At 41.7% G+C, this 144179-nt stretch overlaps 4 protein-coding genes across 7 annotated transcripts in view; 3 read left to right on the top strand and 1 right to left on the bottom strand.

Annotated features, from left to right (window-relative positions):
* Window positions 1-16730, top strand: part of BAG3 (BAG cochaperone 3) — a 17381-nt gene extending 651 nt beyond the window's left edge. Inside the window, exons 1-4 of one of the 2 annotated variants that reach the window (XM_080621281.1) lie at window positions 10624-10833; window positions 11064-11420; window positions 13507-13887; window positions 15481-16730. In XM_080621281.1, the coding sequence (XP_080477407.1) occupies window positions 11133-11420; window positions 13507-13887; window positions 15481-16254 (1443 nt within the window). In that variant the 5' untranslated portion in view covers window positions 10624-10833; window positions 11064-11132 and the 3' untranslated portion in view covers window positions 16255-16730. Of the gene's footprint in view, window positions 1-10623; window positions 10834-11063; window positions 11421-13506; window positions 13888-15480 lie in introns of those variants that run through there. The other variant, XM_080621280.1, reaches the window with a different exon arrangement.
* Window positions 16731-42549: 25819 nt separating this feature from the next.
* Window positions 42550-86154, top strand: INPP5F (inositol polyphosphate-5-phosphatase F; the record flags this gene model as incomplete). Its single annotated transcript, XM_080621070.1, has 20 exons — window positions 42550-42646; window positions 56790-56870; window positions 63542-63678; window positions 64591-64719; window positions 65446-65613; window positions 65964-66020; window positions 67651-67849; window positions 69310-69489; window positions 71774-71841; window positions 72274-72398; window positions 73515-73592; window positions 74349-74469; window positions 76502-76630; window positions 78663-78780; window positions 79484-79682; window positions 80695-80766; window positions 80861-80934; window positions 82154-82282; window positions 82998-83085; window positions 84037-86154. 20 exons carry the CDS (start codon window positions 42550-42552, stop codon window positions 85169-85171), a joined length of 3384 nt encoding a protein of 1127 aa, XP_080477196.1. The 3' UTR covers window positions 85172-86154.
* A 2643-nt stretch (window positions 86155-88797) lies between these two features.
* On the bottom strand, window positions 88798-106689 carry MCMBP (minichromosome maintenance complex binding protein). Of its 3 annotated transcripts, none has more exons than XM_080621401.1 (16): window positions 106515-106689; window positions 105695-105780; window positions 103440-103580; window positions 103083-103124; window positions 102549-102650; window positions 100803-100932; window positions 99255-99406; window positions 98129-98229; window positions 96619-96788; window positions 95645-95768; window positions 93967-94084; window positions 92812-92977; window positions 91208-91341; window positions 90045-90209; window positions 89537-89625; window positions 88798-89172 (listed from the first exon to the last, which is right to left on the bottom strand). In XM_080621401.1, exons 1-16 carry the CDS (start codon window positions 106570-106572, stop codon window positions 89046-89048), a joined length of 1905 nt encoding a protein of 634 aa, XP_080477527.1. In that variant the 5' UTR covers window positions 106573-106689; the 3' UTR covers window positions 88798-89045. The 3 variants fall into 3 exon arrangements, with proteins under 3 accessions (XP_080477527.1, XP_080477528.1, XP_080477529.1); XM_080621402.1 differs by lacking the exon at window positions 106515-106689 and adding an exon at window positions 105309-105492 and having other exon boundaries at window positions 105695-105752; XM_080621403.1 differs by lacking the exons at window positions 88798-89172; window positions 89537-89625 and having other exon boundaries at window positions 90050-90205.
* Window positions 106690-106755: 66 nt separating this feature from the next.
* Window positions 106756-134316, top strand: SEC23IP (SEC23 interacting protein). The gene is made up of 21 exons (XM_080621400.1): window positions 106756-106993; window positions 107210-107290; window positions 110864-111390; window positions 111878-112073; window positions 112577-112770; window positions 113101-113190; window positions 114138-114258; window positions 114588-114677; window positions 114845-114986; window positions 116177-116385; window positions 117030-117148; window positions 117740-117907; window positions 118291-118386; window positions 118937-119143; window positions 119758-119913; window positions 120625-120727; window positions 121575-121760; window positions 124151-124228; window positions 125210-125372; window positions 129406-129505; window positions 132666-134316. Exons 1-20 carry the CDS (start codon window positions 106849-106851, stop codon window positions 129485-129487), a joined length of 3153 nt encoding a protein of 1050 aa, XP_080477526.1. The 5' UTR covers window positions 106756-106848; the 3' UTR covers window positions 129488-129505; window positions 132666-134316.
* The last annotated feature ends 9863 nt before the right edge of the window (window positions 134317-144179 follow it).

The raw sequence follows: 144179 nt of genomic DNA, 5'->3' as shown, positions 1-144179 counted from the left end.
CATGGAAGGAGAGGCGCGGTGGGGGAGAGCGGCCGTGATTCCGTCCGGGGCCCTCAGGAACGGCCCGTTCGGGCCCGGTTCTCCCGGTTTGGAGCAATCCAGAGCAATGACTGGGGGCAGAAAGTGCTGGAAACTTGAGCCCGGTGGGAAAGCGACTCCCTCGGGATCCCCTTGCGCTCCTCAGCGGGCAGCACCGCTTCGCCCCGGGCACGCCGGGGTTACCGGCCCCCCCCTCCTCCTTCCGCAGGCCGGCGGAGCGGCTTGGGCTGTGTTGGGCCCCCCGGTCCCCGCCTGGCCGGGGCTCCGCCGGGGCTGTGCGGCTGGCCCGGAGCCCGGGAGGGCTGCCTCGGGGAGGAGGCACCGAGGGAGGACAGGACAGGACAGGACCGGACCGGACCGGGGGCTGCTGGGTGCGGAGCCTCCGGTGCGGTCCTCAAAGGGAGCCGCAGTGTCTCCTGCCACCTTCTCCTTGCCCTCGCATACAACACAAGGCTCAAACCACTCAGTAAATGCGCTTATTTTAAGAACTTAATACGCCTTAAAAGAGAATTTCCCGAGGAAAAGCTCGGTGTGAGAGCAGCCTGGTGTGGGAAAGAAAGGAAAGGGATGTGCTTTTCTATCAGTAATCAACCCCCTTTTCAACCTGTGAGGGGCTGGTGCATTTGATCTATATACATTGGCGACATAGTTCTAGGAGTAATACAAAGAAGTCTTAGCAAAATGTGGCTTGAGAATACGAATATTGACACCGGCATTGGAAAAAGTGCTTCAGCTCCCTTTTGGAGGCACCATCTTCCTGCTGTCATGAGGCACCCACTAACACTGGCTGTTAAGGCAATAAAACTAACAAATAGGATGGGGTCTAGAACCGTAAAACAGCGTCTGTTTAGTCAAAGGCTTGTGTTAAGGAAATAGAAACTCACCCATTTAACAGAAAAGCCACATTTAAACTGCTTTTCCTAATGGGGTGAAAACAGAGTTTGAAGTAGTCTGATGGGTGAGTGCTCTGCGGGAGTGGGTGCCTGAGACAAAACAAGTTTTCACCCCTATCTGACCTGGAATCTGCGGTAATGAAAAGCGCCTCTGCTTCTGCCAGCCTGCGAGGGTTATTATACACAGCAAAAGCTGCACCTGCTTTTGAACAGCTCTTGTGGGATACACGGCTTTCCAAGCAGGAAAATCTGTTCCTGCTCCCCGTAGGCAGGAATGTGGGTGCGCTTTGGGATCTCTCATTGGGAGAGAGGGAAAGAAATGCTTCCAGAGATGAATATGGAAAATTGTCGGGTTTGGGGAGTTCAAAGAGAAACCCCTCCAGTTCCTGGTGGTAGGTGCAGTGCTTAACTGATCTCATAGAGTCACTTGTCAGAGCCTTGAGTTAAGAATGTCTGCTGGAATTAATGGACTACTTCTGAAATCATTTAATACCACACAGTGGTACCCAGTGCATTTCACAAGGACAGGTACAATTAAGCACACGGAATTTGAAAGTCAGGCCTAAGCAAAGTATTTCTTTTCCTAAGTACTGTTTTCTTCTCTAGACAATGCCAAAGAACACAAGATTAACCACTAACACTGCATTTCAAATCCAGCAGTGATTTCTGAAGGCATAATTTCTTCTCTTTTCTTTTAAGCCAAACAGGTAGGAAGGTCAAATCACAGATGTAGGCAGACAGAGAGACTGGATATGAACAGCTTTCTGATTTCCCTTGTTCTCAGCCTAGCTCACATGAGAACTTGGGGGTTTTAGAAGTGATCTGAGAACTGCAAAAGCTGGCTGTGTGTGTCAGACTTCATGCACCTTTTCAGGGATGATCATACAAATATCAAACCTGTTCTGACTTTTATCTTGGCCTTGCTTTCATTGAAATCAGCCGGTGAAACTAGCATTTTTTAATCACCTTTATGGTGGTGGTTAATTAACCCTTACACTATATCTATTGATGTTCTCTTTCTGAAGGGAACAAATCCCTTTTCTGAAGAGATGTAGCCAACAAAATGAAGCAGAGGACAAGGGGGAATGGCCTTAACCTGCCAGAGAGGAGACTGAGATGAGCTCTTAGGCAGAAGCTCTTCCCTGTGAGGGTGCTGAGGCGCTGGCACAGGGTGCCCAGAGAAGCTGTGGCTGCCCCATCCCTGGCAGTGTTCAAGGCCAGGTTGGACACAGGGGCTTGGAGCAACCTGCTCTAGTGGAAGGGGTCCCTGCCCGTGGCAGGGGTTGGAACTGCGTGAGCTTAAACTCCCTTCCAACACAAACCAGTCTGGGATTCTGTGGTTACACTATAAGTGGTCAATGAATGGAGCACAGGGCTAAAGCTATCAGAACTTTCCTAGCTAAGTAATATAGCTGAGACAGTATTAATAAGTCCATGGCAGGGGTTTGGAACCAGATGGTGTTAAGGTCCTTTCCAGTCCTAACTATTCTATGAAATCCCATTTTTCCTAAGTGGTTGATTTTGGTGTTCTCACTTACCTTGGCTTAACATCAGTGTAACTACACTGATTGCAGTAAACTGTACCAGGTAGATGATCGGGTAGAATGAGAAATGGCTCTTTTAAAATTGTAACCCATGACAGAGCCATTTTATATCAGCAGACCTTGGTTTTGCATTTAACTATGTGTTCTAGACGCATTCCTCAATTCACATGGCTCCCTGTTACTTTCTCAGGCAGCCTGGCCTTCTTTTACCCACCTGAAGGAAGAGTGTCCTTCCTCTGCACGTTTAGCTTTGTTCACTGCAGTATAAGGCTGGACTAGGGAGACCTTCCTGAGAAAGAACAGAAAATCTCCAGTGAGAAGCAAGCCATGACTCTGCAGATGGCTGAAAAACATTAGCAAAACCTCCTGTAGACTAATGATTTTCTTCCAAGTGTCCAAGTAGTTATTAGCACGACATTCAAAGAATAAGGTACAATCGATATCATGAAGCATGAATATGCAGACTCCCACTAAAAGTCTTCACCAGGAATGTAACTCTTCTTATCTCTTCTTTGGTAGAATTATTGATTTCCTGTGCTTATCTATTGTTGGTATTAACTTATGCCATCACAGCTCAGCATACTTTGTGCAAGATTCATAGTGTTTAATTGCTTACTTGGTATTCCCCAAAGTGTTGATAAAAATAGCTTACGATTAAAGAAGAAAACAAGGCTTTAAGTATTTATTGATGTCCCTCCCATATGTCATTTCCACATGCAGTAAACCCAGTGGGGAATACTGCAACTAAAAATAGACCAAAGGAATTGACTGTACTGAGCTTCGCTGAACTACGACTGCAGTGATCGATAGCTCACTAATGCTTTGGGTTTGAGATAAAAGCTCTACCAGCCACAAAGTCTGGGAGCAGTCCTAATAGTGATATATTTATTGAGTGCAACAGGGACTGCACAGGCCTAAACAACAGAAGAAGCCATCTCACCCTCTGACTGATGGCTTCATTGGTATTTGGGGGACTACACCAAAGTTTCCATCCTTGCCCTTCATGACTGATACATCTCTTTTCTCTCCGCTTCCCCAAATAAGTCTTAAGTCACCCAGTTCCCATCTCTTTAGCAGTGAACTTATTTTTGAGCACTGACTTCTCACGTTCAAGTTGCCTGAAAAGTTCTTGGAAGACCAAATTAGAAATTGCATTGGAAGTTCAATACAGTCTCTCTGAAACTCGGCCGTGGTTTGCCTCAGTGCAAGGGAATGCAAGACTAGGTAACAATTTAGGTCTCTTTTGCCTGCAGTGGTTTTTACATTACTTTTGTTGATGCGCATTCTGTCACAGGTTAATAAATTACTTACTGGATTAAAAAGGTACTGTATACATAGAAAAGTATATGAGGGGAGACTGAGATGAGCTCTTAGGCAGAAGCTCTTCCCTGTGAGGGTGCTGAGGCGCTGGCACAGGGTGCCCAGAGAAGCTGTGGCTGCCCCATCCCTGGTAGTGTTCAAGGCCAGGTTGGACACAGGGGCTTGGAGCAAGCTGCTCCAGTGGAAGGTGTCCCTGCCCGTGGCAGGGGTTTGGAACTGGATGAGCTTTAAGGTCCCTTCCAACCCAAACTATTCTGTGATACATAAAAGGCATAATATGCAAGAGTGATGAAATTATCAGCAAGGGATTTTGTGGCTTTGTCCTGATTCCCTGAAGCTGCTTTGAGTAGTTATTTAAGGGCTCCTTTAATGGAACATGGTAAGCATGGAGTTAATTTATGGAATGCCAACTGATGTGAAAACAAGGGGTGGATCAAATCTGAAATAAGAGAAAGGAGCAGAAAGAAATGACGTTGGAAACAACGAGGTGATCTCTCTGCAGTCACGCAAGAGGAGAAGCAAGGACGGTCTTGCATGGTTCTGTGTAAGTCCTGACACAGCACACCTCTTATCTAAAGGAGGCAGGAAGAATACTTGTGCCAGGTGGCAGCATTCTTATCTAGGAATCGCATTTTTAACACTTACAGACACAGGCAGGACTTTGCCATAACCACGTGGCAAACATAGATTTGTTCCCACTTGAACCATGATAAGGCAGGTAACAATTCAATATGCTTTGGGGTATAAAGACAGTATCACTTCATAGGTAAGCTCTATCTCCTCCTTCTTCTGTGGCAGCTATGCCCTCTAGTTGTGCCAAATTAAACAGAGATATAAAATGGAAGAAATGGCTTGTTCACACACATAGCATTGGTTATAACTGAAAACTTCTGTCTCTTCAATTATGCTGTAGAAGCTGTTGGTTTCCTTTGATTTTCCCTTAGCTTTACAGACGGGAAAATGAGACATGGGGTGGTGAAGCGACTTGTCTAGCATCACCCAGCAGGTTGGGCAGCATGAAAGTATATTTTTATGGCTGGTGACAAGGCCTTGTAATTGATAAATAGGGTGCAGTGTAGCCAGTGTTTTTATGGTGTTGGAAAATTGCTGTTTGAGGAAGTGAAGTCAGAGAACTGCTGTGTGCAAAACGAACCCCACTGAGAATGTAAACCTGGACTATAACCTGTGAATTGCAGTTGTTAGCTACTTATTCTCCTGGTTTTTAGGGGGCATTGGTTTGCAAATTCTTGAGGCTTGTGCTTTCTTCTGTGCTCCAAATTTCTGGCTCATGGAATAGCAGGAGAGCACCAGGTTGAGCACCTGCTTCTTAGGTAAGCAGGCAGTGAACAGAAATAACTGTATAAAGTGTGTCGTTCTCCTTGCCCTTGACAAGGATATTTCTGTGAGTGCTCCAAAGGGCTTTTCTTTAACCTCATCCTTTAAAGCTGACAGAATGGGTGGTGATGCCAGTTCTCTCTTAAAAGAGTGTTCTGCTTTTTCTGTAGCAGTCATTGCTTCTTGCTCTGAACATGTTCGGTTTGGCCTGTTGGATGCCTTCTGTGCACGGGCCAACTCGTGGGCATGAAGGGCAAGTGTTGTCATGTCTGTACCAAGGTATTTTGGCCAAAGAAAGAATCATCTTGGTGATCAAAAAAGAACAGTTTTAGTTTGTGAAACAAAATTGGTCTGCAAGATAGCCAACATATTTGCTCCAGTAAGGCTGTCTGCTCTGGAAAGCTTAGGATTAGAGTCCTCCTTCGATTTTTGGTTCTTTATTTCTAATGACATCATTGCGCTTCATCAGATAGAGCCTGTGCTAATGTAATGCCTGTCTAATACGACATGATAATTACAAGACAGAACAAAAGGCCTGTTTGCCTACACATGTATTTGTTAGGAAATAAAACTCAGCATTCAACAAGTAAAACATCAAAAGAGGCTTGGCGGATAAATGGGTTACATGATGTGACCAAGTTCTACTGAGACAGCTCATGCGACTAAGCTTATTCATGGGTTCCTTCAGTCATTAGCTAATGATATCTTGCTCTAATGCCTGTGTGCTCAGTGTGTATATTTAAGCACAAATTGTGAGTAGAAGAGTGAGAATGTAGAACTCCTCAGTGGCTAAAGCACGGCAGTGGGAGGCTTGGGGTCAGCACTGGGAGCAGATCCCTCCCCACCTTCCCACTTGTATAGTTCCCTGGGAGCTATATGTATATAAATAAAAATAAATATATACATATTTAAATAAAATACTACATGTATATAAATGAAACGTATTTCATGCTAATGTTGTGCTATGTATATGTTTAAACACAAAGCACTGTTGAGAAACTCCTTAGAAATACTTGGACGTGCTGATTTCTGTTGGTAGCAAAGCTAGTGTAGTGGTTTTGATTCATCTAGTTAGTGCAAGAGAAAAGGGCAGGGGGAAAAGTGTGGCCAAAACTAAAATACAGGTGGATATGGAATGCAGTTCTGATGGTTAAACTATTGCCTTTCCATGACATAAAATGGTATTTCTTTTTAAATAAATAGAATTGGTACATCAGCCTTAGATTTGAATATTAGGTGCTGCTGGCTTTTTTGGTTATTCATGACAATTTCTGATAAAAGAGATCTGAGTATATATGTAAAGAAACCTTAGTTGTCATATTTCAGTCACTTACTTTAGTTACGTTGTGTTGTGAAAGAACAGAATCATTTTACTCTTTTCCTCCTAAATACATGGACCTAGGGTTAAACTCATGAGACGTGTGCTCTCGGGTCAGATTTTGTCAGATCCTGGCATTTTCACAGTCAGAATTCCTTTATTTGTATGATATTCTTTACAGAAGCAGCTTAAAAATACAGAACCGTATTGAAAGCAGTAGAGCTTCTATTTGCAGTCAGAGAGAATTCATTTCTTGGTAATGTTGGTGAAATCTGTGATCCTTTGCTAGATCATACTTACAAAATGAGTACAATTGAAGTATTTGCATCGGTGCTCTGTGAGAGCTCCAGAGGTGCTACATGTATGTACAATACAGACGTGCTTTAGAGAGCTGCATTTACTGCACTACAAACAATATCAGACTTGCTTTTTAACTTGTTTTCCTGTAGACCATTTTAGTAGGAGAGGAATGAAAAATGTCTCACACAAGGAGTCTCAGAAGGGAGATTCTGAGTCGGGTACAACTGTTCTAGCGTGTGCACAGAATACTCTGAGATTTCACTCTCTTGGTACAGCCATCTGGATGACTCAGTGGCAATTTGCTGGCATCAGCAGTGACTGAATTTGCAGGTTTCTTTGTTTCCGTCTGGAATAACACTTAAGCAGTCACTGGGCACATCAGGAGTCATGCCATTATCCGCTCCGGATGGATAGTACAGCTGGCCTGGCAGTTTTGTTGCAAGGTTGTCTATTTCTCTTGCTGTCACTTTTCCAGTCCACTGGCATGCAAGTGCAAGAACTCACTTCAAATCGGAGCAAGTTGGAGGATTTCAGCGTCACTGCTGACCGTGCCCTTCCCATGGGACGCCAACAGGAGGATGTGGGGGGATGAAGTGTTTTTTCCAGTTGCACAACTTGTGCTGGCTGCACCTTTATTTATCATGGTGATAGCCTCACAACACAAGCCTATGGCCTCGTCCCGAGGTGGGAGCCCTGTCATTCCTCCTGAGCAGATCGCCAGCAGGGCTTGGCCACAGCACAGCGATGCTTTTTGCTCTTGTTTGATTGTCTATGATGAGTCCTTCACACTTGCTACTGAATGGTGGATTGGGTATGAGTGTCCGGTGGTGTTCCACGCTACCTGAAGTGTAACCCAGGAGTGGTGTCAACGTTCCTGAGCTGCTCCATCAAATCCCTTTATGGGGATTCTGCCTGTTACATGTAAACCAAGTGTGTGATCCAGCCCGGATTCCTGCAGTGCTGATGGTCAGTCCTGCTACCATGAGAAAATCCATCGATACTGTGTTGCTTACTCTCAGTTTTATTGTCGAAGAACTTGATTTCCTTGGATGAAGGCAGAAGAAATTTACTTCAGGGTTTTTTTATGCGGAAGTTTGAGTTGGGTTTCTGTTTCTTATCCTTCAAACCGGGAAGGATGGTGGATGAAGGCTTGTCATTCATTTATTGGTCATACTTCTTTGTGCAGATTGGTGTGAATTGTGAGCTCTGGGCTTTTACAGATAAGGTTTGTTAATATAATGAGCAAGAACTACATTTGATAGAAGGCAAATAAAAGCAAAAATGGCCATGTTTGGTCTCCTGGCTGGCTGTCCTGTGAAACAGGAATTAAACCATTCAAAGGGAGTCCCCAGTCTCTGCAGCATTAGGATGAGAGGTTTCCAGAGCTGGATTCCCTTCCTCCCCCTTGCTGCAGTGTCCCCAGGCACACCTGAGCTTCTCCTGAAGTCTTCCAGAACCTGTTCGTCCAGGCTCCCTTGCACAAAACAGACTGGCTCTGGCCACAGGCCTGACTGCAGGGATACTGGGATCCACATGCACTTGCTGTTGTGCTAAGAACAAACCCAAACGACTACTAAGTGTTGAAGAGACCAGTGTGGATCAGGAAGAGCAGTTGTGATGAGAGCATCTGATCTTTCTGCCTCAGAGCTTACTGACCATGGAGAAAAGAAAGGGGACACTGCATTCGTTCCTTCACTGAGGACTGCTCCAGTATGATGGCACTGCAAAGAGACACACACAGAAATTCCTCTGTGGTTAGCAGACCTGACTACAGGGGGAAAAAAGCTTGGAACAAAGGATTGACTCGAAATACTGACTTTCCACAGGATCAGCACAGGTTGTCTGAAGCTGTAAGAATAAATAACAGATGATGAGAGTATAGTTTATGTTGTGGCTCTTAAGGAGGGGCCAGTGTTTCCATTTAAAAGTATTAAACTTGCCAGAAGTTTCACTTCAGACACAAACTGAATGGTTTGAGAAAGCAGTCCAACCTGATTTTTTCCTTTGGTTTTGGGCTGCTGCTTCTGTATTTCCTACCAGGGCTTAAGTTGCAGAGGCAGATCTCTCAGACTGCTAAAATGGTTCAAAACAAGGGTAGCCACAAGAGTCTGAAAATGAAGAAAAGGGAGGAGGAAGCCCATGGGCAGACTCCTAAGAGAGGAGGCTGCATAGAGTGGCAGACTGTCCATGTTGAAGCCTTGGCAGTGATTTATCATAGAATAGTTTGGATTGGAAAGGACTCTCAGAGGTCCTCTAGTCCAACCCCCCTGCAATCATTGCAGGTTACTCCAAAAGACTGAAGGTCTTATCCCCAAATGGAGCAGTTCAAAACATGGCACACCCCTCAAATGCCGAGAGAGAGGAGCTGGCAACTAAGCCCCTAGGGCAGATCTGCTGTAACACCCCGCTGGAGCAGAGCAGGGGTGGCTGAAACGCTTCTGTTGGGGCATCTGTTGGTGCTGCTGTGCCCACCCAGCTCCTAACCCCTTCCCAGCCCCGACCCTTCCCATGGGGAGTTTGGACAGCGCTGGAAGTGAGTGAATCTCCTTTTTATAGCTGTGGGTGGCTGGCTGTGAACGCTCAGGTTTCACCCGCCGCCTGCTCCCTCTGTCAAGGCAGCCTGTGCCGGGGAGCAGCTGGTGCATGCGGGGCGCAGAATGCATCGAGTCAGCGCGCAGCGGCAGCAAGGTGCTGCTTCCCACTCTGGAATCATCAGTTTTCCCTCCCTGCTCGGCTCCGCTCTCCCGGCAGACATTTGGCTGGGACACGGCCCCACATTGTTGTTAGCTGAGCGCACCTCAGATCTATTTTTCCGGCAAATGCAATCTGCTGGTGTCACCGCGCTTCCCTCTGGATCCCGGGAGAGGTGGCTGCTGGGAATGCTGTGGATCCGGGGTTGTGAGAGTGGAAGGTGAACTGGCAAATGGTTGCTGGTGATGGGGGTCCTGAAACCCTCCCCAGACAGTGTGTGTTGGGCAGAGGGATGTGGTTTCCTGGTAGGGTGGATTTAAAATGACTCACTGTTGGCGGTGGATCCTGGTGCAGACCTTGGCGTGAGATCATCCTTGTTCTGCAACTGGAAAAGCCAACTTCAAGTCACTTCTCTGTGTGAAGTTTCTAGGCCTGGATCTCCTCTGTGCCTCTTTCAGAATGTTTTCCTTTGTGGAGGGTATTTTAGTGAGTAAAAGGAAATGCAACATCAGGGCTCTGATCTTGTTCCTTTTAGTACTATTATCTTTATTTTATTAGCTTACCTAAGTAACAGCCTTGATTCTCTGCAGTTCTATTGCTCACAGGAATTCTCAGGAATCACGTTTTAAGGGGACACTCATATGGGAAGAATGCTCAAAATCTGGTTGGTGAAAGAGTTAATTCCTCATGAATTAGTACATTAATGAGTCCAGAAGCAACGTTAAATATTTCTGCAGCTTAAACACCCCTTTAAAAATAGGGTTTCCAACACTTGCACCATATGTCCCCTTATTAAATTCTCCTCTTACTGAATAATGACATTACCCTCTGAATGACAGAGGTGCTTGTTATATGATCTGACTTACAGATACATCTGGAACTTAGCCCTCGCAGGGCCTCAAAATAGAATGACCGATGCAGGAAGAACTTACTAGAGGACTTGCGAGGGCTCTTAGTACAAACCACTTCCACCCTTGCCAGAGCTTTGACATTGTCCAGTGAGTGTATGCAGACAATACAGGGGTTATTTTATCTTGCTTTTCAGCATTTTCCTCTTCATTATCCTGTCTTCCCTTCTCCCTCAGTGTTTACTGAACCGGATCCTCCCCTAGCTGAAAGGGAATATATTGTGCAGTATGCAGCAGCAGTAACTCTTTATATAGCCAGTGGGAAGAACAATACCAACAAACATTGTGCTTCTGATGGGGTTAGGCTTCCATGGAAGTGTCTTTTCAGATGTTATCTATAGGCTGGGTTCTGAGAGGTGTTAAAGAAATGCCTCTGGTCCTGTGAGCACTTGCTTGAATTGGAGGAGCTCCATCTGAAGGGAGTGGGCTGGTGGCTAAGCACAAGAAATGCATGCTAAATAAGAAATGCTGTTGTAATTAGGCAGGTATTTTAAAGCCTAAGTTGGTATTTATGAGAAGGGGGGTGTGTGAAAGCCTCATACATAAGCAGACTTACTAGCTTCCTTCTTTTGCATGCAGGTCTGGGGTGTGAGCACCTGCTATTAGCTGCAAAAGTGTCTGAACTTCTCCTATAGAGCTGATAGCACTTTTAGGACAGACCTTTAGTGTTGTATTGAGCTACCAACAAGCACAGTGTGATGTTTTTAACTTCTAGGAAAGCCAGTCATCAGCAAATGGTCCATCTCATGACAGCCCCAAGCAGCCGCCAGCAAGAGAAGTAAACATGGGATACCCCAAGCTCCGGGCCGGCTATATCCCTATTCCTGTGATCCATGAAGGCATCGACGGCAGACAGCAGCACCCGTGCTTCTCTGCTCCGCAGCCTGGTGTGCAGCGGTACAAGACAGAAGCTGTCCCTACCACAGTGCAGGCACAGCCACCTCTGAGGGGGGCCTATGCTGGCCCTGAGTCCCCTCCAAGGGGACCGGTGGAGGCTTCTCAGGCGGATAAACAATGTGGACAGACACCGGCAGCTGCAGCAGCCCCAGCGCCGGCCGCGCACGGACCCGAGGTAACTTGTCAGTGTTGCTGGGGTGTGTTTGCATTGGTCTTCGCAGCATGTATGACCTGAATGTCACACGGGTAGTTGATCCTTCAGAAAGCCAGACTTGCCACAGGATTACATTTTCCCAGTTACTTCCCAAGAGTATTCAAATGCAAAAGTGCACAGTCAGGGCAGCATAAATATGTGAGGTTTTTTTTTTTTGGCGTGGCCTGCTTTCGGTCTGCAGTGATTCTGCAGAAATAAATGCATGGAGATGGCTTCTGCAGAGAGACAGCCTCTGAGCTGTGAGGCCCTGCAGCAAGGGAGGGTTGTTTTGGGGTTTATTCTGCTTCCCCCGTAAGTGGAGGGCACAGACAGGTTCCTGTGTTCTGCACCATGAGTCAGAAAGTGAAGTGAACAAAAGCGGGAGAGACAGAAATAAAAGTGGCCGGGTAGCTAACAAGCCAGGCCGCTTGAGAAGTGCTACTGCTGTGATCTTTGCTTGCCAGTTTAATATTTCAGTTGCATTAAGCATATGGATTTACATACATATAGCTTTAAAAGTGAGTTGTAAAGGAATTTGGTTCTTCACAGGCATGTTAAAGTATTTTCAAGCTATGAACTTCACTGAACAAGAGTCACTCTGCTTGCTTTGTGTGTCAGGGGGTAGGATTTTGGTTTGCCTGTTCTCTCTGGAGAATGAGCAGAATTGGTATTCCTGTAATACATGGAAATACCAACCTCATCTTTATTCAAAGTAAGATGAGCAGGAAACGCAGCCCTGACCAAGCTGAAAACGTATCATCAGGTCTGTAATTCAGCAGTGGTGGAGTCTGAACAATGTAATTAGAAGTCTGTTAGCAGGTTTCTCAGCTGTCTTGGCTAACAATGCCATGTCCATGCAATACCAGGGCAGGAGGCTCAGCTTTTCCTTCTCCCCACACTCTTCAGCTTTGTCTTGTACGCAGAGTGGCTTTAGGAGGATGTCTTCTGTGCCTTTTCCTGAAGTCCTCCAACATAACTAGTGAGGACCTCAGAACCTGCTGTTACAAACTTGGGCATCACAGTGTGGGTATCAACTGACCAGAGCCTGTGGTGGTGGCCTTGTTGACATGGGGTTTAAAAGTGCAAATCATGGCAGTGATGGGTACCATAATACAAAGCAGCATTTAACTTATTCAAGGTTGTTGTTTCATGGGCAGCTGAGCAGCTCACCAGCACCAAATGAGGGGTCTTGCACCCCTTCCTCTCCTTGCCCATTGTTCTCTTGCCTTCTGGCTGTGTTGTCCTGCTCTCTCCTTTGCCAGCTCCAGGCTGACCTGGCCTTTCACTGAGCTGTGTAACAAACCCATCAGGAAATTATTTTGTTCCTCTTACTTAGAGAGTGAAACTGGTCAGAAAATAGCCTGACAGCTGCTGGAGTTGATGCACAGTATTTGGGGTGATGGATTGGCGTAGCAGGACGTGGGAGGGAGCTGTGAGCAGACAAACTGCCTTTCCCCAAAATGCAGACCCACAACCTAGAACATGCTGGAAGCTGGATTCTGCAGCTTGCTTCTGCTAACAGCAGGTCTGAGCTAATGCGGCTGTCTAGCTGCCAAGGGGCTAAGGTGTTGCAAGGTCCTAGGGGGAAAAAGGGAACATGAGCCGTATATGCATTGCCATTGCCTGCTACTGAATTAATCACATGCTTCTAAAAAGCCCCAAACCAAACAAAATCTGTTAGTGTGACTGGAATCCGAAGTCTAAATGCTGTGTGCCTCTGGTAGGGGTTTGTTTTTGTTTCCAGCATATAATTTGTTTGCTTAACTTCAGCTTACCTCAAATTTAACAGGTTTAGACAGGAACAGCCATGCAAAAGCAGCAACCATTCTGACTGAGCATCCACTCCCTGCTCATTTGAGGGCTGGGAATGCTGTAGCTCAGGTTTCTACTTGTTATAATGATGCTCTCACAACTTGTGCGGTTTGTCTAGAGAGGCCCTTCGCTAAAAAAAACAAGGAAGTGCATGCCGGAAACACGAGTTCTGTTTCTGTTACCATCTCCTTTTCTCTTTGGAAATGGAAAGTACTGTGAGCACAAAGTTTAATAATGGATTTTGTTTTCATGGCAGCCTCAATGTCCTGGAGCTCCCGATTCTGCAACCACTTCCCCTCAGTCCTCTGGCAGACCGAACACAGGGAGCCATCAGCTTCCTCGCGGTTATATTCCAATTCCTGTGATCCATGAAAACATCCAGCGGCAACCAGCGCAGGTGTACCACCAGGCACAGAAGACACACTACCCTGCCCAGCAGAGCGAATTCCAAGCCCATCAACCAGTGTTCCACAAAATCCAACCAGATGAGAGGGAGCCGAAGACAACGCGAGCGCAGTCTCCGTTCAGGATGGCCCAGAGAGGCTCATCGAGCCGTGACAGTTCACCGGCCAGAGTTACCACCCAGATACAGCCCCCGGCACCCATCAGAGTGCAGACAGTTGTAGACAGACCCCAGGTATGTAGAACAGTGAAGGCACTTACAGGCCAGGTAGTTCCTTCAGTGTAGAGCTGAGAAATCAGCTTGTACTGATGTAAAGCAGTCTCTATTCTGCATTTAAAGAAGCTGGGAGACACTGAGATGATACTGGCAGCAAGTGGCTTTTCCATCCATCTTGAGTGTGGAGGCTGTGGATCACTGAAATAGGATTTAGCACACAGTTTGATTTTCCTCTCATCAGAGTATAATGTGGTGTAATTACACTGAGGTCACTGACGCTGCATTGTTTGTAAGAAGAAAATCAGGTCTGTGGGATTTGTGGCATCTATGTAAATAGGCTTCATTGATGTCTCGGAACCATTTAGGATAGCATCAGGTGCATAGAGGAATTTTAGTTCTGAAGAAAGGATCAGCAAAACCTAGTCTTTGAGCTTTTTATTCCTCCTATGTGAAGCATGCTCCTGCTCATAGACCCTTTTGCTCACTGAAGAGTTTATCCATGTTAAGATTGTTACTAAAACTGCTAAACCTACTGGGAATTTGACAAGTGTGTGTGTAAGGGTGTATTATAAAAACAAGCCTTGATTTCCTCTCTGGAGAGATTTCACATTAAAACTGACAGCAGAACTAGGTTAATAGTTTTGAAAACCCAGGGGGTCGTACGGAACAATGAAGACTTCAGATTTAATGGCATATTCTAGGTTATAATGCTAATACATTTTTATGGGTGAGAATTTGAGCTCTCTGATCAAACTTTATGTTCAGTGGGTAAAGCAGTAACAGATTGTCAATGTAGGCCATTTACCTACTTGGTTTATGTATAAATGTAGGTATTTTACTTAAGCCTTTTAAATGCATGACAGCTGGATCTGGTAGTACCTTTCCAAAATCACTGTATATGTGCAAGAGTAAGTGCAGGGGGTGGCAGATGGAAAATACAGATCTCATGAATTGCAGTTTTCTGCTAAGATTTCCAAACTAATCTCAATTGCAAGAGATTTCTGATTTGATGACTCCTAGAGCTGTAGTAATCCCAGGCATTGTCTCCAATTGCTACAGTGTAATAAGATTGACATAGTAACCTCTGTGTGTGAATACTCTGAAGATAAAATCAGTAAAAATAAGCACAAACAACAAAAGGAATGTCCTGAAAACAGAAATGGGATGAGAATAGCTCAAAATGTGGTTAGAACTCAGCAAAGCAGTTGGCTTTTCAAGAAGCACCAGCTGTTGGTGAGGATGGAATCTGGACTGTGCTGCAGTCAGTTACAGCAAATCCTCCTAACTTATATCAGGGGAGGGCTTTGCCCTAGGGTCTTACAAAACTGCTTTTAGGGATGATTTCAGTGAGCAAGGGCAGATTGGTCTTTGAGAGTTCACTGGTGCTTACAATCTGCAATAGCTTGAAAACAATAACTGAACTCTTCAGCACAGTGCTTTTTTAATGTTAAAACGATAAAATTCAGCAGTGCACAGGAAAGATGAGTCATCTGGGGGGTGTGAAAATTGCACTTTCTAGAAGCACAGAAAATGGAAGTTAAGTCACTTCTTTAGCAGGAAATAAGGAGCATTGTTCATTGTGTCTCAACACAAACTTGCTTTGCTCACCAGGTTTCTCAGCAACAACAGATCCCACCTCAAGAGCCACCAAGACCATCCCCTGAAATCAAACCTGAGAACAAGGTAGTCCCACCACCCGCAACTGAGGCACCATCATCATACATCCCAATCCAGGTCACCCACCAAGAGCCGGATACTAAACTACCCCCCCAGAAGCCTCCAGCCATGGCAGAGAAAGCTGATAAAAGGGTTCCTGCCCCACCTAAGATGGTTCCCCCGCAGGAAAGGCCTCCTCCTCCTGAAGAAGTGGTAGCACCGAAGACAATGGAATCAGGAGAACCTCAGAAGCATCCTGGTGTGTTGAAAGTGGAGGCAATTCTGGAGAAAGTACAGATGCTTGAGCAGGCAGTCAACTCCTTTGAAGGCAAGAAAAATGACAAAAAATACTTGATGATTGAAGAGTATTTGACCAAAGAGTTGCTAGCCCTAGACTCAGTGGACCCTGAGGGTCGTCCGGATGTGCGCCAGGCCAGGAGAGATGGTGTAAGGAAGGTCCAGAATATTTTGGAAAGACTTGAACAGAAAGCAGAAGATGTCCCAGAACCTGTTCAAGTTGATGGACTTCAGCCAAATTTGCCAGAGCCTAAGCCACCACAGGAAATCATGGAGATTGAACCTGTGGTAGTCAAGAGCAAGGGAGATACCAGTAATAAAGATGCTAAAGAGGAAAGCAAAATGGAAAGACACCAGCCTGAAACTAAGGAAGAAGTGTTTACCAATCTCACCACTACGACAAACACATCTAATAACCCAACTGAACCGTAGCCACGTGCTGAACTGAAAATCTCTCAGACTTTATAACTGAAAGTGTGTTTAAGTGAATTTTAAGTTGCATGCATTTCCAGAGCTCTTTTCAACTGGTTTTTAATCAACATAGCAGCTTGGGACACAGTAAACACTTTGTGGGGGAAGGAGGGAGCTAGAAAGAAAGTAATGCATTTATCCTTTATTCTTACACTATGTAAAAGACATCAAAATTAAACCCTGTATGTTAATCACTTTCAAATCAGAGTAAAAAACCCAAAGCAAGTACTTCAGGGTTAATCTTGATGTGTGTTGTTGAGGGTGTATTCTTCTGCAGGTGATTTTTGTAAAATCAGAGGCCTGCACTGTCAGAATACCTGTCCTTCTCTAAGCATAGCCACTCTTAACAGTAATGTTTTTATTTCTAATGTTCACAGTTGGGCACTTTAAGTAATGATGGATAGAAAGTGTGTAAGAAACTGTAGGGATATTTATATGTGTGCAGGACTTCAATGCTATATTTTAAGAGGGAAATAAAATAATATAGAAGCCTAATTTAGTCTTGTGATTTTATAAGCTGGAAATGGAAGGGCAGTCACGGGTTTCAAATGCACTCCTCTAAACACAGGTTACTTCTAGAACACTGCTGTAGTCTGACAGCTGCTTTCTCATCAGGACCAAAATGTGCCCTTCTCCATTCACTTGCTCCCTTCTAATGTTGTTGCTGTATCACATATGTGGATTGAGAAAAGAACTTGGCTTAGCATTTCCTCGTTAGTTTTTTCTTGCCCCTCCCTCTGCCCTGGAAGTCACCATTTAACAGAAACGTTACCAACATGAAGGAGTCTGTTTCTACTGCTGTTGTCCACAGAAATGTACTTTACAGCATCTATAATGTTGCTGGACTGGGACTCTTCATCAGGGGCTGTAGCGATAGGACAAGGGGGTGATGGGTTTAAACTTAAAACAGGGAAAGTTCAGGTTAGATATAAGGAAGAAGCTCTTTACTGTGAGGGTGGTGAGGCTCTGGCACAGATTGCCCAAAGCAGTGGTGAATGCTCCATCCCTGGCAGTGTTCAGGGCCAGGTTGGACAGAGCCTTGGGCGACATGGTCTAGTGTGAAGTGTCCCTGCCCATGGCAGAGGGCTGGAACTGGATGAGCTTTAAGGTCCTTTCCAAGCCTAACTATTCAATGATCTTTACTTGTTCTGCAATGCCATTTGTCTTTTATTAACAACTACTTCTGAATTTCCAGCTAAACACACTTTTATTCATAAAGCCGGTATGATGAAAGGTGGTATAGCCACCTGTGAACCGCTTAGGTAATACTTCATGGTTGTTTGAAGTGATTAGCAACTTACTTACACTTAAGCAAGGGACATAAAACATACTTCAGCTACATTCATGTAAAATGAAAGCAGCAGAGTCAGCCCAGTGCAGAATGAGTGCAAGGGAGGAAAGGGGATGCCTAACCAGACTCCAGAAGTTAACTTTGACTTGCATTTGTAAAATGAACAAATCTTTTCTTAACCTGGCAGCATGGGTTTATGAGGAAAATAGCTGCTCAAGGCAATCAATTACATACTGGATGACATACACTGACTCATGAGATTAGTTGGGAAATTAAGTTTAAACCTGTCTGAAAACCTGGTTTTAGAACGCAGGTTGAAAGTGGTCATTTAGAGCTGTCACTCTTTATTGTAAGTAACAACATAGCATGTAAATTATAATGCAACAAATAACAGCTGAAACGTCTGCTTAGTTGTAGGTAGAAGGTTGATGCTGCTTTTAGTTTCATTTTGATAGTCAACAACACCATGTAAGAAGACACAGTGTCTTGTAACTATTTGGCTACTCCAGCTTTTGGAGCAGCATTGTAGGCATTCTAGCAGAAGAGGTATGAAAGTTCATCCGCCTGCATAATTCTCATATGAACTCACTTCAGTGACACATCCCTCCTGCAGGATTACATTTCAGTTGAGGACACAGTTCTTGACATCATGTAACAAAAATACCTAAATCAGGGAAAATCAGCTATGGGTCCTTTCAGTTAAGCTATAAGCAAGATCTGTGGGAGGCATGAGGCCCTATCTCTTTCTGGTTTCTCTTAGCCCACTGAAGTAACTCAGATCAAACCCACCTCATTAGCTGAGGTGGCAATGTGGCAATTCAGATTACAGTCAAAAAACCATAGCATTTACAGGAAGTTAAGCAGGTGCTATCCTTTTCAAACATGTCATCTGCTGCTAATGGAGCCTGATTCATGTTGTACTTACTATTCAATGTTGGGCAGAGTAGGTGGAGTCAAGTTTAATTACAAGTGTTTGTTGGGGTTTTTTGTTTGGTTTTAAGAATTAAAGCTACAGGTGGAGCTTCACTCTGCTAAGCGGGACTTGAAAAGTTGATTATTGAAGGGAATGATACTACTGCAGAATTAGGTACCACTCAAAACGAAGCAAGGTTTCATGATCTGGCCTAATAAGGGAAAGTGCATTTAGCTGCCTGGCTGGAAGACTGTTGCTCTGAGTCATAGCCTCTCTTTGTTTCCTCTCTTGCTCAAGAGTACACTACACCCAGCCCAGCATATATGTCTTGACACATCAGCACAGCTACCAATTCTGCATATGGGCTGGGAGGAGGGAGTAGCAAAGGAGGAAGTGGAAGAAGATTCCCACCCCTTCCCTGTAAGCTTATGACCTACCTACTCTCAGGGCCTGCTTGCTGTCTTGCATTGGTACCAATGATGTGGGTAACTGGCAGAGGAGAGGGAAAGGATTCTTTATTAACTTGCTCTTCTGCAATGCAAGTACTAGCTGGTCTCTGGCTTGACCCTGAGTGAATAACTCACTGGGAACTTGGCTTTGAAACTCAGGTAGAAAGTAATTACAGTTTTAATACTAACAATAAGAATGACATTATATTGCATTACTATTCAAATACAGCCGTGCACATCAAATGGCAGATGTGCTGTGGAATACATGGGGTTCAAATACACACACTGCATTTGCAGTAGCCACTTTAAAAAATGAAAATACCCAAAGATTTACCTTAAGAAAAAGATAAAGCTGCCTGATACTCACGTTGAGTAAATGTCAAGCATTTCATTTGTTCAAGAAGCAAATAATCCCGTTTCAACTCATTTAAAAGCAGTAAGAGGGATATGAAAAGCCTGTACACAGAATCACAGTAAAAGCTTAGGCTATTTTCTGATCGCACTATCTTGTCCAGCTAGTGATATTTTAAATGCCAGTAGCGGCCTGTTCTCTATATTTAAACTACCACAGCAGCGAGGCATTGTGTTTCCTATAAATATAGCATTTTGACTATTTACACACAACCAAATCATACCCTGAGGAAGGGGCAGCAGATAGGTACATTGCCCCCAAGAACATGCCAAGACAGACTTGTGGCACTCTCTGCTGTGTGGTTCCACCCTCTCCCCGGTGGGAGGTACAAGCCCGTTATCTGGGGTATGTTTGACTTCCAACTTCATGTTAGCTCAGCTGTGTTTGCAGACAGGTTGGGGAAGGAAAGAAGTACAAGTGAAACTCCGCCCAGAAGGCAGGAAGGCGACACAGCACAGTTTGTAAAGGCAGGTCATACCCCTGCACTGCAGTAGCAGTGTAAGCCAGCCTAGGGAAGTTTTAGTCTCAATATTCTCAGTGAGGATATCATGTGACACTTCCTACATTATAAAATGATAGTTGAAATTATAATAAAGCTCCTGGTAGCTGGCATGTAGCTGCTGAAGAGGACAAAGGTTAATCAAGGTATGCTTATGAGAAGGTTTGTCTGTGCTAGATTTTCAATCTCCCTCTTTAGATGTGCATGTATTGTTCTTTTAGAATATGCAGGTAAACAAATTAAAAGACACTTCTGCATCATGAACTTAAATGTGGCATACACAAACATGAGGGTAAAACAGGCTCAGACCAAAGGACTAGTTATGGGCAGTAACTTCTGTGCTTTTGGTCCTGTTGTGTCCAATTAAATGACATGCAGATGTGTTATGAAACTAAAGTAAATCATTAACTGTAAACATTTAATATCAGATCAAGCTTTGGTTTTGTTACAAAAGCTGTTATTGATCAATAACATAGTTTTTCTGACAGAAACAAATCCAGTCCTTTTGGACCACTTGGGTAAAGGAGGCCTTTAGAACACGCTCATCTGAGCTCAGTAGTGCTGGCTGTAGAATACAGATTGAAGCCACAAGTTAAACATACAAAATACAATTTCCTGGAGCTTTAATATAATCCTAAGATGAAAAATCTAAATTTCTCTGGATATATGATATTTTCATTAATGAAATATGAATGCAGTCATATTTTTATGTTTTAGCAATAGCTTTAGCAATAGAATCATAGAATCATAGAATAGTTAGGGTTGGAAAGGACCTTAAGATCATCCAGTTCCAACCCCCTGCCATGGGCAGGGACACCCCACACTAAACCATATCACTCAAGGCCTCATCCAACCTGGCCTTGAACACCGCCAAGGATGGAGCATTCACAACCTCCCTGGGCAACCCATTCCAGTGCCTCACCACCCTCTCAGTAAAGAATTTCTTCCTTAGATCCAATCTAAACTTCCCCTGTTTAAGTTTTAACCCGTTACCCCTTGTCCTGTCACTACAGTCCCTGATGAAGAGTCCATCCCCAGCATCCTTGTAGGCCCCCTTCAGATACTGGAAGGCTGCTATAAGGTCTCCACACAGCCTTCTCTTCTCCAGGCTGAACAGCCCCAACTTTCTCAGCCTGTCTCCATACGGGAGGTGCTCCAGCCCCTGATCATCCTCGTGGCCCTCCTCTGGACTTGTTCCAACAGTTCCATGTCCTTTTTATGTTGAGGACACCAGAACTGCACACAATGCTCCAAGTGAGGTCTCACGAGAGCAGAGTAGAGGGGCAGGATCACCTCCTTTGACCTGCTGGTCACGCTCCTCTTGATGCAGCCCAGGATACGGTTGCTTTCTGGGCTGCGAGCGCACACTGCAGCCGGCTCATGTTCATTTTTTCATTGACCAACACCTCCAAGTCCTTCTCCTTGGGCTGCTCTGAATCTCTTCTCTGCCCAACCTGTAGCTGTGCCTGGGATTGCTCCGACCCAAGTGTAGGACCTTGCACTTGGCATGGTTAAACTTCATCAGGTTGGCATCAGCCCACCTCACAAGCGTGTCGAGGTCCCTCTGGATGGCATCCCTTCCCTCCGGCGTATCAACCGAAATAGATAAAATGATCTTATTGGCACTTTCATCTATTTATGCCAGTAGGGTATCTCATAACAGTACTGGAGATCCAAATCAACCAGTCTGTTTAAAAACCACTTTGCTCTTCAGATAAAGCATTTGCCTACAGCTAAATGGATGACACTAAGCTACACTAACCTTCCTGCACAAAGAAAGAGCCTTTTATACTGGATAATTTGGATTTCCCAGCTCTACACAGACAACACATTCATAGTATTGTGGATGGCATCAATCTACACTCTTGTGAACCACCAAGCGAACGCAAACGGTCTGTTCACTCTTTGTAATACTAGATACAAATGTAATTGTATGCCAGACAGTGTAATCCAAAACAAGAGTTATTTTAAGATGAGCAAGAAGCTGGTTACAAAGCAGTGGAACATACCAATTCTCAGTCAAATACCTTTCCAGAATTTACAACTAAGCTTTAAAAGAGGGTAAAAATCAGAAATTAGTTTAGTTGTTACCTACCAGAATTGTCACTGCTGTCCCCAGAAGCTGGGAGTCTGCATGAAAGGAAGGAACAGGTCCAGCCTTCAGTTTTCATATGCCCCTGTACCAGCAAACTGCAGGATAAGCAGGAGTAGAGGATCTCATGGTGAATTTCAGATTAGAAAAAGAAAAGTGCATTTGCCACACATATTTCAGGAAAGGATTCCAAAGGGCACCAACTGGCAAAGACACACTTCATGTTTCAGAACTGAACATGGCATATGGAGTCCTTAATCTCTGGTCCATTACATTTGGACTGTCCTGTTACACAAGGACCGTGCAGTGTTCTGTGATGTGTTCTGCAACAAATACAGAAATCATGGGACCTGATGAAATCCATCCGCGGGTCCTGAAGGAGCTGGTGAATGAAGTTGCTAAGCCACTGGCCATCATATTTGAAAAATCATGGCAGTCAGGTGAAGTTCCCGACGACTGGAAAAAGGGAAATATAACCCCCATTTTCAAGAAGGGGAAAATGGATGACCTGGGGAATTACAGAGCAGTCAGTCTCACCTCTGTGCCTGGCAAACTCTTGGAGCAGATTCTCCTGGAAGAAATGCTAAGGCACATGAAAAACAACAAGGTGCTTGGTCACAGCCAGCATGGCTTCACTAAAGGGAAATCCTGCCTGACCAACTTGGTGGCCTTCTATGATGGGGCTACGAAACTGATGGACAGGGGCAGAGCAGTTGATGTCATCTATCTGGACTTGTGCAAAGCCTTTGACGCTGTCCCACACAACATCCTTGTCTCTAAATTGGAGAGACATCAATTTGATGGGTGGACCACTCGGTGGATAAAGAACTGGCTGGATGGCCGCACGCAAAGAGCTGTGGTCAATGGCTCAGTGTCCGGCTGGAGACCGGTAACAAGTGGTGTCCCTCAGTGATTGGTGTTGGGACCGGTCTTGTTCAACATCTTTGTCGGTGACATGGACAGTGGGATTGAGTGCGCCCTCAGCAAGTTTGCCGATGACACCAAGCTGTGTGGTTTGGTTGATACGCCAGAGGGAAGGGATCCCATCCAGAGGGACCTCGACACGCTTGTGAGGTGGGCTGATGCCAACCTGATGAAGTTTAACCATGCCAAGTGCAAGGTCCTACACTTGGGTCGGAGCAATCCCAGGCACAGCTACAGGTTGGGCAGAGAAGAGATTCAGAGCAGCCCTGCAGAGAAGGACTTGGGGGTGTTGGTCAATGAAAAAATGAACATGAGCCGGCTGCAGTGTGCGCTCGCAGCCCAGAAAGCAACCGTATCCTGGGCTGCATCAAAAGGAGCGTGACCAGCAGGTCGAAGGAGGTGATCCTGCCCCTCTACTCTGATCTCGTGAGACCTCACTTGCAGTATTGTGTGCAGTTCTGGTGTCCTCAACATAAAAAGGACATGGAACTGTTGGAACAAGTCCAGAGGAGGGCCACGAGGATGATCAGGGGACTGGAGCACCTCCCGTATGAAGACAGGCTGAGAAAGTTGGGGCTGTTCAGCCTGGAGAAGAGAAGGCTGCGTGGAGACCTCAGAGCAGCCTTCCAGTATCTGAAGGGGGCCTACAAGGATGCTGGGGATGGACTCTTCATCAGGGACTGTAGTGATAGGACAAGGGGTAATGGGTTAAAACTTAAACAAGGGAAGTTTAGATTGGATCTAAGGAAGAAATTCTTTACTGAGAGGGTGGTGAGGCACTGGAATGGGTTGCCCAGGGAGGTTGTGAATGATCCATCCTTGGCGGTGTTCAAGGCCAGGTTGGATGAGGGCTTGGGTGGCATGATTTAATGTGAGGTGTCCCTGCCCATGGCAGAGGGTTGGAACTGGATGATCTTAAGGTCCTTTCCAACCCTAACTATTCTATGATTCTACGATCCTATGATCCTATCACTGTTAGAATTTTCACTAACTGATAATGTTACTGGAAGTCTCAGTAAAAAGGCTGGAGACTTGAAGAGACATGAAAATAAGTAGCTTCTCCTAATGAGTAATGGTACTTGTTCTAACAAACTCTGAACTTCTATTGTATCTACTGCAGATAGAGGATGTGTTTGCAGGGCTGTTCAGCTGCCTTCACAAATATAAGATTAATTTTAAGAATTGGGGGTTATCTTAGTTTTGCAACAGTAACAGAAATGCACTGAATTTAGCAGCAATGGCTCTGGAACTCTGCCTGGCTTTACTGTATTTCTGCAGCACCTGACAGTGAACAGATTAGATTTGCAAAACCATCATGGGTTACCTGATTTATGCTTTTCAGCATTTGATGAACTTTGAGTTCCCATCCATTTGTGTCTTGTCAGGAAAGCTCAGCTTTCATTTGCAGACATGAGCACTCTCTGGAGTAATTCTCTTCTGTGTTTCCCACAGGCTTGGCAGGTAGATGATGTATGTTTTCTGCAGCCCATATAGATCTGTGGCAAAGAACATGAGGAGTCAGCAGAGTCTCTTGCCTCTCCAAATGCAAGCTCAGAGGACAAAACCTGTTAGTAAGAGATATAACATTAATCCCAAGTTAAATGTTTAAGAGTTTTTCTATTTTATTTAAATAAAAGTGAGATTACACCAAGGAAAACCAACAGCAGTGCTGCCCAGCAGACAAAAATATGTTGATTTTTACTTCCAAAGGACTGATGAAATGATAACACATACCCCTAGTTAAACATTTCAGTAGGTGTTGGTGATTACTTGGTCCTCAGGACCTTCCCTAAGAGTCACTATTTCTTATGAGCTCTTGTCTCATCTCCACTCCTTCCCCATTTAACTGCCTTTCGAACTACCATGAAACCTCTTTCCTTCTCTTGGCCTCTTAGGAAAGAGTGAGATAGAACAGATTTGCATGTGAAGATTTCTCTCCAACTAGAGGTAATCTTCATCCTCTGCCATTAAATTCAACCATTTATCACAATTTCTGCATGCCTGCAGACTAGGTAGAAAGCCAACTGTAGAGATGCAACATGCCTGGAAGCATGAGGATGAAGATGAAGGTAACTGTAATTCAATTCAAACTGGGCTTCTCTCTACCCAAACTACTGATGATTTACTTTAAAACTCTGGACTTTTCTGCTTTTGGAACATGTAAGCATTTGCAATAGGTGCTGAAAGTGCACAGAAGCGTTTCCAACTAGTAAATGGCCTTATTTAAGTATTCTATTCACTTTTGAAGTGTACTAAGAATGAAAAAGTGTACTAAGTGTACTAAGAATGAAAAGAATGCTAGCAGTACAACCTGACAAAGAATAAATCTTCTACGTCAGAGATATTTTATCATTCTTAACAGTAGCTTCAAGACTTCAATATGCTACTCTATGAGAAAAACAAGTCTCAGGACTGAAATTTAACTGTATGGGTTATTATATTAGATTACACTGAATAAAGGCTATAAGGTAGAAAGGGTTGTATAACAATATCATAAACAAATATTGCTGCCTAGAAACAACAGGCACAGACACATTAAAATATTTAAGGTACCTTAAATATTAACTACCTAGCAACAAGTCCCTGATTACTTCAAGGAAAATATGCACCACGAGGGAAGGCAGAAATCAGAGCAATCATCATTATTATTATGCTTCTTTTTGTGCAGTAACAATTAGACACATCACTCTTGTTACATAACACACAATTAATATGCATAGGGGATCCCTGCCTTAAATAGTTTCTGCTTGACTACACTCAGAAACAATATGAGGCTATGAAATTACAGGATACGTATTTGATAGAGCTGAGAAACTGGCTCTCTGCATCACTGAGTTCTAGTTCCTCCTCTGCCTCTGATTTACCCTGATTTATCAACTCACTCATGTCCACACATTCCTGTTATGGTGTTTGCAATCAGAATGTAGTTATGCCATAGCAAAGGTACATTACATGACGTTTGACAGGAGAACCAGGATAGGCTGTGAGTCTGACTTCCCTTGACATTGCTCACGTCACTTAATGCTCGTGTATGTCACTCTTACAGTGACTTACAGTGCACTTCCATCAGGAGCTCCCCCTACTTCTTCCTGCCCCACCATGGCACGTTCCAAGCCTATGAGCCCAAAGACAGAATTTCCTCCTGCAGTATCTCTAAAACAGCTGAAAGGACTGTGATGGAAAATGGTTTCCAGTAATAGTTAAACAAACTTTCTAATCATGCATGTGTTCATTACAGCAGTGAATAACCATGTTGGCAGGATGCTTATATGCTGTGGTGGCAGGCTCTAGTAGATGCCGACATTCCTATGATTTTTTTCCAAGCTTATAAAAGGTGTCAGGTTAATGCAGGTTTGCACGGTGTTGGAGGCCCTGGGTTCCTGCAGTCCTACTTGTAACAAACAATGTTGGCATATCCAGCTTTTTAAAACCTGGGATACTTTCAGATTTGAGTGCCAAACTAGGTTTTGTAGAACCTCCCTTACGCACGATACTCTCAAGCTTTGCATAAAACCAATAACCTTTTCCAGTCTGAGACCTACATGAATCATAGAATCAACTCGGTTGGAAAAGACCTTTAAGATCATTGAGTCCGACCATTACTCCAGGCTTGCCAAATCCACCACTAAAGCATATCACTGAGGGCCTCAACTACACAGTTTGTGAACACTTCCAGATCCCATCAGGAGCTCCCCCTAATTCTTCCTGCCCCACCATGGCTCCAGCTCCGTTTCCCTTCTCTGGTCCCGCTCCAGCACCTCAATGTCTTACTTGTAGTGAGGGGCCCAGAACTGAACACAGGATTCCAGGTGCAGCCTTACCAGTGCCGACTGTTGAAGACATCAATCTCTTAGCAGAGGGATTAGAGTTTGGTTTTCTGTTTGTAAATCAAATAGAAAACCATTGGCTCATACCTGCACCTCTTTATTCCATATCCACAACTCTAATTCTCATTCCAAATCTGAATTCTAACAACAATCCATCAGTCTCTACCTGCCTCAAAAGAAATACAAGCCTGTAGCCTCAGCCAGCACAAGCCTTGGATGCTTCCAGCAGCACTGGGCTGAACACTAGCAGCAGTTCTTCAGTTCCTGCAGGCTTAAAACTGAGCACAACCCCACTAAGGGTAAAGGTGCTAAATTAAAGTGGAAAAAACACTGAGCAAAGGTGCAGTTTCGAATACCTTCTTCTCAGCAACACCTACTTTTGAGATTTAACAGGTTTGGTTTTGTATGGTAGGTTTGGCTTTTTAATAGGAGGGAATGAGTCAGCCCATTATAAAAGCAGGCCCTATGTTCATCTAGGGAAGGCTGACAGCTTTTACTCATTCACTTGAATTTGTGCTTTTATTCAATGAGGAATGTAGAATTTAGCCATGTCTTTATTATTTGTGAATCATTTCAGTTTCCCTGTGATAAACCAGTACTTTTTGGTAGTTCTTGAAAGATGCACTACTGCACAACTCACAGGGGTGTTTTAGATGCTTGGCTCAACTGGGAGGTACAAACTGCCCCTCTTCTGCCTGTGCTTTGTTACCTTGAGGACACACTGACCTTTAGTATCTGTATGTAAACGGCATGCAGAGAAGGGTTATGGAAGGAGAAAACATGATGCTGGTTCTGGCTGCTTAGAGAATGATGTGTTCCTTATGCTCACCATACTAAGAAATCACCTTAGATTGTCGCAATTCCATTCAAATAAAACATGTGCTCTCAGATTCTTACAGGGAGGCTCAAAACCTTTATTTTAAAATGGATTGAATCAGAATCACTGATTCAGATTTTGCACCATCCAAGAGGGATGTTGTTGTGTCATTCTTCCAGTGTCACATGGTGATACTTTTGCTTTTCATCCATAAGTTTTCCACTGGGAACTCTGTGTGAGTCCCCAGTAGTTGCTGACAGAGCCTGGTCAGCCTAATCCACTCCTGAAGCATTCTTTCTTCTGCATCCAGAGGCAGGAATGTCAGGGAGCTTTGTGTGCTTGTAATTTTCCCTGTTCTCCCTGGTGGATTTTCTGTCCCATGGATTGCACAACCAAAGCTTCTGTTGTTGCCAGAAGTTGGATAAAAATCTGAGTACATTTATGAAATGATGGAGGAAGAAAAGACCAATTTTTGTATGAGTTCATATGGATATTTCAGGTGTGATTTGAGCAGGTCATGTGTAGAAGGGGCATCTTGGCACAACCAACCTCTGAGAATCTTTCAAATTTAGAATCTAAAACCCTAACAATCCAAAACTTACTTGGGTTTGAGCCAAGAAACATACTCTAATTAAGTTTATTTGCTATATGGTGCTCTGGTAAAGGCAAAATCCAGTCAGTGGAAGAAACTGGCAATGTCAGTCAGTGGTAATTTAGCATTCATCATATAGCCAACAGTTACCTAATGAAGATGGGCTGTTTAACGGCATTAGTAGCATATACTGTGTAATTTTATAACGTCACAAATTATCGTTCTGATACACTTGCATTACTATACGTGGCAAATACGGCCCATCTGCTCATTCCGGCCGAACGTCTCCGATACAGCTTCATTTATGATGTTAACATCAACGTGACGTCAAACTGGGGACGAGCAGGGTCCCCATCGAGCAGCAGAGGGCAGCAGAGCGCCGGGGATGGGACTGCTGCCGCCGGATCCTGCCTCGGGCAAAGCCGGGGGCTCGCTGCCGGGTCCTGCAGCTGGAACTGGGGCTGGGGGGGCCTCACGGACCCGGCGTCTTTCTAACGCAGCCGCTTTGAGTCATAGAATCATCGCACGGTTTGTGCTGGAAGGGGCCTTAAAGCTCATCCCGGGCAGGGACACCTTCCACTAGACCAGGTTGCTCCAAGCCCCATCCAACCTGACTTTTAACTCTGCCAGGGATGGGGCAGCCACAGCTTCTCTGAGCACCCTGTGCCAGCGCCTCAGCACCCTCACAGGGAAGATTTCTTGTCAGCCCCTTTGGGCACTGGAGCTGCGCTAAGGTTCCTAAGGCTCCTTCAGGAGCCTTCTCTTCTCCAGGCTGACCCAGCCCAGCTGTCTCAGCCTGGCTCCAGAGCAGAGCTGCTCCAGCCCTCGCAGCATCTCCATGGCCTCCTCTGGCCTCGCTCCAACAGCTCCACATCCCTCTTGTGCTGTTGCCCCAGAGCTGGATCAGGACTGCAGGGGGGTCTCCCCAGAGAGCAGCAGAGGGGCAGGATCTCCTCCCTCGACTGCTGCTCATGCTCATGTGGATGCAGCCCAGCGCACGGGGGGAGGAGGAAGGAGGTTCCGGGCTCAAGTGCACACAGCTGGATCAGGGGGAGCTTCCTGTCAACCAGCATCCCTAAGGCCTGCTCCTCAGGGCTGTTCTCAATCCACTCTCTGCTCAGCCTGTGTTTGTCCTTGGGATTGCCCCAACACCCAGGTGAAGTATACTTTTGATGAAGGACAGAGGTTTGTGCATGGAATGATGAGCAACACGAGCTGCCAAAAGGTGAACAACCATCTATCTGTAAGAATTGCTCCAACCTTTTTGATCCAATAGCTAATGCCGCCTTACCTTTAACACATAGGGCTGTAAAAAGAGATCATGTAAAGCATAGAGTAAAAATTGGTCTTTGCATGATGGAGCACCATCCACATAAATTCCTCCTATTATCACAATGGTTGGGGATGATTTTTCACCTAGTTTCCATCTCAGGGAAATTGCTCTTATGTATACTTACCTAATATTTCAACTATACGATTCCAAAGTGCTTTCCAATCATAAAATACTCCACAGGGATAGGTCATACACCTATTATTTGAGTTTACAAGTGGTACAGTAAATTATTTGCAGTATCAGTAGCACAATCCAGGAGTTTTAATTCCCAGTCCTTCCCAAATCGTTTTCCTATAGGCATTATACTGCTGTGACAGGAGATCAATTTTTATCTCCCATAAGCTGAATCCAAATACATTGAAGAAAACTGAATGCTACATGGCTACTCAAAATGACATACTCCAATTGAGAATAAAATCTGTGACCACAGCTGGGTTTGGTAGTGTTAAATTGCATTTGCCTGTGGAAGCTGTGTTGGATTAAGAGTAGGGCAGAAGCATCTATTTTTAAGATTGTTAGCAAATTTAAATCGAGTCTGTATTTAGCTTTTCACTGTAATTAACATTGAGGCTTGAGGCAAATCAAATCAGCCAAACAGAACAACCCCATGCATAATGCACTAGTTGGTCTCAGAAGCCTGATTTCAAACCATTTTAGTTGAGCAGGAAAGTTATTTGTGGTCTTGCTCACATTTGTTTTCTTATTTTTGAAATAATAGTGTCCTCAACATAAGAAGGACATGGAGCTGTGAGGGGGCCACAAGGATGATCAGGGGACTGGAGCACCTCCTGTATGAAGATGGGCTGAGAAAGCTGGGGCTGTTCAGCCTGGAGAAGCTGTGTGAGGACCTCAGAGCAGCCTTCTGGTATCTGAAGGGCACCTACAATGATGCCAGAGAGGGACTCTTTATCAGAGACTGGAGAGACAGGACAAGGGGTGATGGGTTCAAACTTAAACAGGGGTTCAGGTTAGATATGAGGAAGAAGTTCTTTATCGTGAGGCCCTGGCACAGGTTGCCCAAAAAAGTGGTAAATGCTCCATCCCTGGCAGTGTTCAAGGCCAGGTTGGACAGAGCCTTTGGTGACATGGTCTAGGGTGAGGTGTCCCTGCCAGTGGCAAGGAGCTGGAACTGGATGATCTGAAGGTCCTTTCCAACCCAAACCATTCTGCGATTCTATGATTTTTTAGGGGTTTGGAGTTTTGGCACATTCAAAGTTACTGCTTCTGCAAAGAAGTAAGCGTGGCTGAGTAGGGAAAAATGGAATGGCAGCCTTTTTTCTCTTTTTTCCTGTTCTATGTGTGAACCTTTTTCTTTACTTTCCTCATTCGTTGCTTTTTTGGGGTAAAAATTGACAATAACTCCCTCAAGTTTGAAAGTGCATTTAGACAACAGATAGAAAGGAAAAAATCATCAGTAAACAGCACAGAAAGAAATAAAATTCCTGTGAAGGAGGTAGTTTTTCTTAATTAAAACAAGAAATTGGGACACTATGGATCCTACCCTTTCTCAGGTGGATCTGGATTTTAAGTTCAGTTTGTTATTTATAATGAGGCAGGTTTAAACTCCATAACTTCACAAGACCATAAACTTCCACAGCTTCATGTCATAGGACATGACACTAAGGCCATCGTTCTGAAGACTCAGAACCCAGCTGGAAGAAGGGCAGCAAGCAAAAAGAGGTAAGCAGGATGAATCTTGCAATTTCTGGTTCACTAGCAAGTGTTTGTAGTTCTGTGGTGTTGTGATGCCTTGACAGGAGTTTCTGCCACTGCTTGATGGATACATGCACAAGAGAAGACAGAGTATGATGGATGAAAAGAAAGTTAAGGCAATGTGGAAATGGGCAAAGAGACTGAGATTCAAAGAAATAAGAGTGCCACAAATCATCCTAAATTGTGAATAGGAAGAGATAACATTACCCCGTTCCTGTCTTGCCTAGCCTGTTCTTAAAAACCACTAGTGGATATTGGCCAGCTAATGTCAGTGAGCAGTCTATTCCCATGCTTATTTATCCAAATTCTCAGTTGCTGTCAATTATGCTCACTGCCTTCTTTGGGATAAGACCTGGGATTTTTTAGCCTCAAAAAGAAAAGGCTAAGGGGGAATCTTATCAATGTGTGTAAATGCCTGATGGGAGGATGAAAACAAGATGGAGCCAGACTCTTCTCAGTGGTATTCAGTGACAGGACAAGAGGAAATGAGCACAAACAGAAATACAGAAAATCCACTTCAAGTTAAGAAAAAAACTTTTTCACTGTGAGGGACGTCAAATACTGGCACAGGCTGCGCAGAGTGGCTGTGGAGTCACCATCTCTGGAGATACACAAAACCCCACTGGACATGATCCTGAGCAACCTCTTGTAATTGAGCCGGCAGTGAGCAGAAAGGTTGGACCACAGGTTCCTTTCAACCTCAACCATTCTATGATTCAGCGAACAAAGAAACAAGTTATTTTTGTCCTCTTTCCAGCAATTTTCATATATTTCCAGACTGTTTTCCTGTTTCCCATGAGAAACTAGTCAAAAGAATCTTAATTCTTCAAATCATAAATCATAGCTTCTAAAATTCAGATTATTCTGAATAAAAACAGGCCTTTGGCCCGTTTTCAGTTGGTAGTTCTTGAAATGGTTGTATTAAACTGAATATAGCATTCCCACTGAGGTCTTACTCAGAGTAAAAGGATTACTGCATAGGTCTTATGTATAATGCTCCTGTGAATTCATTTTAGTATAACTGGATTATTTGTTTGACTGTTTTTGTTCCTGGTTGCTTGACCAATTTACGATCTGGGATTACCCCAGAATTCCTGATGGTCCAGCTGTTCCTGAGTTAATATTGATGCAGATGATCATTCCTCTTGCCAGTCATTTCATTCATTTCAAATAACTTCTTCAACTTGCCACAATAATCTGATAATGGAATCCTGATACCCAGTGGGCTCTCAGGCCCTTCTAACTCAATAAATACACTTGTTATTCCATTATTTGGACCATCAGTAAAGACTAACTCAGGAGTTAACCATTAGTAAACACTCTGCAAAAAAAACCTTCCCAACTATTTGGGAATGTGGAGATGTTGTAACTGAATGCTTTTTCCTTAGTTAGTTATGGGAAAACCATAAGAGACAAGGGTCAGATTAAGTGCAGACATACACTGTTGCCCAGGACTGGCATAAGAAGAAAGGGTATTGATTCCATCTTAAATTGATTATGTTAACTGGTTCAGATTTCAGTGACATGCACAAACAATAGTAAATTAGAAGCCCAAATACTTTTCCTGCTTTATGGGGCTTCTGTTAGTATTCAAAGATCAATACTTACTTCTCCAAGGTTATCATGTCTCCACCTGGTCCTACTGGATAGATTACCTAGTGTAGGCTCCTGCAACAATAACACATGCTTGTGATTCTTCCCTTCAGTAATTACTCAGAGATCTATTTCCTCCTACATTCTGTAGAGTGTAATGGTGTATATGGCAAGTTTATGATGCTTTAATAAATGAAATGGGGTCTTGCAATATTTTGTATTCCTCTTCCCCCAAAGAGGTCATTGACTATTTATATGAAGTTTCTAGGAAATGTTCAGGTTTTGTTCAGGAATGGCATTGACCTTTTCTTAGAAACATCTGGTAAAGCTGAGTCATCTGTGTAGCTATCAGTCACAGTGTTACAGCTCTCTCATTTATCACACATAGTCATAGACCTAGGGTGTAAAACTATTACAGATATGCAGTATATATATTATTCAAATGTATATATATGTTGTAATATAATTAAAATGTCAAACAAAATGAAAAGCACATTAGTAACTGCCAAGTGTTACATGTGGCTCTGATTCCACCTTGGATTCTCACTGGCATTCCCCTTCATCAAATGCAAAACCTGACTGACTCCAATGACAACCCAGAACTTCCCTGGTTTGTCTGAAGTATAGTTTTATTTTCCCATAAAATATAGAGCTTGCCTTCATTTATCTGCATATAAATATGAGCATAAACTCTTTCACCATAGCAGTTTAAAACATTTTACACATATTAATATAGTCAGGCTATAGCACCTTCTATAGTGGGGGAAATACTACCTTTAGTCATATATGCTAAAATGAGGTACAGAGAGCTTAAGATATTTATCCAAGGCCAGGCAGATTGGTCAAGGATTCAGACTTCCTGATTTTCAGTCCCACATCTATCTTCTTTCCCTAGGTTTTACAATGACCTACATATCTTTGCTCAAGAAATGCAAAGCCAGCAATAAACACTTCTAGCCTCTTTATCATCTCCCTATCAGCAATCATCATCTATCCTAGTTATCCAAGTATAAAACGTACCCTCTCACAGGAAAAGAAAGTTCTTTTAATCTTCTGGTTTAGCCCTTTGAGAGTCATAAGAATTCTAATTACCGGTACAGTACTTAATGGAGCATCAAGAGTTTGAGGATTGCAGATTCTATACAGGACTTTCTTATCCACATGCCACAGATGAAGAAAAGCTGATACAGTGGGTTTTGACCTGAATTATCTCTTAGCAGCTAGAGATCCTGCTCTTGGGAGAAAAAAGGATTCAGTGTCCCTCTTAGAACTTCATACATTCCTACTCTTAAATACTTTATCTGCAGTAGAAACACAGCTTTATGTAGAGGTTGGGGTTCTGTAAAGATGAGTTTTACTGGAAAGCAGTGAGTATGAATGTCAGTAATGTTTCATTATGGCTTTAGATGTCTACTAGAATAACTTCACTAGTAGTGTTAAAAATAACCAGCTCTCCAGCCAGCCTATCTGTGCTGGTGAATCTGGCTGAGCTACAGCAAGGCTTACAGAAGTCTACCCTGACTATTCCAGCTTGTGTCATTTGGGAAGGTGATATAATGGTCACTGGAAAAGCTCTTTTGGATAGCACCTCTGTGTCTTATCACAGGGTTCTGCTGCTCCAAGTCTGGATGAGCACATGGAGTCCTTACCGCTGAAACAAAACCGGAAGATGCACTCCAGGACTGGTGCGCCAGTTGCTGAGGGGACAAAACTAGATCAAACCTTAAACTCAGAGTGAATTGCCAAGTGAATTAAATTCTAAGCCTAAAAAATTGGGCTGTTTCTGTTCAATGAGGACCAGGCAAGTTTACTATTACTCTGGTTACTGTTATTTGGAGTCCAGTTTCATGAACACTATTTTAGAAGGTTATTCTGCATCTGTATTAGTTCCCTGAATTCAGTTCACAATGTGCTGCACAAATGCGTGTGGCTGTACAGGGCAGGCATGGTACAGGAATAGAAACACACAGCTGGGAAGGAGGAAATGATTATTTAAGCTGCCTTTAGCAGAATTCTTGCTGAATGTCACAGCATGGCAAACCTTACTCTGCAAGTTCACTCTGGAACATCTTCTGAGGTAAGGAAAGAATTTTACCCCAAATTCACTTACTGCGTAGACTTTTCCTGTAACTATATAAACACATCTGCTATTTAAAAAGCATGTTAGTCACAATATAGAAAATGAAGTCAACTAGTGATAGAATAGAAATGTTGTGTATTAAAAATGTAATAACTGGAGTACTACAGTATGCTTTCCATCACAACTTGGTAGTGCTTAAAATCCTGGAGTGCTGAAAGCACTGGCTTCCAGGCTGATCAATAATGTCTCATTAGCTTGTGTTCTATCCTTTAAACCTCTCATTCTCTCCTTGTTCCTTGTCTTTTGTAATGGTTCTAAATCTCTGGAATGTGAATAGGCATTCCACACTGGCTTTGTAAAGTATAGCACATCAGGGGTCCTTATCCATAACAAGAGTTCCTGGGCACAAGAGTAATGTAATCAATGCATAATAGTTAATAACTATTGTACAAAACAGTAAGTGCCATGAGAAAGGGGAGCAAGAGGAAAGCAGTTTTAAAGGAAATCAAACCCAGGGAAGGTGAAGCTTATCCTGCATTTATTCCCATCATGTTCAACTGACAAAGATTTTTGCAGTGAATAACTAATAAATTCCTTTTTCATAGCACAGCCAAAAATGGGGTGAAAAGTGACAGAGAAATGTAATAACACTTTAGTACTTGGCAACTTATCGCTGTTCTTCAGGCAATACTTGATGCTCAGCCTCAACAGTATACACAACAGAGGGAGTTAGTTACATGAAGAATGGAATACATCTATTTTGCTATTTTACTACCAAATCACTGCAATACTCAGAGAAACCAAGTAGTCATATTTATAAATAAAGACAGAAAATAAGCTAAATCTTTCAGAGAAATCTAGATTCATTGAACCCCAACAGCATTACAAAGATAACTGGGGCTTTTTTCTGCAATATTCTATCCCATTTTTACTAAATGTATTCTGCTCCACTTCCAAGACACAGAGTTAAATACTGATTTGTAGCTGGAACCACCACCAAGACAAAGTTGTCTTTGGAACATTTCCATAGAAGTCTCAACTGTGACCTCATGCCACCCTAATAAAGATACATATGGTTGTGAGGAAGCCTGGTTTAGAGCCACCCACACTTAAAACTTTCTGTGATCAAATATAGCTCTAGAAAGGAAAGTCTCTTGTAAGGCAAATGTGCAAAAACCCACACTTGGGAAAAAATGAGTCTGTCATATAGATTTCCTCGATGCTTTCTAGCAAATGGGATTCATCAACCTTTAATCAATGAAAAGACAGAAAGTGGAGCAAAAAATACAGTCTACTTGGTAAAGGATTTTCTGTGTCTGATCTACTTTGTCCACTTTCAAAACCACTGTGAAAACAGCATGCTCAGGTGATCAAAGGAGGAAAAGCAAGTAGAATCTGTTTTAAATTAGCTGTGATGCTTATTACAATGGCCATGAAGAGCACCCTGTCACCTTGGAGCCTCCTCCTTCTTTGTCAGTCTCCTTTACCTTAGAGAAATGAGGACTTAAATGTGGCCTTAGTATACTATAAACAGTATTTTAACTGATGAAGGCAGATCAATAACACAGCAAGGAAGCTTTTCATGTGTCATTGTGCTAGCTGGATAGACTGCAAAGCGAAGTTTGCAATTGTAGAATAAAAGAATTGTAGGCAGTCAAAACATTCTCATTTCTTTTTGCAAATGGTCTCATTGATTTGATTGTAACAGTAAGCGCAGCAGAGGGAAATCAATACATTACCCACAAGCCATGTAGTACATTGCAGATGGTAGCCACATACACATGGCTTTGAAGGGAAAATGTTATTGTTTTCCTCTGTGCTCAGGGAAGATTGTGAAGTCAGAGGAAATTTCTCACTGGCAAGCAAGAGGTTTTTGTGGGGAAGGAGGAAATACCAATGTCTCTCTTCCTTTAGAGATAACAACTACAGCTGCCATATGAACAAGTTATTTCAGTGGAAAGAAAGCTTAAAATAAAATCAGGCAGAAATCTGTATGCTGAACTGCTCTCCCTGGGTTTGAGAAAGTTGTCATTTTCTTGCCAAAAGCTAATATTCATGCCAGTGGTTTTGTATTTTTCTATTCTAAAACACAACATACAAATATTTTTCAAAGTATTTAACACTGAAAGTACATTTACAGGTACTTCAGAAGTATCCTGGTGGCAACTGTTGGCTGTCACAAACAAATCTCTTTTTATCTGCTATACTGTCAATGTGAAGAACCTACTGTGTTACTTTTGTTCTCAGCAGGTTCCTTCTGAAAGCAGGCTTTTCAGAGTGTCTGGTTAATACATGACACAGCCTCTTTAAAAGCACATAAAAGCCTTAAAAAAACCTATTTCAGAAGAGCAAGGCAACCCAAGAGTCCTTCTCGCATGATGGTTTGTCAACCATCCCACACAGCTGGGGAGCTATCAGGTTAGTAACTGTGTGATGAAGAATAAGGGAAATTAAAGAATCTGATCGGAATATTGTAGAAGCCTTGATCCATGCATGTGATTTATGAAGAGTATAGCATCATGAATTAATTACTCACATTTCTGTATTAGTAGGAACACATTAGAACCATCTGAGTCACAGAATCAGGCAAACCAGTTCGTCTTGTCTGCAAGAAAACCAGCAGGCATAACAGGAGGCTGAATGGAGACAACTGAATGGAGAAACCTAAGCTCAGTTAAGGAAGCATAAAGGAAGCATATGGAAGCATATGGGAGGCGCAAGTCGGTAGAGACTACTCAGAAGGAATACAGATGCATTGCCTGGGCACACACGGATGCAAATAGGAATGACAAAGCACAGCTAGATTAAAAACTGGCAAGGAGTATGAAGGGGAACACAGAAGGCTTCTATAGTTACTCTGGCATCAAGAAGATGATCAAAGAAAACTTAAGCTCAATGCTGAGTGGGGTGAGGACAGAAAAGTCCGAGGCCTTTTTTCCTTCAGGTTTTACTGGATGATCTGCTTTCAGGCCTCCCTTGCCTCTGTGTCTAAGAGCAAAGGTAGTCTACAGAAGTTCTACCAGCAGTAGAAGATGACTGAATCAGGGGTTACTTGAATAAACTGACATCAAATAGTCCTTGGGACCTGATGGGATGCATCCAGAAGTGCTGAGGGAGCTGGCTGATGTCTCTGCAAGATTGGTTTTTATCATCTTTATGGCACCTAATCCTGTAAACAACTAGACTAAATATACCTCAAAGAAACAACAAGGCAGCAAAAATTCTTTCCTCTCATTGTGGGATAGTTAAGTAAGTGATGGCTTAACCAGTCAGGTGAAAGCAAAGCAGCAAATGTCCATAGTATAAAATCTCTACCAACTGTACCTGTGAGCTAGTATCTCTAATAGCAAAGGAGTAAGCTACCTATAAGGATATTGTGCAGGCTGACAGGAGTGCTTCAAATACATTATAGGTGTATTCACTGCCAAAGAAGATTTTTCTGATGGAAAGCTAGCAGGAGCATGAAAGCCAAACAAACAAAAATGTTCCACATCTTCTCAATCACAGGCATTTAGAAACAAAGATCCTCACATTCTCCACAACATCATTTCCAAGATGGGTATTATTCATCCCAGGAAGATGGGTATTTGTTCAATCTATCCAGACACTTGTACTTCCAAGCAGAGTGTTGCTAAATCAGCACTTCACGTTAATCAACATTTGAACTTGAAATCAGGTGATACTGAGAGTGAGAGCCCATGACTAATCGTCAGCCTCTGCATTTCCTCACCATTAGCTATTGACAATGAACTGCAAAAATGAAAAGCTCCCTTTCCAAGTCTTCTTTTTCTATGCTAACCGAAGCTGACAGGCTCACAAACACACTGACCAGCTGTGAATCTGTGGAGAATATACAGAATGTGAAAAGAAAACTACCTAAGGGAAAAAAAAACCAACCCAACCCAATTAAAGGGTGAACAAGAGTGAAACAAGATCTGTCCTTCAAATCTCTGCAAGGAGCTCCAAATTATTTTAATGCCAACTCTCTGCATTACACAACACCAGCCATTTGGAAAATGCGTGCAGAATGGAGATGATATTGCAAGTGGCAGTGAGAAATACTTAGCAAATGATAATGCAGCCTGCATCCACTTAAAACGCTTTTCTAGACTGGATGCTTCGAAAATCAAGCTCTTGCCTGGGTCCTTAATGTTAACATTTTAGTAAGGACATTTCTCATTTCTTAATGTCCTGTCATCACATGATGTTAAGGTCCTTTCCGATCCTAACCATTCTATAATTCTATAACTCATATATATATATGAATAAAACACCAATAGAGAAATATTGTATGAGAGAGAAACCAATCTTTTCAAAGAATGGTTTCAAAGTAGTGCTGTTCAGTATTGGGTAGTTTAATAACAGTTGGTGAATCTTTCTATCTGTGAGTTGAAGAGGCTGACCTCTGCAGCAGCCCATACCTCTCTGTCAGCAGTCTTCAGTGCTCTCAGCCAGAGTTGTGTGCAAAGGAACTTTTGATTTGGCATGATAAAAGGAAGCAGAAACTTCTGGCAAGGGGAGGAAATTCCTAAACTGATCTGCCACTGATAGAACAGGCTTGTTCTGAAAATCTCTGCCCTCAGCTGCTAGTTCCCATGCCCCAGCTGGAGATTCCCACTGTCCTGTTGCGTGACAAATGCCAAGTGAACTGTTGATGGAGCTACTCTGAGTGGGTGGAGTCCATAGCAGGGGCAGGACATCTTTCTTAATGTCATTTTCATACTGATTATCATTTGTTCTTGCAGGACAATATTAATCACCTTAGTTAAGTCTTTATGGGTTTCACAGAAAATTAATTCAATTAAAGTCAACTGCTGACATTTGCACAATGAAATGAAGGAATGGTACCACTGAATAATGTGTTTATTTGCTCGGTCCAGGAAAAGACAACAAAGTATACAGGCAGGTGTGTACAACTGACAGCTAAAAGAGATTCTTCTACCCAAGGAGTGAACTTCTCAAAAATCTTCTTCACCTCCCATGTTAGTAAATCTGTATCACTGTAATTCTCAAATTTCTTTTTTCCTTAAGGCTTCACACATCTCTTAGTGAAAAGTGGATTGCTACAGCTACTGCCACTAAGACGCCTGCTGCCTGTGATTCATCTAACTGACTGCTGCCTCTCTGCCCTTCTCATAGTGCAAGGCAGGGAAGAGACAGAGAAGAGCAAAACTCAAGAATCTCTGTTAGCAGACAACTGCCAGCTTTCTTGCAGGGTCACAGAGGGACTTCTCTCCAGCAGAAGATGCACAAAGGACTGTACTGAACTGAGCATTTGAAGAACCTGAGGCTCTTCCTGCTCGTCATTCTTCCCTTTAGACAGCTAAAACTGAAAGACACTGATTTCTTTGCACACCAGGAGCTTTCAGTTAGAGACACAAAATACATCCCACTGCAATCACAGCTCTGTTCTCCACTTATTTGACCTGAAATTTCACAATGCCTTCTCCACTTGGGATAGGCTTCATTTTATGGCACTATAAATGTATTAATTTACAAGTGAGGAAACAGCACTGCATTGTTCTGGTAGGAAAAAAGCCATGGATCAATCCATCCCTCTACTGCATTTCTGTGTATATTTGATACAAAGTCAAGAAGTAATTAATTCAAAAAATATCTAGTTATTAAAATGCTGAGAAGCCATTCAAACTCTTTTCTTGCCCAGTACTCACAGGAGTGATCTGAATTACTAGCATTCTGCCAATGGCACTGACTGCCTCATACAAGAATTGGGCAGGACAGTGCTACACTGGAAGCCATAGGGCATTCACGATGTGTAAGCATGTTTAAAATCAGGATCTGTAGCCAAGAACAGTGCATCTTTTGTATACCTGCCCCAGGGAAAATGTTAAGAGATGCCAGCCTCTATTATCAAATCAAATAGAGCTCAGTTCCATTCATGTTGTTCCTATACTATTTAAGTATACTTAAAAAAGCAACATCAGAGTTCAGACCTTATATTTGAAAGAAAAATCTTAAACTGCATTCAAAATAATACAAATCCAGTATAGTCATTAAAAAATAAATTCTTTTAAGAAGGGTAAATGGAAAGAAATGAAAATATGGGAAAATTGGTTTTCTGGTATGATGTAAAACTACTTACTTGCATGCACCATTAATTTTCACGATATACTGAAGATATTTTTTCAACAAACCAAGCTGCTCCCAAATGGCTGTAGTCATGATGGGATGCTATTTTATAGATTTGTCTATGTTTATTTCTACTTCAGCTTTATAGGGAGCCGGACTTCAGCTTCTATAAACAAACAAAAGCTCTGGAAACCTGTGGACAAGCGGCCAGTAAGCCTGTAGCAGTGACGAGCTTGCTGGTACACTTTCCAGTGTTGCCTGGAGAAGAGACAGTGTGTAACTAACTGTACTATACTAATAATTTATATCAGGAGGTGCTCCTCTCCGTACAAATATTTAAAATCATGAGTGCTAGGGTATTGAGATTTCCTATGACCACTGTATCAGCTCCTGCCTGTTTCCACCAGTTATTAAAGTTGCTGTCTCTTGGGGAAAGCAGGAAAACCTTGGGGGATGCCGGCTTGGTTGTTACCGCCTCGCCTGCGGTGGCAGGCTATGACCCCCTGCGGCTTGGCGGCTTGTGCTGCTGAAGGCTTTCAGGCCCTGCAGGGTTCCGGTACCCCTGCACGCACCGAGAGAAGACCAGAGGGGCCGGGGACAGCCAGGGCCACCGGAGAGCCAGACGGGGCAGCGCTGAGGGGACGAAGAGCGCTCCTCCCTCAGACTCAGCCCCAGTCGCTGCCGGCACAGGGGTTATCACAAAATTGTTTACGTTGAAAGAACAGTTAAGATCACTAAGTCCAACCATTCCCCAGCACTGCCAAGGCCACCACTAAAGCATCTCACTGAGGGTCTCATATACACAGGTTGTGAACGCTTCCAAGGATGCCGACTCCACCACTGCCCTGGGCAGCCTGTTCCAATGTCTTGACTACTCTTTCGGTGAAGAAATTTTTCCTAGTATCCAGTCTAAACCTTCCCTGGTGCAGCCTGAGTCTGTTTCCTCCTGTTCCATCACTTGTTACTTGAGAGAAGAGACTGACCCCACCTCACTACAACCTCCTTTCAGATAGAGAGCGAAAAGGTCCGCCTGAGCCTTCTCCATACTAAACACCCCCCCCCCCCCCCCTCCGGTCCCTCGGCTGCTCCCCATCACACCTGTGCTCCAGGCCCTGCACCAGCTCCGTTGCCCTTTCCTGGACCTTTCCTCCAGTGCCCGTTATCCCCACCACAACACCTCAGCCCGGCCCCTGCCCGCTGCTCACTGTGTGCGCGGTCCCGGGACACCTCCCTCCGCGGGGCTGGGCTGAGGGGAGCTGCGGGCTGAGGCGAGCGGGAGCTCCGCCCCTCGCGCTCCGCAAGCCCCACCCCCGTACCGCGCTGCACCAATGAGAGCGCTGCGAAGCGCTGACGGACGGCGTCACGTGCGGAGAGGGAGGCGGGGCCGGAACCTGTGCTCGTGCCCGCCCGCCCGGGGGAGCGCCCCTCGGCGGGAGCGGTGGCGGCGCCCCTGGGACTCGGAGGGCTTCGTGCGGCAGCCCGCGTGCGCGCACCCTCGCTCGGCTCGGGAGCGCGCCCCGGCCCTCCGCACCTCCGGCCCGCCCCTTCGCTTTCCGCCCGGTGTACACGGGTGCGGAGCGGCGGGAGCGCCCCGCTCGCCCTCCTGCCCTTCTTCCCGGCGGTGTGTGAGGATGGAGCTGTTCCAAGCTAAGGACCACTACATCCTGCAGAGCGGGGAGCGGGCGCTGTGGTGCAGCCGGAGGGACGGCAGCCTGCAACTGAGAGCCGGTGAGACCCCGCCGCTGGCGCCGCTTCCTGTGTGGGGAAGGGCCGGGGTCCCCTCGCTGGGGGGCAGTGGCTGAGAGCAGCGGGGGAAAGGGTCGCTGAGGGAAGGGCGGTGGCGGTGCCGAGCCCCGCTGAGGAGTGGCGGGGCTCTGTGGTGGAGCCGCGGGTGGGTCCGCTGGGGTTCAACCTCCCGCGGGCGCAGTAACCGCCTCTGCCCATCGCCCGCCCCGAGGAGGGTGAGCCCCGGCTGCTGCCGGTCCTGCGCTGCCCGGAGCAGTGCCCGCGGAGCGGGAGGTTACGCGTGTCTTGGCCCCGCGTGGAATTCCAATGAGGAATTGGGGTTTTATTGTGCCATATGTTTGTTTCTGTGCAAAATCAAGTAGGGCTGCGTCTGCACCCCGCCGCCCCCCCCCCTCCGTGGGGAGCCTGGGTGGTTCATGATATTGGAAATGGATCTGGACAACCTCAGGGGAGCATCACCAAAACAGAAGGGCCATCTTGTGCTGGTGTCAGCCTTACGTAAGTGATGCTGGCCACTGTTCCCAGTAAACGGTGATTGCGTCTTGGGGCAAATGTGTCCCCGTGTCTCCTCTTTGAGGAGAGGTTGAGCAGGACTCTACAGTTCTAAATTGCTCTCAAATTTTATTAGTGTAAGTGATGGTTACAGTGGGTTTAAGTGTATCTGTATCAGACTGGAGAGAAGGAAGTGGGATCAAAAATTGTGGATTTGTGTTAACAAAAATGTTTGCCTAGGGTTGCGTTACAGAAATCTTGAAACAATGGTAATGATAATATCCTATCCTGGAGGTGAGTCAGTAAAAGTGTCTATAAAATGAAATACCATCCTTAAAATCATAGAATCCCAGGCTGGTTTGGGTTGGAAGGGAGCTTAAAGCTTATCCAGTTCCAACCCCTGCCACAGGCATGGACACCTTCCACTAGAGCAGCTTGCTCCAAGCCCTGTCCAACCTGGCCTTGAACACTGCCAGGGATGGGGCAGCCACAGCTTCTCTGAGCAACCTGTGCTAGTGAAATCAGCTTGCTTTCACAAATAGATGCACTTTAGATGTAAAGGACTACAGTGTACCTGCTTAGAAGTTAAAAATACTCTAAATAGCTGGATGTTTAACCAAACAAAAAGTCTTCTAAATTTGAGATCCATTTATGCTGATAAAGCCAGTTCAGCATGCATATGACTAGGATGGCTATCTGAGCAGAGCACGCTTCATGATCCCTTTCATAAAAGGCTGGAAAAACTTTATACATAAACATCAAATACCATTGTTATCTGTGTTTATCCAAAGAGCTGTTTTTCAGACTGGTCTGCCTTGTGTTATGGTTTTATACTTGGGTCATGTCTTGTCAGTGCAAGTGTTTTGCATCTCTTAGATAAAATTACAGTCTGCCTCAAGTTAATGTGACTTATTCTTGTCCAGCAGCTTCAGTTACGGTTGAAAGTCCAGTAATACTTTGGCTTATACATCACCTTACAGAATACTTGATGTTAAGCTAGCAAACAATACTGCTAGTCAATGAAATGCGTGGGTTTGTGCATGTGTGTGTGGGGAAGCCTTCAGGTTTAGATTTGCAATAGTTATAGCCATCTGCAAAAGCATAAAAGCTCTTGCTTGACCCAGACTAATGAAAGCACAAACAAGTGAACTGTAGTTATGGCGATTGGTGTTTGAAAGCTTTAATTTTAAAAGTATCATTTTTTTGATACTTTTATCAAAATAATGAAAAATCATAAAATTTTATTTTTTACCAATTTGTAACATTTTATCAAAATCATGAAAACAAAATCACTTGTTTTCATGTAGCCATTGCTGTGATATTTTTAATATATTTTCTCAAAGTCCATGAACCTCATGGAGGCTTTGCCAGTGCCCAGCAATGCCTCTGTGCTGCTCAGCAGCATTTTGTCCTTAGCTTTCCTGTAGATTTTCAGCCAGTATACATGTGATCCCTGACCTACAGATGAATGAAAGGTAACGTGATATCAAAGTATCTTAGTCTGCTTGAAACTCCTACGTTAGTCACGCTTTCCTGTTTCAGTGTGTTTGTAGTCTTGTTTTTCCAACGCTGCCTGTGGATCGTCTTAATGGAAGTGGGCTCTAGGGCTGCGAAATGAAATACCTTAAAGTGTTGAAAGCAAGCCCGAGACAGAAATGGTTCTCTGACAAGAAGTCTTTCTTGGCTCAGTAGCTCTTGCATGTATGAAGACAAAGCTGGATATCCTCAAGTTTGCAATTTTATTACAGCTTAATTTCATTAATCAAGGCCACTGACCGGAAGTGAGTAACTGGATTATTGTGTTATGAGTCACTGCCGCATTAAAAACCCTAAAATCATAACTTGTGTTCATTGACATGTTTAATAGTCTGTCAAAAGGCTGTAATTCAACTGTGTGTCTTTGCTTGGCTTTGGAGGCCTTGGTTTTATTCTGTCCCACAGAGGCTGCTCTGAATATCTGTATACATTCACAGATTGAAATAGATAACACTGGCAAGCCTTGCAATTACTGCTTTCTGTGATAGGTCTGAATCTAAAGAGCTGATGCTAAGCCTTATAAAACTCTCTTCCCTGAACTGCAACAGCATGTTCAGGAATGTGCTGATTTTTGAAAGCTATATTTCTGACCTCTTGGAATCATGGAGAGAACAGCTTGAATTAAAAATGGCAAAAAGCCCTTGGTAAATATTTGCTAAAAGCAAAATCTGAGGTTGGCCCTGGTTTGAAGGATTTCTGCCTATGTTTACAAGATGTTTCTGGTGTTTTTTTCCCCTCTGAAGTGAAAGCACTAATGAGTCACCTGCAGGAAATCTATGAATCACTTTGGCATCATAGATTTGGTGAGAAATTTAGCTGTCTACAGGGTACTTTCATCAATGTTGTGAAAAAACATGTGCTGTTCAACCATGCTTTAAAACCTTACATCAGCTCTTGATCAGGATTTCACTCTTGGTTTACTCTGTTTGTGCTCTGTTTGGCTGCTCCTGACTGGTAGTTCTACACAGATTACAAACATTGTTTTATTGATGTTGTTGGTATAAATTATGTATTTATAGACACATGTGTATACACATATAGGAAAGAGTGAAAGTATTGAAGACACTGAATTCTTGCTGTTTCCTTATCTGCAGAAAAACGAATGGGACTATTTTATGGGGTGAACACTATTATAATCATGTTGGCCATGATAATACCCTGGGCAGTAATGCCAGACTCCGTAAGTTTCGGAGTAGTTGTCACTAAGACTATTACTAGTTCTTATGCTGGTTCCCACCACCCTGCAGGAAAAAGCCTCCACGGTATTTTGAATGATATATGGTTTGGAATTATCCTAACACAACTTTTGTGCACTTTTGCTCAAAGACTCCATCACCTCTGCCTGCAAGAGTAAGGTGCTGTTAAGGTGTGTCTTACTTCTGGAGCTATAATTAGAGGCAAATGAGCATTTGTTTGTTCTAAATGCTTTAGGAAATTAGTGTTACAGCACTGACTTTCATCTGTTGTGAATCGGCAGCTGAAGCAATGCCTCTTAAATGTTTTGCTTTTAATGAGAGGCATGTTACCAAACAGTATGTCAGTATTGGAGCACAGATTTCAGGTTAGGTGTCTTAGTCTGATAGTGTGAAATCTTCTCTGAACCACAAATCATAAGGCCATCTAGTGTGCTAGCTCTGTAAGGAGAGGTGTGCTTGCCTTCCTCCTCTGAGACATTACAGGAGTCATGTAGGAATTGCTTGTCAGAATTCCTGAGCTGCTGTTTGTGATTGTAGATTGGAGAAGAGTAGTTCCTTTGTTTGAAGTCTAATGCCTGTACATGCACAAGTGAAGGCCTTGGTCTAATGAACAGTGTAAGGAGTAATGCCACCGGTACCTGTAGATGGATTGGTAGGTGTAAGCTGACAGAATTGTCCTGATGATGGCCTGAGTGTGAACTCGTGCTACTGAATTAAGTATTTCATACAAAACTGACTTGCTGAATTGCCGTATTATGTCTTAGGAACTGCCTGGCTATTCTGGAAAATGAATTCCAGAGGAGGTAGTTGTAGCTTTAGGAATAAATCTCTCCATATTGCAAGTTACTTGTTAAGGAACCTCAAGCTGGTTTTTGACACTTCTTTAGCTGCAGTGGTTACCGAACTGTTTCTCCCCCTTGCTGGCTCATTCTGTTCCCTCTTTTCTGTACCCTTTCTCAGTTGTCAGCACAACGTATTTGTGGCATATGTGACAAACCAGATGTTAGATCTGATCTGTATTAGCTGCAACCCAGCAAGAATGTATGCTTGAAAAAATCTTCAACACTTAGTTCCCTGTTGCTGCTTGCTCCTTCTTGCAAAAGAGAATAGAAAGGACTAGGGTAGGGGGGTGGGCTGCTGTGAATCCTTCATCTGATTGAATATTACATACAGTAGTCCATTTTTTTTTTTTCCTTGCTTCTGATTGTGAGGCAGGATTTTCAAATACATTTACCACAATGAAAATTAATCTGTAATTCAGGTGGATTTTTGTGGCTCATATTTTAGCAGAGGTTGGACTTATCTTTGATCTCATGGCTTAATATGAACTAAATGGTGAATAGGAAATTGCAGACTAACTGCAACTAAAATATTTAGAACAGAAGGCACTGACAAGTAGCAGCCCTTCAATTAAGAAGGTCTGTATCAAAGGCTTGTGGTTTTTCAATCTGTGAACACTGCGATTAGGTTCTTTCACAGTTTAGCAGTGTGGGTGATATTTCAGCTGTATGTGTAAGGAAACATTAAAACTTTAAGGGACTTAAGTTTTGAACTGCAGTAAAAGATGACCATTTATTTGATATGCCACTTATGTTCTTTCAAAACAACTGTTGTAGATTAGAATGTGTTTTATTTAGTGGTCTTTAATTGATACTATTCAGCATACAGGAGAGCTCTTACACTGCTGAAGTTGTGCCCCAGAAACAATAGTAAATGCTGTAGCTTCTTAAGGGACTCTGCAATAACTTCCACCAAATACTTCCCTCGAACTATGAGGCTTCTCAGATGGTGGGTTAGAATTTTCTTTTAGAAGCAAATCCTTCAGTGCAATATCAAACAGATCTCAAATATAGCTTAATTACATATTCAATTATATGTATTTCAGAAACTCATCCTGTTAGAGCTGTCTACTGAGACTTGAGGCCCAGAGTTTGGCAGACTCTACTTTTTTCTCTTCAAGTGTCTAGAAGATTTGAGACTGTGGGCAAAACGTATTTTTTGACAGTGTTTAGAGATTTCATGCTTAACGTTTTAAGGAATAGGAATTTTTAATATACATGGAGGTTTTTAGGGAATAAAGTACAAACTTGGTAACTCAAAATTTGTTTCTCAAGCGTTAAACTTGCTATAAACTTGTGATTTAAAAAAATTAGTCCTGTTCATTGAGTGTTCTGGATTTGTTATTCCAGTTCAATATGGATATTTATATATATATTTTATATATATATATTACATATATAATTGGATATCCAATTCGGATATGGTTATTCCAACTGAGAAACTTTCAAAACCAAATCTGTATGTCTTGAAAACCCACTGTCCTGCTGTGGCAATTTAACTTGATCTGTATGATTTAACTCTTGACTTAAACAGCAAGAACAGAACTTTTCCCAGTTTATTTTCAGTTGTGATTTAGTTATATCACTCTTGCAGGAATCATTTACAGGAGTTTTAGCCAGGAAATAACATTTGTTGTAAGATAGAATATGAAAACAGAGTCCACTGTGAAGTGTGCTTATGGGTATGTGCAGGTTTTTCTTCTCCTTCCATCTGTTTAAACCTGTTGTGAGGTGCTCTAATTCCTGTCTGTGGAGTTAATGCTTCCAGCTGATGGTCATCGGATCTATCAGCTGATCAGGTTCTAATTATATCCTTATTCGTTAAAATAATTTCTCATGTCTTCATAGGAAACAATGTCACAGGAGCTGAGTATCAAGGAGAGAAGAAATTGTTGGACAGATTTCTAGGGGAGGAACTTGGAAACAGTACAACCCCCATTCCTTTTGAAAGTTCTGCTTTAGCAAACAGAAGTATTAATACTCAATGATCGGTTGTGTATTCTTGTTCCAAACATATCTGATTTCTCCCCAGTAAAAACTGGGAGAGGAGTTCTTTTCCTGAAAAGCTGAGCCAAAATGGATGGAATTCCACTTGAACAGTTTAAGTTTTCCTTTTGAAGAAGAAATCTTACTTGAATAGAAGCCATGGAACACCGTTTATTGTGTCTTTGGAAAACTGCAAACAGGGTACTTGAACATACTTAAAGCTCAAAAACCTGTACTCTGTTTTGAGTAATGTAGTAAGTCCTTACCCCTGATAAAATACTGAGGATAGTAGGTAAGATCATACTGAGATGCTGAAGTAAATTGCATAAAAGATGCCAGCGTTGTGCAAAACAGAGTTTTGAGCTGAATTTAAAAGTATAGGGCCTTGCCTGGGAGCTGGTTGCGAAATATATGTGGCAAATGTGCTGGTCTATCATTAACTGTTAACTTTCAGTTTGTTTTTTCCCTGTCTATTTCTCAGTTTAGGAAGAACAGCAACACATGGCTGCTGCTTAAATGTTTTTCCCTGTCCTGACATGTTTATGATACATTGCTTGTTGTCATTTGATTAGATAGTCAATTTGTCCCCAACAGTTACAAAGAGGGAGGGAAGGAAGGAAGCAAGCATGTGGTGCCTGTGGCATGAAATTGTTTATTCTCTGTTCCTGAAACACATGTGCCAAGTTCTTGTGTGTAACTCCCTTATTCAGTGTATGAAATGGTTGTTCCCAAGCCATAATTCTTTTTCTGCTTTGAGGTGGATTAGTTGTGTAGTCAGGAAAGCTAATTGTGGAGTGAGAAGGAAAGGTGACCATGAGGGAAAACCTCACCTTGCTTAGACTTGGCTTACCACAGCTTGTAAGAGTACTGCTCTCATGGCTCTTAAGAAGTGTTAACAACATAAGTCACTTCAATGACAAGTAAAGCAGGTTATTTTTCATAATCATGAAATCCTTCTGCTCAATTAATGTCTATATTCAAACCTTTTGAGCATAGCTGAAACTGTTGAGCAAACGTTTTAGAACAGCATGTCTGCAGAAGGACTGAATGTAGTGTTTAAACTGTTGGTTTTAGAAGTAGGTAAATCTTCCTCCTGCCTTTCTGAGAGTTTCCTTCTTACAAAGTAAATAGGATTAAAAATGCAGACAGCCTGCTGCTTTCCTGGCTTGAAGGTATCCTTACCAATAAACAACTTGAGCTTTGTTGAAATACCAGCTGAAGATAGGGATGGTGTTGGTCTGTAATAACATTATTAAGCTCTTGTTACTTTGGGAAGGATGAAAGGTATTATTCCCTTTGTCACTAGTGATAGAGGTTATGTTTACTAGTAAAGTTCAGCAGTGGAGAAGAATAAAAGGAAATCCTACAGTAAAAAAACCAGCCAAAACCACTGAGCTTCGGTGGCTTAGTGCCTATATCTGCATTTTAAGAGAGTCACTGCTGGGCACTTACCTGAATGGGCTGAGGAGCTGGATTCTAATTTCAAGTGGTTGAAACCCATCTTAACAGCTTGCTGCACACAGTTTGGCACCCATTTTGCCTCCAAAGTCGGGTGCACACACTTAAAGAGTGCACAACGCAACGCGTTGAGGTGTGGGAAGAAATATTTTGTAGCATTAATAAAATAATTTTAAAGTAGTGTTATCTTTATTTCATCCATTTAAAACTTGTATTTCTGTGTATTTGTTGTAATATATTTAATATTAGTGCAGTAGAACTTGCGTATTACTTAGCAGCCTGGTTCTGTGGAAGGTGTCCCATGTGGCAGAGGGGTTGGAACTGGATGAGCTTTAAGGTCCATTCCAACCCTAACCATTCTATGATTTATAGATAAATATATGTATTTTTGGGATGCATGTTAAACTAATTTTTACTGATGTGGTAGGTGATAAGAAAGTTTGGAGACCACTTATCTAGAGGGTCAAATCCCATTTGGAGAGATGCTTCACCTGCTAACAACTGCTGACAGTTTGCTACCACTTCTAGTACAGGAGTTCCCTGTGCAATTACTTGTAATACTGGAAGCTCTCCAGACTCTCCAAATGTTCAGAGCTCTCTGAACGTTTTCCATATGTTTTTAAGTTTCCCAAGCAATGCCTGGTGACTCAGGGGATTTTATGACTGCAACAGAATATAAAGAAGTGTTCTTCATCAAAATGAATGGTAAAGATTCACTTTTGTTAGGGACTTTCTCTGGGACTTGCAGCCTGCTTTTGCAGGAATAACACAAACTTGTGTTGTATACTCCCAGCCCCACTGCTTCAAATCTGTCGCTATACAACTTGAATTGTATTTGAACTGTTCCTGTTCATCTAGTCTAACTTGGAGATACTGAAGCAAAGGGTCCAAAGAAACTAAATCACGGTTTCATTTTCTTAGATACAAGTGGGTGGATGTGTACGCTACAGCGTGCTGTGCTTCTGACAGGGGAGACAGGCACTCTGTAAGAAACTTGCATTGAATTACCATTTGGAAAACATGCTTCTCATTACTGGAGATTGGAGGATAAGTAGGCTTTCTAGCAAGGCTGTAGGGCATAGTAGCAATGAGGAGACTAACTGGGATGTTTTGATATCCTCCTGGCGTAGCCCAGCTGGAGGCTGCTTAAGGTTGGGAGGGTGCAGGCAGAATGGAGAGCAGTGTTGTTTACATGTCTCTAGTAAAGCAAAGCATTTCAGTTCGAAGTGATTGAGGGCTCTCAAGGCTGTAACACAGTGCAAGCTGTATAAGTGACAAAGGCAATTCCAACAGGTGATTAGCCGAAGGGATAACTTGTTAAAGTTTGGGGGAGAATATGCAAGCAAGTGAAGTTAACACTTCATGACAAGAGCTTGTAATACTAAATGTCTTCATACTCCTCCATCTTTCTGTAATTATAGTAGCTAATATAACTTTAGAAATCTGTGCTAAAAGGAAAACTTAATTAGCCAAGTTTCATTTGGATAAGTAGTACTTTATTTCCTACTAGAGAAAGAAGTTCAAGTTTATACACTTAAGTCTTCCCAGTTAATAGATAATCTCTTAATCCTGGCTAATAATTCAGAACACAGTTCAAAGATGAACTGGAACTTGGAAGCAAGCTTTCTGTTGAAAAGCCACAAGAGGTCATAGGGGTCAAATAGTGCTAATAATAAGTTGTCTGTGATCTAAAGCAGACATAGTCATAGAAAACCCACTCTATCTAAAAATAGTATTGAAGTTGGGGTTTTTCCCCCCCAAAGTTAACGCTTCAGGTGTCAAAAGTTATGTTAGCAGAGCTGAAAGATTTGCTTTGGTTATTTACAGCGAGTTACTCAGATTTACCTTTTGTATATAAATGTCTATTGCTTGTGTTGAATGTTGTGAATCGAGAGGGTTACTGCTCTGTCAAAAGCTATGGAAAGAATTCCTGAGAAATAACATGTCTGTGTTTACACACTCACATATAAACTGAGCTTGAAGCTCTGTGATGGTTTGTATGGTTTTGTACTAAGTGCACTGACAGGAAACACTTTCTAACCAAGGTACATTCCTGAAAGTCAACAACGTTTGAGGAAGGTAAGAAGAATATACTGCCAGAGCTATAGCAATGTTTCAAGATAAATAGTTAAAGCTATCTAACGAATTGAACCAGGCAGTGGTTCACTAGTAAGGGCTGGATTCAAGTGATTACAAATGAAACCTTTTATTCTTCCTGCCTTTTCCCTGACAGCCTGCCTCCTTAAACCCATCAGGCTTGCATAGAGTCATTCAGTGTAGAGCAAGTGGCTTATCCCAAAGCAGAAGCTTGTTTCCTCATCAGAATTTGTGCCTGACCTAGGATCAGTTCTGCTGGTGGCTTGGAGAAAGAGCTAGAAAATACATTTGGCTTCTTCCAACCTGCTTTTGAATCTGCTTTTTCAGGGTTACATTTGTGTAAACACGGAGAATTAAAGAAACTTTATTGGGCATTGCATGGGCCTGCATCACTGCTGGTAAGCTCCAAGGGGTGGTGGTGGAAGTAATCACATCAAAGCTGGTTTTGTTCTGAATTGATGACGGAAGTTCTATTGTGCTGCAGCCACAATGCTGATACAATCACTGTGACTGGTAAATGTATCGTCAGTGATCGTTAATCTCTAACGGGAATTGGCAGGAAGAGGCAATGCTTATTTCAATAGCTTGAATTTAGTTATTGGGACAAGGGAAAGAATGAACAATTTTGTATGTCAGGATGGCAACTTGGTAAGCAAGTACATACCTCAGAGTATGTTTAAGGGGCATGTTTAAGGCCTGTCAGACTCTGGCAGTGCTCTCAAATTAAAACATATTGAGGACACCAGAGAACTCCCCATGTCAGGGATGATATCCCATGGGGCTCAGCTCACTGCTTGTAGTGACTCTTTCTGCTTTTGACTATTTTGACAGTGGTCATTCTCACCAGCACAATGCTGCAAGAAATCTGTTTCAGCAACATTGTGCTGCAGTTTCAGGTTAAGAAGTCTTTATTCCTAGTTGGCTGAGTTTCAAGGGATCACTAGGTGACTAGTATGACACCTATAGGAAGGTAGGTTTGTGTGGGGAAGGAAGAGTAACTATTGATAAGTTGTACTTAATATCTCAAAGCATTCAGTCTGTTTTGTGTGTAAAGGCCAGTGTTTCCTTTGATAGAACCTTGTACTAGTGAATTCTTATTGATAAAAGCATTTATATGAGAAAAATCAAACTTACCAAGTGTTGTTTCAATGTTCAGCAGTCAGAAGTGTGGCCAGGTCTCTTATATATGCTATCCAAAAACTATTAACTGAGGATTTTCAGGTTTGTCTTGTATGGTTATTTCCCCTTTGGCTTAAAAAAGATCTAAATGCTTTTGTAACATGTCTCACTGTCTACCAACTTATGCTGCCTCTTAAATTCTGCTATATTTTGTAGTCAAAGACTAATCTTCAGGCTTACAGTTAGCTTTTTTGAATTTCTCTATATTTAAAATTGTGACTTAAGCAAAGATTAATTTGCTATAATTTTCCAAGATACAGATGGTGGCTGAAGATGCTGCTGCCTGAATTGCCAGATAGACTAAATGACTGCAAGTGAACAGACTTGAACAATTCTACAGGGTTAGACAAGAGTTGGAGACAGCTTCTTTGAAACCAGAGTAACTAGGACTTCGCTCAACACAAAAGCCTATCTTTGGGGGTGGATGGGTGAATGATGGTTAAACCTTTTAACTTGGTTCACCCATCTTCCATTTCCAGAGCATACTCTTGAAGAGCAAGAGGTTCATCAGTATGTATTGTAGTGATGTTTATTCAGCACGGTTGGGGGTTGTCTCTGAGTTGAGGTAAGGCTTTTACACAGGAAATAGAGCTGTAACCAGTAACAAAGTTTTAGTCAGAAGGTCAGAACCAGATATGTTATATTTAGTTAAAACAATTTGCTTGCCTCAGTGTTGTCACAGGACAGAAAGTACGATGCTGTCACCAGAGAAATCCAGTGCTGCCCAGCTGGTGGGTCTATAGCTGAGGTTTTTAAACTCTCCAAGTGCAAAGTGCATTGAACTCCAAATGCATTCTCTTTTTCCCCCGAAGCTTATTTGTACTTTAAGTGAACACAGGAATCAAAGTTTAGAGACAGTTCTCATTGTGCCTTTTTGCTGCTAGGGAGATGTATTCCTGTAGAAATGATGAATGTTCCATATGCTTATGTCTAGGGCTACATATGTCAGAGTAATCCACAAAACTAATAGAACAGCCATGTAAGACTCACTTGCTCTACAGTCCCTGATACTGGTTTCCTTATGTCCTTTTGCAGGCAAGTTGAAACTATCATTTCTTTATATCTGTAATTAAAACAAAGTCTTGTTTTCTTATTTAATATCTCTTGTAAGCTCCTAGAAGAAAGCTTCACTTACTATGCAGAGCTTTTCTACTAATATATCTTATCATAGCAGGAAATCAGTGGTTTAAAAAATTATTTAAAAAAATTATACTTAAATGGTATTCTAGATTGCTGGGTTTGTAGTAGCAATGGTGAACCTTCGGTGGTTTGGTTTTTTAAATTCCTCCTGTGCTTAGCTGGTTTTGGTTGCTTGATATATCTAGCTGGTTTCTAGCTCTCACAATGGAATATGAATGTAGAAATCAATTGCAAAGATGGCAAAAAGCAGATGAAGTCTGAGATAGTACAGCTTTAGAACCAGGGATGAACACAAGACTCTCAGATTGTGTGGATGAACTGGGAAAGGAGGTGGAAGATTTGCCTGAGGAAGGCTGCCTTTGTCCTTCTTCCCTGTAAGTTTGATAGTGCAGATTTCCCACTCAGCATGTTAGCCGGACTGAAACTCTGAGCTCAGGCTGTCCTAAACTTGTTTTGTATGAGCACAAGTCTCTGTCATACTGATACAAAATGAGTTTGGGTACTTCAGCAAGGTTTGAGGGTAAGTTAAACTCTTCCCACTGTCATAGACACTTGTTTCCTGGTGCTCATCTATCTGTGTTAGTCTCCTTAAGAACTTAATTTCGTTATGGCATGATTCATAGTGGGTTCTTTACAAACCAGTTAACTGTCTGTAGCATTCTCACAGTGAAATGAGAAGAACCAGGAGTTTCTCTGCAGATACGGTCCATTAAATGGTACAACATGATTACACACATGAATTGTAGCTCTGTACTGACTCCTGAAAACATTGCTTTGAATTCTGCTCTTGTGCTCTTAGTTCTTTCCTGTCTATATACAAACACATGTGATATATCCCATTTAAAGCAGTTCAGTTTGGATCTTCAACGATTTCTACTGTATCTTGTGTAATTGCTTGTATTTAGTGGTGAAATTAGCTGAGTCTGGTTTAAATGTTAAACGCTGAAAGCTAAATGTATGTTCCGGGAATACCAAAGTCTTAATTACAAATGTTTCAAGGAGGATACAGTGTTTGAGAGCAAGTACATAAAAATGGTCAGACTATCAGTTGTCACTTATGGATCTTAGACTTCCAAGAAGAAGCTGAGGTCTTGTAAATAAAGTATGTGCAGGTGATGTTTTGTACCCTTCTGTGTCTGAAGATACCGTGTTAGTTTGTTCTTTCAAATGTTCACCTACTTACACTGGGAGCTAAGATGTTTAATTTGCCTGGATGTTAAAACTGGAGAAACTCTTCCACCTAGGAACAAGTAGTTTTGGTAGATAATAAGCTGCTTGTCCTTCTTGGTATAGAAACCCCCTCTCTTCTCCTTTGCCTTTGTGAGTTTGTTCTCAACTATGCAGATGTTGTTTCTGAGGATTTGTTTTGACTTAAAAGGTTTGCTATATAAAATCTGTTCTTTCTCATAGTCTTGAGCAGGTCCTACTACACTGTTAGAAACTCTTGCTGAGTATCAACAGCGTGTGTCTGTGAGACCACAGGATGCTTACTCTTCATGTTTATACTACCTTACTGACTTGAATCAAATGATGGCTTGAGTGCATGTTAAGAGGAGTAGGCTTCACAGGTTAGACAGTTGATAGTGTTGCCTTCCTGCTTTCTCTTCTCCTTCTTATGTGGTTCACTGTAATTTCTTTACAGTAGGAGAACTAGAAACCTAAAACTCAACTTTGTGTACTTTGGTATTCCATGTAGTTGTTGAGAGTGTTTTAACAGAAGAGGAAGTGTGTGTGTGTACGCATGTATATAGAAAGACAATGTGAAACTAATAGTAATGGGATAGGTATGGGAGAGAGCTGGGGCTGAAGGTTAACAGCTGCTAGGTTTTTGAAGCTACATTACCAGCTTAATGACCTGTATTCAATTTCACTATAGCCATGTAAAATTTCAGTTAAGCTACAAATTCTAATGGTTATTAGAAGAATTGAGCCTCCATTAAACTGAATTCCTATAGCCAGTACAATCATGCATATTTTTGCTGAAACATCTGGGGTAGGGCTTTAAATTAGTTAGGATCTTAGTCATTTGGTCATAGTTACTTGTTAATAAGCTACAATTGAACAGCAGGTGTATCTTATTGCAAGAATACTGGTATTTTTCTACCCTCTAAAGTTAGGTAAAGTAGAGAGAATGCCCATCACTGGGTTATCTGCCCTGTTGAGTTTACTTTAAGAAACCAGGTGCTTTGTTCTTTTTTGCAGCCACTGATCTTCTTCTGGCTTGGAATCCCATTTGCCTGGGCCTGGTAGAGGGAGTCATTGGTAAAGTTCAACTCCATACAGGTAGGTGGTTCATGCTGGGTTTTTATTGCTTGTTTTTCTTACACTGCTAATGTGCTTTGTTTTGAGGTCAGTGATACTACAGATAACACTGTGTAGCTCAAATGCGGTTATGTAGTGGTCTTTGCAATGGAGGGGTATTCCCCAACCATGTCAAAGTGAATATATAGTAGCTGGAAATGCAAATCCCCTCTACTTTCCAGTGTGTGTATTTTGGTTTGTCACTGCCTTGTAAAAATGGAGAGCTGCATTCACAGAGCAGAAATTTGTGTTTGAGGCATGTGAGAGGTGTAAAACTCTTGCACCTTTTTGAATAATCCTTTCAAGTGGATTTTTGTTGTTTTACTGTGGTACAGTGCAAAAACTAATGATGGAAGTTTTCACAGAGCTATAAATCTTGAATTCTCAATGCTGTATGGAAACCGCAAGAACAATTACTAGCTTGGTAGGTGGCTATTTGAAAGTAAAAGGAACACTTAAATTTATTTGCAGGTAGATGTAAGGTATAGCTATGAAGTGAAAGGGAAGTAGAATGTATTGTGATTTAATGTTAACTGATTCAAGTAACTTTTTCATGTGAAATAAGGTCAGTGCTCCTTTAGCTTTAGTCAGCTGCAAAGTCCTGTAGCCATAGAAAATATTTATTTTGATATATGCCAGCTTTGTCTAGAAAGATTCTTTTGCCAGTAGAGCTCTGGATATCTCTTTACTGACAGGGAGGAAAGTCGCCCATAAACTCTGCTTGACTTACTGTGTGCTTGTTCTTTTTGTGAGTGCTTAAACCCTGCATTTAAAGTAGTGCCTGGCAATATGATCAATACAGGTAAAGTTTCAAGTGTGTTCCAGGCTAGCAGGATGGATTAAGTGCTGAAATGGATCAGATGTTTCATCTGTTGAATAGAAACAGATTAGTCAAGATGGTAGTGGCATATTAGCATTAGGGTAGGAAAGAAAACAGGGACTGGTACACCACTGCATGAGCTTGTGACAGATCTAGTTCTGGGAAATGCTTGGCTGCATAGTTACTGTCTCATTTCTGAGAGTATTAGTTGAGAACCCATCTCTCCATAAAGTTTAGAATCATGTCCTCTTTCAGCTGTATCACTTCATCTTCTTTGAATTTCACCAGCTATTTTTGTCTGTGCTCATTCTGCAGACCTATTCAGCCATCCTTTTTCAGATCTGATGATATGAAGTGGCTCAGACTCTGCCATCTCACTTTCTCTTCTCCCCATCCAGGTTATATGTACTGTTCAGCATGTGCTGTTCATGATGAATGATGGCTAAACTCCAGCAATGACTTATTTCTGCTGTGGGAAAATACTCAATGATTGGTTTTAGCGTGGTTTTTAGCCTTTTTTCAAAAACCCAAGCACTTGGGTACACAGTGGCCTTCCCCCGCCTCTCCCTAGGGAGTTCAGTATAAAAGCCTTTGAAGAGGAAGACCTTATCAAATCCTTTCTGGAAGGTCGAGTATGTTATGGCAACCAGATATCCTTGCATGTGTGCTTACTGTGAGACACTTCCTCTGCTTACGAAAGCTTGAGTTAAAACTTTCCTCAGTATGTGATACTTCAGCAGGTGCCAGCTTGCTGTTGTCAGGTAAATGAAGATTATCAGGTAGTAAACTTGGTTGTCTTTCCACATGTCCTATAGAGCTGCTGAATCAATGTTGCTCATCATTTGGTTGTTGCTTAGGCCGGTGGAAGCATTTTGCTTTCTCTCTGCTTTGTTCGGGTGATGTGATCACAAACTGGTCATAGACTGTCCTTGTTGTAGATATTCTGATATTTAGGAATGCAACTGTCTTGTGAACTTCTATTTTCTACCATGAAATGTCTGAAGGAACAGTCTCCAGCTATTTATGCTTACTCTTTTGAGAACTACTGCTCCCTTTAATTTGCTAACAGTTGATGTATGTCCTTCAGTGGGCTGCAGTCAAAACAAGAGAGCTGAGTTGTTTATCGAAGGTCTCTTGAAACCTGTTGTTTCTGATGAACTTTCACTTGATCAGATTCAAGTGTAGTTTCATGTAAACCTCTAGCTGAATCATCTGGCACACTGTAACAGTAACCTGTCTTCATTACTTATTCTTCTATCAATCTTTGTCTGCTGGAAACTTTATCAGCAGAAGATGTATAAATATTTAACATTGCTGGACCATTATCTCTGGACCTGGTAAGAGAACTGTGCTGCAGAAGCTGGGTGAAATGCTTTTTTCCTTCCAGAGATGATCTGAGACAGAACTGTTGCTCTGATTTTTTTCTCTCCTGCCCCCAGATTGTAAGGATCAGAAAAGTTAAGCTCTTTTGGCTAACTAGAGTCGTGTATGGGCTTGCCCTGCTCAGAAACTTGTTATTAGCTATTGTTGGAAAGAAGCACTGATGTCTTAAAATGCTTAGCACACACTGACTAATGTTAGAAACTTTCAATACCTTTTTAAGTGTTGAAGTTTCTACCAGTACACTATAAAGCTGTCACTAAGCCTATGTGCACTTTAATGTCTTGGGCATAGATAGATCCTTTTATGTTCCTGAAAGATTTGCTTAATGGCACAATGCTGGAGCAGCCCTAAAATGACCCTGAAATGTCCCCTAGTCGATAGGCTCTCCTTAATTTTACATTGAATTACCCTTGCCAAAATGCTGTAACTAGGGATGGGATTTAATTTACTTCTAATCTTGCTGGTTGTATTGCTGGCCTAGTACAGAAGAATTTATAGGAAAGCTTCTGTGGCAGAGAAGCAGTCTTATAGAAGCCGGCCAGCCAATATTACATGGCTTATTTTTGAATTCTTTAAAGAACTTTTGCTTTGAGAAGGTCAGTTGTACCTCTGGACATAAGTGTACACCCACACTGGAGGTGAAAACCTCCTTAATGTATCATCTGGTTCTTCCTCAATACTGAATTATCTTAAACGTTAAGATGCTTTGGGGGAAAAAGGGGGGGAAGCTAAATAACAAAACTTTAATTGAATGTCACAATGCAAGTATATGATCTCTTACTTTTTTCTGGCTCACCCCAAGATGACTTATAAGAAAACGTGGGGTAAAAATGCGAATAGAAAGAAAAGGATTTTAGAATGTTGTGGAGATATGTTACTGAAACAGAACATTGCATTCTTGGTACAGATGCACAGTCAAGATTGTCTCTGCGTGATCTTCCCATGCAGAAGCAAGCACATAAACAGTGTCTCCTTTATAGAATATTAATATTGTTTTGTAGTTTAGTTAATGTGAATACATACAAATACAAATGTAGCCACTCAACTTCTTTTCATCAAAATCCCAATAAAGAACTAAAGAGGTGTTTTTATTATTTTTTTTATTAGAATGAGAAGTAGATACTTTAATCCACTAAAATGGTTATGGTAGGCTGAAATTGAATCTCTTTTGGTCAGAGACTACTTAACAGGTTGACCAAACACTGTAGTGCTGGCATATGCCCAGAGTTAATACTGTAGATCTAACTATAACCGAAGCTGGATTTCTTAGCCAGTTCCAGCAACTTCCACTTAATTCATTCATTGCCACCACTGTTTTTGTTTCTTGGTCAAAGCACTCTCCTGTGCAGTTTAATGCCTGTACTTGTATCAATTTGGTGTGCTCTTCCAGTGCTGGTTAATTAAGACCCAGATGAAATGCTGCTGGCAAGGTTCTGTAGACTCAGAAAAGAGAAGGGAAGTGGAATTCCTCCTTCCCTATCCCTAGGAAAGGAAAGCTTTTTTTGTTAGTATGCCTCTAAATCTTGATAGGAACAAAGGGTGGTGGTTCAGCATCTGAAATATCTTCAGTAAGATGTAACTGCTCCATTTCAAACTTCATCCAGTCAATAACTTAAAACATTCTTTTTGCATGCAACTGATTTCTAAGTTACTCAAGTAACAAAAAATAGGAAAATGTAACATGAAATTTCTTGGCTAAAATCAAAATACTTGCAAAAAGCAGCATTTATAGTCAACTTCAGCACAGTTTAAGAAAAGCTACTGCCATAGCATTTAGAGAAGCTAAATACTAAATTGTTTAGGAAGTGTTAGAGGAAAGCAGCAGTGGTGTGCTGACAGTGTTGAAGCAGAAGAGGAGTTAGGTTTCTGTTTTAGTGAGGAATGGGAGGGAATAACTTCCTTTAGATACAGTACTTGAAATCATTCATTGTCATCTCTTCTGCCATAGTTCATAAAACACTAAAAAAGAACATCAGGTGTTAAGAGATGATTTAAAGTGTGCACTTTTCTGGAATGACATAGCTGTAGTGTTCTGTACACCCGATACCTCCCACACTGAGTACACAATAACTAATATTTTTTTGGGTTTCAGAGCTATTCTATGGAATGAATGTGGTTTTTTTTAACTGCAGAAGAACACACTCTATTTAGGGATTCAGTTATTTAGATATTGCTGGCAATTATAATATGCTGCTTCTATGACTATTGTTGAAGCTTTCACTTTAGGGCATACTTTATCTGCATAATTACTTCCTGACTGTTCTCTTTTGATCCGTAGGGGAATTCCTGTTTTCAGTGTTCTGTGGCTCTGGCTATAATACAAATAAAGTTCTGAAGTGTACACCAAGATGACTTTGAGTTCACTTTTAAAAACAAAAGGCTCCAGAACTCACTTGGCTGTATTAAGCTCTTATGTTCTTGTTTACTGCTACCAGGGTTTGTTAATATGAGGTAATATGAGGCTTTTTCTTTGCCAGTTTTCACTGAAGTGAATTTGCTTAAAATGCCTTCACATTATACTTTTGTTTTCCAATGGAATCATATTGATTATTTAACTGAAGCTCTGGTTGGTATCCTGTCTGAAGAGTGTATCTGTTTGTTGACATACACTGGTGATCTCCTCGTAAGGAGTAAGTAGCATAGCTAACCTTTTGTAGATGGGAACAGATGAGATGATAGGACTAGGAATAGCTGTCTGAATGCCCTGTTGTACTACCCTTCTGTTAAGCTTGGATTGCCATGGGTTTCCAGAGACTGTATTGATTTTGCCTATTGGAAAGCAATATGGTAGACCTTCATTTTTGAGGAAGCAGTAGTCATCTTCATTTGTTGCTGGTTGATTTGGTAGCTTTTCAATTTCCTCTTTTTAAGAGGTGGTCCTCAGCTTCCTTTTTCTTGTTTTCCCCTTATCCTCATAGTTGCTAGCTGGAATGGTGGAGGCAAAGGTAGGTGTTTGTCAGATCCTGTTGCTTGTACCTCTATATAAAAGCTGTTCCAGCATCTGCTGTCAGTGAGGATACCTGTCTTGCTGACATTTGCTGTAAGTCTCTTGCCCTTGTTTGTTATCCTTTGACCAGTGTTTAGGAGACTAGGCTCACGTCACAGCTTTGAGTAACCTGGTCCAATGTGAGAGCTGACCCTGACTGAGCAAGGTGAGATCCTAAGATCCCTTCCGACCTCTGTGATCCTAGAGAGATAAAGACCCTGATGCTGTGTTCAGGAAGCAGTGCAGGACTCCCTGTAGAAGAACACATACACTAAATATGTATGTCTTCATTCCCCTTCTCCCTTTATGGGGAGCAGGCTCTGCTTATCACAGTGCATTTGTAGTTATGAGGATCTGTAATTTTTAAAGGTTTCTTAGTACCCAACATAAGCACATCCCTTTTCTAAAAATATTAATATAGAATCGGAGAAAGGAGTGGAATGTCATAATGCACTGTATAGTCTGTTTACAATGATTGTTTGTTTTCTTTAGGTAGAAGAAACTGCTGCTTATGTATATCTTGTCAAATTTGGGTTGAAGTGTTCAAGGTTATTTAACTGTAGTTATTGTAAAGATGTTCACAACTTTGATAGAGCTTTAATTATCTTTTGAGACTACACTGGAAATTCTGGAAAAGAGAACAATTCTGGGTGTCCTGTGGCTTCAAACAAGTTATCTAACCAAGGGATTAAAATCTAGGAAGCTCATGTCCAGGCACTGTTCAGCAATGAGTGGGAATGCCAATTGTTCTGTTCCCCTGTTTCTTTAAAGTGTCAAAGCTAGAATTGCAGATGTTTTAGATTGCACATGTAGGTGCCAATACCTGTTAGCAATATCTTTATTAATCATAGAGTCATAGAATAGTCAGGGTTGGAATGGGCCTTAAGATCATATACAGACATTAGAAGCCTGCCATGACGGATTTGAATATGCTTTCACACTTATGACAGTAGATTGTGTCATGTTTTATACCTTTGAAAAGTCTACCACTTAGATGTGTATACGTCAGGAATGATGTTGTGAAGCTTTAAACATAACATCAGCTGCTTTATCATATAGTCCATGCTTGCTCACCATACTTTCTAAGTCATGAATCTTGTAATCAGATGTTACCTGTGTCTGTCTTGTTTGCTGTTTTATACGCAACAAAAGGTACAAAGGGGAAGTCTTAGCTGTTGAGTTCTAGCTATTCTTTTCAAACTGTACTGCCATTAGTGGTATTGGTAGGAGTATGCATCATCCTACAGATTGCCTAACTCCTATAGATGCAGTGCTAACTTTACCTCCAGTGAGTAAGTCTATGAAATAGTTTATCTCCTTATTATATTAGAGACTGAATAAGTATTTTTAGCTTATTTTTATTACAGTGCATAACAACACAGCAATAGTCGATCATCATTCACTGCAGTTTTCTAGTTAAATGGTTCCTGGCAAATCAAAGCATTTACTAATCTTTTTTCCCAGATTTACCATGGTGGCTACTTTTAATTCGCCAGAAAGCACTGATTGGGAAACTTCCAGGAGACCATGAGGTTTGCAAAATAACAAAGATCGCAGTGATTCCACTTTCTGAAACAGAACCTCAGGATCTGGAATTAGAGGTATGACTGTCTTCTATGAACTCTGACTTCTCCCTTTCTGCTTCAGTGAATCACAGAATCATAGAATAGTTAGGGTTGGAAAGGACCTTAAGATCATCCAGTTCCAACCCCCCTGCCATGGGCAGGGACACCTCACACTAAACCATGCCACCCAAGGCCTCATCCAACCTGGCCTTGAACACCACCAGGGATGCAGCATTCACAGCTTCCCTGGGCAACCCATTCCAGTGCCTCACCACCCTCTCAGTAAAGAATTTCTTCCTTAGATCCAATCTAAACTTCCCCTGTTTCAGTTTGAACCCATTACCCCTTGTCCTGTCACTACAGTCCCTGATGAAGAGTCCATCCCCAGCATCCTTGTAGGCCCCCTTCAGATACTGGAAGGCTGCTATGAGGTCTCCACGCAGCCTTCTCTTCTCCAGGCTGAACAGCCCCAACTTTCTCAGCCTGTCTTCATACAGGAGGTGCTCCAGCCCCTGATCATCCTCGTGGCCTCCTCTGAACTTGTTCCAACAGTTCCATGTCCTTTTTATGTTGAGGACACCAGAACTGCACACAATGCTCCAAGTGAGGTCTCACGAGAGCAGAGTAGAGGGGCAGGATCACCTCCTTCAACCTGCTGGTCACGCTGAAAATTTGAAATGAAAAATGAAATCTGAATGTGAGGTATAATAGTTAAACAAATGCCTCTTACCACTTGATATATGCAGGCATATTAAGCACTCTGTGCTTTTTAAATACCGTGTTATTGATTACACTGGAGATGAAAATCTGAATGTTCCCCCTGTATTTCCAAGTGTCTGCCCTAGGATTGTGGATATTATAGTCTTATTTTATAGACTTTAATGAAAATTTCCTGGAACTTTTTAAAGAGCATGTAAGTACTATCTTTAATTCAATATCATTATTTAGCTTTGTAAAAAGCACCATTTTGGGATAAACAAGCCGGAGAAGATTACGCAGTCCCCAGATGACACAAAGTTTCTGCTGAAGACTCTTACTCAAATTAAATCAAATGTGTCTGCTCCAAACAAAAAGAAGGTAAAGCTTCCTACTGCTTCCTTGTTTCTTTCCCAAAGTTTTAGTTGATAGCTCAGAGATTGTGGTGGATGATCAAATGGAGCACTAAGACCTAAGAAGAGAAGTAGTGAAAAACTGCAGGATGTGCAGCTACTCTGTCTTGAAGTTTCATATAATTTTTGATACTTTAACTGTGGCTCTTTATGATCTTTCATTTTGTAATTTTAGGATTTGGATAGAATTACTAATAAAGTGCCTTTTTAGGCACTTTTAAGTTTTACCAGGATTAGGTTCTAGTGGGATTCTAATCCAATAAAAATCACTCTGGATAAGCATCTCATATAGTGTAGAATTAGAGCCAAAATTTGGTGCACAGTTCCTCAGAGAACACCATTCAGTCTTACCAAAAAGCTTTTAACACAATAATGGTTTGGATTAGAAAGTCCAAATAATATTTATTAAAATTAGAACAAGTAGATGCAATATTTCTTAAACTCTAGAGATTGAAACCTACTACTTGAATGTAAGCTCCAGAAGTTTGAGTGCTTTGAATGCCTTTACTGCTGAAAGTAATAGCGTGATATTTCTGAGGATGCCGTCCCTTGTGTTTCTCTCTGCTGGGAATCTTAAGATCCTGCTCCTCAGTGGGAAAATGTTTGACCTAGAAGGCTAGAAATGGCATTTAGCAATATGGCTGAAGTCTTTTTCAAAGCAAAAGATAAAAGAAAGCCATTGCTTTTCTTTCAGATTAAAGAAAGCAAAGAGAAAGAAAAGCTGGAGAAGAGATTATTGGAGGAATTATTCAAAATGTTCATGGATTCAGACTCCTTTTACTACAGCCTCACCTATGACCTAACAAATTCTGTGCAGAGGCAGAGTATGTGTGAGAAAATCAACTTACCACTGTGGCGAAAAGTAAGTTATGGTGTGGGTTTGGTGTGTGGGTGCCTTCTTGTTTTGGTTGTTCCCCTTCTTTTGGGGGATGTGGTGTTCAATAATGTATGTGGTCCAAACTTGACTGGTCACATTCTCTGCAGGTATAGTTTACTGCAACTGAAGATCTTGCCCTGTGTGAACCCACTTTAGTGCAAGGAAATGAAACAAAAGCCTCCAGCAGCATGTCTTGAACTGAGCTGTTATGTTCAAATGTAGTGAACACTAGATTTGTATGTACAGTTGTAGTGAGTAACAGTGGTGTCTTTACCAAAGATATTGCCAAACTTCACTGAAAATATTGGAAAATCTGCTGTTTTTGTTTTAAACAGGTTGATGACAGATTCTTTTGGAACAAGCACATGATCGAAGATCTCATCACCATTGATGTGAGTCTTATTCTGAACAATAGCACGTGTATGATGAGAACCTTTACTTTTAGCTGAAATGTTTACTTAAGGCTTCTCGGAAGTTTACTTACAAACCTGCTTGGCAGATGGGTCAGGGTCAGGACTGTGCCTTATGAAGCTGAGTAGCTGGCATTACGTTCTTCCCCCAGCCAGCCTTCCAGCAGCCCTTTAGTTGCTAATGAATGAACATGAGCTGAATTAAACATTTTAGTACTATAAAGCAATGCAGGTGTTGGCAGTCCTGGGGTAATGGTTGGATTTGATGATCTTAAAGGTCTTTTCCAACCTGGAACAGTCTATGTGTGGTACGACTGTGCTGATTTCTGAATACTTAAGATGTATTTTTCTGTGAAATGGATTATCCCTGGACAGAGCTGAACTTGGTAAGGAGGAGCCAGAAAAGAAACTCTAAATTCTAAAGTTTTCTTGAGCTAAGATTTTTGTCTTCCTAAGTGGAGACTACTTTTTTCCCTCCTTGAACAGAGCAGCCGATTGATGTAACAATAGCATAGAACAAGTTATTCTGAACAGTTATTCAGAGTCGATAAAGCATTTTCCTGGTTAATGAGCACATGAAGAAACAGAACAACCACTCTTCTCACTCACTCACTCACTTCACTGATGAAGTGAGACCAATATATGATCTCACTTCATTTTAAATTAACTTTGTAGATAAAGGACTGAGTTAATAACTACGATTTGCCACTTTAGGCCAAATCTTAGATTATTTTAGATTAGAAGGCATTTTAGCTTATGCCCTGTATCTTTTGTTAATAATTTCATATACTCTTAATGATTACGTAGACAGAAAAGGGTAAACCTAGATGCTTTGTGAGAAGTTATGTATAATGAAGGAGTTTAACTAGTTGTGTTTTTCATGCTATAAGGTATAAAGGGATAACCTTGAACTAGAAGGGAATTCAGGTCTTGATTCTGCTTGAGAAATTGAGGTTTTAGGGTGACAAAGCACTAATATGCAGAGCCCTGAACCAGGTGGTTTGGTACTAGGTTTGCCCATGTAAAGCTTTTGCTAGTATGTTTTGCTGAAATCAGGGTAACAACATTACACTTTTTTAATCTACCTGTAAAAATGTAATATATTGTACGTCCACACAGAGGTTGTAAAACTACCTTAAAGCAAAAACTAGGTAAGAACTTACCTATATTTCCTGCTGTATGTGAGCTGCCTATCCTTATCTTTGACATGAGAAGTTACTGCTTAAGCTTTTAACGTTCTTAAACATCAGATGTGCCATTGTATTGAAAACTTCCTCTGTGGAAACAGGAAAAGAAGCTTTTGAGTATTGTAGGGGTTTCATCTATCCCTAGATAGCTGGGAGTACAGGAGGTCTTTTTGACTTTCCTTGTTTCAGCTTGCTTCATCTCCACAGAAAAGTCTCTTAAGTTGCTTTCTCTTTCTTCCTCCTGACTTAAAACCCTTATGACTAATGGAAGAAAAATGCTTACAGAAATAAGAGAAGGATATGGTAAAAATTTCTTAAAACATGAAAAACATGCAAAGTAACTGTTTATGAACATGTGAAATGGCAGAATTATTGTAGGTAATGTAGAACCAACAGGAATGTAAATGTTTTTTTGTAACCTTTAGAATGCTGAAGTGGACTTCTGGATTATACCCATCATACAAGGATTTGTGCAAATTGAAGAACTTGTAGTAAACTATAGTGAATCTTCTGATGATGATAAGAGCAGTCCTGAAACTCCTCCTCAGGAATCAACTTGTGTAGATGATGTTCATCCAACATTTCTGGTGGCACTTATTTCACGCCGGAGTCGGCACAGAGCTGGTAGGCAAACGTAGTTCAAGGTATTGGGATTGTTCCTGAGTGCTGGAGAGGGATGTAAAGGATAAAACTTGATGGAATGCTGTGTTGCTCAGCAGATAGTCAACTGTTACCAAAGTATACACTATAGCCATTCCTGCTCATACGAGGAAAGGCTGTAGTACATATAGCACTACACAGCTGTTACTTAGAGCGGTTACTAAGTGAGCTTCACTAGTCTCCTTTGGAGCACTGAATGCATCTTTGGAGGTCACAGTTGAGAGATAAAGTTCCATCTTTGCAGTAGGCTGGGGGGGAGGTAAATTTTCAAAGGTCTTCCTTTGTGGGCTATGACAGCAGCTCAATAGAGACTTGAAAAAGCAGGAGTGTTTGTGTGTGTTTACATCTCAAGAGATATTTACATAAGGGCAGGGCGTGAAATAAGAACCATGCTTTGGTCTTGCACCTTATTTGACTTATTCTAATAGTAGCAAGGCAAACTATTCCCTGTCCTTAGGAGCACAGAAAGAAAGACTGAATCCCTTTACAATTTAGTAGGTCCTGTTAACTCTAAGCTTTTTCAGTCTATCAGATTTTCAAGAACACTCTCCACCGTTTCCAACTCCTTCCCTGCATGGTCAGGTTTTTAACATGTCAAAAGGCTGTAAGACTGCTTTGATGGTTTGTAAGCCTATAAAGGACCCTATGATAGATATTTTTAATTCCTTTTGCTTCTGTTTTTCTAACCTCTTCCCTTCTCTCCTTTAGTCCTTAGCTAGTGCTGTTGAGGTTCAGGTGCTGCTTCAGGACTTGAAATAGAGTTGTTCCAGTTTCATGAATCTGAATTTCCACGCTACAAACCGTGGTCTTGAATCTTTCTCAAACTCTTTTTACTTACTCCTTTCTCATCCCTTGCAACCACCTGCATCCTCTCTGAAATAGTGATGTACTCTCCTTTGAGTAAAGGAAACGCAAACACTTACCTGTTCTGCTTAATGATCAAATCAGATATGGATAGGTAAAAACTGTGTATTTGGAAGAGTGGTATTTGTTCTTAATGTGCAGAATTAATTATACAGGTTAAAACAAGGTGTGAAAGTCCTCTGTTTCATGGAACATGCAAGTCATCTTGGGCTGCTTGTGGGATCTCCTATTGTAAGAAGCAGAACATCTGTCAGTAAAGGGCCTTTAGTGCTCGGTATTTTCCATGAACCTAAAGTAAAATTTACTGCTAAACTTGACAGAACAGGAAGTAATGTATCCTTTAGGGTGGATTAAAGGTATTTGTGACTTTTTAGTGCCAATAGATTGCCTTGCCCTGTGAACTTACTTTCTGCTGCTCATAGTTGGGGATTAGTCTTAGGAGTTACTTTTACCATGAAGCATGGCTTTTGGCTAGAACTGTCTTCTGTTGTCAGAAATGGTAATAAAAGTTATTAATGTTTAATACTTAGATATGAATTGATCATTCTCATTCCTCCTAGGAATGCGGTATAAGCGAAGAGGTGTTGATAAAAATGGAAATGTGGCAAACTATGTTGAGACAGAGCAACTGATTCATGTTCATAATCATACTCTTTCATTTATACAAACAAGAGGCTCTGTGCCTGTTTTCTGGAGCCAAGTTGGATATAGATATAACCCACGGCCCCGGCTGGACAAGAGTAAGTATTTGAGTGGAATACCTAAAGATCAGAGTTCCCTTAAAAATAGGCTCATTGGAGTGTTGTTTTACCTCTAGCCTTTTAGTGGCACTTTCTAGAAGCCAGGAGTAACAGTAATGGCTTGACTCCAGTTAACTCTTACTCTAATTCCAATTATGTAGAGCTCTGACTTCTTGTCCATTGTAAATTCCAACAGGTCTTGAACATCAATATTTAATGAAGAGCCTGGTTTATGTGTAGTCTTATTTGTTGTAGTGCTTTCTGGGTTGGGAACTGAGACAACCTAATTTCCTCTTTTGAAAACCTCCTTAGACATTGGTGTCTTACAAATATCTTTGTCCACAAAAGGAACTTATGCTGAGGTTCCTTTTGTGTTTTGAACTGCTATTTCAATGTGAGAAAACATAGACATTTCCTCTAACACTAGTTTTGTCTTCTTAAAATTTTCCCCTCTGCTACTTCACGTTAGGAGATCTTTGCTTTCACTGTCATTGACTTCTGGAATCATTTGTTTCCTATTGTGTAAACTGTACTCATGGGAATATGTCATCATTTTGCACATACCTGTCCTGCTATCTGGAGAAATCATATCCAATATACCAGGATTTTTTAGTTTGGATATTCTCAGTAGGACACTTAGAAACAAAGTGAAAATCAGATTGAAAGACCTTTAGTTGCTTGACCTGGAAGCTTCCAATGTAAGTGCCCCTCAGCAGAGTCTGTGTGCCTCTGCTACATAAATGTGTTAGCAGTCATTGGCATCAAAGGCTGGCTGTGACATTGTTTTTTGACATGCTTTTGTCTTCCCTGAAATGAAGTACTATCTAGTGGGTTTGTCAGATCTAAATTGCTTCCTTTTCCACTTAAAGGTAATGGAAAAACCAAAACATGTAAGAATATTTTTGAGACACTGACAAATCTGGATGCTTGTATGAACTAAGCATTCATAGCCTGTACTTCCTTAAAGCATAGAGGTCAACAGAATCTTCTTTAGGAGGGTTAGCATTGTAAAGCAGAAACTCTCTCAGAAGGAATCTAGTATGCTTATGATCTCCCACTGAATTGAGTTGATTGGCATCCTAGAATCATACATATGTATTTCTGCAAGTCCAGCTTGTGTATTGGCTTTACATTCTCCTCTAGCACTAGCAGGTCTGGTCTTCTGCCATTGAAGACTATTTTTAGGTCTGAAAATAATCCGCTTTTCAGAGGGGGCTGCGATGTTGGAAGTTAAAGGACTGATTTTCCTGTGTCTTGGGTAAGACCTAGAAAATGGTCTTTGAGCTTGCTTAGGAACTTGGGCTAAGCACCGAAGTTAAGTTGCCAAGCAGTTACTGTCATTACAAACTTAAGATGTGTCAGTAGGTTTGAGCTTCTTGTGATTTTCATGCCAAATAACCTGGAGGTTACTGAAGAGGGATGCCTCTTTGCCACACCATAGAAAGGGAAATGTTTAATAAAAGCCAAGTGAGGGAAATCATAATAAAATTAAAACAAAATAATAAATAAAATAATGAAAGAATAAAAATTAAATACCTCCACCCCCTCACCCTGATGTTTGGAAGCAGTACTCGATTAGTTCAAACTGAAATGTTGTTCCAAGATATCCATTTGTAGATCCAAACAGTTCTTTTTGACCATCTTTTTTTAATTATTATTAGTATTATTATTGTTGTTGTTTTCTAATAGGAATAGTTTCAAAAAGATATTGAGGAATTGCATTTAATTTGATAGATTTACAAGTAGGAATTAAGATCTCAAGGAATCAGTGATGCCTCAAATCAACTGGATAGTGGGTGTGGGTTTTAGTTACAAGTAGTTTCATCATCTAGAGCTGAATAACACTTTCAGTATTATCCCCAGTGCTGCATGTCCCCCTTTGCAAATTGCAAACCTTCCTTGTACTTCAGTTTGCTTTGTCAAAAGATGCAAAACAAATACAAGCACTCTTCTTTTGGAAGTGATGTTTATGTGAGTGTGTGGTGCATATATAGAAGGATTAAACAGCCTTATTAACAGTTAAATTTTTGTCCTATCTGCACAAACCCCCAAAATAAAGCAGAATTTAAGAATGGTGTTTCCTTTGCACTGTAGTAGTAGAACAACAGAGTTGAACAAATTGATGAAAGACCCTTAAAAGTAATTCTGTAATGTGTTGTGTGTCCGAGTAATTTAAGTGAAGGTATCTTAGTTTCTTTAAAGTATAGATTTGGGCATGATGCAATACTTCAAAGGAGCCTTGTTGCTCAACAAGCTGTTTCTAACAATTCTCTCTTCCTTGCAGGTGAAAATGAGACAGTGTCCTGTTTTCGTGCACATTTTGAAGAACAGCTGAAAAATTACAAGAAACAGGTGAGTGCTATATGGTTAAATAGTCTTCTAATGGAAATGCAAGGGATGAAAGTTAATGGTTTAGTTTGTTTTTCTTGTTGCTGATATGTTATATATACGTATTATGGTTTCGAAGCTGTTGATGTTGGAAAATTGCTACACAAACTGAATTTTACTAGACTTTCAAGTATCCTTGTAAGTAACTACTAGAACCAGCAATAACTTACAGATATGCAAGACCAACTTTGTGTACCTGTCTTGCGAATTCATAGCTTCTCTGCATGAAACTTCGGGTAGGCAGGTAGCTTATTTGATCTTGGGTACAACCTAGTAAAGATTGTAACTTCAGTAAGACTGCTTACAAACCTCTTGAGCTATTTGTTATTCCATGGTATATATCTAAGCAAGTCGTGTAGCAGATGACAAGTGTTAATTATTTAAACTTTTGAACAGGTTATTATTAATCTGGTGGATCAGACAGGCAGGGAGAAGATTATTGGAGATGCTTACCTTAAACAAGTGCTTCTGTACAATAATGCGAATCTGACTTACGTTTCGTTTGACTTCCACGAGCACTGGTAAGAAACCTTTTATAAAGGTCGCTTTGCATCTTTTTTTGTTAGCATAAAGGGAGAGTAGAAAAGAGGAGAAACATTATTATTATTATTATTATTCTATTTCTGCATGAAACACTTGCTTCAAATAGGACAAATATATTTCATAAACCAAATCACTATAAAAGTTCAAGTTTGGGTTCTTTCAGGACCCTGATGCTGTTTTTCTGTTATACACTGGATTTTACTTTAATCTATTAGAAATAGCTGCTATTTTAATAACTCCACTTTGATGCTGGCATGTTCTTGTGCAGTGTTCACATGCCCAAGCATGTGACCTCTCACACAGGCATGTAGTTCTCATGCTTCCCTCAAGCAGACTGCATTTGTGTACTGATACGGAGTCTAAAAACTGTTTTGATCTTCAATTCCTGACTTAATCTAGGGATTGCATCTGGCCTGGGAAGGTATTACTGCCTGAATAAGTATGTCATTAGTAGATACTGACTGAGAGGGGGAGGGAAGAGCAAAAACCCCATCAAAACAGTGATGGCCTTTGAGATGCCTTTTCTAGATGACTGTTGGCATCCTGAATTGATTTCATACTTTTGTTTAAATAAGCTTTCATTTTTGTTTGTTTGCTTTTCTCCTAAGAACTGCTGTAGTGACCAGGGCTCTTTCTTTTTGCACTGTTAGCATAAGTGAATTAAGAGTAATGCTGAAAACCTCCTGGTGGGGTGGGGAGAGGAGAGAATGTTGTGTCTGTAGGTGATTTTTCTGTAGAAACAGTGATAAAGCAGGGCAAGCCATCCCAGTTTCTATAGTGGTTACTTTTATTGGGACTGCCTAAAATGAGAACAGAATGTTACACATGCTTGAAGAGCTGTGCACTTTATCTTCCTTATGGAAGCAGCATTCAAGAATGCAAATTCTTGTGAGTTTAAGCATCTTAATTTCTTTCTCTGGATTTTGATATTGAACGGTGCTTTAAAATAGTTCAGAATATTGGCTGTGATGTAAAGGGGAATGTCTGTGTCTCCCACTTAGCCAAAAATACTTGGTTAACATTACAAATAATATCAGTAAGAAAAAAAACACTGCTCTAGTCCAAACTAACTTCTGTCAAATTCTGTGTTTTAGCCGAGGAATGAAGTTTGAAAACGTTCAAACACTGACTGACGCCATTCATGATATTATTCTTGACATGAAGTGGTGCTGGTAGGTACTGACTGGTTTTAGACTAGTATGGAATATTTGTGTTAAAAAATAAACCAGTGCATATTCAGAGGCCTTGATTTTTGTCATAACTGGCGTGTTTTATGTTCTTCTCTTGATGCCCAGCCTGTGTCAGAGTTTCTGTGGTTTGAAGCAGTGGTGTTCTACACAAGTAACAGCAAAAGTTCTCAGATGCTGCGTTCTGCCTGAGGCTTACTGCATTTAACACTTTTAGGGTTTCTTATATTTAGTATAAAACACTTTGCATTTGACCCACAAACCCTAGAACTCCAATCTTCCTATTGAAAACCATAGGCACATTTGACCTTTAGTTTCTGATGATTAAAGTTCATGCGTTTCGGTAAAGAATATGGCTGCAGTTTTCAATTACTGTATATAGTTCAATGTATTTTGTGAGTGAGGTGTTGCTGTCGTTACTTCTGTGGCTTCTGTGTTCTTGAAATCAAATGCTTTTTCTCTTGAAAGCTCTGATTATATATGTATGAATTGAATTCAGCATCTGATTATATATCAAGTTTATGGCCCCAGTAGGATGTACTTTGGATATCTAGTGTAGACTGAAGAGGAGGCTAGGTGGGAACAAGAGTAGTTAATTCAGAGTGAGGTGTGGCTGGGGTGATGGATGCAACTATAAATAGTACCCCATGTGCAGAGTTTTGTGCTGTTTGTAGGAGCTGATAAGTTGCACTGGCTTTGAAGTGTCTCAGTATGCTTTTGCTCTATTTTTTCTGTTGCAAGGGTTGACCAAGCTGGAGTGATTTGTAAACAGGAAGGAATTTTTCGAGTTAACTGCATGGACTGTCTGGATCGTACCAATGTTGTACAGGCGGCTATTGCAAGAGTGGTCATGGAACAGCAGGCATGTATAAATAATGTACTTTGTCATTGTTATTCACTGGCAAATCTGCATGTTTGAAAATGCTAAAGTAACCTCCACTGCAAAGGATCTTTGCAAACTACTTGGAGAGCTAAGAAACTGGAAGTAGTATGTACAACTAAACTTGGAATCGTTCTAAACCAGTAATGCCCAATGTCCTGCTTCAGAGAGGAAATGACTGGTGTCTGTCCACATCTTGGAGAGAATATTCTTCTTTTGATTTGGTCAGTTTAAGTTATGCAGTAATGCAAAGTTTGAAAACAGACACCATCCTCCCAACCCCAATGAATCCCTGGCCCAAACAACATGTTAAAGGTCTAAACTCTAACTACAAGTTGGATGCAATTTTAGCTGCTCTGAAGTGACATACTGTGATGCAGCAGTTAGGGAGATTAGTTATCTCTTCTTTGTGTAGGGGAGTAATTAATTCATGGTGTAAATATTCCAGATGGCTGTGACTACTATGCTCTGGAAGAGTTTTCCCTGTATAGAAAAGGCATTTCCAAACAGATTGAGGGTCCTTCCTTTAATCTTCTTCCTCTTTGCCCTTCTTCCCTGTTACTTCCCTACTACTAGCTTCCCTAGCTACTTTTTGATATAGAAGCTCAGTGATGATATCTTCCCTTGTGAAGACTTAATAGTACTGTAACTGAAACTTTGAAGCATCAGTTGCAGCTCAGCCCAAAATGAGCAAACCTGTCTATGCTTGGAGTGAAGGATAGAGAGTGAAGTGATCCTTCACAGGATGAAGAGTGAATGGCTCCAACTATTGTATCTGGCAGTTCCTGTTTGTCATCTGCTTTTGAGTTCCTGATATAGAAAGAGTAATGGGGACAAGGGGTGGGACCAGTGATTCTATGCTTGTTATTTTAGAATAGGATTTCTATATATATATAAACTCCAAGAGTTCAAGAGTTGCATAGATTGTTGTGAAGAGAACTTCAGTAATCATGGCTATAGTATTATCTTGTGTTGTGTTACAACTTTCTCGTAGCTGAAGTACTTTAGAATCAGTTCATAACTGAGAAATGCCCTAAGAATTGGAAAGTAACTGGCATAAAGTGGAAGACTGAAGGTCACATGTACCTTACCTTTGCACTTCGTTGGTACCACAGGACTTGTTTTCTCTCAGCTGGGAACTTGATAGGGTTTTCAAAGTCAATCAACAGATGTGTATTAATTTTCATCTTACTTTCAAAGAGTGCTTGAATATTGTTTTGTTTGCTGTAAATTGAGGTTTGCCTATGATTTAGTCCAAGTTATCTGTGCAGTTTGCCTAACGTTTACTGACTACATTGCATTTATGTACGTGTTGCTTTATCAATTTAGTATGTGTAAAAAGACTAAAGTTTATATTGTACCCAAGCCTTATCTTGGGAAAACTGAAGTACTGGAGTAAAATATCTTAGTTTTGGTATCAAACACTAACTGTCCAAACTGCACAAGCATTAATAACAAACACAACATATAAAATTGTTTTAAGACTTATTTAGGGAGAGGAGTAAGTTTGAAGATGGAGCTGCTACGTTTGCTTTAGTGTCTAAAAGCAAAAGATTCCAGTGTGCTTTTCCTTGTAACTGGAAAGAGATTCCATTTCTTTTATCTTCAGACCTTTGAGGTCACAAATGCCTTTGCAATAGAAGACATTAATTTGTTTATCCATGGTAGTTTTGTGATGTCTGCTCTTCTGATAGCTCTCTATAAAGAATAGAAACGTTTCCTGTCTTGAGTAATTTAGAGTAGCTTGTTTTACCTGAGCAAGTCTTTTTGAAGATTAACTCCTACATTCATAATTAATATATTACTGCTGCATCAGTGATACGATGTTTAACAATGAATTACAGACTCATTACTAACAATTAATCTGACAAATTAGCAGAATGGGTTTCTTTTTCAGTTCTCATAAAATTTAACAATGAACTGCTTGGCAGTGTTCCCATTGTCTTTATCAAGCTCTGCTATTGAGAATGATTTTTATCTTGAACCTTATATTAATGTGTCTGTCAAATTCCAGCTCAAAAAACTGGGTGTGATGCCACCAGAGCAGCCTTTGCCAGTGAAATGCAATAGAATCTACCAGATAATGTGGGCAAACAATGGAGATGCCATAAGCCGGCAGTATGCTGGCACAGCAGCCTTAAAGGTAAGGGGTGAACAGTGTGATCTGTTCTGATGAGGAGTAATATTTTATCTTGCTGGTTTTATGTCCCATGGAGAACTCATATATGTAACAAAGTTAGCCAAATATTCTGCATGGTTTTGTCTTGGAGAGACGTGAGACCTTTCAATAGAGGGGTATTTTCTATCACACTTGGTGTGAATTGGAGAAGAACTGGGTGTCCAGGCAGTGCTGTCTGTAGTTTTAACTTCATTCTGTTAGTTTTACATGGAGATACAAAGCTGGTTAGATATAAGGAAGAAGTTCTTTACTATGAGGGTGGTGAGGTGCTGGCACAGGTTGCCCAAAAATGTGGTAAATGCTCCATTCCTGGCAGGGTTCAAGGCCAGGTTGGACAGAGACATGGGTGACATGGTTTAGTGTGAGGTGTCCCTGCCCATGGTGAGGGGGGTTGGAACTTGATGATCTTAATGGCTGATGGAACAATTTTTAGTGTTCCTGGTATTTGGCATTGGAAAAGCCTTTACAGTGGAAATGCTTACACTTAAATATCTCTTAAAAATCTCTCTACTGAACTGATTAGTCTATTACATTAATATTTGAAAGAAAATATAATAAAACTCAGCCTGACATAGAATGGTTTTGGTTGTAAAGGACCTTAAGATCATCTCTTTCCAACCCCTCTGCCATGGGCATTTGTCTTGACTATGAACATTTAAATATGAATCATAGAACTCTATTTATGCATCTAAATTTTCAGCCATTCTGCTTGAAGATTTCTCTGCTCCCTCTTGAGGTTCATGGATTAAATTTATTTCCAGTTTGTGATATTTCTTTTTAATTTGAAAGTGAAACATTGGAAATGTTCTTCTTAGTAGTTGTTGTGGCTTTTAGAACTGCTCTGTGCCAGTGTCCTGGGTTCAGCAGTAGCAGTCATTTTTTCTCCTTCTTAGTAGCTGGTTCAGTGCTGTATTTTTGACTTTCGGCCTGGGGACAGTACTGATACCACTGATGTTTTTAGTTACTGCTCAAATGTTTACCCTGACCAAGGACTTTGTGAGCCTCATGCTCTGCCAGGGAGGAGGGGAAGCCGGGAGGAAGCAGGGACAGGACACCTGACCCAAACTAGCCAAAGAGGTATTCCATACCACAGCACGTCATGCCCAGGATGTAACTGAGAGTACCCGGAAGGGCTGGTTCACTGCTGGGTGGGGGCGAGGTATTGGTCGACCGGTCGTGAGGTGTTGTATTCTCTTCCCTTGTTATCTCCTTTATCATTATTATTATTGGTGGTAGCAGTAGTGATTTGTGTTATACCTTAGTTATTAAACTGTTCTTATCTCAACCAGTGGGAGTTGCATTCTTTCGATTCTCATCCCCGTCCCTCCAGGAGGGGAGGGAAGAAAGGGTATGAGGAGGAAGTAGACTGCGTGGTTCTAATTTATGGCCTGGGCTTAAACCACGGCAGCCAGTTTTCAGAGCATCTCTGAAAATAGAATCCTCTAATGTGCAACTACCAAAACTGCTTTTTATTCAATTTCTAAGCCTTCTGTGATTTAGAAACTCTTTGTTTCTGAGCTCATGAGGATATGTTCTGTATTTTAGTATGTTATGCTTGTCTTGTTTTGGTAGCAGAAGCAGAGATGATACACAGTTTTCATTAGGTTCCTGTCTTCTTTATTGCTCTAATAGTGTTCCTTTTACATTAAAGGCCAAAAAATAGTTGGTTTTGAGGTATTCAAGTATTGCAGTGACTGATGTCTTAAGAGTTCTGCCTTCATGTTAGCTGGCTTTTATGGCCAGATTACTGTTTTCTATTAGGACTTCATATAGAATCGTGTCTGTCACAAGTCTGAGATTCTCAGCAGAGTCAGACAACGCCATAAGAAGTAGATGCTCTTTGAAAGTCACTATTTTTCTATATGAAATAGTTACTTGAACGTAACTTCTGAGCTGTCATCTATTCAGTTTGGAGTTTCAGAATGCCAAAGCTTTTGAGCTGAGACTGCTCCTTCACAGCTGCATATGTGCATGACTCCCATGTTCTGTGTGACAGGGTGACTTCACAAGGACCGGTGAAAGAAAGCTGGCAGGGGTAATGAAGGATGGAGTTAATTCTGCGAACAGATACTACTTGAATCGTTTCAGGGACGCTTACAGGCAAGCAGTCATAGGTAAGAAGAGAATTTCAACTCAGCTGAACTATCCTATTTAGCAAAGTTTATTAAAATCATCTTGGCTTATCTTTTTCACTGGCTTTTTTACTTTTCCTGAAGCTTAAAAGCACTTTGAGTGTATATATTGTTCAATATATATGTACAGAGACATTCAGTGAGTGTATATATTTTGTTCAATATATATACACAGACACATTCAGTGAGTGTATATATTGTTCAATATATATAGACAGACATTCAGTATGTGTATGTATTTGTTCAATATATATATACAGAGACATTCAGTAGGTCTCTGTAGTGGATGTATTGAGCAGTCACTCTCCATTTGGAGATTAAACAACGCTCAATTCACAAGGATTACATACAGTTAATACACTATAGAATTTACTCCTAACTCCATTTTAGCATTAACTGTCTTGTAACACCTCTCCTTTAGACAAAGTTAAATTTATGTAGCAAGTGTTTCTTGAAATGGTGAGTTAGCCCTTGCTTTTCAATAGTTTAAAATAGTGTTACATGTACTACTGCCACTACTGTTTTCAGTGTCAGGCAACAATTCTATTCAGAAAGAGTAACAGTTTCCAACAGTACCTTTAACTATGAAACATGGGGAGGAATTCATAAAGTACTCAACAGACTGTTGGCGTGCATCACTTTTAACTGTTGGTCTTTTGTTTGGTATCTTGTGGGATTCATTTAGATTTGATGCAGGGTATCCCTGTGACAGAGGATCTTTACTCCATATTTACAAAAGAGAAAGAGCATGAAGCTCTGCATAAGGAGAACCTGAGGAGCCATCAGGAATTGATCAGCCAGCTTTTGCAGAGCTACATGAAACTGCTCTTACCAGATGATGAAAAATTCCATGGAGGATGGGCTCTTATTGACTGTGATCCAAGGTTTGTCAGATAAAGTCATAAGTGTTCAGCTGCCACTGTGGCATCTCTGTTAAATGCTACTGATGTTAAATGATTTTGGTAGCTGATGAGTTAACACAGTCTAAGTGGGCAGTTTTGTGGAATGACGAGAGTTCTTAAAGGGATTGAATCCTTGTAATTGTAGAAATAAAGGTTACCTAAACATTTAGTTTTCCCAAAATGCCGTAAGGATGGTTCATGCTGGAATTACCTTGGAGACAACACCTGGAAATGCATACATTCAGTTAATATTGCCAAAATGTGGTAGGCATCATGAACAGAACTTCTGACTACCCTTTGCTCTCACAGAGGCTGTTTAAGGAGCTGTTGTTCCTTATTGCTTTATAGGGAAAGTGTAACTTCAAAGGCATATCTGATCAGATTAAATTCTTGTGTAATCAGTCAGTAGTAGGAAAGCCTAGGTTTCTCTTCATAAGAGTAGTGAGCGTGAACTCAAACTTCACTCAGAAGTCTCCTTATCAAGTTCAGAGTTCTCTAACTTGTAAAAGAAAGGTAGTGATTACATCTTCGTCAGGTTATGCTGCAGCATCTATAAATAGCAAAGCAGGATGTTATGACAGCTATTCAAAGCACACACTCATCACCTTAACAAAGTCTGAGACATTTTTCCATTTCTCTGTTAGCATTTGCAATAGCTTGTGGGCTTCCTATTTATTTTTGGACCTGCTACTGACCTATTTGAGCTATTGGGTAACTCCAGGTTTAAGAGGGAGTGTTGCTTATGTGGATTCGCTTATTCTATGGCAGTCTAATGACACATCACAACTTGTTAGGTGAGACTCTTCACAAGGCTTGGTTTTTCAGTGGCTGTGAAGAGGCAGCAGCATCACATAGCTACCATACCGTAATTGAAACCTCTTGTTGTAAAGTGCCCTCAAGTGTAAGAGTGTCCCTAAAATACACTAGGGGTGGGTTACAGCTTTGCAAATACACTTCTCTGTATTCATTCCTTTTTCTTCTTCCCCTTCCTTAGTCTCATTGATGCCACTCATAAGGATGTGGATGTTCTGCTGTTACTTTCTAATTCTGCTTACTACGTGGCCTAGTAAGTTACTGCTTTGCCTTACTATGTGCGGTTTATTTCTAGTAGCTCTCTTTTAGAATAGTAAAAGCATTAAATTCTGATTCTTTTTTTCCAGCTATGATGATGAAATCGACAAGGTGAATCAGTACCAAAGGTTAAGTCTTGAAGCTCTGGAAAAAATAGAAATAGGTAAGAATGTAGTCACCAGATGCCTTTATTGAATGCTCTTAACAATAGCTTGAGCACATATCAGAGCATCTTACAAATGTATTGAAACAGCCAGCCTCAATGTATATCCCGTGTGGTCCACCACAGCTAGAAAGATGCTTTCTTGCTGATAACGGATGTGAGAGTTGAGCTTGTGTTCTCTCTCAGTCCTGTCTTTTGCTACTGCTTGAAATAGAAGCTTTGATCAATAGGGGGGATCTGATAGTTTCCCTGTTTCAAACTCTTAAACCCGTGGATTCATCAAAACAGACTTCACAGTTTATCAAATGACAGTAATAATTGGATCAACTTCTAGAATAAATCACAGGTTTGTGCACTCTTTGATCCAAATACAGCAGGCTGGTTCTGAATTATACTTTAGGTCTGGTTCATAGCTTTTTAAAACTCTTCTTTCTCAAGGTCTTGTAAGAAACGTGCTGTTATGAAATCACCTTGTTACCCCAATTTAACTTACTGGCCAAAGACTAACATCTGGAGGCTAAATCCAGCATTTTAAGCTGAAAGTATTAAAGATGTAGTATTTTTGACTTTCTAGATGAAAGGGGTGTTCCTATTGGAGAGAATCAAAGGATATTTCTGTGGTTCCCAGTGTTTGCCCCTTTCCCCTTTATAGTTTACTCCTTTATTACACAATGCATAGTGATTTCATCATCTCCTTATTGTAACTTTCACTGTCTTTGTGCAATTTCTAACAGTTCAGTGGAAAGAGGTCTCACTTGTGTATTGTGGAGATCTGTAACACATCCTGATGTACAGAATATGGGTGAAACATCTAGACTAAATACCTTATAAAAGCAAACAAAGATATAATACAGTGCACTGAAGAGTGGAAGCACTTCAATTTGGTAAAAAATCATTAGCTTTCCGTTTAATCCATGCAGGAGCATACCCTAAGATACAGGATATAATAGGTGTACTTTCTTTCTCTTCTATTTGAAAGAGTGATCTGTAATAAACAATCAGGCTGAATATAATAGGCATATACAGAGGCTCTGATTACTTTGTGTAAGTGATTGCTTGGCTATTGTGACAATCTTTCATTCAAAATGTCTATCCTGCTGCAAAGACATAACAAAGCATTTTATGCTGAAAAAGACTGTTAACACCTACATTTATGTACAGTCTTTGCAATATCTCCCTGTTTGGTTAAAGGTTTCTAACCTCCTGGTTTATTTCTCAGGGCCTGAGCCTACTCTCTTTGGCAAACCCAAGTTCTCTTGCATGAGGCTGCATTACAAGTACAAAGAAACGAGTGGCTATTTTCACACTCTTAGAGCTGTGGTACGCAGCCCAGAGGAAGATGGAAAAGGTTTGTTTCATATGGGAAAGCTTTATACGTAGAAGCATATTCAAGTGTTCTCTAGGAAACACTTTCCATTGCTCTTAGAATAACTCCTAAAGGGTACATTTTAATAAAGCCCAATTGTATGGGGAGGGGAATCCACAAACACCCTGTATGTGGCTTTTAATATGAAGAAAATTGGTTTAGGTACGGATTTAAAGCAACATGTCTCTCTAGGATTGAGACATTTCTATGTCCAAATCCTTACTACTCCAAAACCTGATTAAATGAACTTAAAATTCTCCTAAAGGGTGGAAGGAATTGATTTGTTTAGTGAAATCAGTGGCTGAAAATGTTCTTGCTTGTTGTTTAAGTGAATTACATGAAAACTAATAAGGAAAAAATAGCACTTCTTACCTGGAGCACTGAATTTTGTCAACAAGGATTAGAATGAGTATAATTGCTTCTCTTCCTTCCACAGACGATGAATTGTGGCAGTGATTCACTTACACCCAGTATTTAGAGCTTAAGGAGAGTCTATTCTCCAAGCCTACTTTGTAATCTGTAAATCACAGTTACAACTTGTAGGGTGCAGCTGTTCTGTAGGGTGAAAGAGAAACCCAACCAGCAAAACCAAACAAATTTAATTACGTTAAAATCAGACTTCTTTCTCTGTTGGTTTTTCGAATATGGGGTTTTGAGGGTTTATTAAGGGTCTGACAGGCTGCTACTTGGATTTCAGACACTCTTCAGTGCATCGCAGAAATGCTGAGAATCACAAAGCAAGCAATGGGATTAGATGTGCCCATTATTGAAAAGAAGCTGGAGAGGTGAGTACTTCAGTGATGTGAATCTTCTGTGTCCTACTTTCACGCTCTTCTCAGTGACTAACAGTACCTGGTAACAGCCATGTATGTGATACCTGAAAGGAACAGTCAGATCCAGCCACTGTGCTGGGAGTTAATTCCTCCATGTGCTGCTTCCAATGATAACAGCCTCCAGGTGCTTATCTAGAAGTATAAGCACGAACACTGGATTATACTTGTGTGCTTGTAGACAATACACGCTTCCAAATGTAAATAACACACTGCAAATCATGGATAATATATCAAGTTTCACTGTTCCTATCTGAACTTAATGTCTGCTTCTGTAGTAAGAAGACCAGCTGTGACGGGTGAATCTGCTTTGGATTCCACTGCAGTTGAGTGTTTAACAAATCAAGATCACATTACAGGTCTTGTGTAAGGAAATGGCTGAAGTTAAACTTCTGAACTCCTCAGTGTTAGTCAGAGGGGAACAGTTCTTGTTTTGCAAGCCTGTTCAGACAAGAGGGCACATGAAAGCTTAGCAGTGCTTGATAAATACTTACTAGAATCTTTTAGTTTTCACTAATAACTCAGTTGTCTATAAATAAACAGAAGTAATCTTTATGTACTGATGAGGTGTTAACAGTGAGGAAATCATTTCCGTATTAGTTTCTGAAATGTCAGATTTTTTCTGCTCCCTTTTCACTTTGGGCCTTTTTTCAGTAGCAAAACTAGAAAGGGCTGAATTTGCCAGGTTGGACACAGGGGCTTGGAGCAAGCTGCTCTAGTGGAAGGTGTCCCTGCCCATGGCAGGGTTGTTGGAACTGGATGAGCTTTAAGGTCCCTTCAACCCAAACCATTCTAGGATTCAGTGAACATGTCCATCTGTATTATGGAAACAGACTGGAAGATGATAAATAGTTGCTGTTTATGAGGCTGATTTTTGCATTAGAGATTTCCTTCTTTTTCTTCCAGGAAGAGCAGTAAACCTCATGAAGACATCATTGGCATCCGGTCTCGGAACAGAGGGTCCCTGGCCCAGGGCAAGAACTATTTACTGAGCAAGTTCTCATCTCTCAATCAAAAAGTGAAGCAAACCAAATCCAATGTGAACATCAGCAACCTCCGGAAGCTGGGCAGCTTTACCAAGCCGGAGGTGAAAGTAAATTTCTTAAAACCAAATCTGAAAGTGAATCTCTGGAAATCAGACAGTAGCCTTGAAACGTTAGAGAATCCGGTGGGAGATCCTAAAGTCCACACGGAATCTGATACAGAAGGGTCAGATAATGATTCCTTCCACTCTGATGACTTCCTGACCAATTCTAAATCCGATGAGGACAACCAGCTGACTGACTCCCTGGAGAACATAGGGCAGGCAGACTACGTGCTGCCCAGCTGTGGGATCATTGCCTCAGCACCACGGCTGGGCAGCCGCTCCCAGTCCATCAGCAGCACTGACATGAACATCAGCATTCACGTTCCATCCGAGATCCACGTGTCTCAGGGTGACCGCTCTGACTGTGAAGACGTAGCCATGCCTTCTGCTGACAATGTGGAGATGGAGTTTGCTAAACCTATGGATGAGTACTGCCAGAGGTTTGTGCACGATGCTCAAAACAAGGTGTCTGATGTTTTGGAGGCTGAGGCTGGTTCTCAAGAGCCCCATCACATAGTAAATCAAAGCAGCAATAATACATCGAAGGCAGCAGAAACCAAGGCTGAAGCTGTCGGAGATGCTCCTTCCAGGCCATCTAAGTTGGATGTACAGTCTTCTGAGCCAAATCCTCAGCTCTTAGCTGTTGGTGGGTCTGACTTCACCAGATCTCATAAGAGCCCAGGATCTGCATCTGGTAACCCCGAGACAGGACTCCACATGACCCCCTCTCCAGCTGAGAGCAGCAGCAGCAGAGCTGTGTCTCCCTTCGCTAAGATCCGCAGTTCCATGGTCCAGGTTGCTAACATCACACAAGCAGGATTGACTCAAGGGATTAACTTTGCTGTGGCAAAGGTCCAGAAGAGCCCTGCAGAACAAGAAGCTCTCAATGAAATTAAACAGAAAGAACTGAGAGCAATGTTCACTCAATGCCAGACACGGATCATTCAGATCTAGTTGCTCCTTTAGGAAGTGTTCCTTGAATTGTGGCTTTTAATACAATAGTAAAGAATATGACATCAGGACTCCCTGTGGCATGAAGTGCTACTGAATACTGGGATCAATAATACAGGTAACTTGTTTACAGGCAGTGAGAGATGTGAATGAATTTGGTTCTGACCAAGCTTAGGCAGGTGAGACAAGAGGACGGTAAAGCCCCTATTTAAACAGGTAGCTTAGACACTGGGATGTATTAAGCATGCTGTCCGTCTTATATGTGTTGCACAGTTATTTTTGGAGACTAATTTTGTAGCTCTTCTGACTTCTTGTAGAAAGTATTTATACTCGAAAGGTGATACTGCACTTCTGTGACCTTACTACTTACCTTGCACTACACCAGCAAAAGAACTTAACCGGTAAATTACACTTTATTTATTTTTGGACTAGTGTTTTTACTTGTTTCCATTGAAGTTTTAGATGCAGCTTTCTATGAATTGTGCCTCTCCAAAGGGAATTGAAGCGTTTCTGTTCCATTGCATTATGTTAACCAGAAATGAAGATTCCTTTTTTTTGCTGTCTTTTCCTTTCTGCACCTCTTGGGCCATGTTCAGTCCACATAAAGCATATTGATCCCACCTGAAATACCCACCGTCCTGCGGTGCACATTCACTCTGTAGATCTCTTTGGCTTCTCACTTGTTTTGAGGTGAGGGGAGATGGAGCAAACGTCCTGTCATTGTCTTGCCCATGCTGAAGAGATTCCTCCTTTTTTCCTTTCCCCTAAATTTCAAACACTGGCAATTTGCTCTTATTTTTTGTCACTGTATAAAGCAAGACAAGGCCAATACCTGCCCTTCAGGCATTGTGTTCCTCTCTGTGCTTTCTTTTAAGCTATATTCTAACTGTTCAGATGCAAAAGTCCACGTAACTTCTAGAAGAGAAGGCAAGTGTACTGTTCCATGCAATCAGTGTTGCATTGCAGCATAGCTGTCAGCATCTAATCACAACCAAATTCATTACCACCTCAAGCTTTGCATACTCGCAGGATAAAGCAGGCTAAGCATACGCTCGTGCTGGGAATGGGATTAAATCCCCCCCCCCCCAACCCTTATCTGTGTGTCAAAAGATTTACATCTACCTTAACCACTGTTTCCCAGCAATGCCTTGCCATGCTGTTCTAGTGTAGGACATTACCCAACAGCTCCTGTAGAGCAGGACCTTGCTATGCTGTGGTCTGTGACTGTAACCACCGTTGCAGGCCCGGTGCCTTGGTGTTCTTGTCCATGTACTGTAGGTAGGCTGCACGTGGTGTTCAGAGAAAATAGTGTCATAGGGGTAGGGTAGTAACAGTGTCTTAGGCTTTCTAAGTGTGTCTGAAATGGTTCTCCTCTGTCCCTGATGGTCTGAGACTTTAACAAACAGATCTGGTTTATTTATTTTATGACAGTGCTGTGGGTTTGGGTTTTTTGAGTGTCTCTACTTGTGGCTCTATTTAAAATTAAACTACTGCTGTATTTTAATGTGAGCAATTTACAGGAGCTATTTTAATAAAAAAGTGGAATTGAAAGGTGGCTTTGGCTGTGATGGGAAGGGAGGTGGCACACTGGGGCTGGGGGAGTTGAGTTTCAGAGATGGGGCGCGTTCGTCTTGACTTTCTCTGGCTTGACAGTCACAAAATCACAGCAGCATTGAGGTTGGAAGGGGTTGGACTCATCTGGTCAGGACTATGTCCCAGGCATATCCAAGGATTGGAGGCTCCACCACCTCTCTGGGCACCTGCTTCTAATGCTCAGCCACCCTAATGGTAAAAAGTGGTTCCTGATGTTCAGAGGGGACTCTTCTGTGTTTTGGTTTGTGCCTATGGCTTCCTGTCCTTGCACCGGGCACCACTGGGAGCAGCTGGGCTTTGCCTGCCTTGCACCCTCCCCATCTTATTAATGTTCTATACTAATAATATATGATAGACTTCTTAATATAGGCATATTGGTGATGTTATAGACATGAATAAGATCGCCTGCCAAGTAAGGGACGTGACTTGATCCTCTACCCTTCTATCATTGCCCTGATTGCAACACTGGCTCCAAGGAAGTTAAAGTCATAGACATGGTGAGGGGACTCCTTAAAAGCTGCCTAAGCCTTAGAACTTGTAAAGGGCTGGAGGAGGGACAAGAAATTCCAAGTATTTGCCATTATTTAGGTAGGAAAAAGAGAAACTGGTCTGTACAAACATACATACATTTGGTCTGTACAAGCACATGTAGTGACTTTGAGAGCCTGAGAGTCCTGTAAGGCAGGATACCAGTAGCTGTAAAGTCACTCTTGTATTATAAAATCACTGTTGCTCAGTCAACACTCAGGACAGATCCCCTTGGAAATGAATTCCTGACCTGGTGCACTGAATCCCTGCCTTCTGCCTGGGGACCCAAACACGCTGTGTCCTTCCAGCTTAGGCATTGCTCAATAGTTATGAAATATTGAGATGGTCTCACATGGCACTGTGCCTCAACCCATGCTGTAAGCAGCACTGAGATGCCATTACAAACCAGCTGTGTTCCAGGCAGGCTGCCTTTTGAGCAGAGACTTCATTTTCTCCTTCTGTTAGAATCATAGAATAGTTAGGGTTGGAAAGGACCTTAAGATCGCTTAACTTCATATTAATGTAGCACAAGGCAGATGAAACCAGGAATACTCAGCTTAGTGTTCAAGAAAAGGTGATTTGAAAGGGCATCAAGCTGGGCTACAGTTTAAGATACACAAAAACTGTTTATAGTACAAAGACCTGAATTACTGTGAGTGTGCAGAGATGAAAAGGACAGGGCTAGTGTCATATTTAGACTAGAAATGGAGTGAAAAAGGCGCTTCCTGTTCACACAACCTCAGTCATGAGACAGCATCAAGTGAGAGGGGTTTTGGCTTTATCGCAATTGGGCAGGAGCCTTTGTCCTTGTTGATAAAAGGATGAATTGAAGCAAGATGTAGAATCAGCTCCAGCACTGACTCCTGCAGGCTGCCTCCACAAGCACAGCACAGTGTTTCTGGACTCCTCCACTTCCGTGTTGGTTTAATGTTTCACTGCTTAACCCACCCTTGTTAAACCAGTTCTGCAGGTCGTATTAGTGGCAGGGTGGCCTCTGGAAACCAGCTCATACTGTACACTGCAAGTTGTATAGTAATTAATGGCTATTATTCAAACAGTTTAAACACCACCTTACTGCTCATGCAAAAAGCCTGATACGTTCTGTACAAGTACACGAATATCGCCAAATCTCCAGTCAGTGCCTTTTTTCACCCTCTTAAATTGTGCCAGAATAAAGCTCCTTAGAGACACTGAAGAAACTGAAGAAGTGAGTCTAACAATAAGGATGTATTTCATACTGGAACCTCAGCATGGATAAGATCAAGCCCATTCTTTCTACCACTGTTGCGCTGCTTGTAAGTGCAGCGTGCCTTTACTCACAAGACCAACAGTGCATAGGCCCAGATAGCAACAGTCTGCTTCTTTCAGCTGCTGCCAGCTCTGATACTCAGAACTCACCACTCACAACACAAACTTACTCCAGAACAAAGCCTTACCCCTGCGGTGTAGGAAGGGCTCTGGGTTCAGCTTCCTCATTATTAAAGGACAGGAGTTTACACAACTTCAGTATTAAAGTTTAATATCAAACAATTTGCTCATTGTTACCAACTTTCAATTACAAAACAGGCTCCAAAAAAAGGTCATAAAATATGGTGAACTGGCTGAACGGGGTTAAGTGTGCTCAGCCTGTGAGGGTAAATAGCCATAACTTCTTTTGGTATAAATTATCTACAAAAACTGGTATAAACAATATTCCAATCTTAGTAAGGGGATTCCATCTAGGATTAGACAAACTCATAGCGACATCCACAGAGTGTTAAAGTTCATTCCCGTTGACACATTTCTGCTGCTGCAGCCTGGCTTTCCGTAAGGCCTCCAGTTGTTTTGCTCTCAGCCACCTCTCCCTGGATAGCGTTGTCTGCCCCACGCTGAGAGACAGGAACCTGGATGAGCAGAAGCAGGGGTTAAGAGCTTGGCCATGTGTCAGGTTTGAGAAGCTTAATACAGTAAAACAGTGTTCCTTCAGTATCCCACGAACTAGGGAGCATGGGGAGAAATGGGGGGGGGAAATACTTTCCCTAAGTAGGAATCAGTGACAAGAGGCACAGTGGAAGAGGAGATGCCATCGTCTGATCACTGACCAACCTCATGAAACTAAAGGTAAAGTTGGTCTTGACCTTAAAAAAAGGGGTAAAGGTTGGACTTGGCTTGATGATGTTAAAGGTCTTTTCCAACCTGGTCGATTCTATGATTCTACAACTCAAACTTGCCCGACAGGCTTCGGTTACAACAACCAGCACCACCCACCTTGCTACAAGCAGTGTTCTGTGCAGGTCATCAGCTGTTACGCTCTCAGGGTCATTCTTCCTCATTTCTACAAAGTCTTCTTCCACTGCCTGTAAACAACACAACAGGAAACTCTGGTGGCAAAGAATCTTCACTCAACAGAAGCTTTTAAGGAGTTAAAACACTGAAACTACCCTTAGATGCAGGAGAACCACTGCAACTCACTGCTGTCAGGAAGTGAGTCAGAATAAGTTACAGCTCATCTTAACAAAATTAGGTTTCAAAATGAGATTTGGAAAAGAATTAGGTTTCAAAATGAGTTTTAGGAACCAGGATACAGGTAAGGTACGGACTGAAATACTCAAGAGCACAAAGCCTTGAAAGGAGCATTGAGAAAATGCTTCTCTTTGGTTTCTTAGAAAACATCAAGGAGAATCACTGACAGGGAGAGCAATGGGGAAGTACAGTCCTGTTCAGCTGCTTTTATCTGAACATACAGTTGAGGAGATGTTAGTGCCGTCTTCCATACCTTGGTCACTTCCTCAGAGATGCTGTAGTCCAGCAGCCTCAACAAGCTGAGGTAAATGCGAAACTTGTTCAGGACAGAAGGGAGCACTGCTGTGAGGAGGCTGCTCATGTACTCCTCCATGTTCGGGGGCATTAGCTGTGGTTGTAAGTGGACTTGGCAATCTGACTGAAAAACAGAATTGCATATCATCTCTTTCCACATCCTGTCTTTTCCCATTCCAAGATGGATTTACTCTCTGAAGCAAGTCACTATTAACCAGAATTAAGGTAAGACAATGCATTCCTTAAATATTTAACAGTTCCCTTTTTGAAGGCTTGTGTGAAGTCCTTATTCAAGCAGAAGCCAGTTTCATAGAATCCCAGACTGGTTTGGGTTGAAGGGACCTTAAAGCTCATCCAGTTCCAACCCCTGCCACAGGCAGGGACACCTTCCACTAGAGCAGGTTGCTCCAAGCCCCTGTGTCCAACCTGGCCTTGAACACTGCCAGGGATGGGGCAGCCACAGCTTCTCTGGGCACCCTGTGCCAGTGCCTCAGCACCCTCACAGGGAAGAGCTTCTGCCTAAGAGCTCATCTCAGTCTCCCCTCGGGCAGGTTAAAGCCATTCCCCTTGTCCTGTCCCTACAGACCCTTGTCCAAAGCCCCTCTCCAGGTTTCCTGTAGCCCCTTTAGGCACTGGGGGCTGCTCTAAGGTCTCCTTGGAGCCTCCTCCAGGCTGAACAAAGCCCAACTCCCTCAGCCTATTCACTTCGGAGGTGAGAAAGCAAATGCTCAGTTCATAAAGCTGGCATACAGGAGTCCAGGTATTGTAAACTCAGGCTGCTCAGTGTTTCTAGGGTCAATGCCAGTTCCATCACTCTATTCCTGTGCCCATCACCCCCTAAACTACTTGACTAGAATAGGCTTGGAGAGTCACAGTATAGCTGCAGGGTTTCCCCATCACCATTTAGTCCAGGAGGAGGTAAGGTCAATCCCTGTTTTCCCTGGACAGGCTTTTAGCCTGCCTGCAAGCCAGCAGCAAGCAGGCAGTAACTAACACCAGTGTCATACCCACCCCTCATCACAAGGCTGTTTTGCTGCCTTCACCTCTCAGGAATTGCATGTTCTAAGTGAGCAGCTACCACCTGCAGTTACTCCCCAAATTCAGGAGAAGCCTTTGCCATACCGGTAGGAGCGATCGACCCTCGGAAGTGATAAGAACATTAATATTGCACGGGAATTCCATCTGGTGGTAATTGAAGTCATAATCCACCTTCTGCCAAGTGATCAGGTTACCCAGCGCTGTCACGTTATGGACACCTAGAAGAGCAAGAACAAACTCTGACAACAGGACCTAAACAAATGTCAGACCTGATTTGCTTTCTTTCCTATCTGTCTTTAGCGAGCAGTTGGTAGAAAAATTCTTGCAAGCATCCTGCTTCCTCTTGTGTCTGGGGTGTTTTCCACATAGAAACAGCCACATCTTCAGCCCCAAAATCAGACTTGAAATCGAGTCTTATCTTTTTTTACCTACATTCAGTAGGGAACAACATCAACAAGCCCTTTTTATCTGCAACTTTTAACACTTAAAATCTGACTTCTCATTAAAAGTTGGGGTTTCTTTAGACATTAAGGACACACATTTTAGCAAACCTATAAAGCGCAGGGAGATGTTTCTGGACACGGGAGTTTTTCCATGTTTTGACTTATTTTTCTGAAACAATGCAAAGATTTCTATTAGTTTTACTATTTTCTGTACTGAAATTCAGTAACTTTTCCAAAGCAGAGTAACAAAACCTCCCCAAAGACTCAAACCCAAGTGAATCATTTCAGTGCATTACTTTTAATAGCAACAGTTGAAGAAGTTTCTAAATAGAATTAACCTGAACCCTGAACTTCACCAGTTCTACCAGACTAAATGCCTGAATGAGAGTCCTGACACTCACTGGGGATACTCAAGAGGCTTATGGCATTGTGCCACCTAGCAGGGTTCTCAGGACAGCACTTTAAGCTTAGGATAAAGTCACTTCCAGTGATTTCCTGTTCTTCTTTCCTTGAAACCACCACAGGTATCTGTACGAAGCATCCCTCAGTTACCAAACTTTTAGTAGGTGTTGCAACTCACCTCTTATGTAGCTTCTAATTAAAGTAACTGCCTAAAGCTCTGCAGGAAGCACTACACAGTGCACATCATTCTGTTCCACAAAGGAATAGTTATTTGTGTAATCTCCCATTTTTTAGTTGGATGTTCAGGGATGGTTTCCATATAGACAACACAGGTATAAAGCATAAGGCAGCAGCACATACTTCCCCCCTCTTCTTCATTCATTATAGCAGGAAAGTATAAGGCCATTCTCATGAATCAGAGGTATTTTGGTCTAAAGAATTAACCAAATCTGTGGCCTTTTCCAAGTGACAGACACTGTCCACAGTTCTCTACAATGCAACCAAAGTGAAACTGAACAAGGAACCATCTTGTTTCGTTATCACTCATTTGTGGCCTGGGATAGGAATTTGTGACTCCACAGAAGCGTTTCTGAGCAGAACACCAGAAACTTCCAGGAAGTAAAATAGGGAAAAAAAAAAAAACCAAATCCCAAGAGATCAAGCCTTACGGTTGTCCAAAAAAGCCGCAGATGAGCAGGAAGCAATGAAATAGGACATGGAAAGCACAGTTTCGTTATAGACAATTATCCCTGGGACACAATTAGCATCACTGTCTTAAAATATGTCAACTTCCAATCCGTCAGATGAGATTGTCTTAATAAAAAACAACCAAGAAATGTCTACCTTTTGTGTCAAGCTGCCCTTGCTCGAGCTGAGTCTCATCCACGACAAGGGAAGTGTTGCTGGCAAGCTGCAACACTCCACTGACTAAGCGATTCGCTGTGTAGTCCTTATGTGGGATGAATCGTGAGTGGTTCATGTTTTCAATGGTCATTTGTAGGCGATAGGACTGCAATGAGAAGAGAAACTAATCAGCACCTTTCCTTCAGCTTTTCCCTAATGCTGCTTCTTTTAGCAAGAGCGATAACCATGAACCTTCATAGCAAGTAAAACAAAACTTGTTACCACAATACAGAACAGGATTTATCCACGATTTCCAAATGCTAAATACTTAAAATAATGCTGTTAAGAACTCCTATCATCTATAGTCATCAAAGGACTGCAGCGACAGGACAAGGGGTGATGGGTATAAACTTAAACAGGGGAAGTTCAGGTTAGATATGAGGAAGAAGTTCTTTACTGTGGGGCTGGTGAGGCACTGGAATGGTAAAAATGGTAAATCCCTGGCGGTGTTCAAGGCCAGGCTGGACAGAGCCTTGGGTGACATGGCCTAGGGTGAAGCGACCCTGCCGATGGCAGGGGGTTGGAACTGGATGAGCTTAAGGTCCTTTCCAACCCAGACCATTCTATGATCCCAAATTGAATTACTATGGATTTTCTGCAGAATGATATCCATGAACTTGTGAACAAACAGTAACAGTGCAATAATTAAATGGTCTAGATCACAGAATAGTTTGGAAAAGTTGGAAGGGACCTTAAAGCTCATCCAGTTCCAACCCCTGCCATTGGCAGGGACACCTTCCACTAGAGCACGTTGCTCCAAGCCCTGTCCAACCTGGTCTTGAACACAGCCAGGGATGGAGCAGACACAAGAATGTCTAAATATATTAAGCCTGAAAGACAAAACTAAGTATGCAGCATCTGACTGCCAGTTTCATACCTACAAGGGTATGAGTTTATTTCATATTCACCCTAGATGACTCTAGGTAAATAAAGACTTCAACTGAACAGGCAAGATATAACTCTATTTTTACCTGCCCTCTACACAGATAGCAGAAGCCTTTAAGAAGCCTGGCTTTTAACTAAAATATTGCTGGAATAATTAGCCCAACATCTCTCATAAGCAATATGAAAGCACTCTAATGCCATTGTCCTTACTGCTGGCACAAGCTGCTGGATGATGCGGTATATGTGCTCCGTGAAGACGTTATTCCTTGGACATCCACTCAGGTTGACTGTGAATTTTCCCAGAGGGAGCACATCTCGTCTTGCATAACTAAACCAGAAACAACACAGGTTAGGCAAGCACTGGTGAATACAGGTATCCATCAGTTTGTGCACTGTGCAGGATCTCTGATAGCCAGCAGGGCTTCACTGCTAATACATACATAAATAGTAGCCCCCTATTTCTTCCTGCTCCAGTGTCCAAGGAGCTAAGTTAGGCTGGAGGCTGCTTTGGAAGGCTTTGCAGCATGGCACAAAAGCAATGCATTTACATTGCTTGAGGTCCTGCAATGTGCCCTCCAGACATTCTGTTCTCTTTGTGCTCTACTATTACTCAGTGTACATACTTTATGTACTTCATCCTTTTCCTTTCTTGCTGCCCAGTCTCAGTTTCCCTGCTTATCATGCTTGTTCATTTCCTTTACCTGCCCTCAGCTTTCCTCTCCCTCTTCTCACTGTATATCTTCTCCCCATTCTGGACAAATGTCAACTTTTGTGTGATACAGCTAAGAGAGAAAACACATTCTAATCTAAGTGTTAGAGCATTCACAGTCCCACTAGAAAGAACAAAGTGTGCACAGAATGAAAACCCCCACATATTGATACTGAAGTACTTGTATTTACATAGGGACAGGGTTCAGGGCAGACTGTAAACACAACCCAACCATAAATCTCAGCTCATAATTATGCTGCCTCATTGATATTGAGAAATGTCTTAGGGCTTTTTACACATCAGTTGCAGGTATCAGAAAGGTAAGACATTGAGTCCAATTGCAGATCTGTGAACACTTCTTTTAGACAAATCTGAGCTGTACTATTCACTCTGCAACAGAATGGAATCTTTGAAAACCATAAAACAAGGGGTTTCTTTACCAAGAAATTATTACTATTTAGAAAAGGGAATCCATTTTTACTCTGAAGAAATCTGAGCCTTACAATACTTAATTTAATGCAAACATACTGTCTGAAGTTTCCCACCTGAAATTTTCATGAGTCAAAGGATGCTGCTCTTTCATCCAGAGACAGTTTAAACCAAGGTAAGAGAAGGTTAAGATGCACTTTAATCAGCCATGAAGACAGGTCACAGTGAATGCACATTCAGCTATGGCATCAGCTCAGGTGGTAAATTTCCATCACATGCTAATGAGGATCACCTGAACTTACCATTAAACATATGTCTACATTTAATTAAAGCAATTCCCAGAATGTACCTTTCAGTGTCTCTTAATACCTCAGCAATAACTACTGCAGTTTGTAAATGCCATCTTTGAGGAGTCAGTTGCATGTCCTAATCAATAAAAGGAGCTAGAAATAAAAAGACGTTTTCATACCTCTGTCTAAAAGTAAGATCTTGGACTTGTGGATCTTACTGTCCAACTCTCAAATGAACACTGAAAGAATATACTGCCACAAAATCAGCCTTTTAACTGAACTTAGACATGTTACTGTGTCTATTATGCCAGGGCAACTCCAGCTGGACAAAGTACTAGTGAAGAAGTGCTATGTAAGCTATTTCTGCCATTTATTTGCAGAGTGACGAAGAACCCCATAAAAAGGAGATTTCCTTTAAAAGATGAAGATGTCAATTCTCAGCAAGCATCTCAATACTTACACTGTAGAGATGAGATGCAATATAAGGTATTCAGCAGCCAAACTGTCTCCCAAGAGGGCATGGGTGAGGAACCCAAGCAACTCTGCTCTCACTGGTGACAGCTCCGACATGAAATTAGACACAACTGATAAAAGAGAGAAGACAACAACTGTCAGGAAATGTGCTGTTCTCACCCTCTTCCCTCTATAGAAATCTTACTTTCCACTGCAGTGTGATCCAAAGCAATTTTGGACAACTAAACAAACATCCACTGGTTTTCCAATTCAGCAATTACTGGCTTTGGATAACTGGAGTCACTCACCACTGCCTTGGAAGTGCTTTATTTTTTGTAATTAGATATTGTGTAACCTGTTTGCAGAAGGCTGTAAAGTTTGGAGTCAAATATCTAAAATTGATAGCCTCTCCATATTGTATCAAAGGCAGAAATAAACCCTTACACACAGTACAACTGAAAACAAGCAATACAAGCCATGCAAGGACAAAAATGACAATTAAATGTTTGCATGCAATAGTTCAATGACCAAAAAGACTCAAGTAGGCCACAAGAAATAGCAGAGTTGTTTAAAACCAGAATTGCCTCACTTTCGCCACAGTATCATGATTCTTTACGTTATCAGGATGTTTCTTATTTTCACTGCTATATACTAAATTGAAAATCTCATTTTCCAGTAATACACTATTCCATTTGAAAGCAAGTAAAATCCTATAGATGAACAACTTGGTAAAATCCTTGGGCACAACGAATGCAAAACCAAGTTTCATATAAATCACATTTATTTCAGAACTACAAACACGTAAGCATCACAAACACTTGCATCTTGCCCAGTCTGAAGTGTTGGATGGTTCCTCCGTCTAACAGGATTTAAATTCAAACCTTCCCCTTGATGTCTCTGCGCAAATAAGTATTGTTTCACATGTACTAGGAGACTACAGATTTACATGTACACAGAGAGAGGTCAAGTTCAGATACTCACAGGTTTTACTTTCCTCTTCATTAAGGCAGGCAGGCAGTAATGGGTTAATGTGCTGTAATTTCTGTGCCAAAATCACATGGATTCTGGGAACTAATGAGGCTGGAGGACTGTGCACTCTCTGTTCCTCTGCCGTGTCCATAGACTCCATAGCATTGAGGGTTGAGCTGTCCCTAGGAAAAGGCACAGCACAACTGGACTTAAAAACATTCCACACAAATTTCTCTCCAGCTGACTAAGAGCAGCTGGAAGCAGGCCAAGAACTGAGCACACTGGAACAAACAACATCCACTCCCAGCTCATGGTAACTCCTCCCATGTTCCAGCTACCTTCTTTATGACTTTTATAAACACTATAAATACTGAATCACAATTATATAATGATTTGACAGTCTTCCGTAAGACCTAAAGGGGACAACAAGAAACCTGGAGAGGGACTTTTTACAAGCTGGGCACCATTTAAGATGTAGCTGCAAACAAAATGTCACACACATTCTGTCCAGCATGTGCTGAATGAAATCTAACCAGGAACTTTAAAGAAAATAAGGTAATGATTTATGACACTGGTGTGTGCATGCACATGTGAGACTTCCATCTTCCACCGCGTTCCAGAGCATGACAAGATCTTCTAGACAGTCACTTAACACCTGTATCACTAGCTGAGTAATAAGAAATAAGTAAATCCTAATGTACCTCAGCTCAGACTTGAAGGTGTTACCTCTTAAGAGTTCAGATACACAAGCTTTGCTCTTCCTGATGATGCCTTACAAAATTCCTTCCAAGCGGTTTTCATTTGTTATATAGGAACTAAAATCCCCAAAGTGACTTTATCAGATAAGAGTAAAGCTTAGCACAAACTGAATTAAGTTCTACTGGTAAAGCTGAAAAGCTTCATAGCTTCAAAGCCTCTTCAGCAGTCTACCACCAGACTATCCACTCTTTCCATTGAAAGAAATGTCTTCTGTTTGCATTAAAAGCATTGCTAAATGCCACCAGTTTGTCTATTTGTGATAGAATGACAGGCAGGAAAACAACCCAACAGGCTATGACAGACCAACTGAGCTGTCAGTCTGGTATTAGCTGTCAGACAGCTGATAACCAAAAGCAGCTGATCAGGCTGAGTTAGCTTTTCAGAAGCTGGCACTATGAAGGATTCACACTGCACTTGCCATATTGTACTTACCAGAAAGATAAACAAAATCCCCAACAGAACTGGAGCGCAATGGTTCAAGGCATCAGTAGCACATATGTTAGATCAGTCAGTGGTTTTACTTTCAAAACTGACTTCTTATGTCCTTTTGGATTAGTTTGTATTTTGTCAAGCAAGTAACTGATCAGAATTAGCAGATGAAATGGGAAGTTTCTATCAGTGGTATAATGTAACAACAAACCTTCGATAATGCAAAAAACCCCACAAATTTTACTCATTTTGGTCATTTTCTCTCCCTAAAATATTTTCCTCATTGAAATAAAAATTCCCTGCATTTCAGGATCACGCATCAGGGGAACCTTACCTCTCTTCATTGTTTAATATGCTCAGCACTGGATCCACAGACAAAATGCCATATACCTCCAGAACATCATTGACTTTGAAGCTATCCCAGCTCTCATAGACCTGCCACAAAGAGGCAATAATAAAATACAGAGGCAGATGGGCCAGGCTGCACACAAACACAGGCAAAAGGAAATTACACCTCAGGAGACTCAGACGTAGACTGGGAACACTCTGTGTGAAGATGTCTCTCCTAGTTCCCCGTGTCAGTAAGCTGACACTGAAACAATGAGTTTCTACAATTGCATGCTGTTTTCTACTGGCATTCTTTGGCTCCACAAATGCAAATCAGTGTGTTCTAACGTGATTTATCAAGATTTCCTGAATAAGGGTGCAGTCAACACAGTAAAATCATAGAAACTTTGTGTTGGAAGTTTGTCAATACAGCATACCAAAGACTGTTTCAAACACAACACAAAAATGTGTAGCTGATTGTCTTTTCATTTGTTCCATCACCCCTTTCTTCCTCAGAGAACAGATCCTAAAAGCAAAATACCAGGAGTCAATCCCAGCTACATCCTCAAGCATCTAGTAATGGACTCTTCATTAGGGACTGTAGGATAGGACAAGGGGTAACAGGTTTGAACATAAACAGGGGAAGTTCAGGTTGGATATAAGGAAGAAATTCTTTACTGTGAGGGTGGTGAGGCACTGGAACAGGCTGCCCAAAGAAGTGGTAAATGCTCCATTCCAAGTAGGGTTCAAGGCCAGCTTGGATAGCGCTTGAGTGATGTGGTCTAGTGTGAGGTGTCCCGGCCCATGGCAGGGGGTTGGAACTGGATGATCTTAAGGTCCTTTCCAACCCAAACCACTCTGTGATTCTATGACTTTTTACAACTACGTGTAGTGAGAAGGTGCAGGCTCTAGTTAGAGCTGTTAAAGCATTTCTACTACAGCACTTGTGAAGAGAAACAATGTAATATTGAAGAGAAATAAAATAATTATCTGTAGAAACAAAATTCTGGACCTCAGAGCCAATTTCCCTGCCTTTATAAACAATGCAGGGCTAACTACTTACACTCTACCTCCAGATTCTGTCTGCCTCTCTGAGGCCACAGCCATGCTCATCATCTCTCCACTTCTGTTACCTTTACAAGACACGCTGGTCCCTTCTCTCCTGGCAATGGAAAATTTAAGTCAAGTGGAGGGGAGCAGTTGGGAGAAATGAGATGATGACCTGCAGAAGCTTCTGTTTCTAATCTCTTTGGCTCCACACATCCATGGATATCACCTCCACTGCCTGGAAAAAAAGGATTCATAAGCAGAAATCCAAAAGTGAAAACTTTCTTCAGTGAGCAACATAGAATTAGCCTTATTTAACAAGACATCTCAGACAAAAATATTTAATAATGCAATGTATTTGACAGAAAATACTCTTCATCAGAATAGAAAAATCTCGCAAATGCATATTCTATATTATCAAGTGTGAGAGTGTACTGGTAGAGAACTCTGTGTCTTAGAAATCTAAACATGGCCAGAAGTATGATTTTCAAAGGTAAGGCTAAAACTGTGTCAATGATTGGTTTTCTAAATTCCATAGGACTGAAAAGGAAATATTACTGCACATCTAAAAAAGACAGACCTCAAAAGGTGAGTGTGCATCAATAAAACAGTTTACGTTAAAAATCTCTGTATATGTTCTGCATAATAAAGCTATAAACATGTATTCTACCATTGATCAGTCTGAGTATAAAGAGAAAACTGTCTAAACTGTTTTGCAAACTGGTGAGAATACAAAAAGAAAAGCCTGAATTCAGCTCATAAACCCAACAGACAGAGCCCCAAACAAAAGAATGCGATAGATTCGTGTTTGCTTTGGCTTTCTCTAACAGGACTGACAATTTTAACAAACCCCATTCTCTTGTTCAAAAGAAAACTTGTAAAAATCTCCAAGAAATCCCCCATATCCCAAATCTCGAAGAAACCCCCCACCTTAAGCGGCATCTCCACAGATGAACAAAGCAAATAGCTCAGACTTATTAAAACATAAGAAAGAATTGCGCACCACCTGAATGCTGCTTGTGTTCCAAACACCATCCTCTTAAAAGGTTAAAGAGCTTTCTTCAGAATGCTGTAAGTGTCTGGTATTAATCTGGTTCCTTTATGAAGTTGGCTTAGTAAATGATGTTAGAAAACAGATAATACTGGAAGATCTTTTTCAGATCTAAACAACTGTTTGTAGCAAAGCAGCACCTAATTGACTTGTTGTTTGGCTTCAATTTACACAATGAGATCCACATACAGAGTGTGAAAGAGACAAGAAAGAGACCATGAAATTGGCAATAGAGTGGGAAATTAAACAGGAACTCCTAAACTTCATCCTGCTGCTATGAATTGTTTGTGTGCTGTTACATACAAAAGGCAATACACAAGTGCTGCTGTACAGAACGTTAACTTTAGGAATTAAGTAGAAAGTCAAGTCAACAAGTCGTACAATACACATGCAACATCACAGACTCTCCCACACTGCTTCAGTTTAAACCACTGACGACTTCAGCACACCCACCAAATTAGTTCTGAAGGCTGCAACAAAACCACTGATCCAGACAGTTGCAAGTGTTTCAGGTTTTGAAAAGGAAATCTTTGCAAGTTCTGGAAAGATATCACAACAACTATTCCTTAGTAAGTACAATTACCCATATGTTGCTCTTTCTGTTTAGATGGATGTAGATCCATGTCCTCATCTTCTTCATAGCTCCTCTTATGGCGACTTGGTGTGTAGGATGTTGAGGGGCTGACTCGAGCTTGGCTTGCACTAATATATGCGTAGCATTGCGAATTAAGGACAACCACAGTTTCAGTTGAGAAATACGAAGCAAAGTCAGGGTTTTGTTCGCTTGTAGAAACAAAATGCTATTATCCCATTTTGAGCAAGACATTAGAATAATGATTCAAATTGTTATGTAGACATCACCTCTTCAGACACATAAATAACTTGCTTAAGAAGTGTACAGCAGTCATTGGCTTTGTTGAAAATAGAAACTGAAACCTACTGAGTGCTATTCCACTATCAATTTCTGAAGAGAACATGCTTGTGGTCAGGTCCAACTCAGAATCTCAAGGATGTTTTCTCTCTCACGTCTCGAGCCTAAAGAGCAGACATTATAATAATGAAGACCTGCTCTCTGATACAATTATTATTATTACTTTAAAAACACACAGAAAATGTTAACATACTTGTCAGGTACTGGCAATACTACACTGGTAAATGCATTTTGGAAACGCCAACACACTTCTTCTTAGCATGATGGGTAAACATTGAAATCCTGTTCACCATTTTTGTAAGTCCTTTTCACTTTACATTTCCACTGCTGCATTACTTTGCTGAGAGCTCCATCCAAAGCCTAACTCTTAAGAATAATTTTATTACACATATTGTGTTAGCTTCATTTGAAATTGTATTGACATTCTGTGCCAAAGACAAGCAGTAGTTTTCTTAAATTCTGAAATGAAATACCAAATCACTATAGATTTCCCATCAAATTCACATCTTTTCACAAACTGCAATTATCTCAAGTTTTCTAGACCTCTCCCCCACTCCCTTGGGGAAGAAGTGAATATAAAATTACTAAAAGGTGTTAAAATAAGCATCCTGAATCCATTCAACTCAGGTAATTCAAACTGCATTTACTAGGAGAAACTTAAGGTGATTTGTTTCTCCCCAAAACACTTCCTGTACTCATTGAGAAAATGCCATACTCTGGTAAAACTATTAAACCCACTATACTTCCAGGAATTATTGTTTTAACATGCTCAGCTACAGGTGTTCGTACAGGTTCTTGCAGAAGACTCTCGCTATGTAACAGTGTCCTAACTTAATCAGAAAATGGCCAACCTAATCAAGATGCCAATGGTTTGACTGAAGTTTCTCTTTTTCTAAGCATTTGCAAATAGAAATTAAGAGAAATTTTCAAGACCCTCCCAAGCAAACATGAAGATCTATTCCAAACCCCTACTAAATCAAAAAGCAATGCTCCTAAATTCATTTGCATCCTTCATGTGTAGAGCACACCATACAATCATAGAATGGTTTGGGTTGGAAAGGACCTTAAGATCATCCAGTTCTAACCCTCTGCCACAGGCAGGGATACCTTTCACTAGAGCAGATTGCTCTAAGCCCCGTCCAACCTGGCCTTGAACACTGCAGGGATAGAGCAGCCACAACTTCTCTGGGCACCCTGTGCCAGCGCCTCAGCACTCTCACAGGGAAGAACTTCTTTACATCTAACCTGAACTTCCCCTGTTCAATATTTCCTTTTTCTACACCTACCACTTTTCCTGATTCACTCAAAGCAAAGTTTAAAGCTATCTCCTTCAATCTAATGAATTAGGTGGTGATGACTGTTTGTATAACAGAGCACTTGCTCGGTCAAAAAGGATATTTCTTTCACCCATGCTGATTCACCAGGCACTGGAACGCAGTAGAAAGTCTGTCTTTCTGAGGTGACTGTTTGTGAGGAGTTCAAATCAATTTCCTGCTGAGGCTGGAATACCAAGAGAAAGTTTGTTAAAAACCTGATTTAGTTTGTTTTCTTTTTTCAACTAATCCCACAGATTCAGTTACTCGGCCAAAGTTCCAATGAACATGTAAGGCTATATACTCACGAAACCGTGTCTGTAGTGCTTTGAATGCAATTGCACTGCACTATTAAAAGTAAATTGTTTCCTATAGCAGAAAGTTCCTCTCCCTGAAAGCAAACCAAATCTGAAATACAACAGAAACAGCTTGAAGCTGTTGAACTTTAGAGTGCCTATGAGCAGTAAAGGATACTCTGCTTTCCACCCCGAGATTAATTTTGCTTTTTAAGAGCAGTGTCTCCAGGAATCCACTGGTGAGTACCAAATAAGCTACCAAATAAACTGCATCTTTCTGTCTAATATTTCATCTCAAAACTCATATAAGTTGCATAACTTACCCCACATTCAGCCACATCTCTGTATTTGCCAAAATGCAAAACCTGTCAAGAAGGAAAAGGCAATGCAATCATTCTGACAGGAGCTTGAATATGAATGATTTACACCAAAATCACTGCAGTCAAAAGTCCCTCAAAGACACACTGCCAAAGCTTTCATCATTTTAAGTCATTTTTATTCCTCAACAGATACGTAAGAAGTGATGATGTATTATCAATGCCATTTGAGCCACACAAGTAGATCTACTAGTAATAGCTCCCAGACTCCATAGGTTTAACTCAGAAACTAGTGACATATGAGGACTAGAATAGATAGAATGGTAAACGGTTATTGAAATAATAAATCAGCATTTCACTTACACGTGCATTTGTGTTTGGGTCAACAGTTTCATACACTCCCATGTAAAACTCAGGATCAAACATATCTTGGACCATGCAGCGAAATTTCACTAAACTGTTGGGCTTCAGGTAATGTACAGGAACATCATTCAGTGATGGAACCTATAAAAAAAAAAAAAGCTTATTCTAAACAACTGGTACATATTAAGAAACGCTCTGAAGTAAGCCAAAAACCAGTGGAAAAGCTGTCACTATGTTATCACTTTGATCATTCAGTATAACCTACTATTCAGTTACTTGCCTCAACCCCCATGTTGTTGGTGTTGATATGATGCCTCACCAGGTAACATCCTATTTTCTGAGTCCATCTCCCACCCTAATCCAATCAGTAACAAAGTGTGTATATCTCAACACAGAGATATACACACTGTTACAGACCTTAGTTACAATTACCAGACACTTAAGAGTTCCCAAATTCTTTCAGTTCCAAAGCCCCCATCCTGTTCATTTCTCAGTCCTGATACTGGACTATAAAAGAAATGCAATTCAGTGCAAGAAAACTGTACAACATTTAAAACTAATTCTTAAACTGGGAATTATTGCAGCTGCAGTATTAAATAGAACTTACTACTTATCCTATTCTCACTTAACAACACTTTCAGCATGTATTATGCACCAGTGGTACCATAGCAATTGCATGCACAATTTCTTTAACAAAAGGCTGTGGAAAACCTGTATGTTAATTTCCAAGTCCACACTGAGGGAGTCTTTTTCACATATGTTTACATGACAATGGAGAAACAGAAGGAAAAAAAAAAAAAATCAATGCCTGAGCATGTGGTATAACTTGAAGAGACTTGCAACAAGAATAGAGTTTTATGGTTTGGAAGATAAATTCTATGTTGAAAAAATACCCCACAACCCACATTAAAATGCAAAAAAACCCAGAAGTGGCCCTATAGGAAATGGCATTTTAACATATATTCCCTTATGTTTCTCTTAAGTGAGAAAATGAACTTTCAATTCCTTCTAATGTTATAAATTTAACACAGTTTTGCCATCTACACTTCCATTCAAACTGCCATTGAAATAATAATTACAGATTACTCTGACAGAGGAATTAAAAAAGAAACCAAACAATTTCCACTTGGGGTTTTTTTTAGCCATAAGTAGTGCAGATTTGATATGAATGTTTCTAATCCACTTAGAAATGTTCTTCCATGATGCTGTTTCCAGCAGTCTTTTAGAAAGATGTCAGCTGATAAACTCAAGGGTGCATACTTTATTTTTAAATCTAAAGCAGACCTACCCTGCTAAACTGTGAAAATCAGGCCTGATCCAGCCCAATAAGGCACAATTTTAGATGGAAGTATTTTTTCCTAACACCTGAAAGCCCAAGCAGCTATTTGATTCAACCCACACAAAGTCTGCAGCATTGCGATGAAAGATCAGGAGAGAATCATAGAACCAATTAGGCTGGAAAAGACCTTTAAAGATCATCAAGTCCAACCATTACCCCAGCACTGCCAAGGCCACCACTAAACCATGTCACCAAGGGCTTCACCTACATCGTTTGTGAACACTTCCAGGGACAGTGTCTCCACCATTGCCCCGGGCAGCCTGTTCCAACACCTTATTACCCTCTCTATGAGGAAATTGCTCCTAATATCCAGTCTAAACCTCCCCCGGTGCAGCTTGAGGCCATTTCCTCTTGTCCTATCATTTGTTACTTGGGAGAAGAGAACAACCCCACCTCACTCCATCCTCCTGTCAGGCAGCTGTAGAGAGTGATAAGGTCCCCCCCTAAGCCTTCTCTTCTCCAGACTAAACAACCCCAGAGAAGAGGTTTATAAGCAGCAGTTCAGAAACTTGTGGTGCAAAAATACTCACTGCAGACACAGCGGGCAAGGCAGGATTTAACACCTTCAGAATTGACAGCATTTGTCAGCTCCTGCCATCTACTGGCTTGTACTACAAATAGGCAGCATTCAGCAGTTAACGGCCCCGGGCAAAACAGCGCGCTGAAGTCAAGTGGATTCGCTTCTCCGGTTTCAGTCAGGATTTTAGATCTTTGCTTTACACGGAGATTAAAACCAATTCAGATGCAAATAACGTATCCCAAAGTGAACGCCTAGAATTCGTAAGTGTACTTATCGCCAAAAGAAAATACTTCTCAAAAGCATGTCACTGCAATAATCAAGAAATAAAGAACTAAACTTACAAAAGTAAATAACAACTTTAAGAGAAGTGTAACTCAGAAAGAATAAAAGTCTTACCCAGTTAGTAGCGTTGTTTTCTTTTAATTTCTCCTTGAAGTATTCGGTTACCTTCTTTTCCCAATCAGAGTTTGGAACATTCTGGGCTACAAACAAAACACATTTACGTGTGTACTAGCATCGCATAACCGACGTCTAGTTGCCATATTCCTAACATAGCACGCAATTTAAACATTTACTTTTATTCTGGGCAATTGACTGCATTTTAGACTACGCCTCTTATAAATGCACTGACTTCCTACCCTATACCTTTACAGGCAAAACAAGATGAATATAGCTATTCTTGGAAGCGAAGGAAAGCTCTGAAACACGCCAGTACACCCAGCCAGAAGTAGAGGACGTAAGGTACCACAGTCTGCTTTATATTCACTGCGGAAACTGTATGTAGCTAAGATCAAGCCCAGAAACAGCTTCAGCTGCTGGCACTGGTAATACTACCACTGATCCGTATTCCATGTAGCCAGCACACGTTGTTCCCGAAGCCCAAAAGATGCTGAGTTTTCTTTTTTAACCCTAACCGGCCTGCCAAGCCGCGGCAGATATCGCTGCCCGGCCGTGAGGTACCCGCTCGGCGCCAGGACAGGACCCGCAGCCGGCAGCCTTGAGAGGCCTCGGGCAGACGGGTCCCGCCCGCCCCGGCGGGGAAGGAGGACGCGGCCACCCGCCGCTGCTCGCTGTCCCCGCGGCAGCGTCTCCATCCCCGGCCTCACCGGTCTCCGGCCGCCGCCACCCCACGAGGGGAAGCTCCGTGTGGCCGCCGCGCGGTTACAGGCGCCCTCCCGGCGCCGAGAGGCCCTGTCCCCGCCCGGCCCGCACTTACCGAAGATGCCCTGCACGATGCTGAAGGGGTTGTTGAGCCAGTCGGCCACACACGGCATGGCGAGGGCAGGCAGGGGGCTGCCAGCACCCTGCAGCCGCCAACTCCCGCTCACAAGCTTAGCACGGGGGCTCCCTGCTTCCGCCCTCCTCCTCCTCCTCCTCTTCCTGCGGCAATGGCGGCACTGCCAACCCCGGGCCCGCCTTCTGCTCCTCACCCGTGCGCGGACAGGCCGTGAGGGCGCGGCGCCACTGCCGCCATCTTGAAAGCGGGCAAAGCGATGAGAGCGGAAAGGGAGGGGATGTCGTGAAGGGAAGGGACGTGGCCGGGTGCAGCCATGGCGGCGGCGAAGCCTGGTGTTACGGGCACTACCACGAACTTGCTCTTTTCTTCCTCCGCTAGCGAGTTCAGCTTCACCGTGCCCTTCATCCCGGTCCGCCAGGCTCCGGTTATACCGCCGGACTCCGCTCTCCTGGCAGCCGGTAAGGGAGGGTGCTGAGGGGCTGCTGTGAGGGAAGGGGGGGGGGCGCGGAGGGGCCGCGCGGGACCCGGGTGGAGCTCTCTGTACCCCTGGATAACGGGCTGAGGGATCGGTGGGAGCTCTGAGGAGCCGAGCTGGGGCCTGCCCAGGGTGGCTGCGGGCGGGCCTGGCATCTGAGCCCGCTACGTGTCGGTTAGACCTTCATCTTCTTTCCGAGGGGCTCCCGGAGCTGGTTGTCATCGCCGGGCGTTCAGGGAGGATAAGCTGCCCGAGATGTGCGCGTCCCGCTTTCCTGAGCGTATGTCATGGCTACGTGTTTGATTTCTAGCTCTGTGTGTAAGGATAGCTGGAGGTTATCGTGTTTTCAGTTCGTTGATCAGCATGTTTGTTTCAGCAGTTAAAAGCTGACAGTTCTTGAGGGCTGTACTTAATGGTTTTGGTTTTTTAAGCTCCTCTTCCATGTCGTTGTCCATTTTCCCTGTGTAGAATTAGTGAGTTAAGGAGGCACCTTAAGTTCCCTTGCTAATTTAAGTGTGGCTTTAGTATCCTTCCGTTCTAAATCCTTAATGGTATTGCAGGCTAAAAACCTGATGCTCAAATAGTTTCAGAAAGGAGAAGACTTCTGGAAATTCATTCAGTCTGAGATTAAAACCTTACATATAAAAAATACATATAGAAGTCAGATAATCTAAGTTTTACTGCATTAGTACGTGTTGAGTCTAAAATCCAAGTCATTATTTAGCAGTGTTGTATCTTAGCTATAATAAGTATTAATACAGATGGAAATCAGTGGAGTTCATCTCTGTAGATGTAATAAAATGTTTGCCAACTGTGGCTTTGAAACACTTTTTTTGATAAGCTACATTTTTGGGGTGGGACGGATAAAAGCATTACAATACTTGAGGTATGTGGTAGTTGATGTGTTACCACTTCCCTTGTGCAATCCTCATACTTTTTCTTTCCTGCTCATATACATTGTTTCTCATTTAAAAACAAAAGTAATTTTGAAGTGCCTGTCTGGCCAGTGGCTTTACACAGGTAACTGCCTTGTAGCAATTTCCTGAAGACTTAGAAGGTACCCAGGAAGAAGATCCAATGGGATTTCATTAATGTGGTGTTTCATGTACTCTCTGCCTCACTTTAAATGTGATCAGATGAAGATTCATGGGTTTGCAGCTGGGGTGAATTCCAGTGGTGGGGGTTGTGTCCATAGTCCATGTCTATCCAAGTAAGGCCTATGTCCTGTTAAATGTTCTATTTTTGTGGTCCACTGCACCCCCAGGGATCTGGCTGTGTAGAACAGTTTGCATCTTGAATTTACATTACATTTCCAAGAGTGTTTATGCTTTGCAGTTTGAATTCTTCCCTGTGAGGGTGCTGAGGTGCTGGCACAGGTCACCCAGAGAAGCTGTGGCTGCCTTATCCAAGGCAGTGCTTGAGGCCAGGTTGGACGGGGCTTGAAGCAAGCTGCTCTAGTGGAAGGTGTCCCTGCTCTGATAGCAGGGGTTTGGAACTGGATGAGCTTTAAGGTTCCTTTCAACCCAAACCATTCTGTGACAAGAGCAAATACATTCTCTGCCTCAGGTGTGGCTGAAGTAACCAATATACTGATTGTAGATAGAGAGGAGTATTCCCAATGAGGAAGTGGGCTAATGTCACTTATGGTTGTCAGGTGACAATCTGTGAATGACAAGGTTCAACTTTACATAAGGAGGGATATACAGGAGGTTGTCACAGTCACTTCTGAAGAAAGACTGCTTTATGTATGGGAAGAATACTGCCCTTGTATGTCCAAGCTGTATGCTCATAGGATATTTTTAAATGTGTATGAAGTGCTTGTTTTTCTGCTAGTCGGGGCTTATGTTCCAACATAGGCTTTGAAAAACTAGAGAAAGGCAAAGTATGCAGTAATGAGTTGAAAAACTGTGTATGGGGTGTGTGTATGTATACACATAGAATTTTTGTGTTTGCAGAACTTTTGCCAAGGAAAGATACAGTTAGACTAAATCTCTGAAACCTAGTTGAAGTTGAAGAGCAGTAGGTGTTTTGTGAATGGACACTTAGTAAAGGCCTTAAACTCTTCAGCACATTGCTATGTGTTTATTGTGATCTGAGATGGTGAATTGCCTATTCTGCAATTATTTTGGAAAGCTGAGAACTGACACTTCAAGTGTTAAAAAAACCCATGTAGATGAGGCCCTCAGTGACGGTGGTTAGTGGTGGCCTTGGCAGTGCTGGAGTGATGGTTGGACTTGATGATCTTAAAGGGCCTTTCTAACCGAGCTGATTCCATGCTTCTATGAGAGTGTGGCATGCAGTATGCATCTCTCTATTCTACAGTGTTTATGAGGTATGAAAGAAAGAAGAATTTTATTGTTTAGCAGCTGAGACCTTTTATTTAGTATAAATGGCTTTTCTGGCTTGTAGTTGGGAGATAATCCATAGGCCTGGCTTCGTAGTGTTCTTTGCTTATAAACAAAAATAGTTTTATTATGCTCCACGTGATGGCTCACACACATAGATTTTGGGTTTTGTCCCTCAAAGTGGGATAAAATGTTATAGGTGAAAGTAAGAGGAGTTGGTAAATTCAGCTGATGCCTCAAATATCCAGTCTGAAAATACTTCTAAGTAAAAGATGATTAAAATAGTCCTTTTTACTCATGCTGCTCTTATGATTAATTAATTAGAACAGCAGCTTCCTAGGGAGACTTCTCTGTGGATTCCCCTGTGCTCCCTTGATGCTCTATGTTACAGTTCTGTTGGCTGAGGATAATGACATTTGCTGCTGGCTGCTTGTAGCTTCAGAGATGCTTGGCCTCTGTCTTTGGCAGGGGATAAATAGTAGAGAAGCAATGATAGCTCTGTGGTTTCTTCCCCACAGCCTGGAGATTATCTGATTGCCAGAGCAGATAACACCACACTTATGACTTCTGCCGATTGCATTGGTGCTTGCATGGTGCTGTTCCCTCAGCAGGCAGGCAGTGATGCTCAGATGTCACAGGCTTAACTGAGATTACTGTGAGACCTATGATAATGTCAAACCACTTTTTCTTCCCCAGTTGTTTCTAGGTTACTACAAAGCAGAAACCCAGGAGTGACCAGGACCTGGTTTGTATATATTCTCAGTATGAAATGGTAGTCATGGCCTTGCACCTTTTAAAGCCCTAACCTGCACTTATGCAGAATGGGGACTTATTTTCTGTGCCAGTCTAGAGTAGGATTTTCAGAGAGAACTGGAGTCAGTCATGCTCCTCAATAACTTGGAATGCTGAGTTATGGCCACCTTGCAAGTCAAATGAGAAACCTTGTGAGGGATCTTGCCTGAAGGAGCAGGCCAGGATGGATTTGTTAATCAATAGGTTTGGCCTATTTGGGAATGTCCTTAAGATCTGCTTTTGAGTTTGATCTTGGAAGTCTAGAAATTAAGAGTGTAAACTTCTATGCTTAGTAACTATTTTCATGGTGAAAGGAAATGAACCAAGGCTGCTCTTGCATTTGTTTGGTATGCACAGGGAAATTGGAGGGGATTTTAGTGCCCTGGAAGCAAGGATCTTTGCCAAGTTGGCTTGGAAAGGTCCTGTCTTCAGTTATACTTTGGTCTCTTATTCCAGATTTTTAATTTTTGTTGCTTTATCTGGGTTCACTGAGTGACTGTTATGGTCCGTTTTAAATGTTCTTGAAGACTTGGTATGTTTTGTTTCATTTTACAATGTATTTAATTGTCAGGTACATGAAAGCTTTGTAATCCTTTTGACTTTATGGGGACCAACAGAGTTTTTGTAATAGCTGATAATTACAGAACATTTTAACTACATACACTAGCTGCTTTGAACCTCCCATTATAGCTGTAGTTATCTTTGTGGTTTTGCAGATGATTCTGCAGATGTTGGTGAAGAGGACAGCTTCTTGGGTCAGACTTCTGTCAGCCCCAATCCACCACAGACTTTCAACTATTTCTCTCAAGTACCTAGTAGCAGTGATCCGTTTGGAAGTATTGGGCAGCCACCCTTAACAACTGTTGCACCACCTGTTGGAGCACCAGCCTTCTCCAGGCCTTCAGCTTCATTTCCACTTGTTTCTGGGTCACAGGATGGGCAAAATGCCTTTTCACCACATATTCCACAGTCACAATCCTCTTACAGTGCACCACCTACTTCCCAGGTGGGAGTCACAGCATATCAGACTCCTCAGCAGAGCTGTCCTCCACCTGCAAGTGCATCTACTCTTCCCCAGGGAACATCTCAGCAGGGGTATAACCCTTACCGGCACACCAGCCTAAGCAGCAGAGCTAACCCCTACCTGACTCCACCACAGCTGCAACAGAGTCATCCTGTTCAACCTCCGTGCTCTGTGCCACCTGTCCAGATGTATCAGACACCTCCAGGGTCATTGACACAGGTACAGAAATCATTCCTGATGGTTTGCTACCAGAACAAACCAATTCAAGTCACTTTCCTCTTTGAATTGTGTATTTTGTCTTCTGAAGATTTTTTTCCTCTCATTGAACCATTTCTGATAGCAAAATCTTTTTGCTAGAGCTAGCTGCTTTAGGAAAATTCTGATCTTTGAAGTGAGCATACCCTGAGGCTGTAGCTAGGTGAGCAAAGCCAGGTTGGTGAAGTTCTATTGCTCTTTTCTGCCTGTTACTGAGTTTGCTGCTGTTTCAGCTGTGCTGCTGTTTTGTTTGTGCCTCTGCTGTAAATCAGGTCATATTGAGCCATTTGCAAGATATGAGCTAAAAAATTGGTTCCCCATTCATTCTGGTAATGATATTGAAGAAGAAAAAAAGAAAGTTAGAAGTAAAGGTTGTGTTGTCTAGAGCAAAGTATAGATCAGTTCTGTAAAAACTATGACAGTAAGGTGATAAGCCCTTGTATATTTTCAGTTTCCAGAGTCTCAGTCAGAGCTCTCACCTCCCAGGCCTTCAGGTTCACTGGTGCAGGCACCTCCTGTTTTGCTGCAGAACCAGTATGAGCCAGTTCAGCCCCACTGGTTCTACTGTAAGGAGGTGGAGGACAAGCAGGTATGGATGCCATTCAGCATGCTGGATTCTGCAAAACTAGAGGAAGTCTATAACTCCGGTAAGTTGTGTCTTACTCAAATTGAACAGAACTAGAAGGAAGACATTAGAGTAATGCCATGTATGAGAGTATGATATGGCAATAATAAGTAATGCTAATACATGTCTTGAAGACGTATTTTGTGCCACTTAATTTATTTCATTTACATTATGTGTTGCTTGATGCTGTCATTTTGTGAAGATGTTCTATGCCTAGTGGATATCTCATTTTTATGTAGAACTCCTTTGTTATTTGTCTTGGTTTGCCTTCTTATTAAACTGTCAGCTCTGGAATAAGAATTTGTATCTGGGAGTTGTTCAAAACTTTTTGCTGTGTACAGAAGACATGGAAGTGTTTTAGAAGCAACATGATGGTTGCCTGATATTATGAAGCTTCTCTTCCATGGTGTAATTAGCTGTCTTAATGGCCTAATACTTGTAACAGAAGTGAGTGGGGTTAGAGTGAGAGAGAAGAAAGATTTGTACATGTTAGTATTGTAACAGAGTGTGACTTTTGTGTCATAGTCCAGCCTGATCCTGAGAGTGTGGTTCTGAGCACTGACGGGGGACGCTATGATGTGTACCTGTACGACAGGATGAGGAAAGCTGTCTACTGGGATGAAGAGCCTTCTGAAGTGAGACGCTGCATGTGGTTTTATAAGGGAGACAAGGACAGCCGGTTCATTCCTTACACTGAGGATTTTAGTGACAAGCTAGAGGTTAGTGTTACCTTTACATAAATTTCACTAAGTACTTAATAGTTCTTCGTATTTATGACTTTAGAAATACCTTCTTGTGTTTCATTAAAATGACTTCCAGAATGCACTTCCTGGAGTATAAGTAAGCAAATCCTGCATAGGGCAGTGTCTAGAAGGCCATGTTGCTCATGCACTGCTGAAACCTAAAATCAACTTGTGTAGGGCTTCATGTGACACTTTTGTATAAGCAAAGTGATGGCAATTATAAACTTAATATCACAGATGATGCACAAGGCCAAGAAATGGTTTGAGAAAGCATACTGACTTTGTGTAACTTGTTTACTGTTTCAGGTGGAATATAAAAAGGCTGTCACTACAAATCAATGGCATCGGCGACTTGAATTCCCAAATGGGGAGACAATTGTTATGCATAATCCCAAGGTAATGGATTTTGGCAATTGATTCTCACAGGATTCATTAGGGGTGAATGAGCAGATGGATGGCAGCATAAATTGAATGCAGTCTTGCTTGAAACATACTTGTTGATTGTTTTGTGTATGTGTGCATTAAAGATCATGAAGTTTATAGAACACTGAACTCCTGCTTGTTTCAGTGTGCTGTAGGTTATTAAAAGACAATGCTTTTGAAACCTAAGAGGAGTAAGGTTTTGCATAGTGAATGTTTCAACTAAGCGCCAGCTGGCAGCAAACAGGAGGCAATTTGAATTGGTTTAACCTCAGACAGTCTATATCGAATGGAAGGTAATTTAGACTAAGAGCTTTCATGTGGAGAAGAGCATAAATCTAACTACAAGGTAATTAGTTTGGGTATCTAAGCCACGAGAAGTTTCCACTGCAAGCAACTATTTTTAGGCCATAAGAAAGTCTAGCAAATAAAACTTTAAAAGTTATTCTAAATACTTTGCCAGCAGTCCCATGGGATTAAAACTTGGACTTCAGCCTTATTGACCAATGCTGTTAACTGTTCACTTATCACAGATGCAGTAATAATAAATACATTCTGTCCCTTGGATTATTTTATCATGGTTGCTGCTTGTTTAGGCACTTAATAATGCTGGTTGAGGAGTTCTGTCCAGTAAAAACCTAGAAAAGGAGTGCTGAAACCACATGGTATCATATTTATGAGTTCAGACTACACTGAGTCAGTGTAAGTCTTATCTCACTAGCGGCAGTGAAGCTGTCATTGTCACAGGGAATACCCTTAGGGTTTGCCAATGCTGTTTTCTTCATATATACAAAGTAGTTGAATCTCAGGTGCAAGGTAAAGCAATCAAGCAAAAAGTGTGTCAACCCATGCAATACTTTCAGACTAACAATATGGATCATAAGGTTTTTTTGTGTTTATAATTGGACAATATGTTTTTTCAGGTCATAGTCCAGTTCCAACCTGTCACACCAGATGAATGGGGCACCTCTCAAGATGGTGGTCAGGCGAGACCAAGGGTAGTAAAGCGTGGAATTGATGATGACCATGATGAAATTCCTGATGGTATGTAATTACTCTACGTGGGTCTGCAGCTTGAGCAGCTAGTTTGGTTCTGTGCAAAGGTAGTGCACAAAGAACAATAGTGGGTGGAGTGGCAATGCACTTTTCATACTTCAGGTCTAAAGATTAAAGTTATTCCTCAATCTAAGCTGCCTGAAAGAAGTTACCTGGTTTTTTTTTAATCGGAGAAGTCCTGTGGGCTATGTTATGTCCTGAACCATGTTGTATAAGAAGTTTTAGAAAGCAAGTATATCTTAAAGTTGCTGGACTGTAAACTTCACCACTGCAGTACACATTGGTATTCTGATTTTTATTCTTTCCTTTTTCTACAGGCGAAATGCCCCAAATTGACCATCTGGTATTTATGGTTCATGGCATAGGTCCTGTTTGCGACTTGAGGTTTAGAAGTGTTGTTGAATGTGGTAAGTTTTTGCTTGTTTAATGAGCAGTTGTATTCTTAACTGTTTAAATGTGTGTCTCTTGTATTCACATAAGCATGTCTTTGAGGAAAACCAAAAGAGAATATTAGTAATTATGTGTTATTTGAGTACTGGTACTATTGGATTTTCATTGCTCTTCTTCTCTACAGTTGATGATTTTAGGACTGTTTCTCTGAAGTTGTTACAGACTCACTTCAAGAAGGCTTTAGAGGAACACAAAGTGAGCAGGGTGGAATTCCTCCCAGTTCACTGGCATAGTTCTCTGCACGGAGATGCAACAGGTGTAGACAGGTGAGTACATTGCTTAATGTTGAGAATTTTGTGGAATCTGCATCTTTATCTTTTTGATGAGGTGTATAGGGAAAGCTGAAAAGGCACGTGGAGTATTTTCTCTTGTTAATTTTCATGCTGCTGAGTGATAGGATGCATATACACACACTTTCAGCACTACGTTTTCAGGGAAGTGGATAATGCATTGATAACATGATGAGTGTGTAGAGGTAGTGACAGTAAGTATGAGGTGCTGAGCATGGAGACGTGTTGTCCAACACAGCTATGTACAATTTGGAGTGAAGAATTTTCTCTCCTGCGTCTTCCTGCAGTCTGATTGAGTCTGACCTGAGGAGATGAGATGTTAGTGTCCTCTTCCTGAGGAGGGCATTGAACCCTCTACAGTCCTACAGTAGTACCTGAATTAGGATTAAGCAGTGGAGCTGAGATTATTTTGCTTTTATTTCAAAGTAAAGTATCTTTATTGGGTAAGAGTGTTACAATATTGTAAGATCTATTTTAAAATCACTTCCTGGAACCTATCCCTTTGCTGTTACTTGACGTTTCAAACTGTTCTCTCTTGCTCAAAGATGGGGAAGTAGAAATTGTGAGGGTAGCAACCTGTACCACTTAGAGCGCATGCTGGTGTTCTCCAGGCTGTTGTAGCTCAGTCAAGTCATACTGCTTTCCTAGAAGCTTAGTCTTTTTTTTGCATTTGAACTCTGCATTATCATGAGGAAGGATCTTTATTCTATGAACCAAACCAGGCAATGCTACCTGAGCAGTCTCAGTTCTCTACCAATTCCAGCTGTCTTAACTCCAGGCAAGCAGATGTGATGCCTGGTGATGAGGATTATGTTGCCTCTTTCTTCAATTTCACTTTCAGTTTTTATATGCAAGTTCTTTTTTCATCCACTTTGACCAATCTGGTCACAAAACTTCCTGTTTCTAGATAAGAGTAGTGTTGGAAGAGAGAAGAGATTATTTCAGGCATCCCTTCAGCCTGGAGGGGAAAAAGGGAGCTGTATCTTTCTCAAATACGTATAATCAGCAGCTAGAGGAAGCAACGATATGCTTTATTTAATGTCTGTAGATCCCATATCTGTACTATTTACATTGCAGTTCCACTACCTGTCATTTCCAAAGTTAACAAAGTTTATATCTGCTTCTCTTTAAAGGCATTCATGTTTCTAATGATTTTGTGTTACTAGGAATATAAAGAAGATCACTTTGCCTAGCATTGGACGCTTGCGGCACTTCACCAATGAAACCCTGCTCGATGTCCTGTTTTACAACAGCCCCACCTACTGCCAGACCATTGTAGACAAAGTGGGGCTGGAAATGAATCGTTTGTATGCACTTTTTGTGAGTCGTAACCCAGACTTCAAAGGAGGAGTCTCTGTGGCTGGGCACAGTTTAGGTAATTCTCTTAGGAACTGATATGGGATAAAACCAGCATCCCTACACTAAGGGAAATGAAGCCTTCATTAAGCATAAGGCTAAAATTAGCTGTTGGGTGTGGCTGTCTTTCAGAGCACAGCTGATTAAAGTCAAATACCTTTCAATACCTAAGTTCATAAGCTTTGAGAGAAGGTTAGGTACTTCATGTATGCATGCATTTCTCATCCCCTTTTAGCTTCCTACATGAAGACTTAGTGTCTATTTTGTGTTTAAAAGTTGACAGGTTACTTGGTGTCATGGTAGATGGGTAACTTCTGTATCTCAAAACCCTCACTTAGTAAAAGTAAGATGATTATTTTTTTTTGAACATAGATTGTTATAGTGACATGTGGCATAGCGAGTGGGGCTGGAACTTGCCCTTCAATTTGGCAAGCAGTCTAAGATGGTTAAGGAAAGAAAGTTTAATAATGGTAACTATATGAAGCATGAATGAGGAGGAAAATAAGGTTTGTTTCTTGCTGAGAATGATCATGTCCAAGTTAATATATAGGTATTTTAGTTACAATCAATCTATATGTTGCTGTTGCATGTAAATTTTGCTTGGGATTTAGTGACAGGAAAATCTGACCTTTTTCTCAAAGCAACTTTAATTCCTGTTTCCAGGTTCCTTAATTCTATTTGACATATTGTCTAATCAGAAGGACTTGGCATCATCAGTAAATACTGGATCATTCTCGGGTGTTAATGGGACTGGAAAGGATGTGGTTGGTCATGATAAACAGGTAATGTCTATATGTTAGTCTTTCCAGGCAAATGGATCTTATATTTTTCAGCAGCTTTCTTGAGTTTTAAGAATTTATTAGCTGAAACACAGTTGTGCTTCTGATAGTACATTTTAACGTGTGAATGGAAATGTGCAGTTCTGTAAATATTGTCAATCCTCAGGACAAACTATTGGCATCTCCTTTAAGTTTGACAAAGACCCATAATGAGATTTGATCAGAACATCAGCTTTGACCCTTGTGGAGATATAACTTGGTCTTAACAGTATCTGAACTTGGGGGTAGATGAGTAAAAGGGGAAAGAACCTATCCATGTTCATACCAGAAACAATGACCAGTTGTTTGATGATGAAAAGGAATATTTTTGAGTGTTGGAAAGCTCAAGAAACCTTTTGCCTCTTAGAAGCTACTAAGTGTGTATTTTGCTGATCTGTTTTTAGTGGAGAATCTGTATCCTGCTTTAGTGAAAATGGACATAAACTTATGAAGCTTATAAAGTTTTTAAGATAAAGGAATTAAACTGTTTATCTTGCTGTACATTTGTATTTTTCACTGTTAAATGATGTGATTCTGTTTCTGTGCTGTTTTAAGATCACTGAAGATACCAGTTCCTTGGGCTCCTCTATTACTACTGGTGATGACCTTTGTGAGCCTGAAGTAGATGATGATGTTCCTACTTTGCAGAAGACTCTAGAACTGCTTAGCTTGTCAGAATATGTTAGCACATTTGAAAAGGAGAAAATTGACATGGAGTCTCTGGTACAATAATATTCACTTGACTTTCGGGGATTGCCCAGTGTGTAGGGGTTGGTTTGGGGGTTTTTGTTTTTCTTTTAGTTTAGTGTACTAAGAGGCATGAAAGCAGTTTGCAAAGGTAAGAGAATTAGTGCATGACATGAGGACTAATTGCTATGTGACTCTTTCTTAGTGTGGTGTACAACCCCCCCCCCAGTTATGTTAAGGTACTTTGTATCATGTCTCTTTTCTTGTAAATTGTATAGCTTTATCAAATGTCTTCTCTAATTCATAAGTCATTGCCAATAAGAAATCATATATGATACTAGAGAAGTTACAAAGTAAGTGTTGATATGTGTTTGATTTTATTTTTTTAATTTTATTTTGCTTGGTTTGGGTTTCTTTAGCTCATGTGTACAATTGATGACCTGAAGGAAATGGGGATACCTCTTGGACCAAGAAAGAAAATAGCTAACTTTGTAAAAGACAGAGCAGCTAAGCAGGTAAACACACTTTTCAGGAATGAAATAAATGTGGTTAAGCAAATGTAACTGAATTCCTTGCTGTGGAGTAACATCTGTTCTTTAACACACTTGATAATACAGAATCATAGAATTGCAGAATGGTTTGGGTTGGAAATGACCTTAAAGGTCATCCAGTTCCAGTCTCCCTGCCATGGGCAGGGATGCCTCACGCTAGACCATGTCACCCAAGGCTCTGTCCAACCTGGGCTTGAACACTGCCAGGGATGGAGTGTTTACCACTTCTCTGGGCAACCTGTGCCAGTGCCTCACCACCCTCACAGTAAAGAATAACTTCCATATATGTAACTTGAACTTTCCCTGTGTTAGTTTAAACCCATTGCCCATTGTCCTACTGCTACAGTCCCTGACGAAGAGTCCCTCTCTAGCGTCCTTGTAGGTCCCCTTCAGATATTGGAAGGCTGCTATGAGGTTTCCATGTAGGTTCTCTTCTCCAGGCTGAACAGCCCTAACTTTTGAGCACTGTGAAATAAACTTTTTTTTTCCTGTTTTTTGAAACTTTTCTCCAAAGGAACAAAAGAAAGCACTAGCAGAAAAGAAAGCAGTGCTGGCTGCCACACTCCAAACTCAAGAAGATGCCCAGAAAGCCAAAGAGACAGTTAGTTCTGTCTCCTCTTCAGAGTCAGGTCAGCTGCATTCAAAGAGGAAGCTTCCAGTTGGTGCATCTGTTTCTTCAATGAACATTGACTATGAGTATTTTGAGGTTGGAACTGGCCAGGTGAGACTACATAAATGAACATGATTCACTTGGAACAGTCCTGTCCTTTTGCTGAGCTTCATTTTCTTAGTGTTGATGACTCTGCTGCTTCCCTTGTACAAAAGTTATACTTACACAACTCTTTACCCTATGGTGGGAGTTTTGGAGAAGTGGGTTAGATTGCTGAAAGCAAAACGTCTTATAACAAGGGTGCTACTAAAATTCATTTTCAGCAGTGAGTGAGCTGTAAACACAGTTCTGTTCCAGAAGCAGAACTGCCTGAATGACATGATATTGAATGGTCAGCCTAAACTGATCCATCTATACTGTTACATTTAAGATTTACTTCAAACTTAACTTAAAGCCCAAACCTCAAAGGCCTTCTGTTTTAAACATATGTTTAATTTTTCTGTTTTTTTTTAAAGTTTTTCTTTAAGAATATTTTAATATTAGAGTATCAGTATTAACTAGTACCATGGTATTAGTGTGGAAGAGGGCAATGCGGCTGAAACTGATGGGAATTATTGTGAGCATATGGTTGGTTTAATGCACTGCTTGTTTTTCCTTCCCAACTAAGCATTATATTGACTATCTGGCAGTCCTGAGAGATTATGTATCTGATTTGTGTCTGGTAGGTTTCTGTGGCTTACAGTTCATTGGACTTTGAACCAGATATTTTCTTTGCTCTTGGTTCTCCTATTGGTGTGTTCCTTACTGTGAGAGGTGTGGAGAAGATTGATGAAAACTACAGGCTTCCAACCTGCAAGGGATTCTTCAATATCTATCATCCAGTGAGTAAGCAGTACTTTTGAGATTTGCTTTTATTTGATGCAGATGAGACCAGTGCAGAAGACTTAAGCTTTAACCTCTGAGCATTACACCTCCTGTTCCACTATGTACTTTTCCCAAAACACCCCTTTAAAAAGAAATGACCTATATGAAATATATATTCCAAATATCTGTGGCGTTTACTGCAAAAGTGAGCTGGCTATAGGTTCCATACTTAGCACTTTAGGTATGGATTGGCTTGATAATATTTGCCATGTTCAACTTTTTTCTTCTCCCCATTAATGTCAAGCCCCTTTTGTAAATTTTTATGAACTGTTTTAGCTGTTATAGGATGTTTCTGAGTTTCCAGTTTGGATTCTGGGAAATTTGGAAATCCTTAGATGTTCTGCAGTAAATAACAGTACATTTGTCCTCTTCTGTCCCATCTTTGACAATTAAACAGTGACATGTTGCTAGTAATCTCCAGAGTGCAAGAAAAAGTTCTTTCACTGTTGTTTCCTTTTTAGAATCTCTCTCTGTAGGAAAATAAGTCTTAATTTATTAATAGAACCTGTTTAATCTTATGATTAAGTAGTCATGAACTGAGTTTCTGTAAAACTGAAATGGCACAGAATTCCAGAATGGTTCTCTGTTCATAAATAGGGATTTTCCTGAAATGTGATAATTAGAATGATTTTTAGCTAACTAAATGGCAATGTATTATTTCTTCACAGCTTGATCCAGTGGCTTACAGGTTAGAACCAATGATCATTGAAGACCTGGATTTAAAACCAGTTCTCATTCCACATCATAAAGGCAGAAAAAGACTTCATCTGGGTAAAAAGAAAACTTCTTTCGTATATAGATCTCATTCCTAATTTACTCATTTGCTTTAGAATATTGTAAAATTTCAAAGGACTAATTAATGTTCCTGGATATCTGCCTCTGTGTTTTTCCATGTTTATCAGAGGGGGATTCCTCCCAGCCCTAGAAATTGGATATTCACAGTTGCAGTCAGATGGAAGAATTGCAATTCCTCCAGATTTGAGCTTCTGAAGTTCCTTTTAAAAATGGAACATTTGCGAGCCCTGATCTAACAGATCCAGGTGGTTCTAACCAGTTACTGTGAAGAGCTCCTTCAGAGTTTCCCACTAGTATTGAATGGCAGCTTAGTTACTGGTGACACAGTTACTGAGCTGTAGCAGAATTACAGGCTAGAGCTGTCTGGAAGTGCTTTTCTAAATCACTGCTACTGCAAGTGACTTTGGCAGCTCTTGTGGGCTCTTCTGCTATGTTGGAGTTTGAAACTACTTTCTCTCTTCTACTCTTTTAGCGTAGGATGTTAGGAGTGATTGTGGGGGGTGGTGTTCAGGGATTAGCTGGTAAAGCTGTTTTTGTGGACCCTTCTGGATTTGGAGGCTGTTGGACTGTTTCCTGTGCTAGTAGGTTTTAACTCATTGACCTACTTAGTGAGAAATCAATGGTGCATTAATTACATTTCACTTAATCCTTTTTGAATAGAATAGAGAAGCAAGAAACACATGTTCATGACATAGCAGCCTGTTTCTCAACAAAAATCCCAATTATTAGGAAAAGCAGGGTTTCATCGTTGTGGTTTTTGTTTATAATTTTGCATTTTTCTGCTATGGTGACTTTCCCTCCCCCACTTTTTTCGCCTTCTTAGAGTTGAAAGATTCTCTCTCTCGCATGGGATCTGATCTGAAACAGGGTTTTATTAGCTCTTTGAAGAGTGCATGGCAGACCCTGAATGAATTTGCACGTGCTCATACATCTTCATCTCAACTGCAAGAAGAGCTGGAGAAAGTAGCTAACCAAATTAAAGAGGAAGAAGAAAAACAAGTGGTAGAAGGTATGTGGACACATCATGGTTTTTCTTCTAACTTGTCAATATCAAATAAGAAGAAACCTGAGTATGCTAGTGATGGCTTACTATTGATTGTCCTGACCCTATGCAGAAAGTCTCTTTGCTAGGTGACAGATACCCACCAAAGCTGCTCTGTCACTGCCCTCAACTGGACAGGGGAGAGGAAATATAATGAAAGGCTCATGGGTTGAGATAAGAATAGGGAGAAGAGCTCACTCATCAGTTTCTGTCAAGGGCAAACCAGACATGACTTATGGTGCGTTAGTTAAACTTATTACCAGCCAAATCAGAGTAGGGTAATAAGAAATAAGCTGAATCTTAAAACACCTTCCCCACCCTTTCCTTCTTCCCAGGCTTAACTTCACTCCCAATTTTCTCTACCTCCTCCTCCCCCCCATGCAGGGGGATGGGGATCGGGGGTTGTGGTCAGTTAGATATCAGAATCAGAATTACCAGGTTGGAAGGGACCTTCAAGATCGAGTCCAACCCATGCCCTACACCTCGACTAAACCATGTCACCAAGTGCCACATCCAAGCTCTTTTTAAACACATCCAGGGATGGTGACTCCACCACCACCCTGGGCAGACCATTCCAATATTTTATTATTCTTTCTGTGAAAAATTTCTTCCTAATATCCAACCTGTACCTTCCTTGGTGCAGTTTGAGACTGCGTCCTCTCGTTCTGTCAGTTGCTGCCTGGTGAAAGAGACCAACCCCCACCTGTCTACAACCTCCTTTCAGGAAGTTGTAGAGAGTGATAAGGTCACCTCTGAGTCTCCTTTTCTCCAGGCTAAACAACTCCAACTCTCTCAATCGCTCCTCGTAGGGCTTGTGGTCCAAGCCCCTCACCAGCCTCGTTGCCCTCCTTTGGACGCGCCCAATCATTTCCACGTCCTTCTCAAACTGAGGAGCCCAGAACTGAACACAGTACTCAAGGTGTGGCCTCACCAGTGCTGAGTACAGGGGAAGAATAACCTCCCTGTTTCTGCTGGCCACACCATTCCTAATGCAGGCTAGGATGCCATTGGCCTTCTTGGCCACCAGGGCACACTGCCGGCTCATATTCAGCTGGCCATCCACCAATACCCCCAGGTCCCTTTCTACCTGGACACTATCCAGCCACACTGTCCCCAACTTGTAACATTGCAAGGACTCAGCACTTAGACTTACTAAATTTCATCTTACTGGATTCTGCCCATCTATCCAACCTATCCAGGTCTCTCTGCAGAGCCCTCCTTCCTTCCAAAAGATCGACATAAGCTCCCAGCTTAGTGTCATCTGCAAACTTACTGATGAAAGACTCAATACCCTCATCCATGTCATCATTAAAAATATTGAACAACACCGGTGCCAGCACAGACCTCTGAGGGACACCACTGGTGACTGGTTGCCAGCTGGATGCAACACCGTTCACCATCACCCTCTGCGCCCGGCCATCCAGCCAGTTACTGACCCAGCAAAGAGTGCTCCTGTCCAAGCTGTGAGCTGCTAGCTTTTCCAGGAGTATGGGGGACAGTATCAAAAGCCTTGCTGAAATCCAAATAGACAACATCCACAGCCCTTCCCACATCCACCAGGCGGGTCACCTGATCATAAAAGGAAATCAGGCTGGTCAAGCATGACCTACCCTTCATAAACCCATGCTGGCTGGGTCTAATACCCTGGCCATTTCTTAAGTGCTGCTTAATAGCACTCAGTATGAACTTTTCCATTAACTTCCCCGGCACTGAGGTCAGACTAACTGGCCTGTAATTACCAGGATCCTCCCTCCTACCCTTTTTATAAATAGGCGTCACACTGGCCAGCTTCCAAGCATCTGGAACCTCACCAGTGAGCCATGACTGTTGGTAAATGATGGAGAGCAGTTTTGCAAGCTCATCCGCCATCTCCCTCATCACCCTGGGATGGATCCCATCTGGTCCCATTGATTTGTAAATGTTCAGGTGCCTCAACAATTCTCTAACTTCCTCTTCTTGAATAACAAGAGGACCATTCTGCTCCCTAACACCACCTACCAACCCCAAAGTACAGTTATCTTGAGGGCAAGGTGTCTTCCTACTGAAAACTGAGGCAAAAAAGGCATTAAGTACTTGTGCTTTCTCCTCATCTTTAGTTACTAAGTTTCCTGCCTCATCCAATAAGTAGCAAAGATCAGTCTTACCCTTCCTTTTACCATTGATACATTTATAAAAACTTCTTTTATTATTCTTTACAGAAGTTGCCAATTTAAGTTCAAACTGAGCTTTGGCCTCCCTAATTTTCTTTCTATGTGCCCCAGCAGCCTCCTTAAACACTCCCTGAGAAACCCTACCCTCCTTCCAAAGATGATACAGAAGTTCATCACATGCTATCTCTGCCACTCCTTTCTTCTCAGGGGAGGACTACTCACACTTACCCTGCTCCAGTGTGCGGTCCCTCTCATGGGAGACAGTCCTCCTTGGACTTCTTCAATGTGAGTCCTTCCCATGGGCTACAGTTCTTCATGAACTGCTCCAGCGTGGGTCCCTTCTACAGGATGCAGTCCTTCAGGAACAGACTGCTCTAGTGTGGGTCCCCTGCAGGGTCGCAGCTCCTGCCAGCAAACCTGCTCCAGCACAGGCTTCCCGTGGGGTCACAGCCTCCTTCAGGGATCCCCTGCTCCAGTGTGGGGCTTTCCATGGGCTGATCTACTGCTGCATTTTTTTCTGTTAGGAGAAGTTAACAGCTCTTATTGAAGGATATTTTAGGCTTTATTTTCTATAACCTTTCAACCTTGTGCTGGAAGGGCAGGTTTCTAAATCAGTTGTGTTTTCTTTCTTCTCAGGGCAAATTAATACAAATAAGCATTTGTGAGATTTAATCTCTTTAGTAGTGTTCTGCTGAGGTTTTGGGTTGAGCTAAGAAGCATTTAGGCATTTAGGTGTGTAGTTGAAGAGAAAAAAATGCTGTTGAAGAAAATAAACTTAAGTTGGGTATAAATATTACCCCTAATGACACCAAGGGCAGGTTTCCCAGTTGTGAATTACCTGTTAGTGTTTCATAATGCTGCCTTTGTCTATACTTACACACCCAAAGCATTCCTTCTCGTTCAAATTGAGGATAGTGATTGATTCTATTCAAGGGGGATGTAAAAATGTATTATTTCAGGTTATTCACTTGTGGAATGACTGGATCTGCTATATATAAACACTGGGGTTTGGTTTTAAAATTGCTCAGCTGCTAGCTTATGAGCTATTCTTCAAATACACTTTGTTTATACTCTTCTGAAAGAAATAAGCCCATAGTTCCAGTAACCTTTCTGAATTATGCAGGGGTGTGCTTGTCAGTTAAGGCTGTTACTATTGTCTTATTGGAAGCACTTGGAAATCAAAGCAGGGAAGATGCATGATGTTTCTTGGTTACAGTCAAGCAGGCTATGCTTGAAAAGAGTTTAAATCTTAAACTCTAATTTCAGCTGAAAAGGTCACTGAAAGTCCAGACCCTCCAAAAGATGAAGATTATCAAGTGAAGGTTGGAATGCTAAATGGAGGGCGTCGGATTGATTATGTTCTACAAGAAAAACCAATAGAAAGCTTCAATGAATACCTTTTTGCTTTACAGAGTCATTTATGCTACTGGTAAGAAGGAATACTTGTGATTCTATAAGTACTGCTTGTCTGAGATAACTGTGTATCTTTAAATGTTAGTAATAGCATGCCTGCCATTTATCTTGCTTCTATTGTCTGTTATTTACCTGTGACCAATCTGATAATAGCTACAGTCATGTTTCCTTTCTTGGTGTTTATGATGAAAACTCAGGTAACGTCTGTAAAAAATCGTGCCTTAGTGTATAGGTTTATATACACAGATCTATTTTTCAGGCTACTGCTTATTTGAGGGGGGTTGTAGAAGGACCAACCCACTATAAAGCAACCAGAACAGGAGTTGTTCCAGTGGTTGATGTGTATGCATATGACTTCAATCCTGAGTTTTCTGGGTCTTTGTAATTTATTGGAAAAGATGACTGCAGAGTTGGGTAGGAGTCCTTATCACTTAACTCTGAAATAGCCTCTTGTTTGGAAAGATGTTCCCTTCACACAGGCATACCATAAAGATAAGTTCTGTAGAAACTTAGAATGCCAGGTTGGAAGGGACCATAATGATCATCTGGTCCAACCTTACTGAGCAAGCATGACCTAGACTATGTCCCTCCAAATCTTCACTGTCAAACACTGGGAAATCTCCCACTTCCCTGGGGAGATTATAAATCTGTTAGATTCTAGATGCTCAAATGTTATAAAATTGAGACTATTTGATATGAAGGTAAAGAGTATGTGTGACTGTGCAGCAATGCTAGTCTCAAGGTGTCACACCTAGATGTCACTCTTAGCTAATCTAGTTCTGCTTTAGTACAAAGTGAATAAATCTATCATCCTGTTCACAATAAAGACATTGCACATTGAGACTCCAAACACATACCTTTAGCTACAGGCATTTCCAAAACAAGGAGAGCTCTGTGAGCATTTTGGCAATGTACCTTTTCAACTATAATTCCTTCATGAATTGTTATATTAGACTACAGTGTGTAGTAAAACTTTATTACTTCTTTGTGTTGGAATGAAATTGCTCAATATTGATGCTTTGCTATCACATATTAACAAAAGAAATAAAAGAGAAAAGGCACAGTGAAACTTAATGTAAATTTGGGTGGTTTTAATTTACCACTTGTATACAGTGGTTGGTTGTATACAGAGCCATTTATAGAACAAGAAGCAGAGTTTGGTATTCTCATGTAGTCAGAGGCATGTACAGTATTGCCTTATCTGGATTTGGATTTACTTTTTTTTAAGTGCTTACATGTTTCAAATGAACATGTGTCCTGGTTTAGCAGTAGCAGTCATTTTTTCTACTGGTGCAGTGCTGTGTTTTGACTTTCAACCTGGGAATAATACTGATAAAGCTGATGTTTTCAGTTGCTGGTCAGAATGTTTACCCTGACCAAGGACTTTGTGGGTCTCATGCTCTGCCAGGGAGGAGGAGAAGCCAGGAGGAGGCAGGGACAGGACACCTGACCCAAACTAGCCAAAGAGGTATTCCATACCATAGCACGTCATGCCCAGGATGTAGAATGGAGAGTTCCCGGAAGGGCTAGATCACTGTGGGGTGGGGGCGAGGTACTGGTCGGTGAGCGGTTGTATTCTCTTGCCTTGTTATTTCCTTTATCATTATTACTATTAGTGGTAGCAGTAGTGATTTGTGTTATACCTTAGTTACTAAACTGTTCTTATCTCAACCCATGGGAGTTGCATTCTTTTGATTCTCCTCCCCGTCCCTCCAGAAGCGGAGGGAAGAAAGGATGTGAGGGGGAAGTAGACTGCGTGGTTCTGATTTACGGCCTGGGCTTAAACCACGACAACATGAAAGCCAGCCTTATCCAGAGCTGCATCAAAAGAATACTGACCAGCAGGTCAAGGGAGATGATTCTGCCTCTAATCAACTCTCATGAGACTCTCTCTGCAGTCCTGCGTCCAGCTCTGGGGCAACAGCACAAGAGAGATGTGAAGCTGTTGGAGTGAGTCCAGAGGAGGCCACAGAGATGTGAGGGCTGGAGCAGCTCTGCTCTGGAGTGAATAGGCTGAGAGCGCTGGGTTTGTTCAGCCTGGAGAAGAGAAGTTTCTTTAAGGGGAGATCTTAGAGCAGCTCCAGTGCCTAAAGGGGCTACAGGAAACCTAGAGAGGGGCTTTGGACAAGTGCCTATAGTGACAGGCCAAGGGGAATGGCTTTAACTTGCCAGAAGGGAGATTGAGATGAGCTCTTAGGCAGAAGTTCTTCCCTGTGAGGGTGCTGAGACGCTGGCCCAGGGTGCCCAGAGAAGCTGTGGCTGCCCCATCCCTGGCAGTGTTCAAGGCCAGGTTGGATGGGGCATGGAGCAAGCTGCTCTAGAGAAAGGTATCCCTGCCTGTGACAGGGGATTGGAACTGAATGACCATTCCAACTCAAAACCTGTTCTGTGATTCTATCATTCAAGTGGAGAAATGCAATTCTAATTACAGGAACAGCAGTAACTATTGGTCTGTTGCATTTGCCCTTTTTAGCAACATGATAACATCTTTATATGTAATAGATAAGCTTGATGTCAGTTGCTGAGCTGTGCAGAAAAGGGGTGCTGGTGAGGGAGGAGTGACTGGTCTCTTGTTTTGAGTTTAGCAGGTGCTGAATGTGTGGTGTTCTACACTACTTTTAAAGGCTTTGATTTTCAATAGCTGAGAATTTTTAGAAGCAGGCATTTTTCCAGAGGTTAAAATAAGGAATCGAAAGCATTACCTGAAGAATCCTATTAAAAAGTATCAGTATCGCTCATGTACATTGTTAAGATCAGTAGCAGCTGGAGGAGTGGTTTTCGTGGCTACTGGCACGGCTGAGCATTGAGCTCTGGCCGGGTCTCCCGATTAGTCTGTGACCTGGTGGTGGCAGTGCTGTTTCACGGGTAGAGTTGAAGGAACAAGGAGTTCTTTTCCACAAGGCGGCAGCTGATCCTTTCTAGGATTTACAAACCTGCTACCTATAGCTTATTTTTAGGTCGTTCAAGTAAGAAAGATAAAGCACAATGATTAATGACCAAAATGTGAACAAAGCTTCTGTGTTGATCCTTCTGCTTGCTTGTTTTACTCATTTAATAGCAGAGACCACCACGAAATGTGTTACTATCTCTGTGCTCGATTGTGGATAATATCTGTAGCTCCTTGGCTTGAACTCTTCACTGGAGCTCTGTAAATGTTGTTTTTCACATTTGGAGGATAACAGTTCTGACCAACCATCTAAATCACCTTTACTGTCTCCCTATATAATTTCTTCTAAATTCCCAGGAAGCTGCCCTTACCTCCAGCTTTGGAACTTCGTTAATGTTTGCCTGTTTATCTTTGTTATTTTTTACAGGGGTTGTCTCTGGTTTATATTAGTATTGTTTTGAATAACATTTTATAGATGCATAAGATAAATCTGTGGATGTTCCACTTAAATTCAGATAGCGTCAAGCTTCGACTTTGAAAAGACAGAAAACAGCCACTTGGAAGCATGGCACTTGAATTTAAATTATTTGAGAACTTCCTTACTTTTTAGTGGTATGGAACAGATGAAGACTATGGTCGATTATATAGTCTCTTTACAAGGAAGGGCCAGCCAGTTAGGAGAGAAGCATTAGAATATTGCCAACAGAAGTGGCAAAGGTGAGTTTTGACATTGAGCTGATAGATGCAGTAGCACAAGTAAAGGAAGAAAGCCTTAAGAAGTAAAATGTATTCATGGTGGAATATATTCAGGAGCTCGCTGCAGACAAAAAGCAATAGATTATTTGAGAAGATTTAAGCCAAATGAGTAAGATCAAAGAATTGAGTAGAGAAGGGGATTTTGAGTTGGAGCGTGGTAAGTTAGGGAGGACAGAGTAGGGAGGAAAATGCACTAAAGAAAGGACAGCAGAAATAATGCAAAGATGATGAAGAATTGAGCTTGAAGGAAGTTGGTAGAAGGTCATGCTGCTGAAAGATAAGTACTAGGGCAATAGGATGCTTAAACATTTTAGAAAGCTGGAGTGGAATGAAGTGTAATTTACAAGAAACGGAACCTGGGCAGTGCTAACATAACACTTTTTTTTTCTTCTTATCTTCTTCACAGGGGATCTGAAGACACTGCCTTGCTATTTCTCAAAGAAATATACAGGACTATAAATATCCAGCCTGAGCAGCCACAGCATTGATGTACAGAAACATGAATTGTAAGTTTGTTCAAATATAACTTACATACTCATACCAAACTCAGCTGTAACTTGGGTGTCTTTTCATCCCCTTTTTCCTCTGCAGTTTACATTACAAAGCAGGCAGCCAAAAAGTGTCATTTTGATGCCAAAACCAATTTCTAGACTTAAATGCAGTAGAAGTATTCAAGTTGTTCCCTCCTTCATTCCCAAAAGATATCTGATGTTAGAGGTTTTGGTATGGGAGAATAATTGCCAGTACAAATATGTCAAAAATTATGACCTCTCTTTATCATGTTTCTCCCCCACTTCAGTTGTTCAGTGAATGTTCAAGCATAGGAAAACTTGATGATATTGGACATGATGAAACTCCATTTACAGTGAAGTAAATTAAAGGACGCCAACAGTGTTCTGCTGTTATGTCTGTATTGCTGTGTTGGTTTGACCCAATGCATATGCCCAGTGCACTCATATGCCAGGGAAGAAGTTGCTTGTCTCCCCAAAAGGTGTTAAACATTAATATTGATAAACTACTGAATAAGACCTCTCTATATGCCAGTGTTTTATTGCCTTTGTATAGCTTAAGAATTGCATTAGAACAAATGAAATGATATAGTGTGGAAGTTGGTTCACTTTGAAAAGAAAGATGCAATATGAGTATCTTAAATCGAAATATACTTGCAGATATTTTTAAGACCTGTATTTTCTAACTGGGGATCTCTACCAGATTGCACCACTGGATGTTGTAGAAAAGACTGTGATCTCTTTTGAGAGGCATAGAGGAAGAAATATGTATTTTGCCTTTTTGGAATCATACAACAAGATAGTTTCTCATGTATTTCTCCATTTTTCAGAAGAACTGATAATGTCAAAGTGCACAAATACCCAGGATGAAGAGAAAAACTTGACATTTCGGAGGAATGTTCTAGATACCTTCAATGCTAGCATAGTTTTAGTAGTCTTTTGAAACAGTGCTCTGATAGTCAGTTGATAGCATCTTTTTAAAGTAAAATGTCATACCTGACCCAATGCAGTTCTGGAAGCATGGCCAAAAAATAGGGAGAAGGCAGTGTCTGCCTGCACAGCTCTGCCAGTGGCGTGTCAGTTATCACAGTGCCTTATGCAGAGTCAAGTCATGGCTGCAGAATATTTTTCTCTGCTTTTATTGATGACTGCTTAGGGTGAAAGCATGTGAAGCTTAGTGCTACAGAAATAACTTTCAGTCTCATGGAGCGGGGCATGGGAAGTGATAATTTATCACTGCAGAGCTGAAAGCGTGTTTGTTGCTGGGATAATTCTATTTTTCATTGAGAGCCACACAGTCAGAGGAAGAATTAGGAGGATGTCATGCAACAAAGCACAGTCAAGGAAGTCTCTGTGATTGTAATACTGTGAGGAATTGCTCAGAACTTCTCTTGACACTTCCTTGACTGAATAGCATTTGAGACTAGGATTCAGATCCCAGAGGCTTAAATGAGAGAGCACTTAGGCCCCACTGGAACGTGCTTAATGACAGGTGGTATCTGGGGAAGGCTGCACGCTACGAGACCAGGATCTTTTTTACATAAGAAGAAATGTCAAATACTGCCATGTAAGTCTTCCAGCAGAGAAAAGAAACACTGTCCCCCTGTGTTAGGCAGTAGTCAGATAAGGTTGGCATAGTTTCTTTTTTCCTTTAAGACCTTCAAATGTGAAGGGTGGTAGTGTGAAGGTAATGGATTATACAGCAGTGCCTAGGACAGCAACAGCCACTTAGCTCTCTAGAAGTAGATTATGTGCAGAAACAGGCTTCCTCTATTGTGGGCTGCTCAAGGAAAAGAGTGAATTCCAAAGGTGGCTCTGGGCTCCATATTCATACTTTTCATGTTTTGCATGATGAGACCTGAGCACATCCCTGCTTTGACGTTCAGAGCTGTCTCTTACTGTGCAGCTTAATTTCATGGTGCCTGCTGTCAGCAGAGTGGACGAGACAGAATCTACAGCCTGCTTACCTCTTCCTGAGAAAGTTGATCTTAAAGGGATCTGCACTGTCCAAGAGCACCATGAGCTTCTTTGGGACTGTGGTAATTTAACAGAGGCAAGCTAAGGGAAGGAGCTGTGTGCTTAGTTTTCTCTCCGGTCTGAGTTAGCTGATCCTTTTCCTTTGGAAGGATAAAGGGAGTTGACTAGTGTTCTTAAGAGCAGAAGAGGAATGAAGGTGGCCACTGTACTTCGTCATATGGAGGATGAAGTTTGAAAGCAGAGAGTGATTGCTGCACACAATCTGTTGCACAGCATGTTTGTGTAGTGTTCTGTCTTGGGAGGTTTTTCTTGACATCTACCAGTAACTTAGTCTTAGTTAATGCTACTGACTCAATTAAGCTATCTTGGCTAAAATTACACACGAGAATTTACTGCATTTAAAGCTGATGAGTAGCTACCAATATCTGTTTGCTTCTAGTCACTGATAAGAGAGTACACATGGGATTAAAACCTCCTGAGTTCTTTTATTTTATATAAGTGACTTGATTCAGCTCTTCTAGGTCATCTTAAAGCTCTTCTTAGTGAGCCAGTAATAAAGAGTTCCATATAAACAGTGTAGAGAAATCTTTGGGACAACTTGGACACATAAATTGGAGTTTTATTTTTTTGTATCTATTTTGGCTGAAAGGAAGCTAAAAACACAGATGTTTTTAAGTGACTTTTGCAAATGAGAATGTAGTCCTTTAGTCAAGCATAGCCACCATTAGCATCTTTTTCTTAGATTGATAGAAGTATCTTTCACTGTCTTGGTTAGAATATTTGTTCAAGTTGCTGTACATTCTATTATTCCTATTTTTACAGCCCTTTTAAGAGGGCCCCAGTGAAGGAGGAGAGTGCACCAGCATATTAAAGCTTGGATATGTAAACTGTCACATCTTTATTTCTATCTCTATTTAGAGTAGGATAGTTTCTTACCATAAGTTAAAGAATCCAGTAGGTAATTACAATGTATAGTGATGCTGTCCTGTGAGCAGTTGTGAGCTCTTTCTGTTTGTTAACTGATTGCCAATTTGTGTCCGTAAAAAGTGTAGTGCAGAGCTTATTGTATTGAGTCTTCTTGAAATTGAATGTTGACGTATTTGTTATTAGTACTGCAGGAATAGAAAACTTGATATATTTCATATTTGCCATGTATACATGTTCTGTTTTCTCTGCACAGCCATACCTGTTGCCCCGAGAGACCTGGTGAAAAACTCTGAACAGCACCTAGTGTTTTCATAGGTACAGATGACAGCATAAGCATCAGACTCTTTTTCTGCCAGTCCAGAACTTGCTCACATTCTACCTTCTTGTGTCACTTCAAGCAAACTTACATTTTGAGATGATCAGCACTGTCATTCAAGAGACGAATGGAATCACCCAGTGTTGACCTGAAATCAGTTTTATTGTACAGTTGCCACATATAAATGATCGCCGAAGAGGGGGTTTGCTTTTGGCATGCAGATCATTGCTTCTCTCCTTCAGCTCTCCTGTCTCATCTGGCTGTCAAACATGCTTTGCCTATCAAGGCAGCATGTCCTTATTAAAAAGGATGCGTTGAGAAACAGCAAAAATCTGCTTTTCTTGATACATTTGTTCATCCATCTTTTAAAAACAAACTGTAGTTGTAACCGTCTTTAATACAGATTACACCAAACAGTTCATATTTACTAAAAACTAACAACCATAATAATTTTCTTACTGTTGTGTGATGGAGATTATTTTATAAAGACCTTTTTAAGCCTCTGTTTAGAGTGTTATTGTGGGTTTTTTTAAGCAAAAATGAACCTTTGACTTTGAAAACATTAGAAGCTTGATACAGCCAGTTCAGTGTTCGCATCTCCTGAAATGAAGAATAATTTAAAACAACATTTTGATTTGGTAGTTGAAGTAATCTTAGTGAAACTAGGCTGCAGGTGTGAGAACTAAAACACCTTGACTTTGCAGTTTAATCTCTCAAAACAGTTAATGTAAATGGAGTAATCTGAAGCTTATGGGTACTAGATAATGATGTAAGTCCAGATCTACAATCCAGACTGTTCTCATGTAATGAAATTGAGACAAGTTGAGTAGTATGGAATCCTTTGAATACTGAGCTTCTATAGCTTTCCTCTGGCTTCAACTGACATGCGAACTGTGGCTTTTCTTAATATTAATGACTGAACCTTCCTGCTGACTATTTGCCTCATTATGTCAGTAAATGAATGTTGAAAGGCCTTTGGGTGGTTTTTTTTTTTTTTGGTATATGTAACATACACATATTGTTTATATATTTTGGTTATAATTAAAAATACCTTATTTCCAGTGTGTATATATAATAAGGGTTTGTATTTCATCACCAAAAATAGGTTGGAAGGGACCTCTGGAGAGGTTACTTAGTCCAACTTGCCTGCTGAAAGCAAGAGTGACTTAGGGCCATGCTCAAGGATGGAGATATTTCTCCTGTCTGGGCTCTATTCTGATGTTTGACTGCTGTAATTGTAATTCTTTTTTCTAATATACAATTGCAATTTCCTGGTGAAGCTTATGTCTGTTGCCTCTTGTCCTTTCTCTGTGCATCTTCAAGAATAATGTCTCTATTCTCCTGTACTCCCATGTTAGATAGTTGAAGACAGTACGATTTTCCTGTTTGGCTTCTCAAGACTGAAGACTTTGCTGACATCTTGCGTTTTATCCAGAAAAAACATATTTGTATCTTTGTAAATCAACCTCTGAAGGCCAAGTTTCCTAGGCTTTACAACCCAACAGAAGACCATAAGCCTCAACCACTGGCTTCCTTTTCATCTGAAGTATCATGGAGTGGAAGGTCGTACACATATTTGTAATCTCTGTGCAACACTGACTAATTGATGAATATGCTTAAATACCTCTGATGGTGTCTTGTTCACTTCCTTCTTCTACTGTAGAGCTGATGGGCTGTGATACACCCCTGAGGTTAGGCAACAGCAGCACCAAGGTACAGTAAAATTCTCTGGGTGTGTGAGAAGTGGTGCTGCATGGGGGACCCTGACTGGTAAGGAGCTTATTTTGCAACGGAAGGATGCACAGGAGAATATTGCTAAATAAATGAGGACCGTCTGGATGGGGAAATTGTTTTGGGAATATAGCATTAAAATTGGTTCTAGTTAGACAAAAATTTAACTGCAGCTACAGTAGCTAGTGCTTCCTCAAAAGAAAAGGAAAGTTCAGACATTAAGGAAGGAAAAATGGCTGCATAACAATGATTATACAGACCAAAGAAGATCTGTAAAACAAATGGAGTTTAAAGAGTGAATTTCTATTGCTACAGATGGATGTATGACTTCCTCAGCATGCTGCAACAACTTATTAGGCAGACCATGCACAGCACAGCCTCTGATGTATATATATATGTAATATATATATTGCTGTAGGCTTGTTGAGTTTTATTTATTTTGACTTATAGATTTTACTTTTTTAAAATCCAAGTATCTGTGTAGTAGGGTATAATAGCATAAGAAAAGAAAGGGAAATATTCACCTACCCCAGAGTGCTGGGAATTAGAACCATCCCATTGTTACTTTGATTCTGCCCTGGCTTAAGTACTGCTTCAGACTTCAGGGAAAAGAGGACTGAGAGTTTAAGGTGAAACTGTCTAAATTAACTTATTGGAAAATAGAGGCAGGAGTGGGGAAGGAGCAGCTGGGGTGGTGTGGTAGGAGTGAAATGCTTGATTCTGCTGTGGTGTTGGTACTTACAGCATTCACATCAGTACTCTTAGGCTCAGGGCTCTAGGATCCCCCAGAAAACATCATCCACCCCTAGTGGTTTTTTAGCTGCTTACCTGTGGGTTTTAAATTAAAGATTTTCATGTGAGGTGGGTAAATCCTGGCTGTGTTCTGCAGCCCTGATCGTGTGTCTACAGCTGGCACTAACATGAAAACACAGACTGAGGTGATGGGCAGTGCTGTATTGAATGGAGTTGTATTAATGGAGTAGGCTCATGGAAGTATGCAGAAATACTGGAACAAGTATGGTGTGAGGTGCAAAGTGATGCTGGCAGCACCTGCCTAACCCAAGAGACAGCTCCCACGATGTAGTTGTAGATGCAAAAGAGTTGGAAGTCACTCATATCAGAAGGTTAAAAATGTGTGAATAATTCTTGCTGACAGAAACCACCTGATAGGGTGTGAAGTGAAAGATTCGTCCTGCCCTGTGCAGCTGTGTGACTTTCCTAAAGAGTCCTGTATCCAGCTCTGGGGCAACAACACAAGAGGGACATGAACCTGTTGGAGTGAGTCCAGAGGAGCACATGGAGGTGCTGCAAGGGCTGGAGCAGCTCTGCTCTGGAGCCAGGCTGAGAGAGGTGGGCTATTTCAGCCTGGAGCAGAGAAGGCTCCTAAAGGGGAGACTTAGAGCAGCTCCAGTGCCTGAAGGGGCTACAGGAAACCTGGAGAAGGGCTTTGGACGAGGGCCTGCACAAACTGTTCTGTGATTCTGTGACTTTTATGTCCCTGCTCCTGAAAACCTGCAGTGTTATTCGGGACGGTTATCATTAAAGTCTTAACAACAAGCTGCTCTAAGAAATGCTTCAGTCACAGAAAACAGGTCCCCTGGGCTATGAATGTGATGCTCTAAGTAATGCCACCTGTGTCCTACCCACTGGTGAGAGGCTGGTGCCCTGAGGTTAGCTGGGCTATTTTAATCAGTATTTCCTACAATTAACATGTTAATGCTAAGTGTTCTCTGGAGGATCTTCTGAACCTGATGCTTCCCACTGCTGCTCTGATGCAGCCTGACTTTTATTTGTATAATGGGAGACTATCTCTGTGCCCAAACCCATGTCTGAAGAATTTATGAAGATCTGAAGCCTGTTGAGAAGATACAGTGTTTTGTTTAGTGCAAGTGTTGAAAAGCAAATGCCTTTACTCTCCTGTGAGGAAACTGCAGTGTTGAATGGCACGAATGCTTCCAGATAAGCACATTGGTAACAAAGTGTTGATTTTAATTCTCATCTTTAATTCTGTTAAATTGCATATTCTTTGAAAGTAAGTTCATTGACTCTTCTTTTCCACAAGGGCTTCATCCTCATGGCATTGCGACAGAGAACGTGTCCAGGAACCAAAGGTTGTTGGGTCTGTTCCCCACCCAAAGCCACGGAAAAAGTGAAGGGCACAGACAGAAAAAGAACATAATGTGCAGAATAGATTGATATAGAGAAACAACCAGAGAAGTGAAAAACTATTCAGCTTCCATTCAAAGGTCACACGTTTCTGGATACTCCTTCCAAATGCCAAGTCAGACTCTGATATAGTCCAGTTTTGCATTGAGACCTCGTGGAAGATTAAATCTTCAGGTGGAAAGTTTTATGCATGAATTCCAAGAAAAAATGGGAGGCTCTAATTTCCAAAAGAACGAATGAATGAAATTGAATCTTCCACTGCAAACTTACTTCATTTGAAAGACCTTTTGAGCACTGCTCCTCTCCTCCTGTTTCAGAAGCTGTTTGCCTCTACTGCCAGGGAACGTTTCTGTGTTCTGGGAACACCTGCTTGCGCATCTCTTTGGAAAAGAAGCATAATCAGATAAATTCACCTTGTGCTAGCAGATGTTTTGTGTAACTGCACATTTTCAGTCACTGTGCTTCTGGACTTGTCCTGGTCCTTTCCCAATGGATGTTATATTAATATTTATAACTTCATATCTGCAGTATGATAGATGTGTTAGAAACTCTGCCTAAAATGCTGTTTCCATAATAACACTCTCCCTGATTCCTCCCTGTATGTTTTTGGGAGTGCAGTCTTTCTCAGACCAAACTAAGTATTCCTGGGCTTTTTTTTCAGTCATCTCTGTGAATTAGGATGTGTTCCCCAGTGGTGATAGAAAAACCTCCCATGAATTCTTGCTTAATAGTGGCAAATATAATTTCAAATGCCTGTTCCCATTTCAGTGCTCTTGGTGTAGCTATTTATCTGTAATGGTGTAAGTCGCAGCTTACTTTGATTCAATAGGAGCAGTCTGGTGGTTGTTTTCAGATGCTTGTAACAGCAACTCTTAAAATATGAGCCTGGCTCTAGATTTCTATCTGATTTTCATAATTCTGAATCAGGCTTTTACAGGGAAGCCCAAAAGCTTCCCAAAGGCTAATGGAACCACTCCAGTATAAATATGATTACAAAGAGACCAGCCTTGACTCAGCATTTCCACAGTCAGTGAGGGGTTTTTATTTGATCTGGATGAAGGTTACTAGCAGTGTTGTCTAACAGATTGCTATCTTCCCATGGTGGAGGAGATGAAGGAAAGCAGAAGACAGGCTGCGGGTACCACACAGCTCCTGAGTGCCCCCCAGCCAGCAGAGGGAAGGGGGCTGAGGGAAAGATGAGCATTTCTACAGTTCATTGGGATCTGATGCATTGCTTAGAGTGTTCTCCACACTGCATGTGGGGTTTTGACCAGAGACCTGGAAGTATGTGAGTGAACATTATGTTCTTTTGCTGCATGATGCAAATAGTGGTAAAGCAAGAGTGTAGATGGTATTCACACCATTCACCAGGATCCAGGACTTGTCCTTTAGAGCTGCCTTCCCACTGGTCAGCCTCCAGGCTGTGCCAGCGCCTAGGGTTGTTCACCTCCAGACCTAGGGCTTTGTAGTTGCCTTTGCTGAACTTCACAGGACTCCTTCCATTTCTCCAGCCTGTTGAGGTCCCTCTGACTGACAGCACAACCATCAAACAGCACTCCCACTGTCTGTGCTTCCTTTTAGAGTTTATTCCTAACTGCAATAGCAACCTCTGGACAGAAAACCACAAACTTCTATTTCCTTTGTTGCAAAGCCCACAGATCTTGTCTTATTACTGCAGTGGAAGTTTTCAGCAACCTGAAGGGAGGTGATCATCAGTTCAGGTTTTGCTCACAGCAGCAATGCTCAGCTGAGCTGCTTTGGAGGGTACAAGAACCCTGTGTAATGCATCTTCTTGAAGTTAAAACTCAGTTCTCCCAATATGCATGAGGAATGGTGCTTTCAGCTCCATGGCTTTCAAATCCTAGGACTCCAGGTTTCATTTACATACAGAGTTTATAAAAGAAGAAACATGTTTTGTACGTCAGTAAAATAGCTTTGGATCTGTACATACTCATGCAATCAAAAGTGAAGTGTGCCTGTTTAAGAGCTGGTAATAAAGAACAAAGGTCTGAGAGCAGAAGAAAGCAAGCAGTTGACCTTGTGTCTCCCTTTCTGCCAAAAGAATGTTGAAATAACTTTTAACATAATCATGTTAAAATGGCCTGATGAATGCAACTGAAGCAGTAATTATGCTTGAGACTGCTCTGAGTGCATGAGTAGTGAACAGGTTTAATCAGAAACCAGAGAGAGTGCAGGCAGAGGTAGTTTTCCTAAGCCAAGGCTTGTTGTGGATATTGTGAAACATTTAGTTATTCATCTGCTTGTAGCCCAGGGGATCATGAAGTTCTTTGTGTTGTGGGATGCTCGGATATGATTGTCCTTTCCCCAGTTTCTCCATCTGCACAATGGACTGAAAACACAGTTCTGAATTTCTAAATAATGAGCTGTAGCCCAAGCAGCATCCAGGGAGAGTCTCTTAAGTGATGAGAGAGGGGAGCTATGGAAGGGAACGGAGAAACAGATCTCAGTTTTCTGTCAATATAAAGTAGCCAGCCGCAGGGGAAGGGGAGCACAGCTATGCCATGACAGACATTTTCTCTCTGTCTTTTTTTTCACTCCTTAGCTTCTCAGTGGAGGCTACATGTGGAGAAAACAATGACAGTGGTACTGAGTGAAAAATGGGAGTTGCAGCCGTAGAGTCGAAACAAATAACCTCAAAGGCTGCTTTGTGAAGGTGGCAGTATTCCTGCAAAGTGTCTCAGCTAAAGGATTTGTTCAGAAACCACTTTTTCAGAACCAAGCTCTGTCAATAAACAAGATTAAGGTTGTTTTCCAGACCATCCTTTCTACAAATATATGTGGGTTTAGCTGGTGGGAGATCCTTGGCTAATAGGATTGTGGGACAAGTGTATTGATTGAAATGTAATGACGTCTCGTATTGAATGATTTGTGGAATCCTCTCGGGAGATAACACACTTAGAAAATAGTGAGGCTTGATTGTTGTATAAAAAGAGCTATTACCAGAGACTAGTAACTGAACTGAGATAATAACTATATAGAACTAAGGGTTAGGTGCAAATGCCTGTATACGTTGATGTACGTATTACATGTGTATGTGTGCAAACACACATATACAATCATCTATATTATGATTGTCCATATATTGATGTGAATATATATATAATATATATGCAATGATCTATATATTAGAAAATAGAAACAGACCCAAATTGTATCCTAAAAACTCATTAGCCTAGGCCCGCTTCTAGTATTGAGTGTGAGAGATACTTTAGCTCCTCAGACATCAGGTAATCATAGTGTGTTTTTCTTTATTGCTATCTTGTTAATAAACTAAGATGTGGAAAAAGGTTAAATTACTTTGAAATTCTTTAAAATGTGTGTTCACTGAGCTTTGGTGAATTGTAAGGTTATGTGCATGGAAGCCCTAGGCCCTGGATAGTGGAGCTTTGTGGTACTTCGATGGTAAGCACAGCAACACAGCTGAACCACTCATGAGAAAAATCAACCTAAAGTCTACAGTAAAATTCAAAGCCATATTCTACTGTCCTGGGTTCAGCAGTAGTAGTCATTTTTTCTCCTTAGTAGCTGGTGCAGTGCTGTGTTCTTTGATCTTCAGCCTGAGAACAGCGCTGATAACACCGATGCTTTTAGTTGTTGCTCAGTAATGTTTAATCTGACCAAGGACTTTGTGAGTCTCATGCTCTGCCAGGGAGGAGGGGAAGCCAGGAGGAAGCAGAGACAGGACACCTGACCCAAACTAGCCAAAGAGGTATTCCATACCACAGCACGTCATGCTCAGTATATAAACTGGGGGCAGTTGCCCAGAAGGGATAGATCACTGCTCGGTTGGGCTGGGTATCAATCGGGGTGTGGTGAGTGGTTGTATTCTTTCCCTTATTATTTATTATTATTATTATTATTGGTGGCAGCAGCAGTGGTCTGTGTTATACCTGAGTTACTGGACTGCTCTTATCTCAACCCATGGGAGTTACATTCTTTCCATTCTCCCCTCCATCCCTCTGGGAGCAGGGGGAGGAACAGGGGGGAGTGAGCAAGCAGCTGTGTGGTTCTGGGTTGCTGGCTGGGCTTAAACCACAGCATCTACCTATATCAGTACAACTGATTGAAATTTGTGTGTGTTAAACTCTTCCAGGATGGTTTCTCACTGCTGCTTGTCTCACTTTATCATGTTGCTGTTTTTAGAACATAGATTAAATTGAAGAACAATTCAGATTTTGCATGAATCAAAATACACAGGCATGTGTGAAGATAGTCTGGGGGCCACCTGGGCTGTGAAGGCGGCTGGGTGCTCCTAAGGAGAAGGAAGTTGTATGAAGGTTGAAGTATTATTAGTTAGTGATAATAAAGGCTGAAATATTATTACCTCCTGGCTATTAAATTGCCAGTTTCAGGTGAATTTGTGCTCTTCAGAGCTAAAAACCAGCACTGCATCTTGGCAGCCTTAGCTGTGGACGTGGACAACTGTGCAATTCCTTGCCTGTTGTGCTTATTGCTAATTCCAAATGCTTAATATTTTAAATGTCAAGCAGCACGAGGTTATGTTCTAGTGTCTGCCTGAGCAGAGCTTTCAGGTTATAAATCAATGTCACAGGCAGCTTCTGTGAAACGCCTGCCTGGCACAGTACAAGACAGATCAGGTAATTCAAGGTCGCTGCATTTCCCCTGCCTACTAGGATGAGCTGCTGCTGAAATCAGGAGGCATTCTCTCTATTGGTTCCAGTAGGAGCCAGGTAAAAGGACATTGCCACAGCCAGGTTAGCTTGCACATATACACTGTGTATTCACTGGCCAGTTTGAGACTATATAGAATCGTATCATGATAGAATGGTTTGGGTTGTAAGGAACCTACAAAGCTCATCTACTCCAACCTCCCTGCAATGAGCAGGGATGTCGTTAACTACATCAGGTTGCTCAGAACCACATCCAGCCTGGCCTTGAATGTCTCTAGGGACAATCTGTCCAGATTGCTCAGGTATGAGCTTTGCATTCTCAAGGTGATGTCCTGTTACCGATATCTAAGCTAAGAGCATGCCAAATGGAATGGAATGAAACTGAGACACCTCTTTAAAAAGTCCTGCGTATTGAAGATAGAACAGGCATCTCTCCTGTAACATCAAGGCTTGATTTTAGGCTGCCCATACCTTCCCTTTGCACTGTAAGCCACAACTGAAGCAGGAACACACTGCAGCCTCAGTGCCTAGGTGTGCAGCTGCCCAAGCTGGAGTCCTTTGTTTTGATAGTAGATCCCAAGTCTGACTTTTCCTCCAAGAGAAATTACACAAGATGCAAACCCTTTAAGATAAATCAAACTGAAATATCCCGAGTTATTTTAACCCATCCCCAGAGTATTTTAATATCACCTCAAATTGGTGCCTTTCTTTTAAATGGATCAAGTTCAAAATGCCAGCTGCAGCAGACCACTTATACAGCATAATTCAAGTTCGAGGTGGATACACAGTCATGCTGTGTTCAAAGGGCTTGTGTCAGGGCTGCTTTTACTGGGGTGTGAATTTTACTTAACTCAATGAACTCAATTTGCTAATTAATTCTGTGGCCACTCTGATGCTGTTTTGACGGATTCTGAGTAGTAACATCACCCTTACAAGCCACCTCCCCTATTTTGACCACTCGACTGCCTACTTGTTAGTGTCTGTGTCGCTGTTTGTGAGGCCACTTGGATTAAATGTAACCCAGCAGAAGAAGGCTTTTTCAGCTGCTTCAGCTCCTGATTCTGGAGAGCCAAATGACTTCTCAGCCACAACAAAGGAGGCAGCATGGGGCTGGGTATGCCAGCAGCACTGCCAAAGGCACAAGCTTGCCAAGCTGTTCCTTGGGAGGTTTATCTGGCAACAGCTGAGAGTCCTAAATCCCTGGATAAATTTTGTCTGCACTTTGCAAATGATCCATTCTATCCTCCTATATTTATCAAAACATGCCATATCTGTTGGTGTTCATCCAACACTGAAAAATGCAGGAACTGCATTGGCAGACTGGGAATAGCATGTAGGGGTGGTAGTAACCATCACCGAACATTTCCTCTGCGAATGGCAGGATGCTTCCCCTTCATTGAGAACCAGATGCTGCTTTCCAGCACCATGCACCCCAAAACCTCAGGCTGAGAGTGAGGAGGGGGAACCACCTCACAATCCTCCTCATCAGGGCATGAGAGGCTCTTCCAGGTTCACATCCCATATGAAGGTGCAGCACAGCTACTCACACCTGCCTCCACATCAGCAGGGTGTTTGCCCTCAAGCAGGAGCAAATATTCTTCCCTGTGAGGGTGCTGAGGCGCTGGCACAGGGTGCCCAGAGAAGCTGTGGCTGCCCCATCCCTGGCAGTGTTCAAGGCCAGGTTGGACACAGGGGCTTGGAGCAAGCTGCTCCAGTGGAAGGTGTCCCTGCCCGTGGCAGGGGTTGGAACTGGATGAGCTTTAAGGTCCATTCCAACCCATGGAAAGGGTACAACCTAACTAAAGACCTGTCTTCTTTCCCTTTAGGTGCTCATGAGTCTCTTCCTGAGAACCCAGCAAAGGGACACTGTGGCTTTCAGAGCAAATCTCCTATGTTATTTTGGCTTTGCAACAGGAGTGCAAAACAAAAAGATTGCCTGTGTGTATCTGTAACTCCAGGGAAACCTCACTTGGAGCATTGTGTGCAGTTCTGGTGTCCTCAACATAAAAAGGACATGGAACTGTTGGAACAAGTCCAGAGGAGGCCACGAGGATGATCAGGGGACTGGAGCACCTCCCGTATGGAGAGAGGCTGAGAAAGTTGGGGCTGTTCAGCCTGGAGAAGAGAAGCTGCGTGGAGACCTCAGAGCAGCTTCCAGTATCTGAAGGGGGCCTACAAGGATGCTGGGGAGGGACTCTTCATCAGGGACTGTAGTGACAGGACAAGGGGTAACGGGTTCAAACTTAAACAGGGGAAGTTTAGATTGGATCTAAGGAAGAAATTCTTTCCTGAGAGGATGGTGAGGCACTGGAATGGGTTGCCCAGGGAGGTTGTGAATGCTCCATCCCTGGCAGTGTTCAAGGCCAGGTTGGATGAGGCCTTGGGTGCCATGGTTTAGTGTGAGGTGTCCCTGCCCATGGCAGGGGGGTTGGAACTGGATGATCTTAAGGTCCTTTCCAACCCTAACTATTCTATGATTCTATGATTCTAAGAAACATGTTGCAATGAAACCCGTCCCTTATGGTTTCTAGATCCAAGTGTCACAGCATTCAGGCCCAGAATTCTTTCCTTTTTGCTATCTGTGCTAAGAAACATTGAAGGGAGAAATAGAGGGTCCGATAATACTCAGGTGGTAACTGTGAACACTGAGTGGACTATTTCTTTCTTATTATTCTAGGTAAAAACATGTGAGAGAACTATTTTGTGTAACAACAGCTAGTCCAGGTATCATTCGACCAGTGCCTGTGCCGACTGGACTACTCACCCAATATCATTTGCATCCTTTAATCTGATTTACTTGTCATGTATAAAGGCTTTTTTGTACACTAAAGATACGAGAGGTTTTAGCCAGGCAGTATCCTGTTGACCACAAGCATGTATCATTGGCAAGATAACAGGTACC

Source organism: Psittacula echo (genome assembly GCF_963264785.1).
Source record: "Psittacula echo genome assembly, chromosome: 6".
In the NCBI taxonomy this organism is placed as follows: Eukaryota; Metazoa; Chordata; class Aves; order Psittaciformes; family Psittacidae; genus Psittacula; species Psittacula echo.
Note: the sequence above shows the minus strand (reverse complement) of the source record. Positions and strands in the feature narration are given on the sequence as shown.

What these genes read in the sequence shown, in the direction of transcription:
- MCMBP (XM_080621401.1), bottom strand. Translation starts at nt 106,572, where the DNA reads ATGCCGTGTGTGGCCGACTGGCTCAACAACCCCTTCAGCATCGTGCAG. An exon ending in TTGCATCTCATCTCTACAGT is followed by an intron (nt 94,085 to 95,644) that starts GTAAGTATTGAG and finishes TTTCTGGTTTAG; the next exon opens with TTATGCAAGACGAGATGTGC. An exon ending in AGAACACTGCTTGTAGCAAG is followed by an intron (nt 89,173 to 89,536) that starts GTGGGTGGTGCT and finishes CTGCTCATCCAG; the next exon opens with GTTCCTGTCTCTCAGCGTGG.
- SEC23IP (XM_080621400.1), top strand. Translation starts at nt 106,849, where the DNA reads ATGGCGGCGGCGAAGCCTGGTGTTACGGGCACTACCACGAACTTGCTC. An exon ending in ATTTTAGTGACAAGCTAGAG is followed by an intron (nt 112,771 to 113,100) that starts GTTAGTGTTACC and finishes TTACTGTTTCAG; the next exon opens with GTGGAATATAAAAAGGCTGT. An exon ending in CAGAGTCATTTATGCTACTG is followed by an intron (nt 125,373 to 129,405) that starts GTAAGAAGGAAT and finishes TCTTCTTCACAG; the next exon opens with GGGATCTGAAGACACTGCCT.